At 40.7% G+C, this 112500-nt stretch overlaps 1 protein-coding gene across 1 annotated transcript; it reads right to left on the bottom strand.

Annotated features, from left to right (window-relative positions):
- Positions 1-15073: 15073 nt before the first annotated feature.
- LOC128689899 (protein amalgam-like) lies at positions 15074-82318 on the bottom strand. The gene is made up of 9 exons (XM_070088712.1): positions 82219-82318; positions 59836-60046; positions 47251-47409; positions 35674-35802; positions 34091-34272; positions 31394-31514; positions 28448-28642; positions 21432-21551; positions 15074-15276 (listed from the first exon to the last, which is right to left on the bottom strand). Exons 1-9 carry the CDS (start codon positions 82312-82314, stop codon positions 15074-15076), a joined length of 1416 nt encoding a protein of 471 aa, XP_069944813.1. The 5' UTR covers positions 82315-82318.
- Between the last annotated feature and the right edge of the window lie 30182 nt (positions 82319-112500).

Genomic DNA, 112500 nt, shown 5'->3' with positions numbered 1-112500 from the left:
TGCTAGGTGACTATTCCATCCGCCGCTATTATTGCTGGATGACTAGTGCATCCGTCTGTAGTACTGCTGGATGACTAGTGTATCCATTCCTAGTACTGCTGTATGACTAGTGCATCCGTCGCTAGTACTGCTAGGTGACTAGTGCATCCGTCGCTAGCACTGCAGGGTGACTAGTGCATCCGTCGCTAGTACTGCTGGGTGAATAGTATATCCGTCGCTAGTACTGTTGGATTAATATTGCATCCGTCGCTAGAACTGCTAGGTTACTACTACCTCCGTCGCTAGTACTGCTAGGTGAATAGTGCATCCGTCGCTAGTACTGCTGGGTGACTAGTGCATCCGTCGCTAATACTGCTAGGTGACTACTACCTCCGTCGCTAATACTGCTAGGTGAATAGTGCATCCGTCGCTAGTACTGCTGGGTGACTAATACATCCGTTGCTAATACTGCTAGGTGACTAGTGCATCCGTCGCTAGTACTGCTGAGTGGCTAGTGCATCAATCGCTAGTACTGCTGGGTGACTAGTGCATCCGTCGCTAGCTCTGCTCACACATTAGGAATGCTGTTACCAATTCTGCGTGCTAATACACCCATTACTGACTCACTGTGATGTACCGGTGGGAGAAAGAGAGAGAGAGAGAGAGAGAGAGAGAGAGAGAGAGAGAGAGAGAGAAAGAGAGAGAGAGAGAGAGAGAGAGAGAGAGAGAGTCATCTAAATGGTGACAGGATGATCCTGTGATATTGTTGACAGAAGTTGTGATCGTTACTGTGCCTCTAATAACAGTCTCCCAAATACAGTAATAACAGTCATCCCACTTCCTACTGTAATAACAGTCACTCCACTCCCTCCTACTGTAATAACAGTCACCCCACTCCCCCCTACTGTAACAACAGTCACTCCACTCCCTCCTACTGTAACAACAGTCACTCCACTCCCTCCTACTGTAACAACAGTCACTCCACTCCCTCCTACTGTAACAACAGTCACTCCACTCCCTCCTACCGTAACAACAGTCACTCCACTCCCTCCTACTTTAGCAACAGTCACTCCACTCCCTCCTACTGTAACAACAGTCACTCCACTCCCTCCTACTGTAATAACAGTCACTCCACTCCCTCCTACTGTAATAACAGTCACTCAAATCCCTCCTACTGTAACAACAGTCACTCCACTCCCTCCTACTGTAATAACAGTCACTCCACTCCCTCCTACTGTAATAACAGTCACCCCACTCCCTCCTACTGTAATAACAGTCACCCCACTCCCTCCTACTGTAATAACAGTCATCCCACTCCCTCCTACTGTAATAACAGTCATCCCAATCCGTCCTACTGTAATAACAGTCACCCCACTCCCTCCTACTGAAATAACAGTCACCCCACTCCTTCCTACTGTAATAACAGTCATCCCACTCCCTCCTACTGTAATAACAGTCATCCCACTCCGTCCTACTGTAATAACAGTCACCCCACTCCCTCCTACTGTAATAACTGTAACCCCACTCCCTCCTACTGTAACAACAGTCACTACACTCCCTTCTACTGTAATAACAGTCATTCCACTCCTTCCTACTGTAATAACAGTCATCCCACTCCGTCCTACTGTAATAACAGTCACCCCACTCCCTCCTACTGTAATAACAGTCACTCCACTCCCTCCTACTGTAATAACAGTCACTCCACTCCCTCCTACTGTAATAACAGTCACTCCACTCCCTCCTACTGTAATAACAGTCACTCCACTCCCTCCTACTGTAATAACAGTCACTCCACTCCCTCCTACTGTAATAACAGACATCCCACTCCGTCCAACTGTAATAACAGTCCCCCCACTCCCTCCTACAGTAATAACAGTCACCCCACTCCCTCCTAATGTAATAACTGTAACCCCACTCCCTCCTACTGTAATAACAGTCATCCCACTCCGTCCTACTGTAATAACAGCCACCCCACTCCCTCCTACTGTAACAACAGTCACTCCACTCCCTCCTACTGTAATAACAGTCACTCCACTCCCTCCTACCGTGATAACAGTCACTCCACTCCCTCCTACTGTAATAACAGTCACTCCACTCCCTCCTACTGTAATAACAGTCATCCCACTCCGTCCTACTGTAATAACAGTCACCCCACTCCCTCCTACAGTAATAACAGTCACCCCACTCCCTCCTACTGTAATAACAGTCACCTCACTCCCTCCTACTGTAATAACAGTCACCCCACTTCCTCATACAGTAATAACAGTCACCCCACTCCTTTCTACTGCTATAACAGTCACCCCACTCCCTCCTACTGAAATAACAGTCACCTCACTCCTTCCCACTGTAATAACAGTCGCCCCACTCCCTCCTACAGTAATAACAGTCACCCCACTCCCTCCTACTGTAATAACAGTCACCTCACTCCCTCCTACTGTAATAACAGTCACCCCACTTCCTCATACAGTAATAACAGTCACCCCACTCCTTTCTACTGCTATAACAGTCACCCCACTCCCTCCTACTGAAATAACAGTCACCTCACTCCTTCCCACTGTAATAACAGTCGCCCCACTCCCTCCTACTGAAATAACAGTCACCTCACTCCTTCCTACTGTAATAACAGTCGCCCCACTCCCTCCTACAGTAATAACAGTCACCCAACTCCCTCCTACTGAAATAACAGTCACATCACTCCTTCCCACTGTAATAACAGTCACCCCACTCCCTCCTACTGTAATAACAGTCACTCCACTCCCTTCTACTGTAATAACAGTCATTCCACTCCGTCCTACTGTAATAACAGTCACCCCACTCCCTCCTATTGTAACAACAGTCACTCCACTCCCTCCTACTGTAATAACAGTCACTCCACTCCCTCCTACTGTAATAACAGTCACCCCAGTCCCTCCTACTGAAATAACAGTCACCTCACTCCTTCCCACTGTAATAACAGTCACCCCACTCCCTCCTACAGTAATAACAGTCACCCCACTCCCTCCTACTGTAATAACAGTCACCCCACTCCCTCCTACTGTAATAACAGTCACCCCACTCCCTCCTACAGTAATAACAGTCACCCCACTCCCTCCTACTATAACAACAGCCACTACACTCCCTCCTACTGTAACAACAGTCACCCAACTCCCTCCTACTGTAATAACAGTCACTCCACACTCTCCTACTGTAATAACAGTCACCCCACTCCCTCTTACTGTAATAACAGTCACCCCACTCCCTCCTACTGTAATAACAGTCACCCCACACTCTCCTACTGTAATAACAGTCACCCCACTCCCTCTTACTGTAATAACAGTCACCCCACTCCGTCATACTGTAATAACAGTCACCCCACTCCCTCCTACTGTAATAACAGTCACCCCACACTCTCCTACTGTAATAACAGTCACCCCACTCCCTCTTACTGTAATAACAGTCACCCCACTCCGTCATACTGTAATAACAGTCACCCCACTCCGTCATACTGTAATAACAGTCACTCCACTCCCTCCTACTGTAACAACAGCCACTTCATTCCCTCCCACTGTAATAACAGTCACCCCACTCCCTCATACTGTAATAACAGTCACCCGACTCCCTCCTACTGTAATAACAGTCACCCCACTCCCTCCTACTGTAATAACAGACACCCCACTCCCTCCTACTGTAATAACAGACAACCCTCTCCCTCCTACTGTAATAACAGTCACTCCACTCCCTTCTACTGTAACAACAGTCACTCCACTCCCTCCTAGTGTGACAACAGTCACTCCACTCCATCCTACTGTAATAACAGTCATCCCACTACCTCCTACTGTAATAACAGTCACCCCACTCCCTCCTACTGTAATAACAGTCACCCAACTACCTAATACTGTAATAACAGTCACCCCACTCCTTCCTACTGTAATAACAGTCACCCCACTCCCTCCTACTGTAATAACAGTCACCCCACTCCCTCCTACTGTAATAACAGTCACCCCACTCCCTCCTACTGTAATAACAGTCACCCCACTCCCTCCTACTGTAATAACAGTCACTCCACTCCCTCCTACTGTAATAACAGTCACCCCACTTCCTCCTACTGTAATAACAGTCACTCCACTCCCTCCTACTGTAATAACAGTCACCCCACTCCCTCCTGCTGTAATAACAGTCACCCACTTCCTCGTACTGTAATAACAGTCACCCCACTCCCTCCTACTGTAATAACAGTCACCCCACTCCCTCCCACTGTAATAACAGTCACCTCACTCCCTCCTACTGTAATAACAGTCACCTCACTCCCTCCTACTGTAATAACAGTCACCCCACTCCCTCCTACTGTAATAACAGTCACCTCACTCCCTCCTACTGTAATAACAGTCACCCCACTCCCTCCTACTGTAATAACAGTCACCCCACTCCCTCCTGCTGTAATAACAGTCACCCACTTCCTCGTACTGTAATAACAGTCACCTCACTCCCTCCTACTGTAATAACAGTCACCCCACTCCCTCCTACTGTAATAACAGTCACCTCACTCCCTCCTACTGTAATAACAGTCACCTCACTCCCTCCTACTGTAATAACAGTCACCCCACTCCCTCCTACTGTAATAACAGTCACCTCACTCCCTCCTACTGTAATAACAGTCACCCCACTCCCTCCTACTGTAATAACAGTCACCTCACTCCCTCCTACTGTAATAACAGTCACTCCACTCCCTCCTACTGTAATAACAGTCACCCCACTCCCTCCTACTGTAATAACAGTCACCCCACTCCCTCCTACTGTAATAACAGTCACCTCACTCCCTCCTACTGTAATAACAGTCACCCCACTCCCTCCTACTGTAATAACAGTCACTCCACTCCCTCCTACTGTAATAACAGTCACCGCACTCCCTCCTACTGTAATAACAGTCACTCCAGTCCCTCCTACTGTAATAACAGTCACCCAACTCCCTCCTACTGTAATAACAGTCACCCCACTCCCTCTTACTGTAATAACAGTCACTCCAGTCCCTCCTACTGTAATAACAGTCACCCCACTCCCTCCTAATGTAATAACAGTCACCCCACTCCCTTCTACTGTAATAACAGTCACCCCACTCCGTCATTCTGTAATAACAGTCAACCCACTCCCTCTTACTGTAACAACAGTCACCCCACTCCCTCCTACTGTAATAACAGTCACCCCATTCCCTCCTTCTGTAATAACAGTCACCGCACTCCCTCCTACTGTAATAACAGTCACTCCAGTCCCTCCTACTGTAATAACAGTCACCCAACACCCTCCTACTGTAATACCAGTCACCCCACTCCCTCCTACTGTAATAACAGTCACTCCAGTTCCTCCTACTGTAATAACAGTCACTCCACTCCCTCCTACTGTAATAACAGTCACCCCACTTCCTCCTACTGTAATAACAGTCACCCCACCACCTTCTACTGTAATTACAGTCACTACACTCCCTCCTACTGTAACAACAGCCACTTCATTCCCTCCCACTGTAATAACAGTCACCGCACTCCCTCATACTGTAATAACAGTCACGAGACTCCCTTCTACTATAACAACAGCCACCCCACTCCCTCCTACTGTAATAACAGACACCCCACTCCCTCCTACTGTAATAACAGACACCCCTCTCCCTCCTACTGTAATAACAGTCACCCCACTCCCTCCTACTGTAATAACAGTCACCCCATTCCCTCCTTCTGTAATAACAGTCACCGCACTCCCTCCTACTGTAATAACAGTCACTCCAGTCCCTCCTACTGTAATAACAGTCACCCAACACCCTCCTACTGTAATACCAGTCACCCCACTCCCTCCTACTGTAATAACAGTCACTCCAGTTCCTCCTACTGTAATAACAGTCACTCCACTCCCTCCTACTGTAATAACAGTCACCCCACTTCCTCCTACTGTAATAACAGTCACCCCACCACCTTCTACTGTAATTACAGTCACTACACTCCCTCCTACTGTAACAACAGCCACTTCATTCCCTCCCACTGTAATAACAGTCACCCCACTCCCTCATACTGTAATAACAGTCACCCGACTCCCTCCTACTGTAATAACAGTCACCCCACTCCCTCCTACTGTAATAACAGACACCCCACTCCCTCCTACTGTAATAACAGACAACCCTCTCCCTCCTACTGTAATAACAGTCACTCCACTCCCTTCTACTGTAACAACAGTCACTCCACTCCCTCCTAGTGTGACAACAGTCACTCCACTCCATCCTACTGTAATAACAGTCATCCCACTACCTCCTACTGTAATAACAGTCACCCCACTCCCTCCTACTGTAATAACAGTCACCCAACTTCCTAATACTGTAATAACAGTTACCCCACTCCATCCTACTGTAATAACAGTCACCCCACTCCCACCTACTGTAATAACAGTCACCCCACTCCCTCCTACTGTAATAACAGTCACCCCACTTCCTCGTACTGTAATAACAGTCACCCCACTCCCTCCTACTGTAATAACAGTCACTCCACTCCCTCCTACTGTAATAACAGTCACCCCACTTCCTCGTACTGTAATAACAGTCACCCCACTCCCTCCTACTGTAATAACAGTCACCCCACTCCCTCCTGCTGTAATAACAGTCACCCACTTCCTCGTACTGTAATAACAGTCACCCCACTCCCTCCTACTGTAATAACAGTCACCCCACTCCCTCCCACTGTAATAACAGTCACCTCACTCCCTCCTACTGTAATAACAGTCACCTCACTCCCTCCTACTGTAATAACAGTCACCCCACTCCCTCCTACTGTAATAACAGTCACCTCACTCCCTCCTACTGTAATAACAGTCACCCCACTCCCTCCTACTGTAATAACAGTCACCCCACTCCCTCCTGCTGTAATAACAGTCACCCACTTCCTCGTACTGTAATAACAGTCACCTCACTCCCTCCTACTGTAATAACAGTCACCCCACTCCCTCCTACTGTAATAACAGTCACCTCACTCCCTCCTACTGTAATAACAGTCACCTCACTCCCTCCTACTGTAATAACAGTCACTCCACTCCCTCCTACTGTAATAACAGTCACCTCACTCCCTCCTACTGTAATAACAGTCACCCCACTCCCTCCTATTGTAATAACAGTCACCTCACTCCCTCCTACTGTAATAACAGTCACTCCACTCCCTCCTACTGTAATAACAGTCACCCCACTCCTTCCTACTGTAATAACAGTCACCTCACTCCCTCCTACTGTAATAACAGTCACCTCACTCCCTCCTACTGTAATAACAGTCACCCCACTCCCTCCTACTGTAATAACAGTCACTCCACTCCCTCCTTCTGTAATAACAGTCACCGCACTCCCTCCTACTGTAATAACAGTCACTCCAGTCCCTCCTACTGTAATAACAGTCACCCAACTCCCTCCTACTGTAATAACAGTCACCCCACTCCCTCTTACTGTAATAACAGTCACTCCAGTCCCTCCTACTGTAATAACAGTCACCCCACACCCTCCTAATGTAATAACAGTCACCCCACTCCCTTCTACTGTAATAACAGTCACCCCACTCCGTCATTCTGTAATAACAGTCAACCCACTCCCTCTTACTGTAACAACAGTCACCCCACTCCCTCCTACTGTAATAACAGTCACCCCATTCCCTCCTTCTGTAATAACAGTCACCGCACTCCCTCCTACTGTAATAACAGTCACTCCAGTCCCTACTACTGTAATAACAGTCACCCAACACCCTCCTACTGTAATACCAGTCACCCCACTCCCTCCTACTGTAATAACAGTCACTCCAGTTCCTCCTACTGTAATAACAGTCACTCCACTCCCTCCTACTGTAATAACAGTCACCCCACTTCCTCCTACTGTAATAACAGTCACCCCACCACCTTCTACTGTAATTACAGTCACTACACTCCCTCCTACTGTAACAACAGCCACTTCATTCCCTCCCACTGTAATAACAGTCACCGCACTCCCTCATACTGTAATAACAGTCACGAGACTCCCTTCTACTATAACAACAGCCACCCCACTCCCTCCTACTGTAATAACAGACACCCCACTCCCTCCTACTGTAATAACAGACACCCCTCTCCCTCCTACTGTAATAACAGTCACTCCACTCCCTTCTACTGTAACAACAGTCACTCCACTCCCTCCTAGTGTAATAACAGTCACTCCACTCCATCCTACTGTAATAACAGTCATCCCACTACCTCCTACTGTAATAACAGTCACCCCACTCCCTCCTACTGTAATAACAGTCACCCCACTTCCTCCTACTGTAATAACAGTCACCCCACTCCCTCCTACTGTAATAACAGTCACCCCACTCCCACCTACTGTAATAACAGTCACCCCACTCCCTCCTACTGTAATAACAGTCACCCCACTTCCTCGTACTGTAATAACAGTCACCCCACTCCCTCCTACTGTAATAACAGTCACTCCACTCCCTCCTACTGTAATAACAGTCACTCCACTCCCTCCTACTGTAATAACAGTCACCCCACTCCCTCCTACTGTAATAACAGTCAACCCACTCGCTCCTACTTTAATATCAGTCACTCCTGTCTCTACTACTGTAATAACAGTCGCCCCACTCCCTCCTACTGTAATAACAGTCACCCCACTCCCTCCTACTGTAATAACAGTCACCCCACTCCCTCCTACTGTAATAACAGTCACTCCACTCCCTCCTACTGTAATAACAGTCATTCATCTCCCTCCTACTGTAATAACAGTCACCCCACTCCATCCTACTGTAATAACAGTCACTCCACTCTCTCCTACTGTAATAACAGTCACCCCACTCCATCCTACTGTAATAACAGTCACTACACTCCCTCCTACTGTAATAACAGTCACCTCTCTCCCTCCTGCTCTAATAACAGTCACTCCACTCCCTCCTACTGTAATAGCAGTCACCCCACTCCCTCCTACTGTAATAACAGTCAACCCACTCGCTCCTACTTTAATGTCAGTCACTCCTCTCTCTCCTACTGTAATAACAGTCACCCCACTCTCTCGTACTGTAATAATAGTCACCCCACTCCCTCCTACTGTAATAACAGTCACCCCACTCCCTCCTACTGTAATAACAGTCACTCCACTCCCTCGTACTGTAATAACAGTCACTCCACTCCTTCCTACTGTAATAACAGTCAACCCACTCGCTCCTACTTTAATGTCAGTCACTCCTCTCTCTCCTACTGTAATAACAGTCACCCCACTCTCTCGTACTGTAATAATAGTCACCCCACTCCCTCCTACTGTAATAACAGTCACCCCACTCCCTCCTACTGTAATAACAGTCACTCCACTCCCTCCTACTGTAATAACAGTCAATCAACTCCCTCCTGCTCTAATAACAGTCACTCCACTCCCTCCTACTGTAATAACAGTCACCCCACTCCCTCCTACAGTAATAACAGTCACCCCACTCCCTCCTACTGTAATAACAGTCACCCCACTCCATCCTACTGTAATAACAGTCACTACACTCCCTCCTACTGTAATAACAGTCACCTCTCTCCCTCCTGCTCTAATAACAGTCACTCCACTCCCTCCTAGTGTAATAACAGTCACTCCATTCCCTCCTACTGTAATGACTGTCACTCCACTCCCTCCTAGTGTAATAACAGTCACTCCATTCCCTCCTACTGTAATAACAGTCACCCCACTCCCTCCTACTGTAATAACAGTCACTCCACTCCCTCCTACTGTAATAACAGTCACCCCACTCCCTCCTACTGTAACAACAGTCACTCCACTCCCTCCTACTGTAATAACAGTCACTCCACTCCCTCCTACTGTAATAACATTCACTCCACTCCCTCCTACTGTAATAACTGTCTCTCCACTCCCTCCTACTCTAATAACAGTCACTCCACTCCCTCCTATTTTAATAACAGTCACTCCACTCTCTCCTACTGTAATAACAGTCACCCCACTCCTTCCTACTGTAATAACAGTCACTCCACTCCCTCCTACTGTAATAACAGTCACCCCACTCCCTCCTACTGTAATAACAGTCACTCCACTCCCTCCTACTGTAATAACAGTCACTCCACTCCCTCCTACTGTAATAACAGTCACTCCACTCCTTCCTACTGTAATAACAGTCACTCCACTCCTTTCTTCTGTAATAACAGTCACCCCACTCCCTCCTAATGTAATAACAGTCACTCCACTCCCTCCTACTGTAATAACAGTCACTCCACTCCCTCCTACTGTAATAACAGTCACTCCACTCCTTTCTTCTGTAATAACAGTCACCCCACTCCCTCCTAATGTAATAACAGTCACCCCACTCCCTCCTACTGTAATAACAGTTACTCCACTCCCTCCTACTGTAATAACAGTCACTCCACTCCTTTCTTCTGTAATAACAGTCACCCCACTCCCTCCTAATGTAATAACAGTCACCCCACTCCCTCCTACTGTAATAACAGTTACTCCACTCCCTCCTACTGTAATAACAGTTACTCCACTCCCTCCTACTGTAATAACAGTCACTCCACTCCTTTCTTCTGTAATAACAGTCACCCCACTCCCTCCTAATGTAATAACAGTCACCCCACTCCCTCCTACTGTAATAACAGTCATTCCACTCCTTCCTACTGTAATAACAGTCAGTCCACTCCTTTCTTGTGTAATAACAGTCACCCCATTCCCTCCTACTGTAATAACAGTCACTCCACTCCCTCTTACTGTAATAAAAGTCACTCCACTCCCTCCTACTGCAATAACAGTCACTCCACTCCTTCCTACTGTAATAACAGTCGCCCTATTCCCTCCTACTGTAATAACAGTCACTCCACTCCCTCCTAGTGTAATAACAGTCACTCCACACCCTCCTACTGTAATAACAGTCACTCCATACCCTCCTACTGTAATAACAGTCACTCCACTCCCTCCTACTGTAATAACAGTCACTCCACTCCCTCCTACTGTAATAACAGTCACTCCACTCTCTCCTACTGTAATAACAGTCACTCCACTCCCTCCTACTGTAATAACAGTCACTCCACTCCTTTCTTCTGTAATAACAGTCACCCCACTCCCTCCTAATGTAATAAGAGTCACCCCACTCCCTCCTACTGTAATAACAGTTACTCCACTCCCTCCTACTGTAATAACAGTCTCTCCACTCCTTTCTTCTGTAATAACAGTCACGCTACTCCCTCCTAATGTAATAACAGTCACCCCACTCCCTCCTACTGTAATAACAGTTACTCCACTCCCTCCTACTGTAATAACAGTCACTCCACTACTTTCTTCTGTAATAACAGTCACCCCACTCCCTCCTAATGTAATAACAGTCACACCACTCCCTCCTACTGTAATAACAGTCACGCCACTCCCTCCTTCTGAAATAACAATCACTCCACTCCCTCCTACTGCAATAACAGTCACTCCACTCCTTCCTACTGTAATAACAGTCACCCCATTCCCTCCTACTGTAATAACAGTCACTCCACACCCTCCTACTGTAATAACAGTCACTCCACTCCCTCCTACTGTAATAACAGTCACTCCACTCCCTCCTACTGTAATAACAGTCACTCCACTCCCTCCTACTGTAATAACAGTCACTCCACACCCTCCTACTGTAATAACAGTCACTCCACTCCCTCCTACTGTAATAACAGTCACTCCACTCCCTCCTACTGTAATAACAGTCACTCCACTCCCTCCTACTGTAATAACAGTCACTCCACTCCCTCGTACTGTAATATCAGTCACCCCACTCCCTCCTACTCTAATAACAGTCACTCCACTCCCTCCTACTGTAATAACAGTCACTCCACTCCCTCCTACAGTATTAACAGTCACTCCACACCCTCCTACTGTAATAACAGTCACTCCACTCCCTCCTACTGTAATAACAGTCACTCCACTCCCTCCTACAGTATTAACAGTCACTCCACTCCCTCCTACTGTAATAACAGTCAACCCACTCCCTCCTACTGTAATAACAGTCACCCCACTCCCTCCTACTGTAATAACAGTCACCCCACTCCCTCCTACTGTAATAACAGTCACCCCACTCCCTCCTACTGTAATAACAGTCACCCCACTCCCTCCTACTGTAATAACAGTCAACCCACTCCCTCCTACTGTAATAACAGTCAACCCACTCCCTCCTACTGTAATAACAGTCAACCCACTCCCTCCTACTGTAATAACAGTCAACCCACTCCCTCCTACTGTAATAACAGTCACCCCACTCCCTCCTACTGTAATAACAGTCAACCCACTCCCTCCTACTGTAATAACAGTCAACCCACTCCCTCCTACTGTAATAACAGTCACCCCACTCCCTCCTACTGTAATAACAGTCAACCCACTCCCTCCTACTGTAATAACAGTCAACCCACTCCCTCCTACTGTAATAACAGTCAACCCACTCCCTCCTACTGTAATAACAGTCAACCCACTCCCTCCTACTGTAATAACAGTCACCCTCCTATTGTAATACCATTTTTCTACACAATTTTCTTAGTTCCATTCATTTATCCTTTCCTCTCTCCTTACATCCTCTCTCTCTCTCTCTCTCTCTCTCTCTCTCTCTCTCTCTCTCTCTCTCTCTCTCTCTGTCTGTCTGTCTCTCTCTCTATCTCTCTCTCTCTCTCTCTGTCTCTCTCTCTCTTTCTCTCTCTCTCTCTCCTCGGAACCTGTTCGTGGCTGTATTCATATATAAACTTCTAGTCAATTAATACATGTAAGGGTAAATAAAAATACTTTTTTAATTAGTTACAGTTCATTGTTGTATCAGAAGATAACTTTCGTGTTAGCAAGACACATCACCCTCGATCACAACTCTGTTATCCTCAGCCGAGTGAAAATCATCATTTTTTAATTTAGATAAATTCAGTTTGTGGTGTTTAAATGACAAAAACTGACCACGCCTAAAATTAGAAATTGATATGCTTTGATAAATTAATCTCCAGCCATTGCTCGATACATTTTAGTACTTTAGCTTATTTCTTTTTAATTTATGAGATGAGAAATGATCAGGAGTCATTATCTGATATCTCTCACAGATTTTTCTTCCAGACATATAAACATTATATTGAATCATTTTCTAGACTCTTCCCTGTCTTTTACTTTTGTGGCTCCCATACAGTGTGTAATAAATTACTGCTCACCTTCATTTACATTCCATTTAGGCATTAAGTATTTATCAGTGCTAACACATTACTTGCTGTATTGGGTATTAAATACCAAAGTAATTTAACATCTGAAGTGGCGAAAAATATTAAAGATAGATTACTGCCTGAGGTTGAAGGGTCGTTGTTAGTGTACCTGGCTCATGGTAGAAATCTAAATTGGAATATAATTAATGGTTGTAATCATAACCACAGTAAGCCAGCGGAAGGCCTCGCTTAGATGACCAAAAGCTCCAGCTGTGGGTCATCATGTAACTAAGACCCGCGTCAGGAAGCACTTGTTCCCAGACAAACCTTACCAAACCTACCCTAGCAATATAATGATTATCGTTGAGACAGATCTTCATTTACCCTCTCAGCGTAGATTTGATGAAAGTCAAATGAACGACCAAGAAGAGTTGTTGTGAGTTCAGCATGCTGACCCTGACACTCTCACTGTGACTGACATTGGTCAGTCTGGAAATCCTAAAGCTGGAAACAAAAGCGTCTTGTTGATATAACTGAGGACAATACAGTCGAAGAGGAAGTTTTTATTGTGGTAAAATTTAGCTGTTTAGCTCAGTGACTTATGGAAGTTTTACAAATGGCGAAGTGTTTACCTTGAAGAACTTGATCTATACCTCAGTCTTTTATTCATAAATTCTAAAGGTCATTTCGAGTGTGACTCATGAGGTTACTCCAGCTACTCATCACGGGTGTGACTCATGAGGTTACTCCAGCTACTCATCACGGGTGTGACTCATGAGGTTACTCCAGCTACTCATCACGGGTGTGACTCATGAGGTTACTCCAGCTACTCATTACGAGTGTGACTCATGGGGTTACTCCAGCTACTCATCACGGGTGTGACTCATGAGGATACTCCAGCTACTCATCACGGGTGTGACTCATAAAGTTACTCCAGCTACTCGTCACGAGTGTGACTCATGAGGTTACTCTAGCTACTCATCACCAGTGTGACTCATGAGGTTACTCCAGCTCCTCATTACGAGTGTGGCTCATGAGGTTACTCCAGCTCCTCATTACGAGTGTGACTCATGAGGTTACTCCAGCTCCTCATTACGAGTGTGACTCATGAGGTTACTCCAGCTCCTCATTACGAGTGTGGCTCATGAGGTCACTGCAACTCACATTTAACGAAGGTGAAAAATATCTTGCTAAACTAAAGGTAAATGTTTACAAACCTGAAACTCCCGTCAGAATAATCATACCTGGATTTCGCCTCTGCTAAGCAGACGGCTTCAGTATGACGGTGTAGTGTGTTGGCATCATTGATCAATCTTTAAGACGTTTTCTTAGACATGATTTTAGATAAGGAGCTTTACACTTGTATGTCTATGGAGGCTCATTCATTACCTTTCTCAGTGATACATTCGACAGTAAAATTACCAACGCCTTTGAAGTAAATTATTCTCTTTATATAAATACTGCAGGTATGTCTGTTCCTCGTGCTGTCTCGTGTGTTATTCAGTCTAGTTGTTGTGCACCACAGTAACAATGGAACAGTGAGAGCCCTAGTGAAGCCAACTGAGTGCAGCATCAACCGTTGTCTTTCTCACCGAAGGTGAGTACAGTCTCTCCTCACTTAACGACGGAATTCCGTTCCTGAGACCTCGTCGGTAAAAGAATTCGTCGTTAAGTGAGGAGAGGTTGTATTTTTAGAGCGTTCCACCTCTTGTTTATTTTGCCATTATTAGAAATTAACAGCCTTTCGTGGAGTACACATCTTGCCATAAGTACAGTTAAAATGTTGCTAATTCATTCACGCTGCAACAGGATAATAGAAATGTTGCCAGAAACTGGTGAACTATGAACCAAGAGTCCTTCTCTCTTCCCAAACAGAAGTTCCAGGAGTAAACAGTTGGACTACTGGTGCCCAGCCTCCTGCATTGCCACTGTTCTCGCTCCACTCGCACCTCAGTTATTCAGTAAGAGATCTCAAGGCCGGGATTATACAGGGGGTGAGTTCAGAGTGTGGAGGATTTCTTAAGAAATGGTAGCTGTGTGGACGAGCAAGACGAAGAGCCATATACACGTCCTTACCCACGACGGCGTTGCCGAACACCATATGAATGACGATGATGATGATGATGATGGATAGTCTGTAGGGATCAAGAGAAACACCTGTTAAGCTTCTCCAGGGATTAGGAAAAAACATTAGCAAGTTATTCCATATCATATTCATTTTCCTTATGCGAAAAATAGTGCACATTTATTTATTTATATTTAATGCAGCTCAAAATCGAAGACCTGTTACGTTTAAAGTAATGAGCGAAGTTGTTACCTACAATATACTGTATTCCGCCCACGCTCTATAATAAACTAGATGTCTTTCAACATTTAAACGAGCGAGAGACGCATCCCTTGCCCTTGATAATCCCAGCTCTTACAACAACTGTAGCTCAAGACCTTTAAAACACCCAAGAGTTGTGGCTTGTTGGGTCCACTGGTAAGTGTCAACGAGCGCCAGCTGAACCCCAATAGCATGACCAGGAGCTGTAGCTCAACACTCACAGGAGACACAGTAGCAGTAGCTCAACGCACACAGGATTATTATTATTATTATTAAAAAGAAGCGCTTAAACCAACTAGAGCCATAGAGAAAACACACACAAGAGATACAGTAGTTGTAACTCTGTATCTCCTAGAGGCTCCGCAGGTACTACGTAAGTGTCGACTTTAACAATCGGGAGATCCTGGGGCTCGAGTTTCTTCATAATGTCTGAATTACGTCCAAGAAAGTTACGTTGAACGATTGTATGTCGAAGAATAACAGTTCGCAGCAAGAACTGAGGGAAATGTGTTTGAGAGTCACAACTAAAATGTTGTCAATGTTGCTACGAAAGGAAAGATTTCGAACTTGCTCAGCATTTTGCGCCATGACAATGCTGAGGAGTACCTTGCTGATACTATGGTCTGAAAGATAATCTGTGGGAGATGTCGGCTGGAGTGTAAAGAATTTAGTCCATGAAGAACCTTGAAACACATAGTATACGGGAAGAAATTATCTCGCCAGTCGGTTCTTAGAAGAGAGCGAGGAAACAGTGAAAGTCATTTATTACAGATCGAGGTAGTTGGGACGAGGAACCAGAGGTGGGCCGGAATCATAGTCAAGGTCGTGCAGATATCAGATGTATCAAAGGGGTTAGTCGGTACCTTGGTACCAGAGGTGGGTAAATGAAATGTTACCGTAAAAAGGTACTGGGTTTTTTGGGAGGGCCGAAGATTGGTCCAGTGATGTGTCAGGGTCTTAAAAGGAAGCCGCAGGCCAAGGAAGAGGTTCGGGAGGAGGGATTCCATGGACATAGGTCTTCATGATAAGGTTTTATTTTCCTTTTCAAACGAATACATAGAGAGACAGCGCCCAAAAGAACTGAAAGGGGCTGTATATCCCCTTTTTCTCCCAAGAGGGCCCTCAGTGCAGCCTGTAGTGCCGATGTGGCATTGAACCCTTGCCCTATCCTACACTTCATGCTGGTAAACCAACACTCCAGGATAGCAACCTCACATCTACTGAGCCATGTATGTGGACAACAGAGAGGGCGGCCGGAAATCTGCTTCAAAGCATTCCCACTTCAGCCACCCCCTCTTGGAACCAACAGGCAGTCTCCAGAAATAATCCTGTCACCCTAAAAACACCATAAGCCGCTCCTAGGACTCTGGAGGGTGGATCAGCAAATAATTGAGAAGCAATGTGATTGATGGCCACGATAAGTCATTATTAACCCTCCTTCATGTAGTCTACGGAGTACCAGCCTGAAACATGTAGTCTAAGTAGTACCAGCCTCTAACATGTAGTCTACGGAGTACCAGCCTCAAACATATAGTCTACGGAGTACCAGCCTCTAACATGTAAGCTACTGAGTACCAGCCTCTAACATGTAGTCTACGGAGTACCAGCCTCTAACATGTAGTCTACGGAGTACCAGCCTCAAGCATGTAGTCTACGGAGTACCAGCCTCAAACATATAGTCTACGGAGTACAAGCCTCAAACATGTAGTCTACGGGCTACTACCAGCCTCATACATGTAGTCTACGGAGTACCAGCCTCGAACATGTAATCTACGGAGTACCAGCCTCAAGCATGTAGTCTACGGAGTACCAGCCTCAAACATATAGTCTACGGAGTACAATCCTCAAACATGTAGTCTACGGGCTACTACCAGCCTCATACATGTAGTCTACGGAGTACCAGCCTCTAACATGTAGTCTACGGAGTACCAGCCTCAAGCATGTAGTCTACGGAGTACCAGCCTCAAACATATAGTCTACGGAGTACAAGCCTCAAACATGTAGTCTACGGGCTACTACCAGCCTCATACATGTAGTCTACGGAGTACCAACCTCAAACATGTAGTCTACGGAGTACCAGCCTCAAACATATAGTCTACGGAGTACAAGCCTCAAACATGTAGTCTACGGAGTACCAGCCTCAAGCATATAGTCTACGGAGTACAAGCCTCAAACATGTAGTCTACGGGCTACTACCAGCCTCAAACATGTAGTCTACGGAGTACCAGCCTCAAACGTGTAGTCTACGGAGTACCAGCCTCTAACATGTAGTCTACAGAGTACCAGCCTCAAACATGTAGTCTACGGGCTACTACCAGCCTCATACATGTAGTCTACGGAGTACCAACCTCAAACATGTAGTCTACGGAGTACCAGCCTCAAACATGTAGTCTACGGAGTACCAGCCTCAAACATGTAGTCTACGGAGTACCAGCCTCAAACATGTAGTCTACGGAGTACCAGCCTCAAACATGTAGTCTACGGAGTACCAGCCTCAAACATGTAGTCTACGGAGTACCAGCCTCAAACAAGGTACTCTACAAGACCAAGGAGTCCAGTAAAAAACAAAAACAAAGTAACAGCCGCGATAGTGGGAACAAAGTCGAGCTTCGTACTAATACTATGTAATTTTAATGACTAACTGGATCCCTATGTTGTTGTTCTTGATTCGCCGGTATTCTCCCGGTCCGGATCTTTCCAGATGGTGACTCGGCCTTGGCTCCCTGTCTTGGGAGTGTCTTGAGACCTATGTCTTGAGTCCCCCATGGGAGGAGGTACAAGTACCTCGTCAGCTTCGGGACCAACTGTCTCCAGGCCTAGTCCCATTCCCAGCCCTCACGGGGCTCGTAGGGAAAAGCTTGGCCACTGGTCAGGCATCCGCCTCGCCCCAGGTAGGCTCTTGGGAATGGCAGTCTTGTGAGCTGCAGGTGGTAGCTAGCTCTGGCTCTGGCATCATCCCCACCCTAAGAGGCCGCGTGGGAGTGTTTTCTTCCATTTTATCCTTCATCTATATATCCTACACTCTCTGCTTCTTATAGTGGGATGAGACGCCATGTTGTGTTATTTTCAAAGCATTTAATGAAAATTAGCTGTATCAAAAAAAAAAAAAAATTCTAATTTCTTAACGGAATCATTGTGATGATGTCACTGTATTTAAAAAAATAACAATAAAACCACTTAGAAACATCGTAACGAAAAACAAAGGTTTTGAAATGGTATCTGAATTATGCACAGTTTTTCGATAAGGAAAAATAATAAACCATTTTTTGTTTCGACTCAAATGTTCTGCCACAATTGTGTTGCAGAGATGTGAACCTCGCTCAGACCCCGCTTCATGCACTCACAAGTTAACCCGCTTCTTACTCACTAGTGTCCCCGCTTCTTACGCTCACAAGTGTCCAAGCTTCTTACACTCACAAGTGTCAAAGCTTCTTACACTCACAAGTGTCCAGGCTTCTTACACTCACAAGTTTGCCCGCTTTTTACACTCACAAGTGTTCCTGCTTCTTACACTCACAAGTGTCCCCGCTTCTTACACTCACAAATGTCCCCGCTTCTTACACTCACAAGTGTCCTCGCTTCTTACACTCACAAGTGTCCCCGCTCCTTACACTCACAAGTGTCCAAGCTTCTTACACTCACAAGTGTCCTCGTATCTTACACTCACAAGTGTCAAAGCTTCTTACACTCACAAGTGTCCAAGCTTCTTACACTCACAAGTGTCCAAGCTTCTTACACTCACAAGTGTCCAAGCTTCTTACACTCACAAGTGTCCAAGCTTCTTACACTCACAAGTGTCCAAGCTTCTTACACTCACAGGTGTCCAAGCTTCTTACACTCACAAGTGTCCAAGCTTCTTACACTCACAAATGTCAAAGCTTCTTACACACACAAGTGTCAAAGCTTCTTACACTCACAAGTGTCTAAGCTTCTTACACTCACAAGTGTCTAAGCTTCTTACACTCACAAGTGTCCAAGTTTCTTACACTCACAAGTGTCAAAGCTTCTTACACTCACAAGTGTCAAAGCTTCTTACACTCACAAGTGTTAAAGCTTCTTACACTCACAAGTGTCAAAGCTTCTTACACTCACAAGTGTCAAAGCTTCTTACACTCACAAGTGTCCAAGCTTCTTACACTCACAAGTGTCCAAGCTTCTTACACTCACAAGTGTCAAAGCTTCTTACACTCACAAGTGTCAAAGCTTCTTACACTCACAAGTGTCCAAGCTTCTTACACTCACAAGTGTGAAAGCTTCTTACACTCACAAGTGTCCAAGCTTCTTACACTCACAAGTGTCAAAGCTTCTTACACTCACAAGTGTCAAAGCTTCTTACACTCACAAGTGTCCAAGCTTCTTACACTCACAAGTGTCCAAGCTTCTTATACTCACAAGTGTCAAAGCTTCTTACACTCACAAGTGTCAAAGCTTCTTACACTCACAAGTGTCCAAGCTTCTTACACTCACAAGTGTCCAAGCTTCTTACACTCAAAAGTGTCAAAGCTTCTTACACTCACAAGTGTCAAAGTTTCTTACACTCACAAGTGTCAAAGCTTCTTACACTCACAAGTGTCCAAGCTTCTTACACTCACAAGTGTCCAAGCTTCTTACACTCACAAGTGTCCAAGCTTCTTACATTCACAAGTGTCCTCTTCTCTTGCACATACAAGTGACCCCGCTTCGTACGCTCGCAAATGCTACAATCAACACATGACTCTAACCTCTATTCTAGTCCTGTTTACCTCTCTCTCTACTGTATATATTAACAAATGTTGTGTCCTCTGGTATAACTTGGTGCAGCTCAACACTGGACAACAAGTTATCAGAATAGAGTCTTGCTGTGCTTACTGTGTGTCTTATCAGTAGTCAAAGGCGGATAGAAGTGAAATAAAATACCGAAACGATGGAAATTTAATGCAGAATGCTGCGATACTTTATTGAGAACGCTTTGCATGAGCGGTGGGTTTTTTCATGCGTTGTCAGTGAGGCTTCGCATTATATTACATTTGCGTCTTGATCCATCAATACTTATCGGCATCATTCGTCGGAGAACCTTGATGCAAAGTACATGCTCTGCAGTCGTCGATCGAAAACATGAACAAGTGTAATGCCTGTTCTTTCTCTTTCAGAAGCTTCCAAGAATCATCCTTGGAAATATTGTCTTAATGAATCTCTTTCCAGAAGCAGTTACTACAAAGTGATAATTCTCACAAAGACCTGTCTTCTCCAACTCTAGTTTCTGGATATTAAAATGGTATAAAATACCGACAGGTTGTTAGGTAAGACACACATATGCAACAAATTGGACAACTTCTACTAGTGAGAATAACTGGATTTGAGAGGGACATGACCTCCCAATGACTACATTCTTACCTCTACTAGTAGCCTACATCTCACCTCCTGGCGGTATACAAGGTTCCATCCTGTCACTTCAACTCCATGTTGTTTTAGACTATGGAAGAATACTCTTCTGCAGACTGAGGGACTGACCACCTCAAAACTTCAAGGGTGATGGACTGATTACATCGTCTTCACGTCTCTTCTATCAACTTTTCTGTACTCGACTGAAGAAGCCTACTGTGTAGGCGAAACGTTTCGAAATAAAGATACCTAACTGTTGAATATGTGTGTCTTACCTAACAACTCTAGTTTCTACCAAGAAATAATAGATAATATACATAGGACTATTGCAATTCCCCCAGTGTAGTACAGTGAAAAATAAGTAGATTATCAGAATTATGCAAAGTTTATATCTATACATTTTTCGTGAAAAAGACAGTTGCAGGAATCAGGAAGAAAAAAGCTTGAAAATTCTTCAAAATCATTTCTCAGGTGTGGAAAAAATGAAGGATCGTGTTGCTGTACTCTAGCATCAGCCATTAGCCTCTACAAATTTATTCTTCATTTCACCTTATCCATTGAAAATAATGGTTTCTCGACCTTGAAGGAAGACTACAAGAAGACTCGGAACAGAGGAGAAACTCACCAAAATAAGAACCGAAGCTGAGAGGAGTTTGTCGCTGGTTTTCTTCACGACTTGTCGCTACTGCGTCCTCATTGTCTTGGAGGATTTTGTCTTGGTTTACAGGGGTCGTGGTCTCAATAGCTGCAAAAAAAAGAGAAGTACTGGTTTGGAAATATATTTATAGATAAATGAAGTGATCTTTAAAATAGCCTGATTCATCTGAGAGCTTTGCCTAGCTTAAAATACAGGTTGGTCAGATACTGGATTAGTGTAGCATGGACCAGTATGTCCACTGCACTGCTCTGTGGTTCTTTGCTGTTTAGAGCTTACATTTATTTACTAGTTCTCTTAATTTACTCATTCGTTCATAAATGTGGAATATAACCGGATGTCAATACATCCGGTGACTCTTCTCACTAGCCAGCAGGACCCACAACAACCGTACATACTTTCTAAATACTTTTTCTGAATGATTCACCATTATTGTCCAATTTGACTTTGAATTCCTTTTCCTTAGTTTAGTTACTTTAGATGACTGTAGTTTCAGTTAGATTAGTTTAGTTTCATTTCGATTAGTTTCATTATATTTTTCCCCTAGTTTGTATGTGTGCATATGTGTGTATGTTCTTATGTGTAACTATGTATTAGTGCAAGTATATTACCTTCTAATTTTATGTTTTATCTATGTTTGTGTTTGAGTGTGTGCACGTACATATACTTGCTTATATTCTAATGAGACTTATTACTGTTGTATATCTTTGCGTGTATATGCGTGCATATGAGCGTGTGTATTCACGCTTAGTTTTGAATGTTCGTGCCAAATATGCCCATCACTCCTACTATAAAGACACTGCTGCAGTCTGGTTTCTTCATAATATAATAATAATAATAATAATAATAATAATAATAATAATAATAATAATAATAATAATAATAATAATAATAATAATAATAATAATAATAATAATAATAATAATAATAATAATAATAATTCCATATAGTACTAGTACATATACAAGGTACACAGTCCTACCTGACATCAATGACATACTACTATATAGAAGTGTGCTTATTATGCTGAATGCGACCCACACCAGTCGACTAACACCCAGATACCCATTTTGAACTGATAGGTGAACAGGGACAGTGACAGCAGGTGTCTTATGGAAACACGTCCCTAATGTTTTCCAGCCTTACTGGAGGAGATTCTAACCCCGAACCTCAGTGTGTGAGCCGAGTGCGCTAGCGATCTAGCTACGGGACACCGTCATCTGGGCAAGCCTAATCACATCATTTCAAATCTTCATTACTCTATAAATTAGTTGAATAATCTTCGTCTTCTGGTAGTTCGTTCACGCAATAACTCCTTTGGGATGTAAGATAAGATAAGATAAGATTTCGTTCGGATTTTTAACCCCGGAGGGTTAGCCACCCAGGATAACCCAAGAAAGTCAGTGCGTCATCGAGGACTGTCTACCTTATTTCCATTGGGGTCCTTAATCTTGTCCCCCAGGATGCGACCCACACCAGTCGACTAACACCCAGGTACCTATTTGCTGCTAGGTGAACAGGACAACAGGTGTAAGGAAACGTGTCGAAATGTTTCCACCCGCCGGGAATCGAACCCGGGCCCTCCGTGTGTGAAGCGGGAGCTTTAGCCACCAGGCCACCGGGCCACCTATTATTCTGAGAAATAAGTTCTTTAGAGATACAGTAATTAGTTTGGATGTTTATTACCTCTGTAAACACATGCTGCATGAATGTTTCTTTTACAGAAGTATTTCTTCTGGGTCTGCTCTTTGGCCATCTTTTTTTGCTGCCATTCGCATCGTATTCCTTCAGCTAAAAATCAGTCACTTGAAGATAGTTCTATATCTCCATTTTTTTTCAATTTCATTATTTACTCACATATTTAATCTTTATTTATGACTAATAATTTTGCTTATAGTCTCTTTACCTACTACTTGCCGGTCTTAACGCTATACGCTTCTCTGTTATCTTTATACTAGGTCTTGTACTCAGTTACCAAACTGTGGGTTTCTCTGGTGAAGGCTCCGTCCTGGAGCTGCTGTTTAGAAAAAAGTTCTGGTATATATCGTGTACATTGTTCTAAGGAATTCCATGTTGAGATTTCAGAAGGCAATTCTCAGATTTACTAACATCAGATGTAATGCTGCTGTAATGTACTTATTAAATGCCTCTGGTGTTACTTTTGTTGTAATTAATATTATCAGGTTCTTTTCTTTTTGCTTGTGCTCTGTCACATTTTCCCTACCGTTTATGCACCGTAGCTGTAGTTCCTTGACTCTATTTCACTTGCATTACCTTGAATTTGAGAGGAATGAAATCTAGTAGCCACGTGTTTGACCACTGCTGCTACCTGTCATGTTGCCTGTCATGTTGCCTGTCATGTTGCCTGCCATGTTGCTTGTCTCCGAAATCTGGTGTTCTCATTGTCCTCGTTAGTTTCACGTTAACAGTAAACAGTGACATATGGGAAGTGATCTTCTCTAACAGGAACAACACCTGGCTCAAGAAATCGTAATGACACGATTGCAAACAAACCATACCCCGGCCGGGGTTGAACCCGCGGTCATAGTCTCAAAACTCCAGCCCGTCGCGTTAGCCACTAGATCTTATTGTGGCTAGCTGGTCTAGTGGCTAACGCGACGGGCTGGAGTTTTGAGACTCTATGACCGCGGGTTCAATCCCGGCCGGGGGTATGGTTTTTTAGGAATGTCACCTGCTTTATGTAAGAGTTCCACCAAGTGGGACTCCACTGTTCATTCTCTGTTTCTTCCCTTACCATTGCTTTCTTCCTTATGACTCACGAAACAGTAATAACACGATCACAACAAAAATCACAGATGGGCTGGGGTTCGAACCAATGGCAGATGAGTCTTAAAACTCACAGACCAGTGTACTAACCACTGGGCCACTGGAGCACCAGCTATGGTAGGTCAAAATCCTGGCTAGTTGGGCAATTGACATACGATCTCAACTATTCTGATGTACCTTTATGCACTGTAACATCCACCTTGAGTATATAGTAAACACTTCAGGCTCAACAATGTCACATACTGCGTTTTAAAAATTGTAAATTTCATTCGGATAAGTGCAAAAACACACCGTGAATTTAGAAATTTTATTGAGGAGCTGGAGCTTGAAGAAAAGCCGAGTGACCTTTCATTCTACTGTATATCAAGATGGCTGTCAACTATCAATCTTTTGAATAGGTTTCCTGATATTTTTCAACCAATCATTGCTTTCACGAAAGAAAATAAACAGAATTACCCACAATTAGAAGATCAGGAATGGATACAGGATCTGATGTTCTTTACAGATGCGGTGCATCACCACCAATATTACCAAGTCAGTTTTCAGTTATCAGAATAAAATAAGGCATTTACAAAGAGATCTGGTAAGAAAGAAATTTGACCAGCTTCCCAGCCTTAAATTAAAAATAACTGTTTTTCCTGATGTTGAAATTAAAGACAGTAAACTGAAACAATAAGAAGGAAACTTAGAAAAACTTTATAATGATTTTGAGAACAGGTTTGAGAAACTAAAAAAGTTAAAGCCATGTTTGGAATTTCTTGTGAATTCTTTAGTGAATGATGTCATCAACGATGGATGTCCTGTTGTTGCACCTTTAGGAATTGAAATCATCAACGATGGATATCCTGTTGTTGCACCTTTAGTAATTGATGTCATCAACGATGGATATCCTGTTGCACATTTTACCTCGGATGTTGCTTCAATAGAAACAGAGCTTATTGAGCTGCAGGAAAATGTGGGTTTGAAGTTAGTACACAAAATCTCGTCTTTAACTAACTCTTACAATCAAATCCCAGAAGCCAAGTACTATCCCAGTCTTCAGAAAACTTGCTTGCCACAACTCTCTGTTTTTGGGACAACTTTCTCTGTGAATCTCTCTTCTCTGTAGCGAAATTTAGCAAGTCAAAACAAGGTGCTATCCTCAAAACATCCTACTATCCTCACTAACAGCCACATCACTGACCTTCTTAGAACAGCTTCGACATCCTACCAGCTCTAGCGGATCCTATGCACTCCAGATCTTACCTATGTGTTTCTAACTTTATTTACAAGCTAAGCTAATAACTGCAAAAATGAAGAGTCAATTATCAAAGCAAACATAGTCCGCTTTCATGAGTAGGGATACTATATAGTTGTACTTTTTTATTATTTATAAGTACAATTTTCAAATAGTATTTCCTATGTCTCTTGAACATTTAAAAATATATGAAAAGTTTTGTTTGTGGCTTTTCGTATCGAGGAACTTGTCCACACCTGTTAAACAACGTCAACACGGCTCGACTCACTGCATATACATTTTCTATTTCCTCCGTTAATTAAACTCCCTCCCTGATTTTCTAAAATTATTCTGGATTTTTATAATGAATTTACGCTCTCTCGCCGGTGCGGTGAATAATACTTTTCTGAGGCGAGCCTTAGGCTTATCTGGCTACGGAAGAGTGTTTTCTAGGCTGCCCTAGCGCCAGACCCCGGCCTGGCGAGAGAGAGAGAGAGAGAGAGAGAGAGAGAGAGAGAGAGAGAGAGAGAGAGAGAGAGAGAGAGAGAGAGAGAGAGAGAGAGAGAGAGAGAGAGAGAGAGAGAGAGAGAGAGAGAGAGAGAGAGAGAGAGAGAGAGAGAGAGAGAGAGAGAGAGCTGATGTAGGTAACAGCTCTTAGCTTGACAATGAAGTTAGGAATCCATAACCTGTAAATAGCTTGTCAATAAAGCTAGAGATCCTTAACCTAACCTTCTCAAACCCGGTGTAAGAAAAAAAAAGAAAAAAAAAGAGGGAGGGAGAGAGAGAGAGAGAGAGAGAGAGAGAGAGAAAGGGAGGGAAAGAGAATCCCATGCATATGCAGACGATTGTACACCGACATTCACTTATCCAAGAGAAGAAATGCCAGGTGCTCTAAGTTACATCAATCACCAGCTAAGAGCTATATCAGCTTGGGGAAAAAGATGGCAAGTAACATTTGCACCTGAGAAAACACAAATGATGATGATCTCTAGGTACCATGATGGTAATGCCGGTGCACTAGTATGAATGGGAGGGTGTTGGCACCTGGGGAAGAAGTTAATATCCTTGGGGTGAAATCTGACTTCAAACTGACCATGAAGAACCACGTTGTAAATCTTGCAAACAAGGCAGCCAGGAAGCTTACAGCACTTCGCCGTATCTCGCATCTGCTTGACAGTAGGGGTTGCAACATTCTGTACGAGGCACAAGTACGCTCACACCTTGAGTATGCTCCACTTTCTTGGTTTGCCTCCCCTCCCCTCTCACCTGCGACTGCTTGACAGAGTAGAGAACAGAGCAAGACGTCCCATCTCTCGCCTGGACCAATCCTGGATAGATCTGTCAGTTCAGCAGAGCCTTCAACACAGGAGGGATATGGGTGGCCTTACTGTTATGCACAAGGCCAATATTATCGAAGTACCACACTTGGATCCACTTCGAGGACAGCGTGAAGCAAGCTTCTGTACCACAAGATGGGAAGAAAGCAGCAACTTCACTCTGGCTGTACCCTTCTCCAGAACATCATTTCATCTGAGATCATTTATCACCAGAATGACTCGAGTATGGAACACATTCGTACAGCATTATGATGTCAACGAGATAAAGTCAGTTGATCAAATGAAAACGCTGGCCCACAGATGGCTCCAACTTCATCCTGTTCCCTACTTGTATGTCTCAACAATAAAAATACTTTCAAATGAGCTCATGTAGGTAACAGCTCTTAGCTTGTCAATAAAGTTAAGAATTCTTAACCTGTATATAGCTTGTCAATAAAGGGATCCTTAATTAACCTTGTCAAACCCTGTGTAAACAGAGAGAAAGAGAGAGAGGAGTTCACGCTTGTAGACTATCTGCTAGGTGAGTGAGGACGGAAGGCTTAACCTCGATAGATGGCAGCACAGGTCTATGGAGACAGCTCCATTAGCGGGAGTTATGGGAAACAGATATGGGGTAGGTATACTGTCTACATTTTCCCCTCCAATTAATTGCAGGAGAAATCATAACAGAGGCGCTGCAGCGATGGAGAAGTGTTAAATTAATTTGATAAGATATAAAGTGGAAAGTTGTGAATGGTCGGAGACTCGACACAAACTTCGTCTTCCAGACTTCAACACAACTCATGCTAACAAAATCGTGTGATAATTTTATTCTAGTTACTCTATTGTGCCTTAGTATTCTTTATGTAATAATGTTTCTTTAAAGTTATTTATTTATTAATACTAATTCCGGTTTTATAATTCTGTTTTACAACTATCGACTCCGTGTCAGGATAGCGCATTTAGACTCACGTAATCGTGGGGATAGAACCCGCGATCAGAGAGTCATAAAACTCTGGACCGACGCGTTAGCCACTGGACCAGCTGGTTACAATAAGATTCATCCAACTAGGTATATTTATACACCATAGGAAGGTGACAGTGGTGCCTATGCTAACCTTCCTATGGTGTTTATATATACCTAGTTGGATGAACCTTATAGTAGCCAGCTGGCCCAGTGGCCAAGGCGTCGGTCTAGAGTTCTGTTCTCTCCCCGCCCGTGGTATGGTTTATAACGCACTGAACAATACTCACTCAAATTACCCTATTAGGTTTGACACTCATCAAAAATACTCCAATAAATGATGCTGGCTTACCGAAATTGATTTATTAAGGGTAATTTACCAACCCAGAATTCTCCCATTAACAACATCCAATAACTGGAACTATTCCACCAAGAGACACATTCACTTAAACTATTAAACTACGGGACACACACTTACCAAAAATATTTCACTAGGAGACACCCACTTACTAAAAGTATTCCACTAGGAGACACCCACTTACTAAAAGTATTCCACCAGAGGATACTCACTTACCAAAAGTATTCCACTACGAGACACCCACTTACTAAAAGTATTCCACTAGAGGATACCCACTTACCAAAAGGATTCCACTAGGAGACATCTACTCATCATAAAACAATTCAGAAATGGACATCCACTCACCTGAAGCACTCCACCAGGTTACGAATGAAGGCTTGGATAGCTGTTGGTGGTGGCGAGCTTGCTGGTGAATGGTCGCCATGGGCAAGAGAAGCAGTGAGGGAGCGTTGGTGGTGGTGGTGGTGGAAGTGGTGGTAGTGGTGGTGATGGTGGTAGTGGTGGTGGTGGTGGTTGTGGTGGTGGTAGTGGTGGTTACCTCTGCCAGGGAAGGAAGATGGTGAAAGATCTACTCTAGTAGTGCTCGAGAGACATGATTACCAAATGCTTGGAAATACAAACATTTAAACAGTATAATGTGATCCTGCTTGTGTTTATATTTATGTGTTTATATTTATATATACTGCTTATGTGTTTATATTTCCATTGTGTCTGTATTTTATACCATTTGTTTCCATTACCAAATGCTTGCAATAAAGGAGAACATAGCTTAACCAAGCAGTATGTGGAGGCAGGATTCAGAGTGCTGTGAAGTGCTTACAGATAACTGAAATTAAATCAGGCTGATTTAAGACATGGACAAAAATAGTAAATAGCAAAAATTGCTACAAAACTTACACGGGAAATAATGTTTAGCTAAGAGAATAAAATAGCAAGCAAAATAAGGGAACCATTCGGGTAAAGAAACCTGCAGACTGCAATTACAAGTCATATTTATAGTCAAGAAAAAAAAAATTTCAGAATATTTGTCAACCACAGCTGGGAAAGAAGAAATGGTTTTTTGTAACCGTATTTTTCAGGTGAGTGTCTTAACCTTTCTTACGTGATTTCTTCACACTAGTGTCCTTAATTTAATTAGTTTATTCCTATCTGATCCTAGTAATTCCTTTTGTAATTTTGTACATAGTATTTTTATCTTCCAAAATCATTTTTTACCACTGTCAACAAGTTCATTACCTTCACTTTAACTCTAGATTGTTTCACCTAAGTTCCGAGAGTTACGCTGCAAAGTTTTAGACCTTTTAGACGCTCCTTCAGAAAGAGGATACGAGAGTAAACCAAATAATAAACGAGGTGTTTACAAAGTGGGTTGAAACGATTATAATTTATTTTACGTTGAACGAGCAGGTAATTCCTTAAATCTAGGTTATCACAACACCAATATACTCTATCCAGGTAGCGCAAGAATCTAACGCCATATTTAAGCACAGAAACAAACAAAAACGCTAAAATGGTCGGAAGCAAGACTTATAGTCTCTAGTGCGTCATGGATAGAAAGAAACATACTAGAACCGGCTATTGTAATATGTGATAACATATTTATTAAATAGTAATAGAGTACACCTTTATTACTGCATTTATTACTGAGTCTATCGTTCAGAATGATAAACGTGAAAATATCAGGGATGATACCGACTGCCTGAAAAATGTCTTAATTAGGTGTGGATATTATGACGAGAGTCTGCTTCTTCATGTTAAAATTCTTCGTTTTGACTCTTGTCAGGCCTTGTAGAGCTATTTCGTTAAACAATTCATCTCCAGAACGTTGTGGAGCACCAGTTTCACTGTGGATTAATTGCTAGGGTTGTTATTTGTGAGAGAGTGTGCCACCATTCCTGTGTGGGCTTGATTGTTTCCCTGTTCCTTTGATTTTCGAAAAGTTTGCAGCAAAATTCTATGCCCTATGGTAAATGTAAATACTTATGGGAGAAAATCCAGGCTGTCTTCAATAAGGCGCTGGACAGATACCTAAAGTCAGTACCTGACCAGCCGGGCTGTGCTTCGTACATCAGTTTGTGTGCGGCCAGCAGTAACAGCCTGGTTGATCTGACCCTGATCCACCACAAGGCCTGGTGTCAGACATGTCACCTGGCAACAACTTGGTGGCACTAACACTCCAATTTTTGGTTGAACATACCCGAGAGCAACAAGGCACCGTTCCCGTCTAGTGCCTCAAGCTCTAACTTATCCCGTAGTCAATAAACTCATTTGCTAATTAATTAAGGCCTAGTTGATCTTCTGTTGAATTCACATATTTAGAAAACTAATAAGTCATTCAGATTAGTGTTTTATATCGACATCTGGTTGTTAAAAATAATTAGATATTTTTTAATTTTTGATTAAAATATAATAAACAATTATTATTACTTAACTGTGTGATATTTATAAGTGTTATTTATAAATGTTATTTATAAGTATTATTTATAAGTGTTATTTATAAGTATTATTTATAAGTGTTATTTATAAGTATTATTTATAAGTGTTATTTATGAGTGTTATTTATAAGTGTTATTTATAAGTATTATTTATAAGTGTTATTTATAAGTATTATTTATAAGTATTATTTATAAGTGATATTTATAAGTGTTATTTATAAGTATTATTTATAAGTGTTATTTATAAGTATTATTTATAAGTGTTATTTATAAGTATTATTTATAAGTGTTATTTATAAGTGTTATTTATAAGTGTTATTTATAAGTGTTATTTATAAGACAGGTATGTAATGGAAAATTCCCATAACACAGCTGAGTTGGGTGGGATAATGCCTTAAATATTACAAAAATGAATTTAGGCCTGTAATCTTTCGTTTATTACAATGCCTCCAACGCTTAGAGTTTTTTTTAGGTCTTTTTTCTTTTTTTTGCTGATCCTAAAATTTCTTCGTTAAGTCAACTGACGCCTGTGGTTGGACGGATGGTCAAGCCAGGGGGCCGCCTGGCTCTCTGTCTTTTCTGTCTCAGTCGTGTCGACGACATACCTGTTTGGTCGCTCTTTAAGATTTGTTACATACATACATACATACATACATACATACACACACACACACACACACACACACATATATATATATATATATATATATATATATATATATATATATATATATATATATATATATATATATATATATATATATATGTGTGTGTGTGTGTGTGTGTGTGTTGTAATGTGTTTCATTTTAAAAGAACAGTAATATAATAATAATTAAATCGTCAAATCAAAACTTACGAAAGACGTAGAAGGTGGTCTCGTGGGTGCCGAGACGATTGTGGACTAAGCAGCGGTATTGTCCCAGGTCTGTGGCTGTGTGAACCTTGACGCTCAACACCGACCTCCAGATTCCCGACCCCTGAGGAGGAGCACACACTAACAATCACCATACAATGACACTTGACACTAGATAATGTTAAATGATTCTTTAATAACAGAGCCAGTAATAAAGGGAGGAAGAGAAGTACAATGAGGGGCATCATGATAAATATTAATAATAATAATAATAATAATAATAATAATAATAATAATAATAATAATAATAATAATAATAATAATAATAATAATAATCTTATTATTATTATTATTATCATCATAAATAATAATAATATTATTATTATTATTATTACTAATATTATTATTATTATTATTATCATTACTATTATTATTATTATTATTATTATTATTATTAATATTGTTCTTATTATCGCCTTAGTCCACTTGACCATCAATGCTTCAAACATCAGGTGGCCAGTGCCACTGGACATGTAGCCTCTGATGCTAGCATATACGTGGCTATGGAAGCTACAGGACTGATTTCATTGTTTTACTGTATTAAATACCAGTCTTCATATATATATATATATATATATATATATATATATATATATATATATATATATATATATATATATATATATATATATATATATATATATATATATATATATATATATATATATATATATATATATATATATATATATATATATATATATATATATATATATATATATATATATATATATATATATATATATATATATATATATATATATATATATATATATATATATATATATATATATATAATATATATATATATATATATATATATATATATATATATTCAACAAGTTGGTCGTCTCCCACCGAGGCAGGGTGACCCAAAAAAGAAAGAAAATCCCCAAAAAGAAAATACTTTCATCATCATTCAACACTTTCACCACACTCACACATTATCACTGCTTTTGCAGAGGTGCTCAGAATACAACAGTTTAGAAGCATATACGTATAAAGATACACAACATATCGCTCCAAACTGCCAATATCCCAAACCCCTCCTTTAAAGTGCAGGCATTGTACTTCCCATTTCCAGGACTCAAGTCCGACTATAAGAAAATAACCGGTTTCCCTGAATCCCTTCACTAAATATTACCCTGCTCACACTCCAACAGATCGTCAGGTCCCAAGTATCATTCGTCTCCATTCACTCCTATCTAACACGCTCATGCACGCTTGCTGGAAGTCCAAGCCCCTCGCCCACAAAACCTCCTTTACCCCCTCTTTCCAACCCTTTCGAGGACGACCCCTACCCCCCTTTCCTTCCCCTATAGATTTATATGCTTTCCATGTCATTCTACTTTGATCCATTCTCTCTAAATGACCAAACCACCTCAACAACCCCTCTTCTGCCCTCTGACTAATGCTTTTATTAACTCCACACCTTCTCCTAATTTCCAAACTCCGAATTTTCTGCATAATATTTACACCACACATTGCCCTTAGACAGGACATCTCCACTGCCTCCAATCGTCTCCTCGCTGCTGCATTTACCACCCAAGCTTCACATCCATATAAGAGTGTTGGTACTACTATACTTTCATACATTCCCTTCTTTGCCTCCATAGATAACGTTTTTTGACTCCACATATACCTCAACGCACCACTCACCTTTTTTCCCTCATCAATTCTATGATTAACCTCATCCTTCATAAATCCATCCGCCGACACGTCAACTCCCAAGTATCTGAAAACATTCACTTCTTCCATACTCCATCCTTCCATATATATATATATATATATATATATATATATATATATATATATATATATATATATATATATATATATATATATATATATATATATATATATATATATATACTTATTTAATTCTTATTCATATTTAAATAAAAGAGTGTTTGTTCACCGTATGTGTATAGTGCATAGTATGGGTACAGCATGTGTAGTGCATAGCTGTGTCGTTTATAGTGTGGGCTGTGCATAGTGTTGTATAGTGACGTGTCTAGGGAGGCAGTGAGTGCGCAATTCTGTCAGGCCTGCCTCCCCATGTTTTCACCCCTCCCCCACCCATGCCTCATCAGCATCACTCATCACACCGCTTCCACATCTCCCTCCCTCCTCCCCCGACCACCCAGAGGACGGGAGACCCTTCTCCTCCCCCCTCCCAACCACCACCATGTACCACCTGCGGTATGTGCCATTTGCCATTTTCCCATCAGCCCGGGCTTACCACACAGACTGAGGTATGGTAGATGATGCAGCCAGCCAGCCACAAAGCCTGAGAAACAGTACACCCAACAATGAAAGAAGAGGCATATGTCAGGTGTGTGGAGAGTACCGGGCACGCAACAGGAACGGTTTTATTCGTGCACACAATAGGTGTGCTGGATCACATATGCCCCCAGCAGAGAGCAGCCCAAAGCCTCCACAGGCAGATGACAGTTCCAATGGCAACCTTCTCACTTGCGAGGATCCTCTGATGGCATTCAAATCCGCTGTTAGATTTACCCTATCTCACATTCCTAAAGCGGCTCTTTTCTCTCTCTCTCTCTCTCTCACACACACTCTTTCTCTTTCTCTCTCACTCAGTCTTCTGACCATCCCCTCGTATCCCTCTAATCATCTTACCTGGTTATTGGCAGTGTGAATGATGGCGCCTCTCTTGTGTACCATTACCTGATGTGTTCCACGGTACCAGAGGACCTCGGGCAGCGGGCGGGCATGGAAGCTGCAGGCGAGTGTTGCTACACCATCAATGGGTACACCCACACGCCTGCTGCTGCCACCCTCATCAACGATCCTTGGAGCAACTGGTGCAAGGAGGAATAAGTCTTGTCTTACTCGTGTTTACAGTGTGAATATTTAAACCCATTTTAAAGTGTTTCGGTATTTATACTCACATTTACAGTGTGAGTGTTTTACCCTCATGTTTGCGTTCATATTAATAGTACAATTATTTAAACTCATATTAACATTGAGTGTTTATAGTCATCTTAAAAGTCTGAGTATTTCCACACGTTAACATTGTGTAAGTGTGTATTTCAGCTCATGTTTACAGAAAGTCTGCGTATCTACTAATGTTAAATTTGGCAACAGAATTATTATATACTTTCATGTGTGAATTTACAATTTGCAGAGTTAAGATGTTAAATTTTATACACTTCGTTTAAAAAACTCAAAAATTTTATTTATGACAGTTTAAGTTCATATATTTATTTCATTTTTTAGCACACCAGCCATCTCTCACAGAGGCATGATGACCAAAAAAAAAAAAAAAACGATGACACGCATTTAACACATATTTATTCAATCATTGTCCTGCCCGAAGGGCACCTATATCAGAGTCCAGATATCCCCCAGAACTGCAGCATCCTTACCTCTCCTTAATAGTATAGGCACTGCACTTTCCACCTCCAGGACTCAAGTCAGATTACCCAGTTTCTCTGAATCCCTTCATAAATGTTATCTCTCACTCCAACAGCACGTTAGGTCATAAAAAAATCACCCGTCTCTACGTATATCTAATGTGCTCATTCAAACCTGTTTAATGCCCAAGCCCACAACACTAAATTCCTCCTTTACCCGATCCCTCCAACTCTTCTTGGGATACACCCATACTCCTCTGAACCTCCTCCCCTTATTTATTCACCTTTCTTGTCATCCTATTTCGTTCCATCCTCTCTAACTACCCAGCCTACCTCCACAGTCACCTGAAATATCTTGTTGTTTACCCCACTCTTACTTCTAACTTCTCCGCTAAGAATTCACTCATAATATTTGCACCGCACATCGCCATGAAACACGTCATCTTCAGCACCTTCAGCCTCTTTCTGTCTGCAACGTTTAAAATCCATGTTTCGTAACTATATAGCAATGTTGGTACTACTAATCTCTGGTTCGTTTAGGAAAAAACTTCCCCGACACTGCTGCAAAGAAGCGACATCCGAAAACTCAGACATAGCAAACAGAGAAAGAAATATGACTCACGACATCGGAGTAACACAATAGCAAGCAAAACTAGGAATATGAGGGGGCTCGAACCTATGACAAATAAGCCTTAAAACTTACTTAGTGAAAAGTTATAGTCAACACTGATAATTAAAATATGTTAAAGAATGAAAAGATATGTCAGCAGCTTAGGACAAAAGCTAGTGAATACACAGGCAGTGTACAGGAGCCTTGACTATAGAATTCATAACATTAATACTCACAATTTACAGTAAGTAGGATCCTCTTACTGACAGAGGGAGGAACCCCGTTGGTTGCTATACAGAGGAAGGCTCCACTGGTAGAGTGACTGGTTGACCACAGCCTCAGAGTGTCCCCCACATGCTCCTCCACTGATAATGTCACGACGTGAAGCAAAATTGAGATTTTTAATAAATAATTTGGAAGCAGATGAAATACTGAAGTTCCATTTCTATCGTGGTAATGGATTGTAATAATAAATTAAATAACAATGCCTGAAATAATTAAGGGAATGGACATTCTAGGAAAACTTTAATATCTTGTTCCGTGGTAACCCTAATTTTTCAGATTCCTTAAAAATCGCCAGAAAAATATAATCTTAAGACCCATTATAAAATGAGATATTTTCCTACTAGATTTCTCCAAGGAAAGAAAAAAATCTAAGAATATTTTTCCCCATTTTTGGGAGTAACTTTTTTAATAAACAAATCATTCATTTCGTCATTAAAAATAAGCATTTTCAATATTACACAAGTCTAAACTATTATCAAAATATCGGATCCCTTTTTTATACGAAGTCTTAAAGTCTTCTTATGAAATTTAAGGAAAACGAAAAGATTCAATACTTAAGTAACCTACACTTATCGTTCTCTTTGTTCTCAGTAACGTATTTATATCTACAAATATTTGTTTTCAGATTTTTCCCAGGAGAGTGGAAGCGGGATGTACAACCCACTCAAACCTAGGCCTAATCAGCCTTCACAGAGAATACCTCGAAACAAGACACGGTAATGTATATTGAAACAAGACACGGTAATGTATATTGAAACAAGATACGGTAATCTATATAGAAACAAGACACGGTAATGTATTTTGAAACAAGACACGGTAATGTATATAGAAACAAGACACGGTAATGTATTTTGAAACAAGACACGGTAATGTATATAGAAAAAAGACACGGTAATGTATATAGAAACAAGACACGGTAATGTATATTGAAACAAGACACGGTGATGTATATAGAAACAAGACACGGTAATGTATATTGAAACAAGGCACGGTAATGTATATTGAAACAAGACACGGTAATGTATATTGAAACAAGACACGGTAATGTATTTTGAAACAAGACACGGTAATGTATATAGAAACAAGACACGGTAATGTATATAGAAACAAGACACGGTAATGTATATTGAAACAAGACACGGTGATGTATATTGAAACAAGACACGGTAATGTATATAGAAACAAGACACGGTAATGTATATTGAAACAAGACACGGTAATGTATTTGGAAACAAGACACGGTAATGTATATTGAAATAAGACACGGTAATGTATATTGAAATAAGACACGGTAATGTATATTGAAATAAGACACGGTAATGTATATTGAAACAAGACACGGTAATGTATATTGAAATAAGACACGGTAATGTATATTGAAATAAGACACGGTAATGTATTTGGAAACAAGACACGGTAATGTATATTGAAATAAGACACGGTAATGTATATTGAAACAAGACACGGTAATGTATATTGAAATAAGACACGGTAATGTATTTGGAAACAAGACACTGTAATGTATATTGAAATAAGACACGGTAATGTATATTGAAATAAGACACGGTAATGTATATTGAAATAAGACACGGTAATGTATATTGAAATAAGACACGGTAATGTATATTGAAATAAGACACGGTAATGTATATTGAAACAAGACACGGTAATGTATATTGAAACAAGACACGGTAATGTATTTGGAAACAAGACACGGTAATGTATATAGAAACAAGACGTGGTAATGTATATTGAAACAAGACACGGTAATGTATATTGAAACAAGACACGGTAATGTATATTGAAACAAGACGTGGTAATGTATATTGAAACAAGACACGGTAATGTATATTGAAACAAGACGTGGTAATGTATATTGAAACAAGACACGGTAATGTATATAGAAACAAGACACGGTAATGTATATTGAAACAAGACGTGGTAATGTATATTGAAACAAGACACGGTAATGTATATTGAAACAAGACGTGGTAATGTATATTGAAACAAGACACGGTAATGTACATAGAAACAAGACACGGTAATGTACATTGAAACAAGACACGGTAATGTACATAGAAACAAGACACGGTAATGTATATTGAAACAAGACACGGTAATGTATATTGAAACAAGACACGGTAATGTATATTGAAACAAGACGTGGTAATGTATATCGCATAAATGTTGATGAATGTTTACTAATTAGAAAAATGAATAGTGACAATAAGATACTTAGAAAGCTTTAGAAATCCAGACTTCAGTACTGAATATAAAACAGAGTGGATAAAACGCATTAAGTTATCCTTGCTGAATATAAACCACGGAAAGGGTTGGGTTTGATCCCCATGGCCAGTGAGTCCTAAAATTCCAAGCCAGTGCGTAAACCACTAGGCTTACGTGGCTTGTTTGTAATGTGCTATTACGATTTCACGAGTCTTACTGAATACTTACTTGCAATCAGCAATAGTTCATCATTAAAATTAACTGTTTACTATACACCAATGTGCTCAGTCAGTTATCAACTAGTTCACGCATTATTCTGACTTAACTGAAGGAACTGTAGTTTCTGGAATAGATTTACGTACTCATAGATTGAGCATTACGCAGAAGCTAGTACACGAAGTGTCATAAGTGAACACTTGGTAAAGTTCTGCTACCCAGAATACTTTAAGTAAAAGAACAGTCAAGATCAAACACCACAAACTTTAGAGTCCCCCTCAAGGAAGGTTCCTTGATGTTGGTGAGGGGCTCTTGATTTACGGAATTGGATCTGTGCTACAGTTCCCCGAATTAAGCCTGAATGCCTTCCACATTCCCCCCAGGCGCTGTATAATCCACCGGGTTTAGCGCTTCCTCCTTGATTTTAATAATAATAATAATGTTACGAAGCTTCTTTTGATATCAATAACCTTTTGATATCAATAACCTTTTCATATCAATGACCTTTTGATATCAATGACCTTTTCATATCAATGACCTTTTGATATCAATGACCTTTTGATATCAATGACCTTTTGATATCAATGACCTTTTGATATCAATGACCTTTTGATATCAATGACCTTTTCATATCAATAACCATTTGATATCAATGACCTTTTGATATCAATGACCTTTTGATATCAATGACCTTTTGATATCAATGACCTTTTGATATCAATGACCTTTTCATATCAATGACCTTTTCATATCAATAACCTTTTGATATCAATGACCTTTTGATATCAATGACCTTTTGATATCAATGACCTTTTGATATCAATGACCTTTTGATATCAATGACCTTTTGAAATCAATGACCTTTTGATATCAATGACCTTTTGATATCAATGACCTTTAGATATCAATGACCTTTTCATATCAATGACCTTTTCATATCAATGACCTTTTGATATCAATGACCTTTTGATATCAATGACCTTTTCATATCAATGACCTTTTCATATCAATGACCTTTTCATATCAATGACCTTTTCATATCAATGACCTTTTCATATCAATGACCTTTTCATATCAATGACCTTTTCATATCAATGATCTTTTCATATCAATGACCTTTTCATATCAATGACCTTTTCATATCAATGACCTTTTCATATCAATGACCTTTTCATATCAATGACCTTTTCATATCAATGACCTTTTCATATCAATAACCTTTTGATATCAATGACCTTTTGATATCAATGACCTTTAGATATCAATGACCTTTAGATATCAATGACCTTTTCATATCAATGACCTTTTGATATCAATAACCTTTTGATATCAATGACCTTTTGATATCAATGACCTTTAGATATCAATGACCTTTTCATATCAATGACCTTTAGATATCAATGACCTTTTGATATCAATGACCTTTTGATATCAATGACCTTTTGATATCAATGACCTTTTGATATCAATGACCTTTAGATATCAATGACCTTTTCATATCAATGACCTTTTCATATCAATGACCTTTTGATATCAATGACCTTTTCATATCAATGACCTTTTGATATCAATGACCTTTTGATATCAATGACCTTTTGATATCTTCCACTTCATTTTTCTAATCAACAGCAGATGAGAACATTGATGTGAAAAAAGCACACCGCTGTGTTGTCGCCTATACACCAGTCTATATATGTGTAAGTGAGAGGCTATTCCAATGTTAATGTTCTAAAGACCAAACTCGACATTCAATTAGAAACTAAATATTGACATTAGAAAATTCCCAGCGTAGTGCCTTCGCTGCTAGATGGTATTTTTTCTAGAAGCATTGTTGAAGCATTTTTCCCCATCATTTGCCTGCTTCTAGTTTGCTACATGCAATACATGAAGATAAAAATATTGATAATGCTATCAGTGTTGCTTTATGAACTCTTTTTCCCAAGAGCGTACATTATAATTTTAATATTCTAGTGAACGACCGAGAGCTTCACCGAGAAAATTATTTAATAAAAGCATCGAATTTACTTAGCTTTATTCTATCAAATGATTGTGTATATAGCAAGAAATGTGTTATTCTTCACAGGTTCAGGCATTGTTGTGTGTACCGAATACTTTATATATTTATTTGAAACATACATGAATAACCACAGTTCCGTAGTCATCTTAGCCCACTGTATGTGAAGGCTCATTGAGCCATCTATTGGTGGGATGCGGCCCTATATCAACTGGTGATCAGTAGGTTTGCTGTGGTGCTCTGACATTCCAGGTGTTAGCTGATTGCTTGATTCATTTGCCTCGATTATAATAATCGTTCCACCAGGCAGAGTCTCAGACTAGTTTACACAGTTGGCACACACCATTCAATGGCCCTCGCAGAAAGAAACGGAAAGCATATGCAAAGAAATACCAAAGCCAGGAGGATTTAAAATCAGATCGGCGGCTATTATGATTGCAAGTAGGCTCCAACCTGACGCCTTAAACTACTCAGATACTGATTCCTCGTAACACTAGGTAGCTTGCTGGACTCTTAAGCCAAATTTTTCATAGCGCCGAGCACATCAGTGAGCTTCAGGTAGAGTCTCCATCTATTTATTCTCCTCTTAAATGTTATTACATCTTTAGAAATACTATATTCAGTGTCTCTCACGGAAATAAGCGTAAGCATAAACAAAGAAATATTGCAATCAGCAGGACTCGAAACCCTATCGATAGCTAGCTATATTCTAGAGAGCTGCCAATCTGGGCTCGAGTCCTACTTGCTGTAATATTTCTTTGATTATATATATATATATATATATATATATATATATATATATATATATATATATATATATATATATATATATATATATATATATATATATATATATGTAGTGCCGAATATGTAAAACTGGTCAATTAGCAAGAACTCATTTAAAATTAAGTTCTTTCTGAAATTTTCTCTTATACGTTTGAAGATATATTTTTTTCATTAATGTTAATGTAAAAAAATTTTAATTTTGCACCAAAAGAATCTTAGAAAATTTACCTAACCTTATTATAACAAGAGCAATTTATTTTAGCCTAAACCAAATAAATATATTTTAGATTTGTTTACAATAATTTAATGCTAAACAGTTAGGTTCAGAATGATTTTGGCGAAATTATTGCATACACAAATTTTCGTTTGTCCTATATGGCAAGATGAACGTTGCTATTTAAGCCAAGATCGCAAGTTCTGCCTATTCGTCACGACATATATATGTGTATATATATATATATATATATATATATATATATATATATATATATATATATATATATATATATATATATATATATATATATATATATATATATATATATATATATATATATATATATATATATATATATATATATATATATATATATATATATATATATATATATATATATATATATATATATATATATATATATATATATATATATATATATATATATATATATATATATATATATATATATATATATATATATATATATATATCCTAGGTTGTAGGTTGGTAGACAGCAACCGCCCAGGGAGGTACTACCGTCCTGCCAAGTGAGAGTACAACGAAAACCTGTAATTGTTTTACATGATGGTAGGATTACTGGTGTCTTTTGTCTGTCTCATAAACATGCAAGATTTCAGGTACGTCTTGCTACTTCTACTTACACTTAGGTCACACTACACATACATGTACAAGCATATATATACACACCCCTCTAGGTATTCTTATATTTTCTTTCTAGTTCTTGTTATTTTTTATTTCCTCTTATCTCCATGGGGAAGTGGAACAGAATTCTTCCTCCGTAAGCCATGCGTGTTGTAAGAGGCGACTAAAATGCCGGGAGCAAGGGGCTAGTAACCCCCTTCTCCCGTATAAATTAATAAATTTAAGAGAAACTTTTGTTTTTCTTTTTGGGCCACCCTGCCTTCGTGGGATACGGCCGGTGTGTTGAAAGAAAAGATTATATATATATATATATATATATATATATATATATATATATATATATATATATATATATATATATATATATATATATGCAATAAGATCACAGTAAACAGGTGATTTCAGAATATGCAAAACAACCACTCTGAAAGAATAGAGAAATTCCAAGCGCTTTCGTGACTACTCACATTATCAAGGAACTATGAAAGTAAAGCATCCAAGGAAGCTATATAAGAGGTCTGGCCAACACCTCACTATCAGATCCCACAACCGTTAAACACCTGACGCGCGCCGACCCAACTGGATAGGTCCTTTGCACAACTCACCCACAAACTATTCTACCCAAGAAAATTTAAAAATTATTATTTGTCCAGTGTATTATTAAATTCTTCCTAAATTCTATTAATTATAAATGGATCTAATTTATATAAACCAAAGGAAATATTCATATTATTGTCAAAACTGCTTTTTATGAAACAAGATTCAATTATATTTCTGTCGACCATGGACTTGCTTGATACTACTTTCTCAACTTTTTGAAAATCAATTGGATGGTTAAAATCTCTTACATGAATAAATAGAGCATTGGAATCTTGCCCAGTTCTAATGCTATATTTATGTTGTTTTAATCTTAGTTCGAGATTTTTACCAGTTTGACCGTAATAAAGGATGCTGTTGTTGCAAAGGGAGTAACTATGCTGACAAAAATGAGATCACCAGTACTGGAAGAGGTTGAGAAGTTATTATTGGTGTGGACAAATGAGAAACAATTAGCAGGAGATACTCTTATGACTTCGATTATTTGTGAAAAGGCTAGGCAGTTGCATGAAGATTTGGTAAAGAAATTGCCTGCAAATAGTGGTGAAGTGAGTGAATTTAAGGCCAGCAAAGGCTGGTTTGAGAGATTTAAGAACCGTACTGGCATACACAGTGTGGTAAGGCATGGTGAGGCTGCCAGTTCGGACCACAAGGCGGCTGAAAAATATGTGCATGAATTCCAGGAGTACATAGAGGTTGAAGGACTGAAACCTGAACAAGTGTTCAATTGTGACGAAACAGGCCTCTTTTGGAAGAAAATGCCTAAGAGGACCTTCATTACACAAGAGGAAAAGGCAATGCCAGGACACAAGCCTATGAAGGACAGGCTGACGCTAATGTTCTGTGCTAATGCTAGTGGGGATTTCAAAGTGAAGCCATTACTAGTGTACCATTCTGAAAATCCCAGAGTGTTCAGGAAAAACAATGTTATGAAGAGTAAATTGTGTGTGTTTTGGAAATCTAATAGTAAGGCATGGGTCACGAGGGAAATTTTCGTCGAGTGGTTCAATGAAGTGTTTGGCCCTAGTGTGAAGGAGTATCTCCTGAAAAAGAAATTGGATCTCAAGTGCCTGCTAGTAATGGACAATGCACCTGCTCATCCTCCAAACTTGGATGACCTAATTTTCGAGGAGTTTGGGTTCATCACAGTAAAGTTCTTGCCCCCGAATACCACTCCTCTCCTCCAACCCATGGACCAGCAGGTTATTGCAAACTTTAAAAAACTCTACACAAAAGCAATGTTTCACAGGTGCTTGACTGTGATCACAGACACTCACTTGACCCTAAGGGAATTTTGGAGAGAACACTTCAGCATCCTCCACTGCATAACCCTTATAGGTATGGCTTGGGAGGGAGTGACTACCAGGACTTCGAACTCTGCCTGGAGAAAATTGTGGCCATATTGTGTCGACAAGAAGGATTTTGAAGGATTTGAGACTGACCCTAATGAGCCTATGTCTGTTGTAAAATCAGTTGTGGCAATGGGGAGTTCCATGGGGTTGGATGTGAGTTTGGAGGATGTGGAAGAATTAGTGGAAGACCACAATGAAGAGCTCACCACTGAGAAGCTGCAAGAGCTTCAGCGGGAAGAGCAACACATCGCAGCTCAGAATCTTGCTGCAGAGGAGGAAGAGAGATGGAAGAAGGTGCCTTCTTCAGAAATTAAAGAGATTTTTACTATGTGGGGTAAGATGGAAAGCTTTATGGAGAAACATCACCCTAACAAGGTTGTTGCAAGCCAGGTTGGCAACATGTACAGTGACAAAGTCTTGGGTCATTTTAGGGAAGTGTTAAAGAGACGCCAGAAACAGAGCTCTCTCCACAGTTATTTTGTGAGACAGGACTCCAGTGACTCTCAAGGTGGTCCTAGTGGCATTAAGAAACAGAGAAGAGAAGCAACCCCAGAAAAGCAAATGGTACCTGAGGTGTTGATGGAAGGGGATTCCCCTTCCAAACTATAAACAATCCACTCTCTCCTCCTCCTCCAGTCTCCCATACACTAAGAAGAATCTCCAATAAAGGTAAGTGTTATGCTGTTAATGTTTCATTCATCATTTCCCGTTGTATTGTTTATGTACTACATGCATATTTCATGTTAAAAAAGTTTTTTGTTTTAATACTTCTGGGTGTCAGGAACGGATTAATTGTATTTACATTATTTCTTATGGGGAAAATTGATTCGTAAATCGTAAATTTAGTTTATAGTAACGGCTCCAGGAACGTATTAATTACGAAAAACGAGGGACCATTGTATATATATATATATATATATATATATATATATATATATATATATATATATATATATATATATATATATATATATATATATATATATATATATATACAAAACAACCAAGGGGAGTAGAATGATAGCTCTAGGCCTTTCGTATTGCAATCAACACATCATCAGGAGCTCGCAAAATTGCAGAAAAGAGGAGGATGTCCAAGCAAGTACGTTGCCAGAGGACCGTCTCCACTGGAGTGAGTGAGTGAGGGAGGGAGAGAGGAGGGTACAGAAAGTGCCCAAAGGCACAACAGTGCCCACCGCCAGAAGGATGAATATTATAGCATCAGAAAAATCTCACAAGCATTGATATTATAACGAAAATAACGTGGCAATAATAAAAAATATCGATCATATTCCGCTGTGACATCAATAACTTTACACACGTAAATGTATTGTTAGTGATATAGAAGTTTCTTCAGTTATAAGGTAGCCTTCCACGGGACAACGTGTCCATTTAAAGTGGCGAGAAAACGATAACATATAGAGGGGAGATTTTTAAAATTATGTAAAGGAAACGGGTCTCCTTAATATAAACTCTTGAAAGAGGGAGGCATCTGTAATAACACGACAGACGTAAGACATCGTGATGAGCGAGACATCTTGCGTAAGATATCGTGATGAGCAAGACATCTTGCGTAAGATATCGTGATGAGTGAGAGATCTTACAGAGTGAGAGATCTTACAGAGTGAGAGATGCTACTGAGTGAGAGATCTTACAGAGTGAGAGATGCTACTGAGTGAGAGATCTTACAGAGTGAGAGATGCTACTGAGTGAGAGATCTTACAGAGTGAGAGATGCTACTGAGAGATCTTGGTGATTGACTATGATGAATCAGAGAAAATTTGAATCATTTCATTGGTGCACCTATAGAATCAACTTAACATCAAATTAAATCTAGAGAACCAAAATAAAATATAAGCTCAGTGTTTTACTACGATGTGATGATTACTTAAAACACGTGGATGTGATGGTTACTTAAAATACGTGGATGTGGGAATTATACGTGGATGTGGGAATTATACGTGGATGTGGGGATTACTTAAAATATCTTTTGGTGTATAAATTCTGATATATATCTATGTTTGATCATGTTTCTTATGCTAATGTGTGGTTTAGATATTAAGGTTGGACGAAAGACGCATTTTTTCAAAATATTGTTTGCCTTGCTGGTTCTTTCTGCCTTTTAGTTGTTGCCAACTAGTCGACCACTCCAGGGCTTTCCTTATTCTAAATGATTCGATCTTCACATTATAGATTCTAAATGATGCTCAAGGGTGAGAAGGAATCTGGCTGAAATGACAGTCACTGTTCCTCTGGTTAGTACTTCATGTGGGTCGTCTCTGACTGTTCTATATCAGCCGCTTAAGTACGTACTGTTGCCTCCATAGGAGGAAACAGAATGTATATATCACCAGACGTATATATCACCAGACCTTGCGGCGTGGTGATATATAAATTCCTTTTCGTTAAACCATACGTGACTCCTGCTTACCTATCCAGCTGCTCGCGCATCCTGGGGTGGATAATCATTGTTTTCTCACTGAAGATCAAAAGGTAGGTGATCGTGGGTTCTTACCTATTTTCTTCCAGAGGAATGAGACAAGCGGACAGTAGTCATTTTTATCGTGTGAACTGCATGTGTTACAGTGAGGAGGCAATCAATTATCACTCTCATGTTTTAATTATCCTGATTATGTCACATATGTACCTGAACATGCGCATAAGCTTATTAAAGTGCTTTATGCTATTCTAACAAAATTTAATTGTTATGTATGTGGTGTACTCACCTTGAACATTACATTACAGTACGAACGTACTAGTAAAAATAAGAGAGATCTAGTTGTCTTAAGTTTAGTTATTGATCTGACTGATTCAGTTATTGATCTGATTATTGAATTAAATTATTTTAACTTATATTCAGCTATTAAGGAAGCTCATGTCATTATTACCAGGAACAAATAATCACATGAAGCCGATTAATAGGAAAAGGTAGTTTCCTGTTGTATATATAAATCCTGCACTAATTCTTAACTAAGAATATTAGTTTTATTCTGTGCACCTCGTAACATGGTACCTCCCTCATTGTCGGCTTCTGTAGTGTTACAGTGAGAGAGATGCTGTAACATTGTGAGTGGGGGGTTATGATGAGTAAGAGATGTTGACAAGCGAGAGATTCTGATGAATGAGAAATGTTGATAAGTAAGAGATGTTGATGAGTGAAATAATGATGATTAAGAGATGTTGATGAGAAAAATGTTCTTAGAGAAATGTCGATGAAAGAGATGATGAGGAGCGCGAGATGTTATCGAACTAATGATAGAAGATCCTAAGATTTTTTACTAAGAAGAGACAGATCTCGACAAGCAAAAGCCTCTCTAGGAGAATAAAACTGACAAAAACTAACATTACATTTACTGTAAACTATAAGTTAGCCTGATAACACATTTATGTTATATTTTGGGTATTTCATGAAAAATTAACTGACAATGACAACAAGAGATTGATGATATCTCACCAGTGAGAGATGAATTGATGGTGAATCTACTTCCATCCTCCCTGACCCAGCGTATGATTGGCTGGGGATCTCCGCTGGCTTCACATCTCATCACTGCTTCACTGCCCTCGTCCACTGTCACGTCACTGCTGCTGCTCATGTCATTGATCACTGGAGGCACTAGCAAGAATACAGAAAATATTATTGATACGCTCATATATCAGACCATTGGCACTAGATAGGCCAAAACATCACTAACACTAGTGTACTTCAGACCAGCAACACTACTGACCAAAACACCACAACACTAGTGTACTTCAGATCAGCAACACCACAGACCAAAACACCACTAACACTAGTGTACTTCAGACCAGCAACACCACTGACCAAAAACACCACTAACACTAGTGTACTTCAGACCAGCAACACTACTGACCAAAACACCACTAACACTAGTGTACTTCAGATCAGCAATGATGAAATGTTAAGATGATTTATAGTAGGCTTATAGTAGGTCTAGCTGCAAGACGGGACGTAAGAGAAGAAGAATATTTTCATAGTTATTCCTGGTCCAGCATCCAGGTCAAAGACAGGGATGCTGAAAATGATAAATAATAAAGACAAGTTGACAAATAAAACACACGAGCAACAGTTGGGTATGTTTACCGCAGAAACGTATCGCCTACACAGTGGGCTTGTTCACTCAAAAACAGAGGAGAATAAATTGTTGGCAGCAGGAGTGTTGACGAGGTGAAGATTATGTAATCAGTCCATCATAGCTGGAGTAATAGAAATGAAGAAATGGTCAACCCCTCAGTCCTCCATTGTGAAGGACTCTTCTTACCATGAAGAGTCTGTTCTAGCCCTGTCGAGTCTCTCTTCACTTTGCCGAGTCTCGCCACACTCTGCTGAGTCTCTCTCCTGCGAAGGTGAAGAGAGTCGCTCACCCTGGAAGGCTGAGGAGAGTCGCTCACCCTGGAAGGCTGAGGGACTGATGACCTCAAATCTATTTCTCAAAAGTTGACGGACTGATTACATTATATTTACCTCGTCAATACCAATGCTGCCTACAATTTATTCTCCTCTGTTTTAGACTGAGGAAGCCTACCGTGTAGGCGAAACATTTCAATAGACATACCCAACTGTTGCTCGTGTATCTTATTATCAACTTATTTTTAGTGTTTATTATTATCATTTATATATTAGACTTGGATGCTGGACCAGCACTGAGTAATAAAATATCATTCTTCTCTCTCTTTCTCCTTTGTCTGATGTCACCATGTCCTTTACTTTCACTGTCTTTTTCACCTTTTTACCATGTTATTCACTATCTCTATATCTCCTTCACTGTATCTCACCATGTTATTCACTTTTCAGATATTCCCACTTCTAATATTTTATTCATTCTTTTCCCTTAACACGCATATATGTATTATTCCTCTCTCTGCATCGTACTGCTTCTGGCTTTCTTCTCATGTTCCTTCCTCCAGATGTTTACCTTATTTGGTCTTTTATCTCCCTTGTTCTTGTCCTCTACGCGGATCTGTTATTCACTTCCATCTCGGTTTGGCTCCTTTTTCCTGATGTTTATACTCCTCATCTCCTGCTTCCAAGATTCTCATCAACTATTCTCAGTTCCACACCTTCTTTCTTTGTGCATCTTTAAGCTTTGAAATTGATGGAAAGGGTTGTAAGTGTTGGTAGGGAGGGAGACAGGTGTTGGTAGTGAGGGAGGCAGGCTTAGTAGGGAGGTAATTAGGTACTGGTAGGGAGGTAAGTGGGTATTAGTAGGGAGGCAGGTGTTGATAGGGATGGAGGCAGGTGTTGGTAGAGAGGGAGGCAGGTGATGGTATGGAGGGAGGCAGGTGTTGGTGATGAGGGTTCCAGGTGTTGGTGGTGAGGGCTGTAGGTGTTGGTGGTGAGGGTTGTAGGTGTTGGTGGGGAGGTAGGCAGGAGCTGATGGAGAGGGTTACAGGTGATGGTGGAGGAGATTGCAGGTGTTGTAGGAGAGGGTTGCGAGTGTTGGTGGAGTGGGTTGCAGTTATTGAAGGAGAGGATTGCAGGTGTTGATTGGGGTGCTGCAGGTGTTGGAGGGGAGACTATCAGACAGTCCACGTGCATGTGTTTACCTTCCTTCCCTCTTTGTTGACACTCTGGCCACCCAATATTGCTTCCTCTCACACACTCCTTCCAGAGTTCCTCCCGACCCTGTTGATTCTCTCCTCACCGTGCCGGGTCTCTCCTCACCCTGCCGGGTCTCTCCTCACCCTGCCGGGTCTCTCCTCACCCTGCCGGGTCTCTCCTCACCCTGCCGGGTCTTTCCTCACCCTGCCGGGTCTCTCCACACCCTGCCGGAACTCTGCTCACCCTGCCGGGTCTATCCTCACCCTGCCGGGTCTATCCTCACCCTGCCGGGTCTATCCTCACCCTGCCGGGTCTCTCCTCACCCTAACGGGTCTCTCCTCACCCTGCCGGATCTCTCCTCACCCTGCGGGGTCTCTCCTCACCCTGCCGGGTCTCTCCTCACCCTGCCGGGTCTCTCCTCACCCTGCCGGGTCTCTCCTCACCCTGCCGGGTCTCTCCTCACCCTGCCGGGTCTCTCCTCACCCTGCCGGGTCTCTCCTCACCCTGCCGGGTCTCTCCACACCCTGCCGGAACTGTGCTCACCCTGCCGGGTCTATCCTGACCCTGCCGGGTCTCTCCTCACCCTAACGGGTCTCTCCTCACCCTGCCGGATCTCTCCTCACCCTGCCGGGTCTCTCCTCACCATGCCGGGTCTCTCATCACCCTGCGTCTTCTCTCCTCGCCCTACTGAGTCTCTCCTCACCCTGTTAATTCTCTCCTCAGCCTGTTGATTCTCTCCTAACCCTGAGGGATCTCTCCTCACCCTGCCGGGTCTCTCTTCACCCTGCCAGATCTCTCCTCACCCTGCCGGGTCTCTCCTCACGCTGCCGGGTCTCTCGTCACCCTGCAGGGTCTCTCCTCACCCTGCCCGGTCTCTCCTCACCCTGCCGGATCTCTCCTCACCCTGCCGGGTCTCTCCTCACCCTGCCGGGTCTCTCCTCACCCTGCCGGGTCTCTCCTCACCCTGCCGGGTCTCTCCTCACCCTGCCGGGTCTCTCCTCACCCTGCCGGGTCTCTCCTCACCCTGCCGGGTCTCTCCTCACGCTGCCGGGTCTCTCGTCACCCTGCCGGGTCTCTCCTCACCCTGCCCGGTCTCTCTTCACCCTCCAGGGTCTTTCCTCACTCTACCGGGTCTTTCCTCACGCTGCCGGGTCTCTCCTCACCCTGCCGGGTCTCTCCTCACCCTGCCGGGTCTTTCATCACCCTACCGGTCTCTCATAACCCTGCCGGGTCTCTCATCACACTGCCGGGCCTCTCCTCACCCTGCCGGGTCTCTCCTCACCCTGCCGGGTCTCTCCTCACCCTGCCGGGTCTCTCCTCACCCTGCCGTGTCTCTCCTCACCGTGCCGTGTCTCTCCTCACCCTGCCGGGTCTCTACTCACCCTGCCGGGTCCCTCATTACACTGCCGTGTCTCTCCTCTCCCTGCCGGGTCTCTCCTCACCCTGCCGTGTCTCTCCTCACCCTGCCGGGTCTCTCCTCACCCTGCCGGGTCTTTCCTCACCCTGCCGGATCTCTCCTCACCCTGCCGGGTCTCTCCTCACCCTGCCGGGTCTCTCCTCACCCTGCCGGGTATCTTCTCACCATGCCGGGTCTCTCATCACCCTACGTCTTCTCTCCTCGCCCGACTGAGTCTCTCCTCACCCTGTTAATTCTCTCCTCACCCTGTTGATTCTCTCCTAACCCTGCCGGATCTCTCCTCACCCTGCCGGGTCTCTCTTCACCCTGCCAGATCTCTCCTCACCCTGCCGGGTCTCTCCTCACGCTGCCGGGTCTCTCGTCACCCTGCCGGGTCTCTCCTCACCCTGCCGGGTCTCTCCTCACCCTGCCGTGTCTCTCCTCACCGTGCCGTGTCTCTCCTCACCCTGCCGGGTCTCTACTCACCCTGCCGGGTCCCTCATTACACTGCCTTGTTTCTCCTCTCCCTGCCGGGTCTCTCCTCACCCTGCCGTGTCTCTCCTCACCCTGCCGGGTCTCTCCTCACCCTGCCGGGTCTCTCCTCACCCTGCCGGATCTCTACTCACCCTGCCGTGTCTCTCCTCACCGTGCCGTGTCTCTCCTCACCCTGCCGGGTCTCTACTCACCCTGCCGGGTCCCTCATTACACTGCCGTGTCTCTCCTCTCCCTGCCGGGTCTCTCCTCAACCTGCCGTGTCTCTCCTCACCCTGACGGGTCTCTACTCACCCTGCCGGGCCCCTCATAACACTGCCGTGTCTCTCCTCACCCTGCCGGGTCTCTACTCACCCTGCCGGGTCCCTCATTACACTGCCGTGTCTCTCCTCACCCTGCCGGGTCTCTCCTCACTCTGACGAGTCTCTCATCACCCTGCCGGGTCTCTCCTCACCCTGCCGGGTTTATCCTCACCCTGCTGTGTCTCTCCTCACCCTGCCGGGTCTCTCATCACCGTGCCGGGTCTCTCCTCACCCTGCCGTGTCTCTCCTCACTCTGCCGTGTCTCTCCTCACTCTGCCGTGTCTCTCCTCACCCTGCCGTGTCTCTCCTCACGCTGCCGGGTCTCTCATCACCGTGCCGGGTCTCTCCTCACCCTGCAGTGTCTCTCCTCACCCTGCCGGATCTCTCCTCACTCTGCCGGGTCCTTCCTCACCCTGCCGGTTCTTTCCTCACCCTCCCGGGTCTCTCCTCACCCTGCCGGGTCTCTCCTCACCCTGCCGGGTCCCTCCTCACCCTGCCGGGTCTCTCCTCACTCTGCCGGGTCCATCCTCACCCTGCCGGGTCTCTCCTCAACCTAGAGTGCCTCTCGTCATTTTCCTTGTAGCCTTCAGCTCCAGTTCCACAATATATCTTTTCCTGCCTCTCACATGTGTGAGCACATATGAACCTTGAACCCACACACTACATGGTATGTGAGCACGTGTGAACCTTGTACCTCACACTACATGGTGTGTGAGAACATGTGAACCTTGTACCTCACACTTCATGGTGTGTGAGCACGTGTGAACTTTGAACCCTCACACTACATGGTGTGTGAACACGTGTGGCCCGGTGGCCTGGTGGCTAAAGCTCCCGCTTCACACACGGAGGGCCCGGGTTCGATTCCCGGCGGGTGGAAACATTCGACACGTTTCCTTACACCTGTTGTCCTGTTCACCTAGCAGCAAATAGGTACCTGGGTGTTAGTCGACTGGTGTGGGTCGCATCCTGGGGGACAAGATTAAGGACCCCAATGGAAATAAGTTAGACAGTCCTCGATGACGCACTAACTTTCTTGGGTTATCCTGGGTGGCTAACCCTCCGGGGTTAAAAATCCGAACGAAATCTTATCTTATCTTATCTCACACTACATTGTGTGTGAGCACATGTGAACCTTAACATGTGAACCTTGTATCTCACACTACATGGTGTGTGAGCACATGTGAACCTTGTACCTCACACTACATGGTGTGTGAGCACATGTGAACCTTATACCTCACACTTCATGGTGTGTGAGCACGTGTGAACTTTGAACCCTCACACTACATGGTGTGTGAACACGTGTGAATCTTGAACCCTCACACTACATGGTGTGTGAGCACGTGTGAACCTTGTACCTCTCACTTCATGGTGTGTGAGCACGTGTGAACCTTGTACCTCACGCTACATGGTGTGTGAGCACGTGTGAACCTTTTACCTCACACTACATGGTGAGCACGTGTGAACCTTGTACCTCACACTACATGGTGTGTGAGGACATGTGAACCTTGAACCCTCACTGTTTGAGCAGTTTAATATAGACAAATTCAAAGTTCTAAATGTTGGACAGGACAATAACCATGCCACATATAAACTAAATAATGTAGATCTTAATATTACGGATTGCGAAAAAGATTTAGGAGTTCTGGTTAGCAGTAATCTGAAACCAAGACAACAGTGCATAAGTGTTCGCAATAAAGCTAGTGGAATCCTTGGCTTCATATCAAGAAGCATAAATAATAGGAGTCCTCAGGTTGTTCTTCAACTCTATACATCCTTGGTTAGGCCTCATTTAGATTATGCTGCACAGTTTTGGTCACCGTATTACAGAATGGATATAAATTCTCTGGAAAATGTACAAAGGAGGATGACAAAGTTGATCCCATGTATCAGAAACCTTCCCTATGAGGATAGACTAAGGGCCCTGAATCTGCACTCTCTAGAAAGACGTAGAATTAGGGGGGATATGATTGAGGTGTATAAATGGAAGACAGGAATAAATAAAGGGGATGAATAGTGTGTTGAAAATATCTAGCCTAGACAGGACTCGCAGCAATGGTTTTAAGTTGGAAAAATTCAGATTCAGGAAGGATATAGGAAAGTACTGGTTTGAATGAGTGGAACAAACTCCCGAGTACAGTTATAGAGGCCAGAAAGTTGTGTAGCTTTAAAAATAGGTTGGATAAATACATGAGTGGATGTGGGTGGGTGTGAGTTGGACCTGATAGTTTGTGTTACCAGGTCGGTTGCCGTGTTCCTCCCTTAAGTCAATGTGACCTGACCTGACTAGGTTGGATGCATTGGCTTAAGCCGGTAGGAGACTTGGACCTGCCTCGCATGGGCCAGTAGGCATGTTGCAGTGTTCCTTCGTTCTTATGTTCTTATGTTCTTATATTCTTATGCGTGAACCTTGTACCTCACACTACATGGTGTGTGAGCACGTGTGAACCTTGTACCTCACACTACATGGTGTGTGAGCACGTGTGAACCTTGTACCTCACACTACATGGTGTGTGAGCACGTGTGAACCTTGTACCTCACACTACATGGTGTGTGAGCACATGTGAACCTTGAACCCTCACACTACATGGTGTGTGAGCACGTGTGAAACTTGTACCTCACACTACATGGTGTGTGACCACGTGCGAACCTTGTACATCACACTACATGGTGTGTGAGCACATGTGAACCTTGTACCTAACACTACATGGTGTGTGAGCACGTGTGAACCTTGTACCTCACACTACATGGTGTGTGAGCACGTGTGAACCTTGTACCTCACACTACATGGTGTGTGAGCACGTGTGAATCTTGAACCCTCACACTAGATAGTGTGTGAGCTCGTGTGAACTTTGTACCTCACACTACATGGTGTGTGAGCACATGTGAACCTTGAACCCCTCACACTACGTGGTGTGTGAGCACGTGTGAACCTTGTACCTCACGCTACATGGTGTTTGAGCACGTATGAACCTTGTACCTCACACTACATGGTGTGTGAGCACGTGTGAACCTTGTACCTCACACTACATGGTGTGTGAGCACATGTGAACCTTGAACCCTCACACTGCATGGTGGGTGAGCACATGTGAACCTTGTACCTCACACTACATTGTGTGTGAGCACATGAGAACCTTGAACCCTCACACTGCATGGTGTGTGAGCACGTGTGAACCTTGTACCTCACACTACATGGTGTGTGAGCACGTGTGAACCTTGTACCTCACACTACATGGTGTGTGAGCACGTGTGAACCTTGTACCTCACACTACATGGTGTGTGAGCACATGTGAACCTTGAACCCTCACACTGCATGGTGTGTGAGCACGTGTGAACCTTGTACCTCACACTACATTGTGTGTGAGCACATGTGAACCTTGAACCCTCACACTGCATGGTGTGTGAGCACGTGTGAACCTTGTACCTCACACTACATGGTATGTGAGCACGTGTGAACCTTGTACCTCACACTACATGGTGTGTGAGCACTTGTGAACCTTGAACTTCACACTGCATGGTGTGTGAGCACATGTGAACCTTTTACCTCATACTACATGGTGTGTGAGCACATGTGAACCTTGTACCTCACACTACATGGTGTGTGAGCACATGTGAACCTTGTACCTCACACTACATCGTGAGTGATCACGTGTGAACCTTGTACCTCACACTACATGGTGTGTGATCACATGTGAACCTTGTACCTCACACTACATGGTGTGTGAGCACATGTGAACCTTGAACCTCACAATACATCGTGTGTGATCACATGTGCACCTTGTACCTCACACTACATGGTGTGTGAGCACATGTGAACCTTGAACCTTCACACTACACGGTGTGTGAGCACATGTGAACCTTGAACCCTCACACTACATGGTGTGTGAGCTCATGTGAACCTTGAACCCCCACACTACATGGTGTGTGAGCACATGTGAACCTTGAACCTCACACTACATGGTGTGTGAGCACATGTGAACCTTGAACCCTCACACTACATGGTGTGTGAGCACATGTGAACCTTGAACCCTCAAACTACATGGTGTGTGAACACATGCGAACCTTGAACCCTCAAACTACATGGTGTGTGAACGCATGCGAACCTTGAACCCTCAAACTACATGGTGTGTGAACGCATGCGAACCTTGAACCCTCACACTCCATGGTGTGTGAACACATGTGAAAGTTGCTCATATTCTCTCTCAAATGTGTCTCGTTCCTTTGCTTAACATTTTTATGGTTAAGTATCTCCTAACTTATGTAAAGTGAGAATTACCACGAAAGTTACGTCAAACTTCGAGAATATAAAGTAAGTGAATTTGCTGAGCAAAATCACTGGAGAAAGTCTTTAGAGTTCTTCGAGGAAGCTCAGTTCTGTTTTTTCAAATTGTTTTGTTAAGTCGAACTGGAGGAAAGAACCTGCGGTTAGGTTAGGTTTGGTTAGGTTAGGTTAGATTAGGTTAGGTTAGGTTGGGTAAGGTAAGGTTCGGTTTGGTTAGGTTAGGTAAGGTATGGTTAGGTTAGGTTAGGTAAGGTAAGGAAAGGTAAGGTAAGTTTAGGCTATGTAATTTTAGGTTAGGTTAGGTTAAGTTAGGTTAGGTTAGGCTAGGTTAGGTTAGGTTAGGTATGGTAAGGTAACGTTAGGTTAGGTTAGGTTAGGTTAGGTTAGGTTAGGTTAGGTTAGGTTAGGTTAGGCTAGGCTAGGTTAGGTTAGGTATGGTAAGGTAAGGTTAAGTTAGGTTAGGTTAGGTTAGGTTAGGTTAGGTAAGGTTAGATTAGGTTAGATTAGGTTAGGTAAGGTAAGGTTAGGTTAGGTTAGGTTAGGTAAGGTTAGGTTTGGTTAGGTTAGGTTAGGTTAGGTCAGGTTAGGTTAGGTTAGGTTACGTAAGGTTAGGTTAGGATAGGTTAGGTTAGGTTAGGTTAGGTTAGGTTAGGTTAGGTAAGGTTAGGTTAGGTTAGGTTAGGTAAGGTTAGGTTAGGTAAGGTTAGGTTAGGTTAGGTTAGGTTAGGTTAGGTTAGGTCAGGTCAGGTTAGGTTAGGTAAGGTTAGGTTAGGTTAGGTTAGGTAAGGTTAGGTTAGGTTAGGTTAGGTTAGGTTAGGTTTGGTTAGGTTAGGTAAGGTTAGGTTAGGTTAGGTTAGGTTAGGTAAGGTTAGGTAAGGTTAGGTTAGGTTAGGTTAGGTTAGGTTAGGTAAGGTTAGGTAAGGTTAGGTTAGGTTAGGTAAGGTTAGGTTAGGTAAGGTTAGGTAAGGTTAGGTTAGGTTAGGTTAGGTTAGGTTAGGATAGGTTAGGTTAGGTAAGGTTAGGTTAGGTTAGGTTAGGTAAGGTTAGGTTAGGTTAGGTTAGGTTAGGTTAGGTTAGGTCAGGTTAGGTTAGGTTAGGTTACGTAAGGTTAGGTTTGGTTAGATTAGGTTAGGTTAGGTTAGGTAAGGTTAGGTTAGGTTAGGTTAGGTTAGGTTAGGTTAGGTTAGGTTAGATAAGGTTAGGTTAGGTTAGGTTAGGTTAGGTTAGGTTAGGTTAGGTAAGGTTAGGTTAGGTTAGGTTAGGTTACGTTAGGTCAAGTTAGGTTAGGTTAGGTAAGGTTAGGTTAGGTAAGGTTAGGTAAGGTTAGGTTAGGTTAGGTAAGGTTAGGTTAGGTAAGGTTAGGTAAGGTTAGGTTAGGTTAGGTTAGGTTAGGTTAGGTCAGGTTAGGTTAGGTTAGGTAAGGTAAGGTAAGGTTAGGTAAGGTTAGGTTAGGTTAGGTTAGGTTAGCTTAGGTTTGGTTAGGTAAGGCCATGTTAGGTAATTTTAGGTTAGGTTAGGTTAAGTTAGGTTAGGATAGGCTAGGTTAGGTTAAGTTACTTTAGGTAAGATAAGGTAAGGTTAAGTTAGGTAATTTTAGGTTAGGTAAGGTAAGGTTAGTTAATTTTAGGTTAGGTTAGGTTAGGTTAGGTTAATGTGAAGTTTGGAAAAGAAGATCTCAAGGTAATTAATTTGAATAAAACGGACAAAATGCGATAATAAAAATAACGTAGTGAAGATTCCTGATGTTCACTCAAAATTTTGGGAATTATGGGACATCTTCGTTACTTATGGATAATCAAGGATTATCCAGGGAGAGATGTGACTGAAAGTAATAAAGAGGAATTTATATTCCTTACAATAGCATCCAAATAATGAGGGAGTCACCTTATTACTCCGTTTCGGACTCTTGGTAAGGGGATAAACAATATAAAAGGAAAATATAAAATTAACCTATTGCATTTTTAATTAATTCTCCATGAAATATTTATCAAATCTAACTTTGATTATATTTTTCTTTAATTACAAAATTAATTCATAATTTAAAAGGTATATCATACATTCTTTACAGGTTTTTTCGCGATTCGTTTTAGTTAATTTTGAAGATGGTTATTTTTGTTAGGTAAGACACATATGCAACAGTTAGGTATCTTTATTATGAAACGTTTCGCCTACACAGTAGGCTTCTTCAGTCAAGTACAGAAAAGTTGATAGAAGCAGAAGATACTTGAAGACGATGTAATCAGTCCATCACCCTTAAAGTTTTGAGGTGGTCAGTCCCTCAGTCTGGAGAAGAGCATTGTTCCATAGTATGAAACAATATTGTTTCATACTATTGTTTCATACTATGGAACAATGCTCTTCTCCAGACTGAGGGACTGACCACCTCAAAACTTTAAGGGTGATGGACTGATTACATCGTCTTCAAGTATCTTCTACTTCTATCAACTTTTCTGTACTTGACTGAAGAAGCCTACTGTGTAGGCGAAACGTTTCATAATAAAGATACCTAACTGTTACATATGTGTCTTACCTAACAACCTGTCGGTATTTTATACCATTTTAATGTTCATGGTTATTTTTGTTTTAAACGCCAATACAAAATTAGAAAAATATATCATATTCAATCTAAGGTTTATAAATTTTGAAGCAGTGGCTATTTAACACTTCTCCAGAGCAAGAGAAATAAACATTAAGAGATCCTCTGAGATCAGTTCTGATCAGCATCAAGAGATCCTCTGAGATCAGTTCTGATCAGCATCAAGAGATCCTCTGAGATCAGTTCTGATCAGCATCAAGAGATCCTCTGAGATCAGTTCTGATCAGCATCAAGAGATCCTCTGAGATCAGTTCTGATCAGCATCAAGAGATCCTCTGAGATCAGTTCTGATCAGCATCAAGAGATCCTCTGAGATCAGTTCTGATCAGCATCAAGAGATCCTCTGAGATCAGTTCTGATCAGCATCAAGAGATCCTCTGAGATCAGTTCTGATCAGCATCAAGAGATCCTCTGAGATCAGTTCTGATCAGCATCAAGAGATCCTCTGAGATCAGTTCTGATCAGCATCAAGAGATCATCTGAGATCAGTTCTGATCAGCATCAAGAGATCCTCTGAGATCAGTTCTGATCAGCATCAAGAGATCCTCTGAGATCAGTTCTGATCAGCAAGATAAATATTGCCCATGTCATAATATTTATGCTTTTCTTGCAGCATCTGCAGTCGCATTTGGTACAGGGATATGTTAACATCCTGGGCTAAAGTGTCAAACATTCAATGAAATGCTATGAAATATCTCAGCACCTTGTCCAAATGGTCTCAAATTCCAGAGACGTTTAAAAATTATTAGATTTTCGTTGTCTATCTATTCCTGATAGTGAGGTACTACTTGAAGCTTGGTAATGATGTGCTTAGCTCAGTTTAGGAAGTCTTAATCCCAGCTTCACTGTATTTAAGTAACACTATAACATAACTACTCAATGCCTTTCAGAGGCCTTTCAGTGGCTTTCAAATCAGCTGAACTGACATTCGCATCACCTGGACTGATCTATCGCATCATCTGTACTTCCCCCTCATCAGCCGTATCGTTCCTCATAAGTGAACTGAACCTCACATTAACTCGACTGACGTCTCACAAAATATGGATCAGCTACCTTATCAGGTGGACCGACCTTTTCATCTGCTGACACGGCCATAACCTCAGTGTAACCAACACTACCATCACCTAAACCAACACTGGCATGCAGCAGGTCTGCCACATGTCAGAACCACTGTTCGAATCCCAGTACATTCCTCAGTATATTCACTAACAGTCGTTCATTACAACTTACCTTGACTTTACTGACTATATACCTTTGAAGGCAACGGCGATATATGTATCAAGGAATATTATATAACACATCTATTGAGTACTCTCGTTTCAGTATAATAAATAAAAAGAAAAGAAATACAATATCATTAATAAATGTCTGAGTCATTCAACTGACTTCAAGTAACAGAAAAAAAATATAAACTTACCAACAACATGAAGGTAACCCATCTGTTTGCGTACTGGTTTGGTGTTGACCTGACACATGTAGATACCCTGGTCCTTCTTGGTGAGGCTGGTGATGGTTAGGACCCAGGCTTGTGCTTCCTGAGTGCTGGAGATTCTCGGGTTCTTAGTGATCACCTGAGTTGCCACCGTCAGTACAGTTCTGCCACCAGTGCCCTTGTAAATCCACGCTACCTGTAACACGCAAGCATACGCCGTCAGTACAGTTTTATCTCCAGTGCCCTTGTAAATCCGCGCTACCTGTAACACACACACACACACACACACACACACACACTAGGAAGGTAGTGAAGCTGCTCGAAGCCTTTCGTGCTGCAATTGCATCAGGAGCATACAATGAAAGGAATGAAATGTGAAAACTCAGTGAGGGAGTCCACAGAGATGAGTATGCCGCCGTCTCAGTCAGAAAGGAGAGCTCTGAACGGTACCAGCTATGCTCGGCTTTACGAGTCAACAACCAATTGTTATCGAAATTTTTTTAAGAGAAGTGGAAATAGACAGCCATGCATTCAAAACTCACCAACGGTGCCATCACTTATGTTTATATAACACACGTTACCTGACAGTATCCACCAACGGTGCCATCACTTATGTTTATATAACACACGTTACCTGACAGTATCCACCAACGGTGGCATCACTTATGTTCATATAACACACGTTACCTGACAATATCCACCAACGGTGCCATCACTTATGTTTATATATCACACGTTACCTGACAATATCCACCAAAGGTGCCATCACTTATGTTTATATATCACACGTTGCCTGACAATATCCACCAACGGTGCCATCACTCATGTCTCGAGATAATTTAATAAAAGTAATTAATTCAACCTGCTGGGAATTCCATTTAATTTCAGAAATTTCTATAACACTTGTGTATGCATTAAAGCAACATCATCCTACGACTAATGACTCACAAAATCATACAAATCAATTAAATGTCATTAAAGCACGAATCAAAATTGTCATTTTTATAGACTTGAATAAAATTAAATTAACCCCTCGACCCGTTTGGAGGCCCAAGAGTGAGTTTAACCAGATATTCACAATCCATAGATTATCGTACATACCAGCATATCTGTAGTGAACCTGGGATAACCCAAAAAAGTCAAACAAAGTGACTTATTTCCATTGGGGTTCTTGTGCTAATTATTTCTATATTTAAAAGTTAGAAACGTGTAAGCATCTTCACACTAAAAGAAGATATACTAGGGGAGAGGTAAAATTAGTTATTGTCATAAAAGAAATCACTCTCCTCCCTTTCTGTAGCCATATGTACATTTTGGCTCAATTCTTGAACTGGCTCATGCTGTGAAAGGCTTTGATATGAGTAGCCTGACCATTGACTCTAGGTACTGCAACGTTGTGCTTCCTTTCCCTAGTACAATAATTGCATTGGTTCCCGGCCAAAACAAAATTGGCAATAAGATATTGGGGACACTGGCTGTGAGCAATTTTATGAAGGTAACTCAAGTTTAGTTGATTTACTCTGTCTTCAACATTCAGCACCATTAAGTAAGATTAAGTAAGCTAAGAGAGGTTCTGGGGTTCAATTAATTTCACCCAAGGCTCTAAATAATTTAGATTCGTGGCCTTAACGACATCTGAGTGATTGTACGGTATTTTGTTTTGATTCTCAAAATTGCTGTTAACATTTCTAAGTTTATTTTTATTGATGTAAATCTTGACAAAACTCATTGTATTAGAGTTACTGATGGACTGTATAATTTCAATACAAATTTGCCAAAGTGTTTCAGCACTAGATCTCGGGGAGCATTTTGCACTATGGTTTATTCAGAATGATGATTTAACCGTTGGTATTTTACCTTCAAAAATATACCAGACAATATTAAAGGCAAGACGCCAATGAGTAAGTTTTAGTCATTTTAGATTGATCTGCTAAATGTAATGGAAGATGAGAGAGCCATGTGTGAGTTAAGTGTTTATTGATGATAAAATCATAACTTTCTTCATTTGTTATTTGTAAGGCGAACACTTTATATTCCCTCTAACTGTCGGTTTCAAGACTCATTTGCCATTGGTTCAAGCCCCACCCGTTCCCTGATTTGCTTGAAATCGTGTTTTTTACGATATCGTGAGTCATTTTAACATCTAATTTGCATGTTTTTCATATGTTTCTCTGACATAACATTGACCTCACTCCAATTAGCCACAAGCAAAGAAAAATCATAGCCAAAATTATCTCTATGAAAAGGAAGGAATATTAAATTAACCCTTTCAATTTCTTCCATGTAGATCTACATTATTGAAGCCAGTGTCGATTACGTAGACCTACGCATAAATTCTAGCTGCTCTAAATTTGTAGTGAGAGTAAGTTAAAGCACAAGAAAATGAGTCTCTGAAGTCAGTGTAATCATTATACAAAAAATCGGGGAGGCCACAGTGCATCTTAGGAACACCATCTTATTTTTCCAATGTCTACCATGCCTTGGCGAGGCATAGTAGACATTGGAATGTATTTTGCCCACTGACAGCTCCAGCAACAAGGACGTGGATTTCAATGAAGAATTCTTCAAGTTAAGTGATCAAAAGTGACAATCGAGATACTGAGATACCAGATCCCAGAGCTGTGTGTCCACAACACCTCCATACGGTCCAAGAAAGCTCATAATCTCTCGTGGTATGGAAACAGACGTGAGTAGTATAATTGACAGTGATAGGGACTTTGATTTTCTATCAATTGATGATAAGATAAGTGATAGTCATGATAATTATCAATTTATACGACGCTGCATGTGGTCTGGTAGCGTCCCTCACTATTACTGTTACTGGACACCAGTGAGAGTAACAGTGAGGATGATGGTGCTTCCATGGGTATGGGTACTGGGCCGGGGGCATAGCCAGCGATGCATGCGGCAGTGGCTGCTGGGACGCAAACCACAGAGGGAGATGCCTAACAACCTCACTAACCTAATGCCCCCAGACCGCGTCCATCACCCGTACACAATCACAAGAAAGCGTTTGAGATTGGTGGGAGGATACACATTTTGTGCCCGATCCCCATCAGTTTGACGATGCACAGAGTGAAATCCATCTCATCTGTACCCTCGGGAATGAAGCCTCTGAACTTAATTTCTTTGAACACTATTTCGACGAACCCCTGATGCAGATAATAGTGACAGAAACCATTAAATACTTTCAATATATAATGGCAGACACTTTTGTTTCACCAAGATCACGGCTTTACAATTGTTAAGACACAACTATGGCAGAAATGTCTCTTCTTTGCCACAATCATGCTTATGTCACATGTGAATAAGTACAGTATTGCATTATATTGGTCGACTGACAGATTATATGTACCCTGGGCTTCAGTGATGTTATCCCCGTCAACAGATTCATCCGGCTGCTTGGTATGCTACATTTTTCAGACAAGACAATGTCCGACACAAGTGGCATGTTTGGCAAGATTAGGGGCCTCTTTATGTATCTCAGACATAAATTCATTGAGTTCTTTCTTCCCTCCCGATACTTTGTCATCGACGAGTCTCTGCTCCTGTTCAAAGGTACACTACGGTAGTCTACCTACTCTATCCTTGTAATATTTTACTAGCAAGATAAAACGCTTTGGTATCAAATCGTTTGTTTCGTGTGTCTGTGAAAGTAGCGAGGTATTGGATCTGACTGTACAACAAAGGAAGAAAATACTTAAAGATACCAAGACGTTATTAGGAATTTCCTCTGATGCTTTGAGAAAAATAATGGAGCCATTAGTAACGGGCCATTCATTATACACTGATAAGTGGAACACAAATATAGAACATGACATACGTGTGTGGTACACTGCGTGGAACGCGTAAACATGTCATAGCTCAGAGAAAGCATTGGTACCGGTGAAGTACAGGTGTTTAATGCCAATGACATCGGTGTCATGACAAACATTATGTGACATTGTTGACATGGATCCATCAGCGTGAAATGAAAGGCACAGGAAAGGTGAGAAGAGAAACCAATGAACCCATTGTGAGACCAGCTGTGTTATGGATTACTCGAATAACAAGAGTTTGGTGGAAAAGTGTGACATGCACGATGTGTTTGTTGATTTCGTGGACATTGTAATGCTGAATGCATACAATACATATCAGATGAAAACTGGCAACACGCCACTTTTATTTGTCTCTCATAATGCGCCACCGCACTTCATCTCTTTCTAATCACACTTCCTGCCACAAACAAGAAAAAATAGAGTCAGAAGAGATGTTACGTGTATGTACACTCACGAATAAGGAATGTGAAACAGAGCTGTGTATGGAGCCATACTTCAGGTACTTCCACAGACTGCAACAGTTCTAGGAACACGACCAGCGCCTCTATATGTGAACATATTTTACAACAGTAGAACGGCGAAGCATTTCGACATGTGTGTGTGTGTTTACGTTGCTGTGAATCATTGTTTTATAAACAATATAGTGTTGACACAGTTAGTGCAAGTATTGTGTTGTACACAAAGGCTAATATGAACATTGTGCATGATATGGATGTCATAAGCCACATAAGTTACTGGAAAATGTAAAAAAATAATATTAAAATGGAGAAAGGTTAAAAAAACAAAAAACTAACGCAGAGCGGACGGCAATTTCCGATGTTGTCTTCACTGAGTCAACGACCTTCAACTTGACGCCTTCTCATCTTGGGAAAATTCTTTTGTTATCGGTTTCATTCAACTCAAAAAGATAGTCTCTTTTTTTTTTAATAATTGTGACACTATCAGCAGTTTGACTTTTGTTGTTGTTACATTGAAAGACTTAAAAATCAAGTTAACAGAGAGGCCTAGTCGAAGACTGAGCCGCGGGGACGTTGACCCCCGGAAAAAACTCCAGATAGACTCGTTGACCCTTGGAACACCCTCCAGATAGACTCGTTGACCCCTGAAACACCCTCCAGATAGACTCGTTGACCCCCGTAACACCCTCCAGACAGACTAGTTGACCCCTGGAACACCCTCCAGATAGACTCGTTGGCCCCCGGAACACCCAGATAGACTCGTTGACCCCTGGAACACCCTGCAGATACACTCCAGGTAAGGATTCTCTTAGGAAAGTTACATCTTACTAGCCACCTTCTTGCTGCTAGAGGCAACAATCGGAGTGCTTTCGGATGAATCATTTCTTCACAAGTACGAGAAGGTATACAGATCGCAGCTGACTTACGGCTGCTGGAGCGAGACTCGTACATTAAGTGGGGTGGATATTTGCAGAATACTAATAATTTCGTAGGTAGTTTCATTAAATTAAGAAAGCTTCTGTTAACACTGTATGTTCATGTCTTAATTTCAGAAACCATAAGTAGAGCAATTATTTCAAAAGCAGCTTGAAAGCATTAAAAATTAGTCCCAAATATGCAAGTTGTAAAGCCTAATATTTAGGATCGAAGCCTACACTACTGTAATGAAAGCGAATTTCAACACTTCCTGATGTAGTTACAGAATTATGATCCGGACTTATGATTCAACGTCCTGATCACACAATAGCTACTAGCTCACGGTTACGTCCCCCACAGCCGTAAGAAGAAAGGGAAGAGTAACACTAGGCTTACTGGCTAATGCTGGGTTGATGTTCACACTAAATGGCCTAAAAATTTAGTTGACAGGTACCTCGCTCTCAACACTCACATGATACTCACATTTTTCTTACTACTTAAATCAAGAATCTTTTAATCACATGTCCTACTAAAGATCTTAGATTTCTCTCTCTCTCCCTCCCTCTCTCTCTCTCTCTCTGTAGAGAGAGGGTGGTAAGAGAAGAAAACATTCAAACAGCTTCGGGGAGAAATTTGAGTTTTCCCTGAGGTACGTTTTTTGTCTTCTCTGAGAATGAGGGTCCCCATTCCAGCTATAGAGCTGGTACTTTTATATTTAATATATATATATATATATATATATATATATATATATATATATATATATATATATATATATATATATATATATATATATATATATATATATATATATATATATATATATATATATATATATATATATATATGTATCTAAGGGTCGAGGCGTGTTCCCATTGTCGACATAGGAACTGTTTGGAGGAAGTACCCGGAGTGATGTGCGCTCACAGCCTGGAGATGAGGGGTCTCCCTGTCTGATGTTGCAGCCCTTAGCATGTTGGCAAGCACCTTTTCATATATATATATATATATATATATATATATATATATATATATATATATATATATATATATATATATATATATATATATATATATATATATATATATATATCGTGCCGAATATGTAAAACTGGTCAATTAGCAAGAACTCGTTTAAAATTAAGTCCTTACTAAAATTTTCTCTTATACGTTTAAAGATATATTTTTTTCATTAATGTTGATGTAAAAATTATAATTTTGCACCAAAAGGAACTTAGAAAACTTACCTAACCTTATTATAACAAGCGCAATTTATTTTAGCCTAACCCAACTAAATATATTTTAGATTTGTTTACAATAATTTAGCACTAAACAAACGCAGTGAAATATATTTTTTTCGTTAGGTTCAGAATGATTTTGACGAAATTATTGCATACACAAATTTTCACTTGTCCTATATGGCAAGATGAGCGTTGCTATTTAAGCCAAGATCGCAAATTCTGCCTAATCGGCACGACATATATATATATATATATATATATATATATATATATATATATATATATATATATATATATATATATATATATATATATATATATATTCGGTGGGACACCCTTACAGATTCCTCCAGTAGACCAGGTCCTCCCAAAGAACACAAACAGTCCCACTGGGACAAACCGATCATGGAAAAAATCGCCAACACAATGCTCTCCAATGCCTCAGGAAAGGACAAAGCTCATCTCCTGGCAGTGAAGGCACCACACTCAGGAGATTTCCTGTTAGCTGTTCCCAATTCCTCCTTGGGCACTCGACTAGACCCACAGGCCATTTGGATTGGTGTTACTCTTCGCCTAGCCGCCCCCATCCTCACCGAACATAGGTGTATTTGCGGCAGGGCGACAGCTGATCAATTCGGACTTCATGGTCTCGTGTGTCACACAGCAGAAGGGAAGTATACCAGGCATGAGGAGGTCAATGACATCATAAAGAGAAGCCTCGCCACAGCCCGTTGCCCAGTTCAACGGGAACCCTAAGTGCAGAGGTCTGACGGAAGTCAAAAGCGTCCTGATGGAGCCACTGTGCTACCTTGGAAGGATGGAAAGCAGATTGCCTGGCACTACACATGTGCCGCCACATTGGCAGACACCTACTTGCCATACTCCGTAGTGGAAGGGGGTGGAGCTGCTAGCCACAGGGAGACCCAGAAGATCTGCAAATATGAAGACCTTCCCCCTTGCTATAACTTCATCCCAATAGGGTCGGAGACCCTTGGAGCATGGGGCAAGTGTGCTCTAAAGTTCCTAATAGAGCTGGGTGAAAAGCTCATCATAGAAACCAAGGACCACAGGGCGACCAGCTTCCTCTTTCAGAGACTCAGTGTTGCAATCCAGAGAGGAAATACCTGCAGCATTCTGGGCACGCGGCCCACCGCCGGGGAGCTGGACGAAGTATTCGAGATGTAGCTCTGAGTCACCTATGTTGTTTTACTTTCTATCGTATTTTTGTGAATGTTTTGTCAATGTATTTTGTCTTTAAATAAAATATACATAAAATATAGGGGGTGGTAGGAGAAAATTCTCAAACAGCTTCAGGGAGAACCTTGAGTTTTCCCTGAAGAAAGTTTATTCCTATACATATATATATATATATATATATATATATATATATATATATATATATATATATATATATATATATATATATATATATATATATATATATATATATATATATATATATATGTATATATATATATATATATATATATATATATCCTCGTTGTGTCTTGCATGCCAGCCCTTGGTTTTGGAACAGTTAAGACCATGTAGACCGTATTGGTCTGCTTGCACTTCGCCGCAAATACACATATATTCTGTGTGAATTGGGGCAGCAAGGCGCAGAGCCACTGCAATACGGAGGGTCTTAGGGTCGAGTCGCGTTCCCATTGCCGATATGGGAACTGTTTGGAGGAAGTCCCCGGAGTGAGGTGCACTCACAGCCTGGAGACGGGCAATCTCCCTATCTGATGTTGCAGCCCTGAGCATGTTGGCAAGCACCTTTTCAGCAATTGGGCTATCCCAGCTTGACTGTATTATATATTATATATATATATATTATATATATATATATATATATATATATATATATATATATATATATATATATATGTATATATATATATATACATATATGTATATATATATATATATTTATATATATATATATATATATATATATATATATATATATAAATATATGTATATATATATATACATATATGTATATATATATATATATATATATATATATATATATATATATATATATATCTATATATATATATATATATATTTGTATATTTCTTCTTCTTTCAACACACCGGCCGTATCCCACCGAGGCGGGGTGGCCCAAAAGGAAAAACGAAAGTTTCTCCTTTTACATTTACTAATATATACAGGAGAAGAGGTTCCTAGCCTCTTGTTCCCATCATTTTAGTCGCCTCTTACGACACGTATGGCTTACAGTGGAAGAATTCTGGTCCACTTCCCCATGGAGATAAGAGGAAATAAACAAGAATAAGAACCAGAAAGAAAATAGGAGAAAACCCAGAGGGGTGTATATATGTGCAGTGTGACCTAAGTGTAAGTAGAAGTAGCAAGACGTACCTGAAATCTTGCATGTTCATGAGACAGAAAAAAGGACACCAGCAATCCTACCATAACATACCTCGGGCAGGAATAGAACCCGATTGGTCCATCGCTTTACACTCACTTGGCAGGACGGTAGTACCTCCCTGGGCGGTTGCTGTCTACCAGCCTACTACCTAGGATATATATATATATATATATATATATATATATATATATATATATATATATATATATATATATATATATATATAATATATATATATATATATATATATATATATATATATATATATATATATATATATATATATATATATATATATATATATATATATATATATATATATATATATATATATATATATATATATATATATATATATATATATATATATATATATAAACCATTTTTCGAAAGTAACAAATATATTGCACATGCAATATATTTGTAACTGTATTTGTAACTGTACTTGAGAAACAGGAATTACCCAGGTGTTGAGCAGCTGTGTTGGCCGTAGTTAGCTCTGGCGTGTGTTTACACAGCCATTAGTGTTGCTACGGCCAGACACCTCACTAACTCTCCAGGCGTGTTTGTATTGTTGGTATAAGCAACAGCAGCAGAAGCAGCAGCCATGAAAGCAGCAGCCAAAAGGCAGGAAGGCAGTCAAGATCTACAACAGCAGCCAGGAAGTAGTCACGGGAAGGAAGGCAGCACAGTCAGGAGGCCGGAAGGCAGCAGTCAAGAGGCATGCAGAGGTTATGGGTAAACGTCAACAAGTCGCAAGAATTTAATAAATGGTACAACGTTTAATCCGAAGGGATGAACCTGATTAATTATACATACAACATGAAAAAATTACCTCTTAAACTCCTGATGACTGAGGTCTAGGATAAAATGATTCACTTACTCTGTATCGCCAAGAAACTACTGTCGCGCTTTCTACGTACTTTATACCGGTTCTCTTCCCCCAGTGGGTGAAACATGGAACCAAATAGTTAAATGTCGGTCGCTACGTAATACCAGAAAGTTATCTCTGCATTAAACTCGAGGAAATTCGTAAAGAATGAATTTGAGTATATTAACAAAGAATAGGCAGCTACTCGAACGTAGTCCTGACAGATTGCAATTCCGACCTGATACCCACGGTTCGAATCCTCGTCCATTTTTTTGTGAATCCCTTTATTGCATAGCCCCAGCCCCCTGTACCTAACTGAACGCGATAGGAACTGTGCAGTGCAGCATAACTTTATAATGCAGATTACCAATTGCGTTATTTCTTTGAAGCTAATCGGAAGAATCATCCATCAGCCGTCACGTGGAAATTCATATTGCAATTTTTTTTATAAAAATGGAAATTAAGACGTTGATATTATAAATCTAATTCAACTTTCCACTTAGAAATGCAAGTTTTGAGGCTAAACTAAAGAGGCTTTGTCTTATTTACGCAGAGATTCCAGACCCATAACATACATCAAAACATTAAGTTTGAAGCAGCTCAGGAGTTGCATCATGAAGTTAACAGCGTTGTAAGGTTGAAGTTAATACGATGAGGAATTTAGAATTCATAACAAGAAAAGCAATATCTAAATTTTCACAATTTCTTTCCTAACAGTGATTTTTAGAAAGTTCTTTCTTTCTACATAACAAACAGAAACTTAGAATAAAACAGCAGAGGTAGAAGAACTACTTTCTTCATCAAGGTCAGTCAAAGTATCAGCAGCTGATGGTCCTTAATAGTGATTACCAGCAGAAACAAGGATTGCTTTACGCTGTGAAGTTACACTGTGGAGTTACACAGTGGAGACATACGAGAAGTGCCACTTAGTAACCTAGTCACTTTATGCAACTTTAAATACCTATCAGCAGATTGTCCTAACTATAATACCCTGTGTGACTTTGTCAATGGTCCAAGTCGGACCGAAACGTCGTCGTAAGCTTCTCTCTTTTATGTGCGGGTTATTTGTGTATTGTGTATAATACCCTAGAGAAAGATCATCACTGAAATGTTTACACTGGAAAGAAATGTACGAAGTATTGTTTAACCTGTCTTCTCTTCTGTTTTTTCGGTCTTTTTTTGTTCTATTTGAGTTGCATGAACCTTGTGGGTTTAGTGTTTACTTATGATTATAATAATTATAATTAGTGTTCTCTTAGAACATTTTCTGCAGCCATCAAGAGAGGCGCCTTCAAAATTTCTAGCTGCACTGTCCAGATTTTCAGAGTTTTGAAACATAGCAAAATAACACTGATTAACTTGAGGAAACGACTGAGAACTATACTGAGCAAAGGCAGACTGAGCGTTACCATCACTGTGTAGGTCTTCACTCTGTCTCTGTCAAGAGTATGTCGAGAAACCTGAGTGTATTGTCTCCCTACACTCCCACACAGTGCATTATCTGACTACAATCACCCACATAGTGTACTGTCTCACTACACTCACCCACATAGTATAATGTCTCCCTGCACTCACCCACAGTCTACTGTCTCCTCATTTTCCCACATTATCTTCATATGTGAGTTCTGTTGGATATTGTAGAACAGTTAAATCCTATATGAAATATTGTTAAATGCACTTGTTCTAAACCTTGACTGAAGAAAGTGATCCCACGTTACTCATCCTGGACACTACAGACTACAATCTCTTATGCATTACTCCTCCAGACACTCTCCTATGTCATACATTTACCTTACGTCCTCCATCTATTGTCAATAGGTAGGATAATATTTATAAAGTTTCTGAAGACAGCATGGAGGTGTCAAGAAATAACTCATTAGAAAAAATGTTACTAATAAGAATATAACTATCATGTAACATAAAGAGTATAACACAAATCAAACCTCTTTACCGCTATAAGTAATTTGACAAGAGCATTTAAAGGTTTCATGAACTTAAATACATACATACATACATACATACATACATACATACATACATACATACATACATACATACATACATACATATATACATACAGTAGTCTAGGCAGAGGATAATGAAAACACAAATATCATAAATGAATGAAATTTTTTTTATTAATGCTTGTCTGGGACTGAAAAATTGGCATTCATACCTAAATGAAAATTAAAAACAATTTTTCAAAATATAGTCGTCTTAATCATCTTTTTTGTTAACATATAACTGCGTGTAGTATATTGGAATAAAAAAAGTGAAAAATGTTAGTAATGGTTCATGTACGTATTTGCAGGAGATTGGATGCCCACCCATTTTTGTATACTACTCTACTCCCAGTAAGGGAGTAAAGAGTAGTATACAGATGTTCTGTGAAAAAGTATGTGTCTAAGTAAAGGACTGCGTCTTCAAGCATCCCTGCACTACGAGGGCCACTCAAAAAGACCAAAGCTCGTCTGAGGTCCCAGCTAATCAAGTACTTAGCAGACAATAAAATGGGAAATCGGTGAATTCCCGAATGACGCATGTAGAGCGAAACCCACACACACACACACACACACACACACACACACACACACACACACACACACACACACACACACAACACGGTACACAGCTAGTGTTGCCCTAGAACACTCAAGAATAACAAAACGAGTGACACACTCTAAATATCTGTCCACACAGACTTCTAATAGACATTTAGGAGTATACTATACTTCACTAAACTGGAGACTTGTTTCTCAGCAGGAGCAGGAACTCTCCCTCCATCTTAAGCAGGAAGATGTCAGCAAGCCTCTCACAACGCTCTACTCTCTGCCTCTCACCATTTACACTGCAACTGAACTTAAACCAGGAGGAACAAAGCTCGACAAGAAGGGTATTAGAGTAACGTCTTAACATAGTGACTATTCTGAATGGAGAAAAGGGATGACGTATGATGACGTATGTCTACGTCATCCCACATATTAGAATAGGCAAGCAAAACAGAATCACAAACAGGAGAAATCCCTAGATACACATGAAACATAAGTATAAGAACCCTGGCGACTGTCTTCACACTGGTGACTTCACACTGGTGACTTCACAGTAGTGACGTCACACTGGGGACTTCACACTGGTGACTTCACACTGGTGACTTCAAAATGGTGACTTCACACTGGTGACTTCACACTGGTGACTTCACAATGGTGACTTCACATTGGTGACCTCACAGTAGTGACTTAACACTGATGATTTCACACTGGTGACTTCACACTGGTGACTTCACACTGGTAACTTCACACTGGTGACTTCACACTGGTGACTTCACACTGGTGACTTCACACTGGTGACTTAACACTGGTGACTCCACACTGGTAACTCCACACTGATGACTTCACACTGGTGACTTCACATTGGTGACTTCACATTTGTGACTTCACACTGGTGACTTCACACTGGTGACTTCACACTGGTGACTTCACACTGGTGACTTCACACTGGTGACTTCACACTGGTGACTTCACACTGGTGACTTCACACTGGTGACTTCACACTGGTGACTTAACACTGGTGACTCCACACTGGTGACTCCACACTGGTGACTTCACACTGGTGACTTCACACTGGTGACTTCACACTGGTGACTTCACACTGGTGACTTCACACTGGTGACTTCACACTGGTGACTTCACACTGGTGACTTCACACTGGTGACTTCACACTGGTGACTTCACACTGGTGACTTCACACTGGTGACTTCACACTGGTAACTTCACACTGGTGACTTCACACTGGTGACTTCACACTGGTGACTCCACACTGGTGACTTCACACTGGTGACTCCACACTGGTAACTTCACACTGGTGACTTCACACTGGTAACTTCACACTGGTGACTTCACACTGGTGACTTCACACTGGTGACTTCACACTGGTGACTTCACACTGGTGACTTCACACTGGTGACTGGTACACGTCCACCCCTGCCTACTTACTTTCACTAACTTAATAATGCAGATCTGCATGCGTTATATTTATTTAATTTAAACTTATGCAAATATTAGAGGAAATGCTAATATGAGCCTAATGTTACAAGGTCATTCAGTCAACCATTAATTTCCTTGTAAGTAGAGCATCTAAATTTTCTTAATTAAAATTTATTGTAACCTTAGATGTTGAAGTGAACAGGTAAAACTTCTGTAGTTTAAGAATTTCTATACTCCTTGATTTTACGTTTTAAATAATACTGCCATGTGTACACAAGCAAGCTAAACTCTTCTGGTTACATGCTCTGATTGGTTACTTGGGCAACTTGTTGCAGCCAATTAAATGCTTGTTTTTAGGGAGGAAACTAAAGATGACTTTCTGGTTAATTTGTTGGTTCATCGCTATAACCAATCAGAGAATACAATAAAATGACTTTACAACCAGCACAACTATGACTTGGTTGTGTCAGCGGCTCCAACTGCCACTCTACAGACTTATCCCATAATCTCCGAAGATTTAATGGATAAATCCTTTCAGTCCTATCTCTCTAAGTCAAATAGTCTCCACCCTTTCTTCTATTTATCATTACCAGTCGTTTATTATGACTTAATGAAGTTAATGGATTATATAAAGTAAATGGATTATATACAGAATCTTTGAAAGATATTAGATATTAGAATAAATGTTTCTGGAAGCTTCTAGGAGTGTGGTATGAAACAGTAGAATCAAGGATGGTGACACGGGCACAATCAAGCTCTGTGACAACAAATCCAGAAGTCAGAATTAAGAAACAAGTGTCACTGAGGAGCTGAATGGATACATCAGGTTTGCTATCAGCAAGCCTGATGTTGTATCCACTCAGCCTCTCATGGACAGGTTTAATACTACTTATCTTGGATTTGTGGTCGTATTTGCTTGGATTTCCTTCTCTTTTCTGCAACACTGCAAGCTCCTGATGATGTGTTATATTGCAACACGAAAGGCCTAGAGCTATCATTCTACTCCCCCCATGGTTGTTTTTCATCTTGTAATAGACCCCTGGCTGTCTTTAAGAAGGCACTGGACAGGCACCTAAAGTCATTACCGGAACAACCGGGCTGTGGTTCGTACGTCAGCTAGCGTGCGACCAGTAGTAACAGCCTGGTTGATCAGACCCTTATCCACCGTGAGACCTGGTCTCAGACCGAGCCGCGGGGGCGTTGACCCCCGAAACCCTCTCCAGGTAAACTACAGATGTTCCGCTTGTTCGTGATATTTGCATATATATATATATATATATATATATATATATATATATATATATATATATATATATATATATATATATATATATATATATATATATATATATATATTGAGTTGAAGTGTCGGCGGATGGATTTATGAAGGATGAGGTTAATCATAGAATTGATGAGGGAAGAAAGGTGAGTGGTGCGTTGAGGTATATGTGGAGTCAAAAAACGTTATCTATGGAGGCAAAGAAGGGAATGTATGAAAGTATAGTAGTACCAACACTCTTATATGGATGTAAAGCTTGGGTGGTAAATGCAGCAGCGAGGAGACGGTTGGAGGCAGTGGAGATGTCCTGTCTAAGGGCAATGTGTGGTGTAAATATTATGCAGAAAATTCGGAGTGTGGAAATTAGGAGAAGGTGTGGAGTTAATAAAAGTATTAGTCAGAGGGCAGAAGAGGGGTTGTTGAGGTAGTTTGGTCATTTAGAGAGAATGAATCAAAGTAGAATGACATGGAAAGCATATAAATCTATAGGGGAAGGAAGGAGGGGTAGGGGTCGTCCTCGAAAGGGTTGGAAAGAGGAGGTAAAGGAGGTTTTGTGGGCGAGGGGCTTGGACTTCCAGCAAGCGTGCATGAGCGTGTTAGATAGGAGTGAATGGAGACGAATGATACTTGGAACCTGACGATCTGTTGGAGTGTGAGCAGGGTAATATTTAGTGAAGGGATTCAGGGAAACCGGTTATTTTCATATAGTCGGACTTGAGTCCTGGAAATGGGAAGTACAATGCCTGCACTTTAAAGGAGGCGTTTTTGGGATGTTGGCAGTTTGGAGGGATATGTTGTATATCTTTATACGTATATGCTTCTAAACTGTTGTATTCTGAGCACCTCTGCAAAAACAGTGATAATGTGTGAGTGTGGTGAAAGTGTTGAATGATGATGAAAGCATTTTCTTTTGGGGGATTTTCTTTCTTTTTTGGGTCACACTGCCTCGGTGGGAGACGGCCGACTTGTTGAAAAAAAAAATATGTATATCTATACACACACACATATATATATATATATATATATATATATATATATATATATATATATATATATATATATATATATATATATATATATATATATATATATATATATATATATATATATATATATATATATATATATATATATATATATATATATATATATATATATATTTATATATATATATATATATATATATATATATATATATATATATATATATATATATATATATATATATATATATATATATATATATATATATATATATGTCGTGCCGAATATGTAAAACTGGTCAATTAGAAAGTACTCATTTAAAATTAAGTTCTCTCTGAAATTTTCTCTTATATGTTTAATGATATATTTTTTTCATTAATGTTGATGTAAAATATTACATATATATATATATATATATATATATATATATATATATATATATATATATATATATATATATATATATATATATATATATATATATATATATATATATATATATATATATATATATAGCAGGACTACCGTCCTGCTAGATGACTGTGAAACAGAAACCTGTAACTGTTTTGCATGATGGTAGGATTGCTGGTGTCTTTTTCTGTCTCATAAACACGCTAGATAACAGGGATATCTTGCTACTCCAACTTACACTTTGGTCACACTTCACAGACATGCACATGCATATATATATATATACATACATCTAGGTTTTTCTCCTTTTTCTAGATAGCTCTTGTTCTTCTTTATTTCTTCTATTGTCCATGGGGAAGTGGAAAAGAATTTTTCCTCCGTAAGCCATGCGTCTCGTATGAGGCGACTAAAATGCCGGGAGCAATGGGCTAGTAACCCCTTCTCCTGTAGACATTTACTAAAAAAGAGAAGAAGAAAAACTTTATAAAACTGGGATGCTTGAATGTGCGTGGATGTAGTGCAGATGACAAGAAACAGATGATTGCTGATGTTATGAATGAAAAGAAGTTGGATGTCCTGGCCCTAAGCGAAACAAAGCTGAAGGGGGTAGGGGAGTTTCGGTGGGGGGAAATAAATGGGATTAAATCTGGAGTATCTGAGAGAGTTAGTGCAAAGGAAGGGGTAGCAGTAATGTTGAATGATCAGTTATGGAAGGAGAAAAGAGAATATGAATGTGTAAATGCAAGAATTATGTGGATTAAAGTAAAGGTTGGATGCGAGAAGTGGGTCATAATAAGCTTGTATGCACCTGGAGAAGAGAGGAATGCAGAGGAGAGAGAGAGGTTTTGGGAGATGTTAAGTGAATGTATAGGAGCCTTTGAACCAAGTGAGAGAGTAATTGTGGTAGGGGACCTGAATGCTAAAGTAGGAGAAACTTTTAGAGAGGGTGTGGTAGGTAAGTTTGGGGTGCCAGGTGTAAATGATAATGGGAGCCCTTTGATTGAACTTTGTATAGAAAGGGGTTTAGTTATAGGTAATACATATTTTAAGAAAAAGAGGATAAATAAGTATACAAGATATGATGTAGGGCGAAATGACAGTAGTTTGTTGGATTATGTATTGGTAGATAAAAGACTGTTGAGTAGACTTCAGGATGTACATGTTTATAGAGGGGCCACAGATATATCAGATCACTTTCTAGTTGTAGCTACACTGAGAGTAAAAGGTAGATGGGATACAAGGAGAATAGAAGCATCAGGGAAGAGAGAGGTGAAGGTTTATAAACTAAAAGAGGAGGCAGTTAGGGAAAGATATAAACAGCTATTGGAGGATAGATGGGCTAATGAGAGCATAGGCAATGGGGTCGAAGAGGTATGGGGTAGGTTTAAAAATGTAATGTTAGAGTGTTCAGCAGAAGTTTGTGGTTACAGGAAAGAGGGTGCGGGAGGGAAGAGGAGCGATTGGTGGAATGATGATGTAAAGAGAGTAGTAAGGGAGAAAAAGTTAGCATATGAGAAGTTTTTACAAAGTAGAAGTGATGCAAGGAGGGAAGAGTATATGGAGAAAAAGAGAGAGGTTAAGAGAGTGGTGAAGCAATGTAAAAAGAGAGCAAATGAGAGAGTGGGTGAGATGTTATCAACAAATTTTGTTGAAAATAAGAAAAAGTTTTGGAGTGAGATTAACAAGTTAAGGAAGCCTAGAGAACAAATGGATTTGTCAGTTAAAATAGGAGAGGAGAGTTATTAAATGGAGAGTTAGAGGTTGGGAAGATGGAGGGAATATTTTGAGGAATTGTTAAATGTTGATGAAGATAGGGAAGCTGTGATTTCGTGTATAGGGCAAGGAGGAATAACATCTAGTAGGAGTGAGGAAGAGCCAGTTGTGAGTGTGGGGGGAAGTTCGTGAGGCAGTAGGTAAAATGAAAGGGGGTAAGGCAGCCGGGATTGATGGGATAAAGATAGAAGTGTTAAAAGCAGGTGGGGATATAGTTTTGGAGTGGTTGGTGCAATTATTTAATAAATGTATGGAAGAGGGTAAGGTACCTAGGGATTGGCAGAGAGCATGCATAGTTCCTTTGTATAAAGGCAAACGGGACAAAAGAGAGTGCAAAAATTATAGGGGGATAAGTCTGTTGAGTATACCTGGTAAAGTGTATGGTAGAGTTATTATTGAAAGAATTAAAAGTAAGACTGAGAATAGGATAGCAGATGAACAAGGAGGCTTTAGGAAAGGTAGGGGGTGTGTGGACCAGGTGTTTACAGTGAAACATATAAGTGAACAGTATTTAGATATAGCTAAAGAGGTCTTTGTGGCATTTATGGATTTGGAAAAGGCGTATGACAGGGTGGATAGGGGGCAATGTGGCAGATGTTGCAGGTGTATGGTGTAGGAGGTAGGTTACTGAAAGCAGTGAAGAGTTTTTACGAGGATAGTGAGGCTTAAGTTAGAGTACATAGGAAAGAGGGAAATTATTTCCCAGTAAAAGTAGGCCTTAGACAGGGATGTGTGATGTCACTGTGGTTGTTTAATATATTTATAGATGGGGTTGTAAGAGAAGTAAATGCGAGGGTCTTGACAAGAGGCGTGGAGTTAAAAGATAAGGAATCACACATAAAGTGGGAGTTGTCACAGTTGCTCTTTGCTGATGACACTGTGCTCTTGGGAGATTCTGAAGAGAAGTTGCAGAGATTGGTGGATGAATTTGGTAGGGTGTGCAAAAGAAGAAAATTAAAAGTGAATACAGGAAAGAGTAAGGTTATGAGGATAACAAAAATATTAGGTGATGAAAGATTGGATATCAGATTGGAGGGAGAGAGTATGGTGGAGGTGAATGTATTAAGATATTTGGGAGTGGTCGTGTCAGCGGATGGGTCTATGAAGGATGAGGTGAATCATAGAATTGATGAGGGGAAAAGGATGAATGGTGCACTTAGGGGTCTGTGGAGACAAAAAACTTTGTCCTTGGAGGCAAAGAGGGGAATGTATGAGAGTATAGTTTTACCAACATTCTTATATGGGTGTGAAGCATGGGTGATGAATGTTGCAGCGAGGAGAAGGCTGGAGGCAGTGGAGATGTCATGTCTGAGGGCAATGTGTGGTGTGAATATAATGCAGAGAATTCGTAGTTTGGAAGTTAGGAGGAGGTGCGGGATTACCAAAACTGTTGTCCAGAGGGCTGAGGAAGGGTTGTTGAGGTGGTTCGGACATGTAGAGAGAATGGAGCGAAACAGAGTGACTTCAAGAGTGTATCAGTCTGTAGTGGAAGGAAGGCGGGGTAGGGGTCGGCCTAGGAAAGGTTGGAGGGAGGGGGTAAAGGAGGTTTTGTGTGCGAGGGGCTTGGACTTCCAGCAGGTATGCATGAGCGTGTTTGATAGGAGTGAATGGAGACAAATGGTTTTTAATACTTGACGTGCTGTTGGAGTGTGAGCAAAGTAGCATTTATGAAGGGGTTCAGGGAAACCGGCAGGTATATATATATATATATATATATATATATATATATATATATATATATATATATATATATATATATATATATACCTAAACGGCAGTATGATGTAGGTAAAGGACAAGTCAGATAGATAATCTGCCGAGCGTGCCATTGTAGTGATATTGAGCAACTTAATGACTAAAAGAATTAATGCTCTAAGCTTTTTATTTACGTTGTTCGTCAATTAAAATGTTAGAGGAGTGCGCAGTGTTGTTGATATTCTTTGTGACAATAATTAATTATGTTTGTGCGTCAATAATATGAGAATCACTGGCTATCTCGTGTGCTTTTCCTGCAGCAGTTGGGATCCAGAGCACTGACTCATTCACAGTCTTAGTTTTTCTTGTTTTTTCATCAAGGTTACGGAGAGATTACTTGAGATTTCTTTTCTCACCATCATCGCTGATTTTCTTATTTATAGGAAGGTTCTGATTGTGTTTTGGCCTTTGCGTTGTTCTGTTAGGGAATTTGCGTACGCAGCAATGGCTTTAAATTGGAAAATCCAGATTCAGGTTTGGTAGTAGAGTTGTAGATGAGTGGAACGAACTCCCCAGTACCGTCATAGAAGCTAAAACGTTGGGTAGTTTTAAAAATAGGAAAATAAATATATGAGTGGGTTTGGGTGGGTGTGAGTTGGACCTGACTAGCTTGTGCTACTAGGTCAGAAGTGAATGTGGCCTAATCTGAATTGGTTAAGGTTTTGGCTTAATCCCCGTAGGAGAATTGGACTTGCCTCGCATGGGCCAGTAGACCTGCTGCAGTGTTCCTTCTTTCTAATGTTCTTAAATAATACAAAACCACTTATACAGAAACTTGTTAATGATTCTTCTGATTGGCTTTAGACTTTCAACAACATCGTCAAATGACATTTCGAGAAACAATTGGAGTGTTTAGTGGAGTGTGTAGCAACCAATCTTGTAATTTCATTTAAAAAAAACTAGTGAGGTATATGACATTTCGAAGGTAAAACAAATTAAGTGTTATAATTTTAGAGAATATAGCTGCAAAACTGTTAATTTTCTTAAGCCTATAGAGGTAATTATTAGTTTCCCTCAGATAGCTGGATATTACCTTACTGCTTAACTGCGGTCTTTATGCGCTGGTCAGCATTATTATTGGGCTGTAGAATTCTTAATTTGTATAATAAAGACACGCAGGTAACGATTAAGATATTTTATTAAGACAAAGTTTTGCCTACAAGATGCGAAATGTTGACTTACCAAAAATATTGTTAGTTTTGTGTACCTTTACTTCCCACTGTATCAATAAAACTAATACTTGTACAATTAATAAACCTAGTACTTGTACAATTAATAAACCTAGTACTTGTACAATTAATAAACCTAGTACTTGTACAATTAATAAACCTAGTACTTGTACAATTAATAAACCTAGTACTTGTACAAGTAATAAACCTAGTACTTGTACAAGTAATAAACCTAGTACTTGTACAAGTAATAAACCTAGTACTTGTACAATTCCCAATTGGTTAATTTTATTTAACAAATTCGGATATTAGTATCCATGAACTAATTTTGGCAGTGTCTTCCGATAGGCTTCCGCTGATATTTAAGAGCATTTGGAACTTATACTGGAATCTCTGTTGTTTGGTTGGTACTGTGTCACGTGGAGGTCACTCACCCTCGTATAACACAGTGATCGCACACATTGTTTGGCAACACTGGTAGCATTTCTGCTGCATGACATCAGAATGTAAAAACCCTGGGCCAGGAGATATGAATCAACCCCTGTCTTTGTGATTCTAAAGAACTTTCTACCTCTTCGAAAAAAATATGTAAAAAAATAGATATTTTAACTGACTTTTGCATAAAATTATTGAATTAGTTTTTTATGATGACTGTAGTTGGGATGGAACACATTCTCATATACAGTTAGCAACAACAAGACACCACTCCCACGAGCCCTCCTAGGGCGGGGATGGTGCCAGAGCCAGAGCTTGCTACCACCTGCAGCTCACAAGACTGTCACTCCCACGAGCACCCCCATCTGGGGCGGGGCAGTTGGCAGACCAGTGGCCTAGCTTCTCCCTACGAGCCCCATGAGGGCGGGGAATGGGACTAGGCCTGGGGACAGTTGGTGCCGAAGCTGAGGAGGTACTTGTACCTCCTCCCATGGCAGACATAGGTCTCAAGACACTCCCTAGACAGGGCGCCAAGGCCGGGTCACCATCTGGAAAAGACCCGGACCGGGAGAATACCAGCGAATCAAGAACAACAACAATACAATTAGCAACACGAGAGATGAGACGAAGAAAGACATACGATAACTCTTAAAGTAAAGAGTTTTTAGTTACGAAAACATACGCATGTCCACACAATTCCAGCAGCGTTGTAACAGAGGTGATTTTTGGTGACACGTCGATTTACGTGAGTAATACAATTAATAATACAATTTATTCAGGACACATTTTATTACTAGAATAAAAACAGTATTTAATTTCACTTGTCTTTGTAACAGTATTTAATTTATGTGTGGGAAATAAAGTTTGAGGGTACTAACCTGGTAGTTGTGAAGGTTTTCCACGACACAGGTGAGTCTGGCCTCTCGCCCCACAGACACCGTCACGTTCTCGATGGGTGACACAAACCTGGGCATGGTGTCAGTAATGCCATCTGTGCACGAAAGGAGAAGCACATTCGTAAACATTCTGTGCAATCGATGTTTTAAAAATATATCATCTTTATTCATAAAATCCATTTGTGAGTTAAAGTACAATGGCATGTATGTTAGGTAGCGTTGAAGACACTGATAGAGATTCTCCCATTATCTTCAGTATATTAGTTTAAAAAACTCTGATTGCGGGTTCTAACCCCGCTCGTGTAAGGTTTTAATATATATTGTTACAAACATGATGTCGATTGATTGTTGTGTCGTGAGTTATTGGCCAAAGAACAGCTTAGTTTCCAGAAAAGACATTGAGTAACTGCCTGATAGTGTCAGCCAACAGGTAGCACTGCCAAGACCCGGTATATATGACCATCAGAAAAAAAGTCGCTTCGCCCACTAAGAGATACAACAGTCAGCTGACATGAGAGAAACCTCACTTTCCTTGTGCTCTCCCGACAACATTAGCTAATGTTTCGTAGATGCATTTAAGTTGTTGATAAAACGTTTTCCCTGTTCAGCAGGCTTAATTAGTCAAATACAGAGGTGATTACATTTCAGAAGACAGTAGAAGAGAAGAGGTATAAGACAATCGTTTCTCAGTCTTGATAGAAAATGGTCAGTCTCTTAGCCTAAAGCAAAGACATGAAGCCTTAAACTTGGTTTAAAAAAACAGCTAAGCAAACACTAGGACATATTTATTAGAGAACTTTTCTGTCCTGGGACCGAAGTGATCAAGGTCCCAGGACCGAAACGTTTTTCAATAAATATGTCCTAGTATTTGTTCAGCTGCCTTTTTAAACCAATTTGTGGGTATAAATTACCAAGGTTTATGCCTTAAACTTACAGAATATAATCTAACCTGAGGAGAGTTGTAGCAGCCTGGAGATAAGGTAGAAATAGACAGTGCTGAATATAATATCGTCATTTAAATACATTAGTTATTTAAATGTTTATTAATAACAGGTGGAAACAACGGGCATGTTTCCTTATCACTGTTGTCCCTCTTCAACCAACAGTAAGTTGGTACCTGGGTGTCAGTCGACTGTTGTGGGTGGCATCCTGCTGGAGGGGGGGGGGTAGTAAACCTTAGATTGGGCTGGGCTTTGAAATTGATACTTTAGAAAAAAAATTTCACGCATCTTAAAAACATTGACAAAATTGTTCAGGCACAAGTTGTATTGACTAGGTGAGTAGAATGAGTAGAATGACTAAGTGAATGTAATGAATAGAATGACTAAGTGAATGTAATGAATAGAATGACTAAGTGAATGTAATGAATAGAATGACTAAGTGAATGTAATGAGTAGAATGACTAAGTGAATATAATGAATAGAATGACTAAGTGAATATAATGAATAGAATGACTAAGTGAATGTAATGAATAGAATGACTAAGTGAATGTAATGAATAGAATGACTAAGTGAATGTAATGAATAGAATGACTAGGTGAATATAATGAATAGAATGACTAAGTGAATGTAATGAATAGAATGACTAAGTGAATGTAATGAATAGAATGACTAGGTGAATATAATGAATAGAATGACTAAGTGAATATAATGAATAGAATGACTAAGTAAATATAATGAATAGAATGACTAAGTGAATATAATGAATAGAATGACTAAGTGAATATAATGAATAGAATAACTAAGTGAATATAATGAATAGAATAGGTAGTAGGTTGGTAGACAGCAACCACCCAGGGAAGTACTACCGTCCTGCCAGATGACTGTGAAACAAAAACCTGTAACTGTTTTGCATGATGGTAGGATTGCTGGTTTCTTTTTCTGTCTCATAAACACGCTAAGATAACAGGGATATCTTGCTACTCCTACTTACACTTTGGTCACACTTCACAGACACGCACATGCATATATATATATACATACATCTAGGTTTTTCTCCTTTTTCTAAATAGCTCTTGTTCTTTTTTATTTCTTCTATTGTCCATGGGGAAGTGGAAAAGAATCTTTCCTCCGTAAGCCATGCGTGTCGTATGAGGCGACTAAAATGCCGGGAGCAATGGGCTAGTAACCCCTTCTCCTGTATACAATTACTAAAAAAGAGAAGAAGAAAAACTTTATAAAACTGGGTTGCTTAAATGTGCGTGGATGTAGTGCGGATGACAAGAAACAGATGATTGCTGATGTTATGAATGAAAAGAAGTTGGATGTCCTGGCCCTAAGCGAAACAAAGCTGAAGGGGGTAGGAGAGTTTCAGTGGGGGGAAATAAATGGGATTAAATCTGGAGTATCTGAGAGAGTTAGAGCAAAGGAAGGGGTAGCAGTAATGTTAAATGATCAGTTATGGAAGGAGAAAAGAGAATATGAATGTGTAAATTCAAGAATTATGTGGATTAAAGTAAAGGTTGGATGCGAGAAGTGGGTCATAATAAGCGTGTATGCACCTGGAGAAGAGAGGAATGCAGAGGAGAGAGAGAGATTTTGGGAGATGTTAAGTGAATGTATAGGAGCCTTTGAACCAAGTGAGAGAGTAATTGTGGTAGGGGACTTGAATGCTAAAGTAGGAGAAACTTTTAGAGAGGGTGTGGTAGGTAAGTTTGGGGTGCCATGTGTAAATGATAATGGGAGCCCTTTGATTGAACTTTGTATAGAAAGGGGTTTAGTTATAGGTAATACATATTTTAAGAAAAAGAGGATAAATAAGTATACACGATATGATGTAGGGCGAAATGACAGTAGTTTGTTGGATTATGTATTGGTAGATAAAAGACTGTTGAGTAGACTTCAGGATGTACATGTTTATAGAGGGGCCACAGATATATCAGATCACTTTCTAGTTGTAGCTACACTGAGAGTAAAAGGTAGATGGGATACAAGGAGAATAGAAGCATCAGGGAAGAGAGAGGTGAAGGTTTATAAACTAAAAGAGGAGGCAGTTAGGGTAAGATATAAACAGCTATTGGAGGATAGATGGGCTAATGAGAGCATAGGCAATGGGGTCGAAGAGGTATGGGGTAGGTTTAAAAATGTAGTGTTAGAGTGTTCAGCAGAAGTTTGTGGTTACAGGAAAGTGGGTGCAGGAGGGAAGAGGAGCGATTGGTGGAATGATGATGTGAAGAGAGTAGTAAGGGAGAAAAAGTTAGCATATGAGAAGTTTTTACAAAGTAGAAGTGATGCAAGGAGGGAAGAGTATATGGAGAAAAAGAGAGAAGTTAAGAGAGTGGTGAAGCAATGTAAAAAGAGAGCAAATGAGAGAGTGGGTGAGATGTTATCAACAAATTTTGTTGAAAATAAGAAAAAGTTTTGGAGTGAGATTAACAAGTTAAGAAAGCCTAGAGAACAAATGGATTTGTCAGTTAAAAATAGGAGAGGAGAGTTATTAAATGGAGAGTTAGAGGTATTGGGAAGATGGAAGGAATATTTTGAGGAATTGTTAAATGTTGATGAAGATAGGGAAGCTGTGATTTCGTGTATAGGGCAAGGAGGAATAACATCTTGTAGGAGTGAGGAAGAGCCAGTTGTGAGTGTGGGGGAAGTTCGTGAGGCAGTAGGTAAAATGAAAGGGGGTAAGGCAGCCGGGATTGATGGGATAAAGATAGAAATGTTAAAAGCAGGTGGGGATATAGTTTTGGAGTGGTTGGTGCAATTATTTAATAAATGTATGGAAGAGGGTAAGGTACCTAGGGATTGGCAGAGAGCATGCATAGTTCCTTTGTATAAAGGCAAAGGGGATAAAAGAGAGTGCAAAAATTATAGGGGGATAAGTCTGTTGAGTGTACCTGGTAAAGTGTATGGTAGAGTTATAATTGAAAGAATTAAGAGTAAGACGGAGAATAGGATAGCAGATGAACAAGGAGGCTTTAGGAAAGGTAGGGGGTGTGTGGACCAGGTGTTTACAGTGAAACATATAAGTGAACAGTATTTAGATAAGGCTAAAGAGGTCTTTGTGGCATTTATGGATTTGGAAAAGGCGTATGACAGGGTGGATAGGGGGGCAATGTGGCAGATGTTGCAAGTGTATGGTGTAGGAGGTAGGTTACTGAAAGCAGTGAAGAGTTTTTACGAGGATAGTGAGGCTCAAGTTAGAGTATGTAGGAAAGAGGGAAATTTTTTCCCAGTAAAAGTAGGCCTTAGACAAGGATGTGTGATGTCACCGTGGTTGTTTAATATATTTATAGATGGGGTTGTAAGAGAAGTAAATGCGAGGGTCTTGGCAAGAGGCGTGGAGTTAAAAGATAAAGAATCACACACAAAGTGGGAGTTGTCACAGCTGCTCTTTGCTGATGACACTGTGCTCTTGGGAGATTCTGAAGAGAAGTTGCAGAGATTGGTGGATGAATTTGGTAGGGTGTGCAAAAGAAGAAAATTAAAGGTGAATACAGGAAAGAGTAAGGTTATGAGGATAACAAAAAGATTAGGTGATGAAAGATTGAATATCAGATTGGAGGGAGAGAGTATGGAGGAGGTGAACGTATTCAGATATTTGGGAGTGGACGTGTCAGCGGATGGGTCTATGAAAGATGAGGTGAATCATAGAATTGATGAGGGAAAAAGAGTGAGTGGTGCACTTAGGAGTCTGTGGAGACAAAGAACTTTGTCCTTGGAGGCAAAGAGGGGAATGTATGAGAGTATAGTTTTACCAACGCTCTTATATGGGTGTGAAGCATGGGTGATGAATGTTGCAGCGAGGAGAAGGCTGGAGGCAGTGGAGATGTCATGTCTGAGGGCAATGTGTGGTGTGAATATAATGCAGAGAATTCGTAGTTTGGAAGTTAGGAGGAGGTGCGGGATTACCAAAACTGTTGTCCAGAGGGCTGAGGAAGGGTTGTTGAGGTGGTTCGGACATGTAGAGAGAATGGAGCGAAACAGAATGACTTCAAGAGTGTATCAGTCTGTAGTGGAAGGAAGGCGGGGTAGGGGTCGGCCTAGGAAGGGTTGGAGGGAGGGGGTAAAGGAGGTTTTGTGTGCGAGGGGCTTGGACTTCCAGCAGGCATGCGTGAGCGTGTTTGATAGGAGTGAATGGAGACAAATGGTTTTTAATACTTGACGTGCTGTTGGAGTGTGAGCAAAGTAACATTTATGAAGGGATTCAGGGAAACCGGCAGGCCGGACTTGAGTCCTGGAGATGGGAAGTACAGTGCCTGCACTCTGAAGGAGGGGTGTTAATGTTGCAGTTTAAAAACTGTAGTGTAAAGCACCCTTCTGGCAAGACAGTGATGGAGTGAATGATGGTGAAAGTTTTTCTTTTTCGGGCCACCCTGCCTTGGTGGGAATCGGCCGGTATGATAATAATAATAAAAAAAAATAACTAAGTGAATATAATGAATAGAATGACTAAGTGAATATAATGAATAGAATAACTAAGTGAATATAATGAATAGAATGACTAAGTGAATAGAATAAGTGACTATAATGAATAAAATAAGTGAATAGAATAAGTGAACAGAATAAGTAAATAGAATGAATAGAATAAGTGAATAGAATTAATAGAATGACTAGGTGAATGGAATGAATAGAATTAGTGAATAGAATGAATAGAATAAGTGAATAGAAAGAATAGAATAAGTGAATAGAACGAACAGAGTAAGTAAATAAAATTACTAGAATAGGCGAATAAAATTAGTAAATAGAATGATTAAGTGAATAGAATGAATAGAATAAGTGAATAGAATGAATGGAATAAGTGAATAGAATCAGTGAACAGAATGAATAGAATTAGTGAACAGAATGAATAGAATAAGTGAATAAAATTAATATAATAAGTGAAAAGAATGAAAAGAATAAGTGAATAAAATGAATAGAATAAGTAAATAGAATGAATAGAATACGTGAATAAAATGAATAGAATAAGTGAATATAATGAATAGAATAAATGAATAAGTGAATAGAATGAATAGAATAAGTAAATAGAATGAAGAGATTAAGTGAATAAAATGAAAAGAATGACTAAGTGAGTAGAATGAATAGAATGACTAAGTCAACAGAACACTGCGTTGAAGATGTAGTGATTTATGGAACCTGTGAATCATAAATATTTATGAAGAAAAAAACATCAACGTTACAAGGAAACTGTAATATGTTTATTTACACTGTAAGAACAGAGAGGCAGCATTTACACTGTAAGAACAGAGAAGCAACATTTACACTGTAAGAACAGAGAGGCAACATTTACACTGTAAGAACAGAGAAGCAACATTTACACTGTAAGAACAGAGAAGCAACATTTACACTGTAAGAACAGAGAAGCAACATTTACACTGTAAGAACAGAGAAGCAACATTTACACTGTAAGAACAGAGAAGCAACATTTACACTGTAAGAACAGAGAAGCAACATTTACACTGTAAGAACAGAGAAGCAACATTTACACTGTAAGAACAGAGAAGCAACATTTACACTGTAAGAACAGAGAGGCAACATTTACACTGTAAGAACAGAGAGGCAACATTTACACTGTAAGAACAGAGAGGCAACATTTACACTGTAAGAACAGAGAGGCAACATTTACACTGTAAGAACAGAGAGGCAACATTTACACTGTAAGAACAGAGAAGCAACATTTACACTGTAAGAACAGAGAAGCAACATTTACACTGTAAGAACAGAGAGGCAACATTTACACTGTAAGAACAGAGAAGCAACATTTACACTGTAAGAACAGAGAGGCAACATTTACACTGTAAGAACAGAGAAGCAACATTTACACTGTAAGAACAGAGAAGCAACATTTACACTGTAAGAACAGAGAGGCAACATTTACACTGTAAGAACAGAGAAGCAACATTTACACTGTAAGAACAGAGAGGCAACATTTACACTGTAAGAACAGAGGAGCAACATTTACACTGTAAGAACAGAGAAGCAACATTTACACTGTAAGAACAGAGAGGCAACATTTACACTGTAAAAACAGAGAGGCAACATTTACACTGTAAGAACAGAGAGGCAACATTTACACTGTAAGAACAGAGAGGCAACATTTACACTGTAAGAACAGAGAGGCAACATTTACACTGTAAGAACAGAGAGGCAACATTTACACTGTAAGAACAGAGAGGCAACATTTACACTGTAAGAACAGAGAGGCAACAGTTTGACAGGGAGAAATAAATTTGATCATGTTATAAGATGTGGCATGCAAAGAGTACGTAACCTTTATTCGGCGCATGTACACACCCTCATTTACAGGCTATCTCCCACAACCAGCGAACCAGGTTGCTAAGAGTTGATGATGGGGCCCCGTCGTTCAACTAGTGACCAGGTTCTAGCCAATAAGATGATGGTTTTGGCAATCGCAGAGGTTATGTGGGTACCGCTCTCCTGTCTGCCCTTGTCATTCCCATTCTAGAGCTGGTTGAAGCACGGTCTGCTATCTTGTGGCTTCTATTTCTGCCTTGCTTACCGTGGAGTGCACTATACTTATCACTGTACATAGTGTACATATTGCTGTTCTAAACTGGTGAAGGATAATATAAGTCTAAACTTTTTCTGCTGTGTTTATTTTGCTCCCATTACACCCGGAACAACAGGCCATTTGGAATCCTGGGTTGTAATATAAGACTTTTATTTAGGCCTATACTAAATGGAAATGTTCACTTTTAACACGTTTTCAACACTAAGAATGTAGATTATACACCAGGTCTTCTGGTTGTTGTCCTGATCTATCAAGCTGTTGCTTCCCCCTCCCTGCAGTCTGACGTATGCGCCACAGCCAGACTGGCTATGAACTGATTTGAGGAATTTGTTGAGTTTCCTTTTGAAGGCAGTCATAAAGCTATTGGTAATCCCCCCTTGTTCACAAAGGGAAGGCATTGAAGAGTCGAGGTCCCTTTACACTTATTGACTTCTCTCTCAATGCTCTTTCAATTTCTCCTCCATGGTTTTCACTGGAGGTATCTTCCGCCGTCTGACTGACCTAGTCTGTTCATATATAGAAATTTTGAAATATAAATTCAGGACCAATTCCCCCCCCCCCCACCTTAACCGTCTAAGAAGTACAGTGCAAGAGACTTCAGGTATTCCCTGTAGTTTAGGTGCTGGAGATCCTAAAACCTATGAAGATGAAAGTTAAGACACATTTGCAACATCTGGGTATCTTCATTGTAGACGTGACTATCAATACCTCTGCTCCAGAATGTTCACCACTACGGTGTTCATCACACCAACACCAAGACTGAGGGACTGATTACCTCATCTTCTGTATATAGTTCTACTGTCTTCTAATTATGTCCTAGAATCTGTATTGATAAAGTCACTGGATGGCGAAACGTCTACAATAAAGATACCCAGATGTTGCACATGTGTCTGAACTTTAATCTTGTCGGTATTATATATCTGTCTTATATATAGAAACTATAAACTTCCTTTGTACTTTTTCCAGTTCTTTAATATCGCCTCTTTGTAGTAGCTTAGGCTTGATTACAAGTATTTCTGGTGGTTTAGTACACACACACATGATGATCGGTTGGTAGTTTACTTAGCTCACACACTGAGGTACGGGGTTGGATCCCCGGTATAGGTGGAAATACTGGGGCGTGTTTCCTTAATTAAGACACCTCCTGTCCTTGTTCATATATCTGTTATATAGGTACCTGTATGTTAGCCGACTGATGTGGGTGACATCCTGGGTTCTCTCCCCGCCCGTGGCATGGTTTGTTTGCAATAGTGTCATTACGATGTCATGAGTCAAGTGAACTGTAGATATATATCCAAATGTATTCCTGTAAACCCTTTTTGGGGCCTTGTTCCTAGGCCTTTTGTGAATCCATACATTTTTGCGCTACTCTCCGGAGGATGGATATAGGGCGCACAATAAACTAGCCGCTTCGACGGGGAAAATGCGATCCTTGATAGACACCCATTACTACACAGCAGTATTTTAACCTAGGGAAAACGAGTGACTTGAAGAGTGTTAACAGAGCCTTTCCTTGTCTTGTTTTGAAAGTTCTAGTTACCCAAAATGTAATTTTCCTTGCAGCTGGAATAATAAAGTTTTGTGTTCTTTGAACGCGAGATTTTCTTAAATTATACCTCCCAGATTTCTCATATTAGATTTGCCCTCTATCAAGCGATTTCTGCTTGTCGAGTACTCCGACCTTGTTATTATTTGTTCAGTCTTTCCGCTACCTAGTTACTGTAATTTGTCGATGAACACGATATTGCTGTTAGTAGCCCATTGGAAAGTTTTCCCGATGTCACCTTGTACGCTGTCTGTGTCTTCTATGGATGCCACTCCCATGTAGACTCTAGTATCGTCTGCCAAAAATTATGCAGTCCTATGGTTTATATGCCTGTTTATGTCAGATATGAGAGTGAGAAAGTGAAGTGAAACAAGTAGTGTGCCTTAGGGAACAAAACATTGTAGCAGCCCCTGAGTTTAATCTGCTTATTATTTCTCTGTGGCTTCTTTTAGTTAGGAATACACGATAATTGCAGTTTATTTTCCAGTGCATCCAAGACCACGTGTAAAAGTCCAGCAGTTGTGAGAAACAGGAGAGTTCTGTTTTGAATCCATGTTGACCTGGGTTGTGCAACTAAAGAGACTCCATGTCACTCGTAATCTTTTTACTTGAACCCTTTCAAAGATCTTGATAATATGGAACATTAGCACTAATGGTTTCCATAGTTTTTTTTAAGCAGCATTTGAAACCTACACACTGTGTTTGCGACTTTAGAAAAAAAATAATGCCCTATTCTAAAGGGCATAAAACTCTCCCTTTTCTACAAAATTGGTAAGACGTACAATGTTCTAGTTAACATCAGATGAAAGATAAATGGCTAGATAATCTTTTCATCAACATCGTTTGAGCGAAATGTCAATAGATTGCATAATAAAAAATTCTGAAGTTTCTTTTCAAGATTATTTTGGGGGAAAATCAATATAAACAAAATGGTAAAAAAAAAAAAAATAGCAAATTCCTAATTCCCCAATAACGTGTACAAAAATCATCACACTCCTATAAATACTTTTTGCCAAAACAACAAAATAACATTAATAACTTTTTCCTGAGCTACACATATAGTATTACTTTTCCTGCATAACTCTACGGTCACCTCACGCCACGTTTCAGTATGTTGCAACACACCACTCATGTTGACAGCCCGCAGGCAACTGAGTTGTTATCACTTCCTGAACTTGAGTGGAGTCCTCGGAGAAGTTGCAGTGTAGTGTATTTAGAATGACACAATCATAAAAATCGCGAATTGCCATCATTGTCCTACTGATGACAGCAAGAGCAAAAAATTACCTTTCTGGAAAAACGTTCTTAGAAATATGATAGAAACAATCTGATTACATGAATATGTTGCCAGAATTTTGCACTATTTATCGATAAGAAAACATTTTTTCAATAATTTTTTTATTTTTTTTTTTTTTTATCTTTCCTGACACCTTTGCTACATCTGATACTAAACGATAATTTTTGTCCTGAATTTTGCATTTAATATGAGGTATTTTTCATTTCTCTTAATTTCAAATATGACTATTTTCTTCTGTCTTTCGTATACTTTGTGTAATCCATTCAATTTGATCTCAACATTTTCCATTTCTCTCACCTTCGAGGAGTTTGTCATTTGTTGTCTTCAACCATGGAGAGCACGCCTATACTTGCACCTTCTTCTCTTCCTTCGTAATTGTGTAGAGAATACTTCTAAGGACATTGAGTTCATCCTCTCTCAATACTGATTCAGATCCTAGTTTATCATATTGTCTTCCCAGTCAAGCAGTTTCCTCTTGAAAGCTTCTACAGTTGTCCCAGCAGTGTTTCTGATATCTTTACGTAAGATGTTGAATACTCTGGCGTCACGTATGTCGATACAGTATTTCCTTATTGTGCCAACCACACCCTTGCTTTTCACTGGGTTTAATTTGCAATTCTTCCCATCTCTCTCTCTCTCTCTCTCTCTCTCTCTCTCTCTCTCTCTCTCTCTCTCTCTCTCTCTCTCTCTCTCTCTCTCTCTCTCTCTCTCTCTCTCTCTTCAGTATATTGTTACAGCAGTGTGCATATTTGGGACAAGGCCCTCGAGTACTTTCCAGGTGTATATTATCATGTACCTTTCTCTGCTATGTTCCATTGAGTTTATATTTAAGACTTTAAGGTGTTCCCAGTTATTTAAATACTTTTCTAGCTCTATGCTGACAGTAAACAATCTCTCTATTTGTTCCATCTCTGATATTTCTCCTGCCCTGAATGGGGGTCGTCAACACTGAGCAATATTCCAAATGAAGGAGTAATAGCGATTGTCACCCTTGGCATTATTTCCTTTCATTTGAAGGTTCTCATTACCCACCTCGTCATACTCCAGACTGTCGTGTCCTTTGTCGTATTGTTTTTTTATTGAAAGTAAGTTCAGCTGACATGATTATTCCCAAGTCTTTCACGTGTTCCTTTCGTTCTGCTTAACGATCCTCTTGAGTTTTGCATACAGTGTTCCTTTTGAGTAATTTATTTCCATACCTAAGCATCTGGAACTTATCACCATTGAATGCCATGTTGTTCTCCACTGCTCACTGAAAAATACTGCTTATATCTTCTTGTAATTTTTCAGAGTCTTCTACCGAAGTGACTTTTATGCTTGTTTTAGTGACATCTGCAAATGATAATACAAAACTGTGAGGATGAGAAACAACAGAGGTGCCAGGACAGCACTTTGAGGAACCGAGCATTTTACCTAGCTGATGCTGGATTTTGCTCGGTTTACTGCTACTTTTCGTGCTCTGTGTGTTAGGATCCCGAAAATACAGATGCCTACCTTCTCCATGATGCCTATGACACTCAATTTGTGTGCAATCGCCCCATGATCACATTTATCAAACCCCTTTGCAAAAAATCTTTGTTTAACACAAGTGCATTTTTGTTGTCTTCCACCGTCTTCGTAATCTGTCATATTGGGTCAGCAGCTGTGACAGACGTAATCGTCTTGCTCTAAAACCGTGCTGGTTTGGGTTATGCCGATTGTTCTGCTCCATGAAATCTGTAATCTGCTGTCTCATCACTCTTTCGAAAAGTTTTATGATATGGGAAGTTAGGGCTATTGATCTGTAATTTTTAGCAAGTGCTGTACTACTTCTCTTATGCAAAGGAGCTATGTGTGCATTCAATAGATCTCTGGTATTTCAACTAGATCTAGGCTCTTTCTCCAAAGAATACTTAGGGCACCTTTTTTTATAAATAGGGTATTCCATGAGTCTGGTGTGGGTGCTGAGTGAATAGACATTATTTCAGTTTCTTTTTCAAAATCTATGGGATTAGTTTTACAGTAGTATGCATATTAATTGGGAAAGTGATGAAATAAGACATTTATTTGGAAAATGAATGTTTATTTGAAAAATAAACGTCAATAATACGACAAATAATTGATTTAATAAGAGATATGACTATCCTTTGCTTTTATAAGTATTGCTGCACAGGCACAGAATCGACCAATGTTGCACATATTTTTGTAAGTTCTTCGTCGTGGTACCTGGTCCTAATGAGAGCAGCAATTAGCTTCTCCTCAGTTAAACAATCCTGTTTCGTGATCTTGAGTTTGGCTGTAGGCCATAAATTTTTAACTGGATTGAGGTCAGGAGAGTTTCCAGGCCAATTTAGAACGCCTCGCCCATTCTCTTCGAGGAATTTTAGCACTTTTCTGGAAGTGTGGCATGGAGCAAGATCCTTCTGGAAAACGCCGTCTCCATTAGAAATGTTTCTGTCCACAATGGGAAACAAATGAGTTGCCAGGATTGCCTTCCATTTGTCACTGTTCATCGTTCCCTCAATGCTAACAAGCTGTCCAGGACATTTAGCAGTAAAACGTCTCCAAAACATCTTAGGAGGGTGTTGTAGTGCTTGTTAAATGTGTCCAAATGGATGAGGTTCGCGTTTGCTCCACCTCATTATCACTGACTTGTACCCCATGTACTTCAAAATGCACCTCATCTTAAAATATAAGTATCCTCCATTCATTTGTCGTCCATCAGTCATGATTGACTTCCCACCACAGCAGTTTTTCTTCAAAGCAGCAGTCAATAATTTCTTCTTTACTGGCTATCAGGAAGCTCTGCCAGCTTCAAGGAGCCTTCATCGAACAATTGAAGAATCACCATTTACGCCAGATGAAAACAAATCTTTCTGTAGATCTTTGCTGGTTTTCATGGGATCCTTCACACTATTTCTCACAACCTTTTCATCGTGAGGTGTCTTGCGTTTTCTTCCACATCATCCTTCACAATCCACCAGTGTCGTTACCTCTCTTCAGAATCCGACGAACTGTTGACTTTGCTAGACTCAAACCATACCACGGGCGGGATTTGAACCCGCGGTCAGAGAGTCTCAAAACTCCAGACCGTCGCGTTAGCCACTGCACCAGCTAGCCACAATAAGATTCGTCCAACTAGGTATATTTCTACACCATAGGAAGGTTAACACAGGCACCACTGTGACCACAAATGCAAGTTTTTACAGACGAATCGTAAAAACTTGCATTTGTGGTCACAGTGGTGCCTATGCTAACCTTCCTATGGTGTGACTCAAACTTTTGGCAATCTGTCTGATACTTAAATCAGCATGTTTTTTTAAGAGCTACAATACTTGCACGCTTCCTAGGTGTAACATCCATCATGAATTTCAGCAGTAATCATGAACTGAAGAGTAGAAATTGTCGAAACCACATTCACTTACAGTGCACACTTACAGGAATTGCCTTACAGAACAACTGCTGTTGTAGCACTGACGAGAGTCGCAAGGTAACACCACAACTGGATAGTTGCCATAAGTCGGTAGCAAACTCTTCTGAAATGAAAAGAACCCAAACTACATTAACTAAAGGAGAGACTAAGACATTTTATGAGATAATCACAAATTTACTCCTTTCCCAATTAATTTGCACACTACTGTAATGTCAGTTTGTCGATCTGCGCTACCATCGGCTGGAGTGAAAAAAATTTCTTCATTCTCTAATATGCTGTCATTTACTGGGTTACCGAACACCAACTCGTACTCATTTCCTGCTCCTCGTTAGTATACGAGTCTCCTCTCATTAACGGTACACGCAGTTCTAAGTTCGGATTTTGTGTGTGAATATAAATATTTTGGTTTTCTAGCAGTATCCTGGACGGCCTTTTGTTTTCTTCTGCTTGGTATGACACCCTGAGTTTCTGCTCTTAATCGGTGATCTCTTGGCTAAGATAATCTTACCTTTTTTGGTGACATGTTTATATTTTGAAGCAATTCGGTAACCCCTTTTTATTCTTTTGTGCTATCTCCTACGCTCTCTCTATATATTTATCTGATCATTTTTTGGGTTTTCTCAATGATACGTATGTAATACTGACCTTCCATACATCTGTATTCAATTTCTCCATTCACTGAAACAGGGCTCTGGTGGCCTGGTGGTTAACGCTCTCGCTTCACACGGTGAGGGCCTGGGTTCGATTCCCAGCCAGAGGAGAAACATTGGACGTGTTTCTTTCCACCTGTTGTCTATGTTCCCCATCAGTAAAATGGGTACCTGGGTGTTAGTCGACTGGTGTGGGTCACATCCTGGGACACTGACCTAAGGAGGCCTGGTCACAGACCGGGCCGCGGGGGCGTTGACCCCCGGAACTCTCTCCAGATAAACTCCAGATAAACTGATGAGGATTTAGTGTTTATGTCTATTTCCATGATATGTTAATTTTGTCCCAGTCATTTCTATGGCTGTTGAAGTTAAACTTGTTCAACGTACCTCTTCTTAAATTAGTGTTGTACTTCCATGGCCATGAGTTTACACTCGTTTGTATTTCTACGATGTTGTGATAGGAGTATATTGTTTTTGTAACTGTTGTATCGCTGATTAGTTTCTCATTGTTTGTGAATATCAAATCCAGGGTATTTTCATTTCTAGCGGGATCAGTTATCTGCTGGTTCAATAGGTTCTTTTCGCAAAGCTTCATTAGTTCCCTGGTATGTACCTACTGGGCCACGGTGCTTCCAGGAGTTGTTTCTGGAATAACGTTGTGTTCAGATATCTTCCATTTTACATGTGGGAGATTAAAATCTCCAAGGAGAATAATATCTGGTATGGGATTTTCTAGCTTATCAAGACAGATATCTTCCTTAACTGCTTTGTGAATTCTTCGGCTGTTGCTGACGGTGGTTTAAATGCTAGCGTAATTACCAAATTCCTATTTTCAGCTGTAATACCTAAAATTTCTATTGTATCGTTCAGTGAATTCAACAGCTCTGACCAACATACAGTATATTTCATATGGAGTCCTATTTCTCCCTGTGACCTATTAATTCTATCACATCGATACATGTTAGAGAAAACTATAACACGTATCGTCCAAAACATTGGATACATGCTTTAGACATATATAACATGTATCTGTCCTAAACATCCATCGTGTGTATTTCTGTAAATGCGCCAAACATGGCATTCGCTTCATTGAGGAGCCCACTAATATAAATGTTTGCAAAGAAGAAGCCGGATTTACCATTTGGAATGTTTTGCTTTGGTATGTGTTAAGTTAGTACCATTGATGATGTACTACCTGCAATAAAATTATGAGCTCTACAGAAAAGGTGATTTTTTTTCCTCTCTCCATAATAAAAAGAGAGTGTGGACAAAGGCAGGTCACCTCATCGGTAAGGTCATATTTGAGAATTGTTTTCAAAGATATTGGTTGTATTTTCATGTGCTCCAGCAAAAACAACTTTTATGGGTATTTTTCATATGAACATCCATTAATCAGTGTCACTGGTATTATGGTGAAAGTGGCACCTGATTTACTGGGTGAACTTAGTGTTCCGGGTGACCTAACAAAAACATACTGGATGACTGGAAAACATACTGGATGACTGGAAAACATACTGGATGACTGGAAAACATACCGGATGACTGGAAAACATACAGGATGACTGGAAAACATGCTGGATTACTGGAAAACATACTGGACGATTGGAAAACATACTGGATGACTGGAAAACATACTGGATGACTGGAAAGCATACTGAATGACTGGAAAGCATACTGGATGGCTGGAAAACATACTGGATGACTGGAAAACATACTGGATGACTGGAAAACATACTGGATGACAGAAGAATTCTGAACGGCCAACATCAGATATAAAAAGCAAATTAAAGGGAGTAGAGACAGTTAAGAAAAGATAGCCACATAAGAAACAGCAACAAAAATAGACAGAGGCCGGTGGTGTCCTCCTAGAAAGGGTTTATGATCCTTTTCCCTGAGGGGCCAAACAAAGTCAATCTCAGGAATAATAACGAGAGCACCAATCCCCAACTCAATTTCCCACACCTTGCTCCACCTCCCCTCCTCACAGCTCAGCCACAACTCTCTCAACACTCACTCACAAGGCACTGCAGCAACTTATTTGTGAAATATCATATTTTTCTTCTCCTCACTCCACCTCTCTCTCTCTCTCTCTCTCTCTCTCTCTCTCCTACAACACCTTCAAACTTAAATACTGTAAATTTTCGTCACCTTTCTTCTTCCTCTCCTTCTCTCTCCCATCTTCTCTCTCATCACTTCTCTTTTTCTTTCTTCCTTCATATTTTCCCCTCACTTCCAATTCCCTTTTCTTTTTCCCACCCTTTCTTCCACTTCCTTTTCATGCCGCAGTTTTTAACTCTCCCTCTCCCTCCACACCTGACTGTGTCTCTCCTTCCACACCTGACTGTGTCTCTCCCTCCACACCTGACTGTGTCTCTCCTTCCACACCTGGCTGTGTCTCTCCTTCCACACCTGACTGTGTCTCTCCCTCCACACCTGACTGTGTCTCTCCTTCCTTACCTGACTGTGTCTCTCCCTCCACACCTGACTGTGTCTCTCCTTCCACACCTGACTGTGTCTCTCCCTCCACACCTGACTGTGTCTCTCCTTCCACACCTGACTGTGTCTCTCCCTCCACACCTGACTGTGTCTCTCCCTCCACACCTGACTGTGTCTCTCCTTCCACACCTGACTGTGTCTCTCCTTCCACACCTGACTGTGTCTCTCCTTCCACACTTGACTGTGTCTCTCCTTCCACACCTGACTGTGTCTCTCCATCCACACCTGACTGTGTCTCTCCTTCCACACCTGACTGTGTCTCTCCATCCACACCTGACTGTGTCTCTCCTTCCACACCTGACTGTGTCTCTCCTTCCACACCTGACTGTGTCTCTCCTTCCACACCTGACTGTGTCTCTCCTTCCACACCTGACTGTGTCTCTCCTTCCACACCTGACTGTGTCTCTCCTTCCACACCTGACTGTGTCTCTCCCTCCACACCTGACTGTGTCTCTCCTTCCACACCTGACTGTGTCTCTCCTTCCACACCTGACTGTGTCTCTCCCTCCACACCTGACTGTGTCTCTCCATCCACACCTGACTGTGTCTCTCCGTCCACACTTGACTGTGTCTCTCCGTCCACACCTGATTGTGTCTCTCCCTCCACTCTGTGTTTCTCCTTTTTCATCTGCTTCTGCCTATCTCATCTCCATTTGAATTTCTGCTTGCATGCGCATCTTCTCTGCTCTATCTCATGCGCATGCGCATCTTCTCTGCTCTATTTTGACCTTTTCATTCCTCGATTTCAGTTGTTTGCCTTCCATATAAACATTCCTACTCTTTTTTCCCTTTTACCAGTCTACCTTCAATTATTACCGCCACTCTCACAGTTTATCCTATTCATAATTTCTCTTTGTATCTCTCACATTTTACTCTTTTCCTTCTCTTCTTTACCTTTCTCTTTCCTCTCTAACTCTACCTACCCATTATCATTCACTTTTCCCTTAACCATCAGATCTCTTCTTTTTCCATTCTCTCAAACATCACTCGCACTATTAATTAATCCTTCACCCATGAACCCATGAATTCTGGCCTGCCACAGTAGTTTCATTGTGTTATAGACTGTTTGTGGGGGCGGATACTCAAACAGGAGGAGGCTGAAATTGATCCCTGGTAAGCTTATGTGAAGCTGTCCGGTTATAACCCAAAGCAACTGATTTCCGTAGTAGTAGTTAAGCTACTTGAGAAAATCAGAACCAGTGGAGTGAGAGAAGACATCTTAGCGTGTATCGCAAGATGGTATAAATATTGTCCCAAATGATTGTAGGCAGATCGGGTGAGAAAATAAATATTTCACTAGAGGGATAGCAAATAAGGAAGGGATGTTTCTATTTAAGACTCCTGGAGGCCACATTAATTATGGTACAATAGATTAAGGCACACACATCTGAGTAATAAATCCCTGGAAGCAGTAACTTCGAACTTCGAAGAGGAAGTAGCATCCGATAGTACAGAATTCATGACTGAGGATACTAGTGCACCTTAACACAAGTTATGGGATTTATATAGAGGATACATCAACTTCAATAAGGGTAGTCCTGATGACACGTTTACTAGGTCGGTATCTCGAAAAGGGATAAATTTGGATGAGTCTGTCCTGAAAATTGAATCGGTGGCATGTGAAAATCAATCGTCGGTAGACAGCTCAACCTCTTCGCTAGTCGCTACTAATTCCACTCTTTCACTGGTCTTTGAGATTTATCCTACATAATTTAAAGCTATGCATAGATTCTGCCTCCACTACATCATTAGACAAGTAAAAAATCTTAATGCTTGGTTAGAGTATCAGGTGGGTGTCACAGAGACGGGTGTCGTCATGCGACGACACCCGTCAAACTACATTTCACGTGATGGTGAAGTGTAGTCTTGACTCTTTATATGCCTTCCTTTGATGTTTTGTTTTTTACAGTTTCTTGATAATGTGAGAAGTCACGGAAGCGCTTGGAATTCAGCTATTCTTTCACAGTGGTTGCTTTGCATATTGTGATATCAAGTGTTTACTGTGATTTTATTGCATATATACATACATACATATATATATATATATATATATATATATATATATATATATATATATATATATATATATATATATATATATATATATATATATATATATATATATATATATATATATATATATATATATATGTATATATATTCATTTGAATAATCAAATTAAAAGTGTTACAGGTCCCTTTATGCTCTATCTTCCAAGACTATAATGCACCAATTAATACCACTAAATAGTAAAAAATTAGCGTGAAAAACACGAAAGTGAAGTCGAAACACTTGTCCCCAGAGTCGCTGAATCTAAATATTATCGAGCAACTTTGGCGTCAATTGGAACAGCAATTGGAAGTATCAGATGAACGCATGGGAGGACGGGTTAAATAGTAAGACGACAGAGAAGCTAAAAATTTGGGTTGGAAGTTCCTTTGTAGTTTGTGATTCCTGTTCTTGGGTTGGCGTTCTATGTTAGGTTGAGCGCTGGTATGTACTTCTGGAGGGCGAATTTTGAAATGATATCTGATTTCCATTGTCCCTTTGAGATGTTGAAATTCGTGGTGGTAGCTATGAGTGCGGATTCTATGACTTTGTAATTGCAGTGTGATTGTGTTTGATGGTGGTCGTTTCCCATTAAATATTGGAATTATTGATACTAATATTGTGAAAAAAAACAGCTGAATTCTTCTGTGATGGGTGGGTGTATTGGTGATGCGTAGGTGTGGGTGATGGGTGAGTGTGGTGGGTGATACGTGGGTGTGGTAGGGGTTAATGATGGGTGAATGATGTAATGTGCGGGTGATACGGTGGGTGATGGATTCTTGTGCTGAGCAACAAATGAATGAATTCCAACAAAATACTTGAGATCCCATCTTAATATTCAGCTGTTGAAATATTCTGCTGAAAGACTCTCTAAACACATCATCAGAATTCTTTAAATATTAAATATATCAATATTAAAAAATGAAGAATTTTTGTTGGACAGTGTTGTTCGTAGGAGTTTCACTGTGGATGTTCCAGGACCTCCTGACTGGATGTCTGCAGTCAGACGTGCGGGTCCTCAACGACCTCGTCGCACAGCAGTACATGCCCAACATCTTCGTCAGGCTGCTCAGCTACATACCCTTCGTGGGGCACTTGGCGACGACTGAGGGAGTGTCTCTGCCCCAGGTAGATCTGCCCGGGCTGTTGAACTGGTCCCTCGTGAGGAAGCTCAAATGCGTCATCGCCCTGCGAAGTCTCGTGCAGCTGAGGTTGTTCATGGGAGAGGAGAGTCCTTCGGGATACTTGATGATGGTGGTGGGGCTTCTGCTGGGGTACGTCGCCCTTGCTCTCTACACCATCACCTTCACCCTCATGAAGGGCTTTAATAAATTACAAAGGTGCAGAACCTCAACTGATTCGCCAGCAAGTGCGGCTTTCTCAAGCCTTTGCATGGGCCTTAGAGATAGCGTGTCATGGGTTCGAGAATCCACACGGGTTAAACCCACCTATTACAGCACCTTAGGGGTTCGAGAACCCCGCAAAACTTGGGATAAACCGAGGTACTGTTGGATATCAGGGGCTCGAGTGCCAGTAACCTCGCTGGTTGAACCATCATTCTGTAGTATATCAGAGATTCAGGAGCAGGAACCTATGACCAGCAGAAAGCATAGCGGCCCCGTCTCCCCTCCCATGACAGCCAGCCCTGACTCTTCTGTCTTGACACCCAGCCATGGCTCTTTTACCTTAGCAGCCAGCCCGGGAGTTTCTGCAAAGACAGGCAGCATTGGCTATACTGCCGTCTCTCCTGCCGTGATAGCCAGCCCCTTCTCTGGCATGACGGCCAGCCCCGTCTCCTCTGCCTTGACAGCCAGCCCGGGAGTTTGTGCAAAGACAGACAGCATTGACTATGCTGCCGTCTCTCCACCCATGACAGCCAGCCCTGACTCTTCTTCCACGACAGCCAGCCATGTAACTGTTGTCAAGACATCCAGCCACGTAGCTGCTGCCAAGACAGCCAGCCCTGTACCTGCTGTTGCTACACATGATATGTGTACAGAGGTCACCACCGATGACAGCTCAGTAAGGTTTGTAATGACGAAGGTGAGGTCAATGTTGGAGGAGCTTCACTCACCAGCCGTCGTGGCCAGAACTGCCTTGCTCGCTATAATTTCGGAAATGGACCTGGAAGACGAGCTAAGTGAGTCATGGTGTTCAGACGACTGTACTTATATATCATGAGCTGCCTGACTCACCTTAAGTTGTAAGACCCAGGCTGTTAGTGGTGGGATACCACTAACAGTTAGAGGTGGGACCAGATGTAAGACTTTGGTTGTCACTCTTCGGACCCGGTTGTCAGTGTTGGGACCAAATATAAGACCCCGGGTGGTTGTCAGTGCTGGGACCAGATGTAAGAACCCGGTTGTCAGTGTTGGAAACATATGTAAGACCCAGGGTGTCAGTGTTGGGGCCAGATGTAAGACCCCGGTTGTCAGTGCTGGAACCAGATGTACGACCGATTGTCAGAGGTGGTGGTGTATCGAGACCCGGATCTGAGGTCTGGGACCACATATAGGGTCTGGGACCTCTTGCGCATTGTTTAATCATTTTTTTACGACTCACTTTCCAGATATACCACGGAAGACGGGATAGATATACTAAGGCCATCTTCCTATGAATAAATTACAGATGTTACCCTTTAAATTGACTCATTTTCTAAAGGGTGCGAAAATTCCTATGATAATTGCCAGATCTATATTATGTATGTAAAGTCATTTATATCATATCCAGCGTCTGCCTCAGGATCTTGTGGGATAGATAAATTGTGACTGCCTTCCTTTGGATAAATTATAAATGTTTCCCTTTAAATGAGCCTCTTTAAATTGACCTGTTTTCTAGAGGTGCGGAATTCCCAAGACAATTGCCAGTGATATGCATTCATGGTATACATACTACATGTCGTAGACTGATCGAATTTTTGATAACTGTCGTGTTACGTTCATTAGGTTAATACTAAAATATCAATGATTCTGGACTGGCTCTCTTACAATGTTATAATATTGAATCTTTCAGGCTATGGGTATTGGTATGCCTGGGGGCACTTTCTCGCTTTTTTTTATTTTTATAACGATTATACATTGTAAGTTAGAATAAAAGTGAGAGAAATAATGATGTAGTTAAACTAAGAATATCAATTCAACAATATAGTGAGTAGAATAACAAGATAATACACAGGTTTATGTTGTGTGTAGACAAGTGAGGTTAATAAATGAGGCAGAGACAACAAGGAAATATACGTGACACATACAAATGATGTTCAGAAAATTGATTTTGTACCTGAGTGCTAGCGCTGTATGACCCTTGTGTGCTTAGCGTATAGTTTTAAATGTAATAATAATAATAATACCTAATAATTAATAATAATAAGAATAAGAGTAAATAATAATAATAATAATAATAATAATAATAATAATAATAATTAATAATAATAATAATGATAATAATAATAATAATAATAATAATAATAATAATAATAATAATTAATAATAATAATAATAATAATAATAATAATAATAATAATAAATAATAATAATAATAATATATCTGAGTGTTAAACGATCCGAAAAACGGACAAATATATTTTTGACCATAAAATATATATTTTTTAAAAGTCACAATCTCTCCCACAGATCTCTGTAATATCGTTATTTTTTCTGCCAAAAGAATTTAGTTAAAGAAACGAGTGAGGGTAGAAAATGCGTTAGTCAGGGAAAACAACACACGAATATTTCTGCATTCAAATTCTCTTTGGTGCGACGTTTTATCATTTTGATTTCCATTGTTGCCAAGGACGAAAAAAATATGGAAGGTGAGTTGGGAGTTCAGTGTTTTATCTAGTTTATCGTATTTTTTGTGGGTATAAACCTCTGACAGCACGTGTGAGTGTGTGTGTGTGTGTGCGTGTGTGTGTGTGTGTGTGTGTGTGTGTGTGTGTGTGTGTGTGTGTGTGTGTGTGTGTGTGTGTGTGTGTGTGTGTGTGTGCGTGTGTGTGTACTCCCCTAACTCACATAATTGTGGCTGCAGGGGTCGAGTCATAGCTCCTGGTCCCGCCTCTTCGCTGGTCGCTACTAGGTCACTCTTCCTGCTCCATGAGCTTTATCACCACTTCTTAAATCTATGTATGGATCCTGCCTCCACTACATCACTTCCCAAACTATTCCACTTCCTGACAACTCTGTGGCTGAAGAAATACTTCCTAACATCTCCGTGATTCATCTGAGTCTTCAGTTTCCAACGGTGACCCCTTTTTGCTGTGTCCCATCTATGGAACATCCTGTCTCTGTCGTCACTGTCGACTCCTCTCAGGATTGTATTTGTCGTCATCATGTCTCCCCTATCTCTCCTCTCCTTCAGTGTAGTCAGGTTGATTTCCCTTAACCTCTCCTTGTAGGACATGCCCCTTAGCTCCGGGACTAGCCTTGTTGCAAACCTTTGCACTTTCTCTGATTTCCATACGTGCTTTGCTAGATGTGGGTTTAAAACTGGTGCTCTATACTTCAATATAGGCCTAACGTACACGGTGTACAGGGTCCTGAACGATTCCTTAATGAGATATCGGAATGCTATTCTTAGGTTTGCTAGGCGCCCGTATGCTGCAGCAGTTATTTGATTGACATGAGCCTCACGAGATGTACCTGGTGATATATTCACCCGCAAGATCCTCTTCCTTAAGTGAGGTTTGTTGTCTCTGACCCCCTAGAATGTACTCCGTCTGCGGTCTTCTTTTTCCCTCCGGAAACTTCTTGACTTTGCACTTGGAGGGGTTGAACTCCACGAGCCATTTTCTGGACCTGTCCAGATCCTTTTATAGTTCTACCTGGTCCTCGTCTGATTGAATTCTTCTCATCAACTTCACATCATCTGCAAACAGGGGCACTTCTGAGTCTAATCCTTCTGTTATGTCGTTCATATTTACCAGAAATATCATCAGTCCTAGGACTGACCCCTGTGGAATCCCGCTCGTCACAGGAATCCACTTTGACACTTCGACACTATTAGTTGCTGTTGTCTTCCTGACAGCTTCGTCTTGATCCATTGCAGTACCTTCCCTGTTATCCCTGTCTGGTCCTCTACCTTTTGCACTAATGTCTTGTGTGGAACTGTGTGAAATGCATTTTTACAGTCCAAAAATATGCACTCTACCCACCCCTCTCTCTCTCTCTCTCTCTCTCTTATCTTACTGCTGTCACCTTGTTATAGAACTCCAGTAGGTTTGTGACACAACATTGCCCATCCCTGAAACCTTACAAGTTGTGTTTGATAAGTTCATTTCTTTCTAGGTGCTCAACCACTCTTCTTCTGATTATCAGTGACCAGTCACACTGATCTGTAGTTTAATGCTTCGTGTCTACCTCTTTTTTTAAAAATTTGGACTACATTTGCTGTCTTCCATACCTCAGATAGTCACCCTGTTTCGATAGATGTGTTGAAGATTGTTGTTAGAGGTACAAATAGTGCCTCTGCTCCCACCCTCTCTCAGGAACCATAGAGAGACGTTATCCGGCCCCATCGCCTTTGAGCTATCTAACGCACTTAGCAGCCTCTTCATTTCTTCCTCTATTGTATGTATTGTGTCCAACACTTAATTGTGTACCCCACCTTTCCATTTTGCTGGAGTCCCTTCTGTCTCCTCTGTGAAGACTTCTTTGAATCTCATGTTGAGCTTCTCACATTCATCGTCGTCGTTTCTTGTGATCTCTCCTTCTTCATTCCTCAGCCTGAACACATTAACGCATGTAGGAACGATAACTTGAACAACGCCTGCGTACAACACCGGAATTCTGCCAATCAGCCACCTCATGAAGTTCGACGACGCCCGACTATGGATCAAAGAACCTAATTTCCGCAGACGTAAATGCCTTGAATCATCATTAATCGATGTTTCTATCACAATCAAGCAAAACAAAGGCAGCTTCATCATCTCTAAGTAACAGCAAAAATCCTCCTCAAAACAATAAATCCTGCAAACACATAGCCACTGCACCTAATACAACACAACAACATAACAGAGGAGGAGCACTGAAACAGACTTTCTCAAATCCAACCACCAACAGAAATATTTGTCTAACCTATTTTTAAGCTACTCAAGTAATAGCTTTTATAACCTTTTACTCATGTGTATGTTGATTGTTCTTCCATATTGTATTACTACTATTACTACTACTACTACTACTAATATTACTACTATCAATAGTATTGTACCTCGCTCTAAGCCTATATATATACCGTCTGTGTCCATGTAGTGTTTGTAATGGCTTGACAAAGCTCCTGGAGAGCGAAACGTTGCCACAATAAAATGTCACATTAGTTGCACTTGTGTCCTTTTACCTAAAATTCATCTATGATAATAAAGACTATATTAATAATCATTTGTTATCATTTCAAGGCTTTTAAGAGTTAAAACGAGAGGATGAATTTATTCAATACAATCGAGGCATAATTATTTAGTAACATAAAAGTTGACCACCAATAAGCATGTGGAGAATTTGGTGACTGCGAGGTATGAGAAGTAATTTGCTCGTATAATTATTTTGTCAATTTGAACTGAACTTTAAAGATCTGATACTATTTATGTGATGCATATGTTGTGCAAGCAAATGTGAAAATGTTACACCCGAGTGTGTGGAGTTAGTTGATTTTGGCGGTATTTGACACGCTGTTGGACTGCGAGCAAGAGTTTAGGGAAAACAGTTAGATGGGCAGGAGTTCTGGAGATGGTAAACACATAACCTGTACTCTGAGGGAGAGATAATTGTAAACACAGTGCCTGCACTCTAGATTTAGATTTTGCCACCGAAGTGGCTAGTTTATTGTGCACCCCATATCCATCCTGTGGACGGTAGCGCGAGAGCATATGGATACACAAAAGGCCTAGGAACTAGGCCCCAAAGGGTTATCAGGAATACATATGGATTTATATCTACATATCTATAGTTCACTTATCTGTTACAAGCAAATTTAGGAAATTTGCTTAGTATATCTGGTATCTTATTTTCATTAATAAGATATCTTGACATGTCACATAGGTTATTATACTGTCTGTCTCTGTATTCCTCAATAAGTGGACAATTAAGCACATAGTGTTCAAGAGAGTGACCATATGCCTGATCACATAATTTACATTTAGTTTGATCATCATCTGTGTGTCTCCCAAACTGCCAGAAGTACTTGTAACCAAGCCTAAGCCTGGCCACTACAACATCAGTCAGTCTGTTCACATTGCAAGTTGCTCCATAAACATACTTATCTACGTTCATGTTATCATAGTGGGTTATTGATCTACTCAGGCTTCTAACTGCATTAATATAACAATCATTTTCATTATTTACTTCTCTCCTAATATTATTCCTAATGCTAGACACAGTTATACCAAAGTTATATTCTACATTCTCCTTCTCGATACTCTTCTTGGCTAACATATCAACTTTATCATGAAGGAGTAATCCAATGTGTGATGGGATCCATAGCAATTGTACATTAATTCCTTTGTCCCTAATTTTTGAGTATCTATACCTGGCTTCCCCTGGCCTGCACTCTGAGGGAGAGATAATGGTAAACACAGTACCTGCACTCTGAGGGGGAGATACTGGTAAACACAGTACCTGCACTCTGAGGGGGAGATACTGGTAAACACAGTACCTGCACTCTGAGGGAGAGATAATGGTAAACACAGTACCTGCACTCTGAGGGGGAGATACTGGTAAACACAGTACCTGCACTCTGAGGGAGAGATAATGGTAAACACAGTACCTGCACTCTGAGGGGGAGATACTGGTAAACACAGTACCTGCACTCTGAGGGGGAGATACTGGTAAACACAGTACCTGCACTCTGAGGGGGAGATACTGGTAAACACAGTACCTGCACTCTGAGGGGGAGATACTGGTAAATACAGTACCTGCACTCTGAGGGGGAGATACTGGTAAACACAGTACCTGCACTCTGAGGGGGAGATACTGGTAAACACAGTACCTGCACTCTGAGGGAGAGATAATGGTAAACACAGTACCTGCACTCTGAGGGAGAGATAATGGTAAACACAGTACCTGCACTCTGAGGGAGAGATAATGGTAAACACAGTACCTGCACTCTGAGGGGGAGATAATGGTAAACACAGTACCTGCACTCTGAGGGGGAGATACTGGTAAACACAGTACCTGCACTCTGAGGGGGAGATACTGGTAAATACAGTACCTGCACTCTGAGGGGGAGATACTGGTAAACACAGTACCTGCACTCTGAGGGGGAGATACTGGTAAATACAGTACCTGCACTCTGAGGGGGAGATACTGGTAAACACAGTACCTGCACTCTGAGGGGGAGATACTGGTAAACACAGTACCTGCACTCTGAGGGGGAGATACTGGTAAACACAGTACCTGCACTCTGAGGGAGAGATAATGGTAAACACAGTACCTGCACTCTGAGGGAGAGATAATGGTAAACACAGTACCTGCACTCTGAGGGGGAGATACTGGTAAACACAGTACCTGCACTCTGAGGGGGAGATACTGGTAAACACAGTACCTGCACTCTGAGGGGGAGATACTGGTAAACACAGTACCTGCACTCTGAGGGGGAGATACTGGTAAACACAGTACCTGCACTCTGAGGGAGAGATAATGGTAAACACAGTACCTGCACTCTGAGGGAGAGATAATGGTAAACACAGTACCTGCACTCTGAGGGGGAGATACTGGTAAACACAGTACCTGCACTCTGAGGGGGAGATACTGGTAAACACAGTACCTGCACTCTGAGGGGGAGATACTGGTAAACACAGTACCTGCACTCTGAGGGGGAGATACTGGTAAACACAGTACCTGCACTCTGAGGGGGAGATAATGGTAAACACAGTACCTGCACTCTGAGGGGGTTATGAAGATGCGGCAGTTCAGTTAGTCACTTGTGTTGCAACGCCTGCATAGTTCTGTTGCTCAAATAACATTATGTGATGTATAATCATACATAATCTCATAAATATAAAAAGGCTCACTCACACGCACTCACACGCACACACTGAAGAGCAGAACTGGCATGACATCAGGAACTGGAACATCAGTAACCAACGAGGTGACCAAGGAAAGGGAGATAAGTCATACACAGAGGTCTATCAGATCACTGCGGTGGCCCCGGGACAAGTCAAGGAGTGAAAGTGGCAAGCCGTTGGGTACAGGGACAGCAGACAGAGAGGGAACCTGTATAGCGGTGTATAACGTTCTTCTTCGTTCTCGCTTAACGTTCTTTAACGACGAGGTTATGAACGTCGCGGTATGACCCATAGTTTTTTAACGTTTATACATAAATAGTAACAATAATAATAATAATAATAATAATAATAATAATAATAATATTAATAATAATACTGTCTTCTGCTCACACATTCTCCACTCCACTCTTCACCTCAACACCCAATTCATCTATAAATTGTCAAAATTTATTGTACAAATACAGAGAAGGTACTCACCCGCTATGACGAACATGGGAAGCAGAGTGACCATCACGAGACACCTACATATTGAAGGTACCATCACTGCCAGACTACTGGGAGAGTTCAGCACTGTGAACACTGGAACAGTTCACTCTCCTGGATGATCTGTGTGCCTGTGTGTTTAAACTTTCAACATTCACACAGCTCCAGGGCAGTGTTTAACATACTGATCTACAGCAGTGTTTGACACACTGTTATGAAACACTGTTTGACACACTACTCTAAAACACTGTTTGACACTGCACTACAAGTATTGGATACACTACTCTGAGGCAGTGCTTGATACACTGTTCTACAACAGAATTTCCTACACTGCTCTAGAACAGTGACTGATACTGTGTTCTTAACTAACTTTTGAGACACTGCTCAACAGCAGTGCTTGATACACTGTTCTTAAACAACACTTGATACAAAATTATAAATCTGTGTTTGACACATAACTCTGAAACAGTGTTTCATACACTGCTGTACAGTAGTGTTTGAAACTCTGTTCTGTAGTGTTTGGCACACTGTTCTTAAGTAGTGTTTGACACACTGTTCTGTAGTGTTTGGCACACTGTTCTTAAGTAGTGTTTGACACACTGCACTACAACATTGTTTGACACACTGTTCTACAACAGTATTTGACACACTCCACTACAACAGTGCTTGACACTGCACTACAACAGTGCTTGACACTGCACTACAACAGTGCTTGACACTGCACTACAACAGTGCTTGACACTGCACTACAACAGTGCTTGACACTGCACTACAACAGTGCTTGACACTGCACTACAACAGTGCTTGACACTGCACTACAACAGTGCTTGACACTGCACTACAACAGTGCTTGACACTGCACTACAACAGTGCTTGACACTGCACTACAACAGTGCTTGACACTGCACTACAACAGTGCTTGACACACTTCACTACGAAAGTGTCAGACACACTGCACTACGAGAGTGCTTGACACATTACTCTACGACATTGTTTGACACACTGCTCTACGAGAGTGCTTAACTTATTGTCTCTACATCCACATGATCTTACAACCCTCTTACTCACTGTCTGACACCAACTTAAATCATCGCCGATGTTGTTGTTTACCTTTTACAATATATTTCTTAATTTTATATATTAATTTATTCAATTTTATATAGAGAGAATAAGATATATTAACTTGCTATGGGACACAAATGGGAAACTTTCTTTTTTATTTTTTAATAAACTGTTCAATAATTTTTTGATACAGAAATATGCTGACAAAGGGTCTACAACACTAAATCTTTCAAAGGATTATTTTTATTTTCATAAATTTGCATAACAATCTTGTAAATCTTCTCTTCAAACATTCGTTTAATTTTTTCAAGTTGTAAACAAACCATAATATATCTTGGTTTTTCTTTTTGTTCATTCTACTGTTGTATTATTTCTCTCAAACATATTTCCTCTGTAAGTAATCTTATTAGTTTATTTTATTTCGTCACGATATTTTAAAAGCTTCAGCTGGAGTCTTCAGACTCTCAGAGGCTGTCAGAGTTCTTTCAGTACCGTGTCCACGGCGCCTCAGTCTTGTGCAGCATCACATCTGTGGAAGGAGAAATTGAATTAACCTTTTTAGTGAGTAATTTGCATAAAGAATGACAACCGTCATATGTTAATCTTAATGGATGCGCCAACCAAAGGTACAACTGTTTGTAAAATATTGACAAAAACTAATCTCAGGTCGACGGAGACTCGAACCAACGATCTTTGGAACACGGTACGCAGTGCTTTACCAGCGTCTAGCGGTAGCTGGGAACCAAGGTATTGGAGCTGTGTGGTACGGTGGTAAAGTTCTACCCCCCTTGTTCCAAGGTTCGTAGGTTT

The sequence above is a fragment of the Cherax quadricarinatus genome, chromosome 25 (assembly GCF_038502225.1).
Source record: "Cherax quadricarinatus isolate ZL_2023a chromosome 25, ASM3850222v1, whole genome shotgun sequence".
In the NCBI taxonomy this organism is placed as follows: Eukaryota; Metazoa; Arthropoda; class Malacostraca; order Decapoda; family Parastacidae; genus Cherax; species Cherax quadricarinatus.
The sequence above is the reverse complement of the archived record's forward strand: the minus strand, read 5'-3'. Positions and strand labels throughout refer to the sequence as shown.

Coding starts and splice junctions, on each gene's coding strand:
- LOC128689899 (XM_070088712.1), bottom strand. CDS start 82,314: ATGCCCAGGTTTGTGTCACCCATCGAGAACGTGACGGTGTCTGTGGGG. Junction 35,803..47,250: donor CATCAATTCATCTCTCACTG/GTGAGATATCAT, acceptor TGACATTATCAG/TGGAGGAGCATGTGGGGGAC. Junction 34,273..35,673: donor GATCCTACTTACTGTAAATT/GTGAGTATTAAT, acceptor TCCTTGCACCAG/TTGCTCCAAGGATCGTTGAT.